The 122,016-nt window shown below is 38.8% G+C and overlaps 2 protein-coding genes across 4 annotated transcripts in view; one reads left to right on the top strand and one right to left on the bottom strand.

Moving 5' to 3' along the window:
• Nucleotides 1-24,427: 24,427 nt before the first annotated feature.
• LOC140780290 (uncharacterized) lies at nucleotides 24,428-73,109 on the bottom strand. Of its 2 annotated transcripts, XM_073125719.1 has the most exons (15): nucleotides 72,968-73,109; nucleotides 69,401-69,521; nucleotides 69,153-69,294; nucleotides 68,949-69,061; nucleotides 67,318-67,405; nucleotides 67,061-67,198; nucleotides 66,050-66,204; nucleotides 63,280-63,390; nucleotides 57,747-57,852; nucleotides 43,116-43,259; nucleotides 42,984-43,021; nucleotides 42,785-42,877; nucleotides 41,606-41,689; nucleotides 32,396-32,545; nucleotides 24,428-24,678 (listed from the first exon to the last, which is right to left on the bottom strand). In XM_073125719.1, the coding sequence occupies exons 2-15, from the start codon at nucleotides 69,470-69,472 to the stop codon at nucleotides 24,577-24,579; spliced, it is 1,536 nt and encodes a 511-aa protein (XP_072981820.1). In that variant the 5' UTR covers nucleotides 69,473-69,521; nucleotides 72,968-73,109; the 3' UTR covers nucleotides 24,428-24,576. The 2 variants fall into 2 exon arrangements, with proteins under 2 accessions (XP_072981820.1, XP_072981821.1); XM_073125720.1 differs by lacking the exon at nucleotides 41,606-41,689.
• Nucleotides 73,110-103,412: 30,303 nt separating this feature from the next.
• Nucleotides 103,413-122,016, top strand: part of LOC140780289 (golgin candidate 2) — a 23,431-nt gene continuing 4,827 nt past the window's right edge. Inside the window, exons 1-7 of one of the 2 annotated variants that reach the window (XM_073125718.1) lie at nucleotides 103,413-103,694; nucleotides 103,783-104,598; nucleotides 106,586-106,696; nucleotides 106,802-106,861; nucleotides 110,048-110,105; nucleotides 116,967-117,019; nucleotides 117,167-117,259. In XM_073125718.1, coding sequence (XP_072981819.1) covers nucleotides 103,623-103,694; nucleotides 103,783-104,598; nucleotides 106,586-106,696; nucleotides 106,802-106,861; nucleotides 110,048-110,105; nucleotides 116,967-117,019; nucleotides 117,167-117,259 — 1,263 coding nt within the window. In that variant the 5' untranslated portion in view covers nucleotides 103,413-103,622. Of the gene's footprint in view, nucleotides 103,695-103,782; nucleotides 104,599-106,585; nucleotides 106,697-106,801; nucleotides 106,862-110,047; nucleotides 110,106-116,966; nucleotides 117,047-117,166; nucleotides 117,260-122,016 lie in introns of both variants that reach the window. The other variant, XM_073125717.1, reaches the window with a different exon arrangement.

Below are 122,016 nucleotides of genomic sequence, written 5' to 3'. Positions count from 1 at the left end.
AGATGTCAAACGGTAACCCCTCACAAGGTGCTTCTTTTTGTGCAGTTGTGAGTATTGAATCATAGATCACTGCAGCCAAATCAACTAAGACTCCAGATAACATTGCATGAAGAAGGAATGCACGATCCAGACTAATACTAGAATGTCGAGTCTTGGGGGTGACATTGTACAGATAAAACAGGTGAAGCATGCGAGCCACGGACGTCAGGTTCGCATGCAGCATCATGTTTCCCTTCCAACGTTCCCCTTTAATCAATACAGTACCAGCACATTCATCGACATCTGGAAATGGAGCAGACGTTGAATACTAGAACTCACCATCAGGAAGACGAAGTTCAGCGCGAATAACATTTAATTTCAATTATACAGACACCCCACGAATAGTAGAACGTATACAGCGGTCTAAGACCGTGGCATTACTAAAAAATTCCCGAACAACTTCTACATAAGCAGTCTCGCTCATCCCACACACCGATAATCATTCTCGCTCAGTAAATATCTGTTCTATCCCCAAAGAAGAAAAATCGGAAATGACCACGGGTGGTTCACAAATAACAGGACGGGTGCCAAAATTATGTTTGTAACGCCCCGCAGCCGTAGATGACGAAAACTTGGGAGCCGAAGTAGGTGAGGAAGGCAGCCTAGGTTTCTTGGAAACTGCAGCTTTTCTAGGCATTCTTGAGAAAGAAAACAAGATGCAAGATTTAATACATGCCCAAAGCAAACAAAAAGATAGCAAGAAATAAAAAAAAATCCAAGAAACCATGAAGGCCCTAAATGAAATCCATCATCCACTTGAAAACGCTAAGATATCACGTTCAATCACATAAGAAACATCAAGATAGTAACTTTAACGTGATCAAAACTCGAAAACGCACGAAATCAATCAAGATCAAGAGACTTAATTGAATAAAAAATAGGAAAATTGATGGATGATCATATCTCGTAAAAGTGAAGAAAAACTAAGAAATTCGGCCGAAAGACGCTAGATCCGGAGGAGAACTACCCTTTAAAAGGGTTTGTGGTGAGAAATTTGATGAAAAATACCAAAATCTTGAAGATTTGAGAGGGAGAAAATGAAGGGTTTCTAGGGTTTGGAAGATGGAAGATGAAAACCCTTGGGTTCGGATGCAATATATAAAGAATCCTCGAGTGTGTTCGAACGCACCAGTCACCGCATTCGAACTCAAATTTGTGTTCGAACACCCTTTTTTTTTTAAATAGAAAATCTAAGAAAAAAATCAAAAAAATTTTTTGGAGATGCACCTCTAAATATTCAAAATAGATTCAAGACATGGAATATGACAATCGAATGAAATAAGTCATACACAGATCAATCAAATCATCAAAAGCATATTATAATCAATTCTAATGCATCACTCAAAATTAAATTAATCTTGATTGATCATAACAATATATATATATATAAGGTGAGCATAGATAACATGAAACATTCTTCTTAAATAAACTTTTCTATTTAAACAATGATACAACACAGTAGTCAAACCGACTTAGTATTTAAATTTGCACTTTTCGACTTATTCTCCATAACCGAACAGGAATTTTTCCTATAATATTTTTTATACATAAACTATATAGGTGCAATGATGGCTTCACACATGAGTAGGTAGCCATTTTCTTGTAGTACATATCAAAAAATGTGCAAGAAGATATTCACAAACATCAAAAAAATATTTTAATTTACAAGCAATGTACTGAGTCAAACTGGACTCTAAACAAGATGGCTTTCATACAAACTCATTGTAGCCCTTTTCATTGATCTTTTATGAACACATTTGTGATGACTAAGTATGAGGTCAAACTGTGCAAATCAACGTCAATAGTGAGCTATTTAAAAAAAAATTCATGATGTTATGCTCACTCAAGAATATACACACGTTATGAGTGCATTAAATTTAGTTTAATTATCATAGAAGTCGAGAGAGTGAACAAATCAGAAATGATATAATATACTGCAAGATAACAGAATTGACTATCATAACTCATAATCAAGAGAAAAATCATATTTATATGTCAAGAGTATATTATTGAATCTAGGAGTGCATCAAATTTTTTTTATGACAAAAACTCTTGACAAATCTGAAACTAAAACCAAAGAAAAGTTTAGAGTAAAGAAAACCTAAAAAGAAACAAAAAGAAATAATAAAAAAAAACACGCAAACCAAACAAAAAAAATCAATCCAAAGCACAAATCCCTAAAAAAGTACAAAGATACTCAAATCTTTGTAATCCAAAGGTTTTGTAAATAGATCACCCAACTGTTTCTCCGTCTCAACATGTTCTAATGCTATTGTTTTGTTTTCAACTAACTCGCGTATAAAATGATGTCGGATATAAATATGCTTTGTACGCGAGTGTTGAACAGGATTTTTCAAAATATTAATAGCACTCATGTTGTCACAATAAAGCACCATAGTATCTTGTTCAATGCCGTAATATTTGACCATCTATTTAATCCATAGTAACTGAGAATAACAACTTCTCGCTGCAATGTACTCGGCCTCCGCACTAGATAAAGATATCGAGTTTTATTTCTTACTGTGCCAAGCAACCAGATTATTTTCAATATAAAAACATCCACCTGAGGTACTTTTTCTATCATCACATAAACCTGCCAAATCAAAATCCGTGTATCTATATATGATAGCTCTCGAGTCATACGTAAACCAGATACCTAAGTCAACTGTGCCACCGACATATTTTATAATACGTTTCACAGCAAACAAATATGTCTCCTTAGGTTCAGACTGAAACCTAGCACACACACTGACAGTAAATGTAATGTCTGGTCTACTAGCAGTTAAGTATAAAAGACTACCAATCATGCTCCTATACAGTGTCTGATCAACACTTTTTCCTGAAATATCCTTACCTAGTTTGGTAGTTATACTCATAAGAGTTCTAGCATGTTTTACATTTTCTAAACCGAATTTAGTCACAAGATCCTTAGCATACTTGGTTTGAGCGATAAATATCCCTCTTTCCAACTGAGTAATTTGAAGTCTCCAAAAGATCTGAGCCTTCATCCATGATTGCTTTGTAAATACGGTTGATGACTTCAGATATTCTTCCTTTTGTATACCTGCAGAAACGAAGACAGTTTTATTATTATTTGAATTACTAGTGTATCCAACACCATACCTGTCTTTTCCAGAGATTTGAGCCTTTAGAATCTCGTCAAGTTTGTTCTTCCCTTTTAGAAATGTCACTTCCTCATTCAGTCGCTCTAGTTCAATTTCATCATCCTTCATTTTATATTTTGCATTGTCAAGTTGTTCAGAAAGGTCTTTGACACGTTTAAGTTCCAATTTGTACTTCTCCTCAAATTGAATTCTTTCTAGTTCGATTACCTTGAGTCGTTGAAGTAGTCTAAGATTGTTTTTCTTGAGTTTAAACGACTCTAGGTACATGTCATTATATGCCTTTTGAATTTTAGATTCATCTTCCTCAGCTGGTAACATATCCTGATCATCTGTACTATCAGTATCAACAACAGAATCGATATTTAGTTGAGAAGAGGCAAAAGCAACAAAATTTTCTTCGTCTTTTCCAGAATCATCATCAGATTCATCTGAGTCATCCCAAGTAACTTTCATAGCTTTACCCTTCTTCCTAAGGCGATTAGGGCATTCTTGTGTTATGTGTCTAAAACCAGAATATTCAAAACATCGAACTTTATTCTTAGAATTCTTATTTTTCTGTTTGACACTGTTGTTGCTCACACCTATATTCGAACTCGCAGTATTCTTTTTTTTCACAAAGGCTTTGCTTTTCTCAAGTTTTTCAGCATTCAACTTGTTTGGCTTTCGAAAGAATTTATTAAACTTTTTGATGAACATGGCCAACATCTCAACATCTAAATCACCTTCATCATCGACTCCTTATAATTTCTTCACGTGGATAGAGCAATCCCTTTGGACTTCCTCTGGACTCAAATGTTTGTAGATTTTCTACCAATTGTTTAACTTTCATAGAATCGATGTCCTTACTATCCTCAATAGCTGTAACTTTCGCCTGAAACCTCTTTGGAAGAGACCTAAGGATCTTACGGACAATTCTATTTTCAGGAATTTTCTTCCCTGGGTTAAAACTTGAGTTGACTATATCACTCAGCTTTGCATAGAACTCATCAAATGTCTCATTCTCCTCCATACGTAGAGTTTCAAAACTAGTAGTCAACCTCTAAAGTTTAGAAAGTTTTACAGCCATAACTCCTTCGTGAATAATTTCTAAGATCGTCCAAGCTTCTTTTGCTATCTCACAAGTAGCAATTCTTCCGAGGAAACACAACTAAAAATTACATTTTATTGCCTTGCTATTCCATCCAACTTTTTCATAGTTTGATCTATCCCATGACTCTATCGGTTTATCAACAAGTTTATCATCCGCCATGTATATTGGTGGACTCCAACCGTTCATAACGGCAAACCATACTTGTTCATCTATAGACTTCAAGTAAGCTCTCATCCTAGCTTTCCAATATCTATAATTTGATCCATCTAGGATAGGAGGTCTAATAAATGATGGTCCATCTCTATAAAAATCCATGCCTATCTGATCTCTCTCAAAGGGTGAGAGAACTTGCTCTGATACCAATTGAAAAACTCGTAGACACAAGTATGTATCTAAATACTAGGCTATGATAACACTCGTTCGTTTAAGTAAAAGTCCGTAGAAATATTAAGAACGAAAGCAGAGATGAATGCCAAGATTTTAACGTGGAAAAACCCAAACGGGAAAAAAACCACGAATCCAAACTCGGATCAAAACCAATCACAAGAATAGTAGTAGTTACAAGACTGACTCACAAAACAACCCGTCGATCCAAACGAATTTGTTCTTCTTAGTCTTGCTCGCTAGAACCCACGATTCACTACTTCTCGTGATTGAAGTCCAACCTCAGTAACCCTCGAGATTGATCTTTCGTTTAGATAGCCTTTAAGATGAAAGATTAACTTTTTAATGATGAGTGGAACCTTGTTAGTTGAAGAACCGATGTAGCCTCAAGAAGTCTCCTTTAATAATACTTTTTTAACCACCCTAGAGATAGGGCATCACAATCCTTATATATAATCTCCAAGATAGAGCAAAATCCAAGTCTTATCCATACTCACGAAAGTCCAATTTTATCAATCTTTATTGGTGCGTTCGAATGCGGCCCGGGTGCATTCGAACGGCATGACTTGATCTCAGGTGCGTTCGAACGGGCCCAAGTGCGTTCGAACATGACAACTTGAATTCTTTAGGTTGCGTTCGAACGCGTTTGTGAACGCAGCTCTCGGTCTGTGTGAACGCAGTACCCGCGTTTGAATGCATTTGTGAACGCAGCTCTCTATCTGTGTGAACGCAGTACCCGCGTTCGAATGCATTTGTGAACGCGGCTCTCTGTCTATGTGAACACAGATTTCGCGTTCGACCGCGTTTGTGAACGCGACTCTCTGTCTGTGTGAACGCAGATTCCGCGTTCAAACGCGTTTGTGAACGCGGTGTGAACTCAATGGCTTTTCTTCAATAATCTTGCAATTCTCCAAACTAGAGATATTCTAGACTTGTGTAAAGCTTATATACATGAAAAAATACACTTAGAATATTTTGTACACAATTGCCAACAAATAAAAACCTAACAAATACTAAATGATAGGATCTGATACTAAATTGATAGGCTCTGATACTAATGATAAGCTCTGATACCAAATTGTTAGGATCTGGAACTAAAAAATTGGCTATGAAATAATTTTTTAAGATCTGAATTTATTGTAGGAAGTAGTCCGCGCAACCATGAAAAAATATTCGTCAGATATTCTCTGGTAGTCAGAAAATTACGAAACTAATTGGGTTGGACGAGCTTGCAGGGTGACCATATTCAGCAAGCTTGACTTGAGGGTCAAGTATCATCAAATTATAGTTCACCCAGCGGATGTGCACAAAACTGCATTTCGAACTCCGGACGGGCATTACGAGTTCTAGGTGATGCCTTTTGGTCTTACCAATGCTCCAGCAACCTTTTAAGGCCTCATAAATGATATATTTCGGCCTCTATTGTGAATGTATGTCTTAGTATTTTTTGACGATATTTTGGTGTATAGAAAGACTGAATTGGAGCATTGGAGTCATTTGGAGTATGTGTTAAATTTGTTGAAGCAAAACCAATTGAAGATCAAGAAGTCCATGTGCTTATGGGGAGTACCACAAGTGGAGTATTTAGGCCACATTATCTCAGCGGAAGGTGTAGCGACGAATCCTCGAAAGGTAGCAGGCATGACTGCTTGACCGATACCTACTATTACCACAAGATTGCGCGAAATCTTGGGGTTGACTAGATATTATCGCCGCTTCATCGTTGGGTATGGCAAGATCGCTGATACTCTTACTTTTTTGTTGAAGGAGGACCTCTTTTAGATAGACGAATGAAGCCACTGTAGCTTTTGAAAAATTAATAGCATCAATGACAGCGGCACCTGTTCTAGCTCTACCAGACTTCACCAAAGAGTTCGTTGTGGAATGTGAGGCATCGGGAGCTAGCATAGGAGCTTTACTAATGCAAGGAGGACGTCCCAAAGCCTTTCTTAGCAATGCTTTATCACAAAAATCCCAACAATTATTGATCTATGAGAGAGAGAGAGATGTTGGCAATTCTGCATTCGGTGATAAAGTGAAGGCCTTATTTGATCGGTAGGCAATTTATTTTCCAAACTTATCAAAATAGCCTTCCATACTTTATGGGATAGCGTATTCACATTCCGGCACAATAGAGATGGGTCACCAAATTGCTGGGGTATAATTATGAAATTCAATACAAGAAGGGAACGAAAAATTGAGCGATAGATGCACTATCAAGCCAACTCGATACCACAGAGCTCGCAGCCTATTCTTCTCCTACCTTTCCCTCTCTTGATGAGCTGAGGTATGTATGTACATCTGACCTAGATGTTTTGAGATTGTTGTAGGAGGTGTTGGATGATCCAAAGTGCCATCTAGAGTTGGAGAATCAAGGTGGTTAGCTACTAGACCGCGGATGCATTAGGGTGCCCGTAAATGATGGATTGCGGAAGAAATTATTGGAGCACTTCCACCAAACTCCAGAGGCTGGTCATAAGGGTGTCTTGAGGACTTATAGAAGGATATCTCAGAGTTGCATGTGGCCAGGATTGAGGCACGATTTGAAGAGTTTTATCCGTTCTTGTGAAGTCTGTCAAAGGGATTAAGCAACCACATTAAAATTAGCCGGATTACTTCAGCCTTTACCTATACCAGATCGTGTTTGGGAAGATATTTCTATGGATTTCATAGAGAGTCTTCAATTGGTACATGATTATTCTGTTATCTTTGTGGTGGTTGATAGATTGAGCAAGTATGCACACTTTTTGACATTGTCACATCCATTTTCAATCAAGTTAGTAGCTAAAATTTTTATGAGAGATGTTGTTCGGTTACATGGCATGCCATGCACGATTGTCTTGGATCATGATCGTGTATTTATGAGCAACTTTTTGACTGAGTTTTTCAGATTACATGGGACTCGATTGAATTTCAGTTCAGCCTACTATCCATAGACGGGCGGCCAAGCTGAGGTGGTCAATCAAGGCATTGAGCAATACTTGTGGTGCTTTGTTGGAGAGATTTTCAGATGATGGTTGGAGTTCTTATTGTGGGCAGAGTTGTCTTACAACACTGCCTACCATAGCAGCATTGGCATGACTCCATTTGGGGTGGTGTATCGATGCACGGCTCCGACATTACGCGCTTATGATCTTGTGGCATCTGTAGATCGTACGAAGGTGGACTTAGCTTTGATGGATAGAGATGCCACATTGAGGAGGTTGCGTGCCTATCTTAAAGTTGCTCAAAACTGCATAAAACAAGTTTATGATCGCAACCATGGGGAGTAGGAGTTCGACATCGGCAGTTGGGTGTTTGTGAGGGTACAGTCGTATCGACAGGTGACTTTGTGTCCGATGCATAATAAAAAATTAGCACATCGCTACATTGGCTCATTTTGGGTGTTAGAGCGTATTGGTCCGGTTGCATATCATTTGGAGTTGCCAGAGCGGACGTTGGATCAGCTCTACCAGAGCCAATTAAAGAGATAGAGATCGTAGAGCCAGTTCGAGTACTTGCTAGGCGCTGACGACGACATGGTACCAGATTAGAGGTGGAGATTCTAGTCGAGTGGCTTGGCAAGCCATCCGATGAGGCGACATGGGAGTTAGAGACTAATATCTTGGAGCGTTTCCTCGACTTCACACCTTGAGGGCAAGGTGGGGGAAGCGTGGTGGGCTGATATACCTTGTCAGAGTCTTTTTTTATTGTATTAATTATTTATTTTTGTTAAAATAAAATTTCTATAGGTTGCGTTCGAACACAAAAGGGATCGTGTACTAACGCCATTGTGAACGCCTGCATTAGGTTCGCAAATATAGAGAATGCGAAATGTGTGTTCGAACGCGGCGTTCAGACGCCTATATCACGTTCGCACATACAAAGAACACCATTTGTGCGTTCGAACATGATCGGATGCATTCAAATGCAATCGACGAGATTCCACTAGGATTAGAGTTAGTTATTGTTATTAGGGCTTGTTGGCTAGCCTATATAAAGGTGTGGATGGCAGCCAAATTCATTATACTATTGGATTATTAATTTCTTGCCTCCTATCTCCTCTCTATTCTCTCTCCCTCCTCCCTCTTCACCATCCTTCAACCTCTACCATTGACAAGATCTCTCCTAACTTCTAATCTCCTTCATCTGTCGAGCCCTCCCTCTTCTTTGGGATCTCGACCACTTCTTCCCCTTCATCTATATCCCTTAAACAACACAACCCATCCATCATCATCTCCATTAACATCCATAAACCTAACTTCCACTCCACTCATCACCACCACCATCATCCGCAATATATCATATTTTAGTCCTAGTTATAGCTCAAATCTGCGAAGGGCAAAAATATGAAAAACGTAGATCGATTCCACATAGTTTCATAATTTTCTGACTATGGGAAAATATCTAGTGAATATTTTCCCTCGATTGCGCGGACTACTTCCTGCAATAAATTTAGATCTTTAAGGAATTATTCCGTGACCTATCACCTTCTCAAAGGCCTCCTCAAGAGTGGTAGGACATAGAGCACGAACATTCGCCTATATCTCCTCTTGTAGCCTTGAAATGAATGTGCTCATCAATGTTGGTTTGGGTCACGGTGGCTCACAATGACTACTAACTCTTTCAAATTCTGCTTTGTACTCCAATACGGTCATCCTCTGAACTACTTGCTTAATGTGGTAGCAAAATCGTCATATGCCGCTGTCCCAAATTTGCATGTAATCCTCCTATAAAAGTCATCTCAACCGGTAAATCTTCCACCACGAATAACCGATCGATACCAATGCAATGTTGTTCGTTGGAGGTGAAAGCTTGCCATCTGGACCTTTGCATCCTCCGCTGTCCCTTGACAATCACAGTATTGTTCAACTTGAAACATCCAATCCATTGGATCACCACCTTAGAAATTTGGAAAGTCCAAGTGTGCGGTTCTCCCCCGAATAGCATTGTCGGGTTTGTGAAAGATCTTTGGTTCAGGTCTGAACCTTTGTGCATGTTGATCTCCTTCTCTAAATCCTCGAGCACATCCATCACCATCTTTGAAGAGATCAACCTTATCCTCAAAGTGCTAATCCTCCTCATCGACGAAGTGCACCGGTGCCGCACGCCTCTCGGGTTCCACCACCGTCGGTCTTAGGTTTTGTATCGGAGTTTGGGGATGATGTGTGGGCATAGGTAAATAAGGATCATTGACACTCACATGTCCCACCTGGACTTGTGGGATATCAATTTGATATGGTCCCACCGCTGGTCCTTGAGGCACCGATCTTTGTCGAGGAGATGACGAAACTGATTGGTTCATGACATATTCCTTTAAAGAATTATGATCATTCTGCATTGCCTCAACTCCATGCAACACTGTTTGGAATATGCCCCTAAGTTCATCCGCGAAGCCCATATTCACACCCATGGACGTTGGTTGACTCGGTCTTGCCATGGTCACTCCAATGGAATCGGCCTCACGGTTAGAGTTATGATGGATTGAGTCTTCCCTTGTTGATGTGCTCTCCTTGGTCTCCTTGTTGATGTCACCTTCCTTGTTTCAACCATTAATAGAGGTCTGAGGTGCGTTTGGCTCTGATACCAATAATAGGTTACGGAACAATTTTTTAAAGATCTGAATTTATTGTAGGAAGCACTCCGCGCAACCAATGTAAAATATTCACCAAATATTCTCCCGTACTTAGAAAATTATGAAACCAAGTGGAAACGATCCTTAACTCCCTTATCTGCCTTTTCATATTTATGCCTTTCTAGATTCAAATTGCAACTAGGATAAAAACATGATATATTGAGAATGATGGTGGTGGTGACGGGTGAAGTGGAAGTTAGGGTTATCGATGATAATGAAAATGAGGGTGGATGGGTGATGTTGTTTAAGGGATAAAGACAACGGGCAAGAAGTGGTCGAGATCCCAAAAAAAAAGAGAAGACTCGACAGACGAGGGAGATTAGAAGTTAGGAGAGACCTTTCCAACGATAGAGGTGGTAGGTTAGTGAAGAGGGAGGAGAGAGATTAGAGTAGAGAGAAGATAGAGAGGCAAGAAACCAATATTCCAATAGCATAATAATTTTGGTTGCCATCCACACCTTTATAGAGGCTAGCCAATAAGCCCTAATAATAATAATTAACCCTAATCCTAGTAGAATCCCGCCGACCGCGTACGCGTTCGCTTTCGAACGCACAAAAAGTGTTCTCTGTCAATGAGAACGCGATGTAGGCGTTCGAACTAGAATAAAAACATGATATATTGCGAATGATGGTGGTGGTGACGGGTGAAGTGGAAGTTAGGGTTATCGATGATAATGAAAATGAGGGTGGATGGGTGATGTTGTTTAAGGGATAAAGACAAAGGGGAAGAAGTGGTTGAGATCCCAAGGAAGAGGGAAGACTCGAGAGACGAGGGAGATTAGAAGTTAGGAGTGACCTTGCCAACGACAGATGTGGTAGGTTGGTGAATAGAAAGAAGGGAGATTAGGGTATAGAGAAGATAGAGAGGCAAGAAACTAATATTCCAATAGCATAATGAATTTGGCTGCCATCCATACCTTTATAGTGGTTAGCCAACATGCCCTAATAACAATAATTAACCCTAATCCTAGTAGAATCCCGCCGATCGCGTTCGCGTTTGAACGCACAAAAAGCGTTCTCTGTCAATGCGAACGCGATGCAGACGTTCGAACTAGGATAAAAATATGATATATTTTGAATGATGGTGGTGGTGACGGGTGAAGTGGAAGTTAGGGTTATCGATGATAATGAAAATGAGGGTGGATGGGTGATGTTGTTTAAGGGATAAAGACAAAAGGGAAGAAGTGGTCGAGATTCCAAGGAAGAGGGAGGACTCGACAGACGAGGGAGATTAGAAGTTAGGAGTGACATTGCCAACGACAGATGTGGTAGGTTGGTGAAGAGAAAGAAGGGAGATTAGGGTAGAGAGAAGATAGAGAGGCAAGAAACTAATATTCCAATAGCATAATGAATTTGACTGCCATCCACACCTTTATAGAGGCTAGCTAATAAGCCCTAATAATAATAATTAACCCTAAATCTAGAATATTCTTACCGATTGCATTCGAATGCGCCCGATCGCGTTCAAACACACAAACAATATTCTCTGTATGTGCGAACGCGATGCAGGCGTTCGAACGCACATTTTGCATTCTTTATTTTTGTGAACCTAATGCAGACATTCTCAAGGGTATTCGAACGCGACCCCTTCCGTGTTCGAACGCGACCTACAAAAATTTTATTTTAATAAAAATAAACAACTAATGTAATAAGAGAAGACTATAACAAGGTGTATCATAAACCGATGAGATTGGTGATGCTAATAGATGGATTGGAGGAAGCTGAGGATGAGGTTATAGCTGAAGATGAGGGTGTGGTTGAACAGCAAGGAGTAGCGGAGGTGCTGCCCGTGGAAGACATTATGGCCAAAATATCCCTCCACGCCTATTCTAGGACAGCCACACCAAAGACCTTACGGGTGAATAGTGTAGTCAAGAAAATCATAGTGAGAATCTTGATTGACACCGGGTCCACTCACAACTTTATTGACAAGAGGCTTCTTAGGAAGATTGGGCTCGAGTTGGAACCCACGAACAGGTTCGATGTGACGATTGAAGATGGCACCACATTGTGGGCTAATTTTATTTGTGGAGGTGTGGAGTTGAAGGTGCAAGGCCAAACTTTCATATTAGATGGCACACTTCCATGATACTCCTATAGCAGGCCATGAATGGGTCTTACGCACCTATAAGCGGCTGGCCCAAAGCTGTACATGGACATCAATGAAGTCGGACATGAAGAAATATGTGCGTGAATGCCAAATCTGCCAATGAGTAAAATCGAAGACGCTCAAACCAAGCGGGCTATTGCAACCGCTACCTATACCAGAGCATATTTGGGAGGGCATCTCCATGAACTTCATCGAGGGGCTGCCGGACGTTCGAGGCTAATTAGTGGTGTTCGTTGTGGTGGATAGGCTGAGCTAATACGCTCATTTCATAGCATTGATGCACCCGTTTTCAGCGAATAAGGTTGCTAAAAATTTTGTTCGGGAAGTGTCGCGCTTGCATGGGATGCCTAGGACGATCGTGTCAGACGGGGATCACATCTTTATCAGCGAGTTTTGGTCTGAGTTTTTGAGATTACAAGGGACTCGAGTCAACCTTAGTTCAGCTTATCACCCCGAGACAGATGGCCAAACTGAGGTGGTGAACCGCAGACTAGAGCAATACTTGCGTTGCTTTGTAGCAGACCGACCAAGGGATTGGGTCAAATTCCTTCCATGGGCCAAGTGTCTTACAATATAGCTCATCACTCTTGCATCAGCATAACCCCCTTTGAGGCGGTTTATGGACGCACTTCCCCCTGTCTTGCGTGCCTACGATAGACTCGCAGCGGCGGATCGGACCGAGCTCGACTTGGAACTTGCAGACCGAGATGAAACCTTGAGATGGCTCAAGATTCACCTAGCATCAGCCCAAAACCGCATGAAGCAGACTCATGACAAGGGCTAGCGCAAGCGAGAGATCGAGGTGGATCAATTGGTGTTCGTTTGAGCTCAACCATATCGGCAATCCACATTGAGGCCGATTCTAAACCAGAAGTTGGGTCACAAGCACTACGAACCGTATCGAGTGCTACAATGAATCAGTCTAGTAGCTTACCGGTTGGACCTACCTGAAGGAATCCAGGTCCATCCGGTTTTCCACGTATCGGTATTGAAGGCCCAGATGGGCCTAATCATGTGGTGGGTTCGGCCTTACCCGAACCAATATAGGAAGATAGCCCAGCTAAACCGGTCCAAGTCTTAGGCCGTAGGAGATGACGCCATGGATCCAGATTGGAGACAAAAGTGTTAATCGAGTAGCTAGGCAAGCCTATTGACGAGTCTACTTGGGAGCTCGAGTCAGATATCATGGATCACTTCCCTAATTTCACACCTTGAGGACAAGGTTGCGGAAGCATGGTGGATTGATATAATAGGTTCTGATACCACTTTGATAAGCTCTATTACCAGATTGATAGGTTCTTGTACCAAAAAATCAGTTATGAACAATTCCTTAAAATATGAATTTATTGCAGGAAAGAGTCCGCGCAACCGTAGGAAAATATTCGTCAGATATTCTCTTGTAGTCATAAAATTACTAAACTAATTGGATTAGATTCATAACTTCTTAATCTACAAATTTATGCCTTTGTAGATTCGAACTGCAACGGGTGCAAAAATATGGAATAACATAGGTGATGGTGGTGGTGACGGGTGGAGTGGATGTTAGGGTTATGGATGGGTATGGAGATGAAGGTGGATTGTGGATATGATTAAAGGATATAGACAAAGGGAACGAAGTGGTTGAGATCCCAAAGAAGAGGGGTGGCTCGATAATCGAGGGAGATTAGAAGTTAGGAGAAACCTTGCCAACGATAGAGGTAGAAGGATGATGAAGAGGGAGGAGGGAGATTATGGTAGATAGATGATAGAGAGGCAAGAAATCAATATTCCAATAGCATTCTTCATCATCAATTAGGGTTTCCTCCACATATTTATAGAGGCTCACTCTTATAACTCTTCAACTAAGTTAAACAACTCCAAACAAACCCTAACAAACCAACAACTATGTTAAAACCCTAACAAACCAACTAAACTAGTCTTCCTTTATCTTTTTGGATCATTTTGTCACAAATAGATTACGAATCTGAAGAAGTCATGAATATAAAAGTTGTATATCTAGATGTTGGAGACCTTATACAACTAGTTTGATATTATTTAGATATTTTTAGAATATTCTGCGAATATTTTCCCAAAACTGTGCAGAGTTAGATTTAGTTAATTAAATAAAATCCTAACCTACTAAGACTCTAACTAAACCAAATAACCAAATAAGATAATTAGACTCAATCCATTGAGCCCAATTTCTATTTGATGTAATCCGATCTGACCCAGTTGCATCATGATACTATTCGGACTTCACTGATGTCGTCTCGAGCACGGATAAACCTTATAGGTGTCTTTTCTTATTGTTTTAGTGTTTTATTCAGAGAAAAATAAGATTTCTATAGGTTGCTTTCGAATGTGGGAGGGTGCATTCGAACACGCTTGCGAACGCCTGCATTAGGTTCATAAAAACAGAGAAGGCGAAATGTGCGTTCAAACGCACCATCAGGTTCATATCGACAGAGAACGCCTTTTGTCTGTTCAAACGCATTCAACCCCGTTCAAATATAGTCGGTGGAAATCTACTATTTCTAGGGTTAATAATTATCATTTTTGAATTGTTTAGTTAGCCTCTTAAGGTATGGATGGCAACTAAAAATGAATTATTGAATGAATTAAGTTTTTGCCCTGATCTTCTTCTTCTCCTTCTCTATCGTTCCCTCATCCCCCGGCTCTGCCGCTTCTAGCCTCCCTCGACCGGCCACTCACCCTAATCCCTTAGGGTGGCCCACTTTTCCCCCTTTTTCAAATCTCTCTATCCTTGACCTAACCCTTTTCATCATCCATAATCCTTCCACCACCACCTTACTCACCGGTGCCACTCCATTATTGCTGGTCTCCCACCTCCATAATCCACCTAGGATCCCGTGTTGCCTCCATCCACGGATCCATAGAACGGACTCCCTAATGTCCACCAACTTATCTGAAGATATCTCCAGATCCTGTCGTCTAGTTTTCCTAAAATTAGATTCGTTGGAAATCTCTTTTCCAGGGCTACAACCTATTTCACGTTGATCCAACGGCTATAACTTCTGGAATCTTCTTCTAAAGTTCTATGCAAGATTCTATCCAGATCTGAAAATGGGATAGATCAAACCTTAACCCAAGGGGAGATTGTTTAGGTTTCAATTAATCTAAACTTCAATTCTAGAATTTATAAGGCAAGACATAGAATTTGAAATCGGCGGCGGATTTGGGCATTCGAGTAGTCTTAATCAATGAGAAGAATGCTAGGAATGCATTGGTGGTGAAGGTTTGGGCAAAAACTATAGTTTACTAGATGATAACCATGGGTAAACGTTACGTGGTAAACTAGGATAGATTGTGTAGGTGATTATAACTTGGTAAAATAGAAGATGGGATGAGGGAGTTGGATTGTTCCTTAAAGACTAGATTGGCCAAAACTTGGAGTTAGTCAAACGAGAAAGAAGGAGAGCAAGAGAGATGAATATAAAGACAAATAATCCTCAAAATAACTAATGATTAATTAATGTTTAATCAAAAGGGGCTACCTAAACACATATTTATAGGTTAGCATGCGTCCTAAAGGCCCTAAAGAGGCAAAAATACAAAGAAAACACATCCAAACAAACTCGACATCGAGTTTGCTCTTCGTTCTGCCATAAATTAAGTCTGAATTGGGATAAACATTGAATATGACAATTGTAGATCGTGACATTACCGATCTTATAGTAGTTTCATAATATTTGGATGTCGTATAAATATCTTCTGAATATTTTACGAAAATTGTGTAGAAGTTAACTTACTAAACTTAGCTAATTAAAAAAACTCTAACCTACTTAGACTCTAACTAAACCACATAAGTACAACAAATAAGATAATTAGACTTGATCTATCGAGCTTAATATCCCGTTGATATGATCCAATTTGACCCGGTTCGTATTAATCCACCACGCTTTCGACCATCTTGTCCTCAATGTGTCCATGGTGATTTCTAGACCTTCCTTAGTTGTCGAATTATTTTGTCCAATAGCCGAGTCGTGTCCAAGAGTGCAAGAGATGCGGAGGAGGCCATGGCTCGGCAAATGTTACCCATTGTAGCTCGCTAGTTGGTACTTGACCACTTAGTCCAAAACTAGGACTAAGACTAGCCCATAATCCTAGGTGGACTCGAGTTTGGCCCAAGCCACTCCTACATGTTGGGTTGTTGGGGCTTTGGCACATCGAATGTCTAGGGAATCAACCGATCATATTGGGAAAGACAATGATAGGCAATCATGACCATAGGATCAAAACATAGAGTCATTGGATCATCAAAGTCTTTCAAATTTTCAATGTCATCAATTGACGGGTCGGGTGGCAGTTGGTGATAATTGACGACTGCTTCAAGATTCCTTGCTATCAGTGTGGACAGCAAGGTTTCCTTTGATGATGATCTATGCCTCGGTGGTCCTCCATTATGTGGTGGAGGTGCCCTTAGTGCCAGTTCACCCTTGTTGCCGCGACTTAATATGGTTTTGTGGTTGCACTTGCTCTTGTCAGCATGTCGCCTTGGTGGTTCATCCTAGAGGTGATAGGATCAGATGTGGGTATAGGAAGGTGACAGTTCATGTCTACTAGAGATGCTTGCATCATCACTATCACCTGCGTTGTTAGTGTTCTGGCGTGCGACAGATTGCCATGGCCTTCTGTAGGATCTCGCGGACGTGGGGGAGATGGCGATCTTGATGGTACCATGTGATCCCCTTCCATGGCTTGCTCCTCTATTTGAGATGTTTGCTTCATTGCCCTCGATCTAGTTGTAGTCATAATAGTCCAAAGAATATTGGCTCTGATACTAAATCGATATGTTCCGATTAAGAATTTATCGGGGGTTCAATCAAGACTTCAATTATAGAATTTATGTATAGTTAGGCTAGGGTAACTGTAGAATATGAAATCGGTGGTGGATTTGGGTGTGCGAGTAGTCTAAATTAATGAGAAGAATGAGAGGAATGTGCTGGTGGTGGAGATTTCGGAAAAGGATGTGGTTTACTAGATGATAACCCTAGATAAATATTACATGGTAAACTAGGACATATTATGTAGGTGATGATAACTTAGTAAAACAGAAGATGAGATAAGGAAGAAGTTGGATTGTTCCTTAAGGACAATGGGGGCTATCAATGGAGGAGGAAGGAAGCAATGGCGTTGCTAGATTGAGGATAGATTGCAAAAACTTAGTCGAACGAGAGAGGAGAGCGAGAGAGATGAAGATAAAGATAAAGATAAATAATCCTCAAAATAATCCTCAAAATAATCAATGCTTAATCAAAAGGGCTCCTTAAACACATATTTTTGGGCTAGCCCATGTTCTAAAGATCTTCAAGAGACTAAATACAAATAAAACACATCTAGAATTACAAAACAAACTCAGCATTGGGTTTGCTCTTCTTTCTATCGTAGATAGAGTCTGAGTCTGGATAAAATTTGATTATAAATGTTGTAGATCTTACCGATCTTATCCAAGTGGTTGCATAATATTTGGATATTGTATGAATATTTTCTAAATATTTTCTTGAAATTGTGTACAAGTTAATTAAACTAAACTTAGTTAATTCAAAAAAAACTCTAACCTACTTAGACTCTAACTAAACCACAGAAATAGAATAAATAAGATAACTAGATGTCGAGCCCAATGTCCCCTTGATGTGATCCAATCTGACCTGATCTGTATCTATAATAACCTAGATAAAAATAAATAAATAAATAAATAAATAAAAATAAAATAAAACAATAATATTAATAATAATAATAATATATAAATTAAATATATAAAAAAGACAAAAGAAAGAAATAAAAAAAAAATTGTTGCATCACACAAGCTCGTGCCATGCAAATTGTGGGCGCACATTGAGGGCGCCACGTGCGCCCACAACCGCCGGCCCGGCCAACTAGGTCGGGCTAGCTGGCTGCGACAGGCCCCGTCGCCACCGCAACTGCCGCCCTTCCCCTCCTTCACCGCCTCTCCCTCTCCCTCTAAATCTCTCTCTCTCTCTAAATCTCTCCCTCTCTTTCGCTCTCTCCAACTCTCTCTAACTCTCTCTTACCCTCCTCTCTCTCTCGAGCTCTCTCTTTCTCTCCTTCCCTTGCCGTCGCCGGCCTACCGCCGCCATCGCAATCCCCCCTCACCGTCTCTCTCTATAGCTCTCTCTCAAACTCGCTCGTTCCCTCTCACTCTCTCTCTTACCCTCCTCTCTTTCTCTCTCTCTCTCTCTATCACCTCTCTCTCTCTCCTCGCCGACGACTTCTTGCCTTCGCCGCTGCACCCCTCACCACCTTCTCTCTCTAACTCTCTTCTCTCCCCTCCTCTCTTTCTCTCTCTCTATCACCTCTCTCTTTCTCTCCTTGTCGACGGCTTCTTGCCATCGCCGTCGTCGCCGCCGCACCCCTCACCACCTTCTCTCTCTCTTACCCTCCTCTCTCTCTCTCTCTCTCTCTCTCTCTATCACTTCTCTTTTTCTCTCCTCGCTGACGACTTCTCGCCATCGCCGTCATCATTGCTGCACCCCTCACCACCTTCTCTCTCTTTAGTGCTCTCTCTCTCTAACTCTCTCGTTCTCTCTCTTACCCTCCTCTCTCTCTCTCTCTCAATCACCTCTCTCTCTCTCGAGCTCTCTTTCCCTTCTCTTATCGACGCTGGCCTGCCGCTATCTCCGTCGCCGTCGCCGCCGCCGCCACCGCCGCAGCCTAGGTGAGCCTCCCTCCCTTCCCTTCTCTTCTTCTTCTTCTTCTTCTTCTTCTTCTTCTTCTTCTTCTTCTTCTTCTTCTTCTTCTTCTTCTTCTTCTTTTCCTATACTCCTTTTTCCTCTCTTCGTTTTACCTTCTCTGGCAATAAAACACGTCTAAATTAATTATGTTATTTAGTTAATCTAAATTAGATTTTTAGTTTAATTTTTCAAGAATAGATATATTTAGTAACATAGTTATTAGATAAGTGTAATTAGTGTAATTTTAGTTAATTATAATTATAAATATTTGTACATAAATATATTTCTAACTTTATATATTTTTATTAGATTAATACATGTCTTTATAATTAGGTGTATATATGTACGACTTATTATACATTATTATGCATGTAATATAATAGTAGGCTTACTTAATGTTTATATTACATGATTAAGTAAAGATTATTTTATATGCAACTCTTAATTTTCTTAGTAAGGATAGTAGTGACAAAATATTTATAATATAATTATATAATATTATATAATATAGGTGCTTGTATTTTAAATTATATTATTGTGCACGTAGCTCTTTTACATTTTTTTATCAAAAGAGATTGACTATTATATACTTAATATATAATTAGCAAACTATGGTTTTATAAATAAATCTACAATTAGAATAATAACATATTAATATTATTATAATTAGATCTATCATATAGATCAAATTATTTAATAAAAACAAAAGAAGAAATTTTAAACCTAATAAATCATCATATATTACACAAACGGATCCCAATTGGATAAATAACTAATTTTATATTACTTAAATATTTTCAGATTCCAACCCTCTTATTTGAGACCCCGTGGACCTTGCTAGTTATATGTGACGGTTAATTGATGGAGGTGAGAGATACGTGTGTTGGGTTTTCTAATCGGAGGTGACTAGTCTTATCCCCTAGATGCCTTTCTCAAATTAGGATATATTATATATATTATGTACATATATGCTTTGGCCTCCAACATGATTATATGACTTTATCTAGAGATGATTACAGTCGAGCATATTTTTATCATGCATATAATTAGGTTGATCTTAAATATGAGTATGCTGATGATAAATAGAGATGATGAGATATGATTATACTGTTATAATGTTATGTCCAGTTGATCTGTAGCATGAGTATGCATGTAATAGATTAGTATGAGTATGCATGTGTTGACTACATGATCAGAGACTTATTGTATTATTTTTCTCTTGATTTCTATTTCGCCTAAATTTTTGTTATGCATTGATTTGCTATCGTACTAGATATATGCATATAATCTGCCATTTAGAATAAAAGCATGAAATGTGATTGATAGGATAGTTGATAGAAAGCGTAAGGATACCCGAGTGGCCACGAGGGTTAGGACGCACTTGGTGGATGATTGATCGCTCGACATAGTTGCGATCCTGTTGGCCTTACGTCCAAGGTCGTTAGTCTGTGTGCGTAGTAGATATTCGAACACATGTCGTTCGCCATGGCATATGTGGCGAGTTATCCTCACGATATTTCTATTCTATCAGCTAGGAAGGGTGACCGGTCTGGATGGATATTGATACCCTAGCGGGTGGCGGGGTATGGTTATATTTGAGATACTCTTGCGGATGGCAGAGTATACTCTGAGCCTTCGGACATGATGTTGAGACTAGGTACCAAGTGTTGACTATGCATAGTGGTCTAGTATGATGATGACATATAGAGCTGACATTGATGATTGAGATGTTGAGAAATGCATATAATTTTATTATCATTTGATTACCTGATTATCGAGTGATCAATATACATCATATATGGTTGCATTTGATATCATAGCATGGTTATGATCGACATGCATCATGTGTCATATTTGAGAGAAAGTTGTGATGATAGTATAATATGGAGATTTGTTTACTCATTGTCAATTATTATATACTTTTATTAGTTATGATATGTTATCTACTTTTCATTTATATATTATTGATGATACATTCATATACTCATTCATAACATGATGCTCTTTCTGATTCATATTATCTAGTACATGATTTACTCTCTATTTGACATCACTAATTTGGGGTAAGATCTATTCACTAAGCTTTGTGCTCATGACTCTCTTTATTTTTGTTTCTAACCCCGACAGATATTATGGTATGTGATACCGACTTAAGATATCCTAATGAGATATTTTAGAGCAAAGATAAGGTGAGCTATAGACGTGAAGTGGTATAGAAAATAGTTTAACCAGATATTGAGTTGTATCGTCATTTGTTATATTTGTACTTTATTGTATCAAACGATGATTTGTATAGTACATATCAGATTATAGTGCACTCATGTATCAGTTATTTAGTTGTATCTTGATGGTTTATTGTGGCCTATCTGGGTTTTGCCAAATTAGATAGTGGTCTAGTGTGTATTATTGTGGACTTGGATATTCATATGTTAATAGATTTATTTGGTTGATAATATGATTTATTTGGTGTTGGATTATGTGAGTATGAATATGTTAGCATGTAGACGGGCCCCGCCTGTCCTGTCGCGTACGCCGCGCGTGCCGTGTGGGCGCGTGGGCGTGCACGTGCCCGTGCCGGGCGGGGGCGTTACAGTATCATATGTAAAAGAATGATCCTCCTAATCACAAGAATATTAATCATTTTTGCCTTATAAAAATGAAAAAGAAAAGGGATCATTTTCTATTTTTTCCCCTAAAGAAGAATGGAGAGAAGATGGCCGACTCTATTAGACTAGGGGGACCAGCTTGTTAGCATTGGTCTTAAGACCGATGGAGAAGATTCAAAGAGATGAGAGATAGAAGAAGATAAGAGATGATCAATCTTTTTCCATATCTAAAAGTGACTACTCTCCACATTTATTTGGGGGCTAACTAAAATTAATTGAGCCATAAACTAAATAAATAATTGAAATAACCCTAGTCGGACTGAAACAATATCAGGACATTCAAATGTCGTTGACTAGGTGCTCGAATGCCTCGAAGAAGGATGTACTCAAGTTCAAGTATTCAAAGAACGCCATTGGTTGGTGTTTGAACGCCTCGACAAAGGTTGCTCTCATATTGGGGTTTTTGAATGCTTGGGAGCTCGAACATAGGTGTTAGAATGCTATTGGTCGGGGATTCGATTGCCCTGAAGTCCTCCAAAAGAGTAAATTACTAAACTTAGATAAGTGGGTTCAGCCTAGTGAATCACATTCGAGACGGTTAGATTTTCTATCCAACTTAACATAATTTTGTCCAAATTACTAAAATACCCCTTTATATTTATTAGAAAAGATGATTAGTGATAGGGGTAATTTGAGTATTTAATAATTTTATTTTATTTGTTATATTTGATATAAAGAGGAATTTTAGTAATTTGGGCTATCAAGTTGGATGAAAAATCTATCTCACTTCAGTCAAAAGTACATATATTTAACCCATTAAAAATTTTGTTTTTCTCGCTCCAAAGCTTCCACCATATAACCATTAGTAGCATGCATATCTAGGCCTTTCTCTATCGTTGGTGGGAAGTTGTTGATTTTTCAAACTTGTAGACTATCCCAAGAAGTTGACCAATCATTGATGCCCAACTTGAGAGATAAATGGTTCTATTAAACATTTTATAAACTCATATTCGAAGAACATGTGAATCCTCGCTTGGCAAGATTATACCCTTTCAAGTCAGTTGAGGTTCGCTAGCTAGATGAACACCTTGGCTTCTGTGGGGACTGTTATGGGCCCTACGTGCCTCAGGTAATGCCACGTGGAGTAGAGTTCTGATCGCATTGTCTCATCCTCGAGTCGGATCAAAGTTTCCAAATTCTATTCATGTTATGAGATCTTAATCCAAAGTTGATGACCTTGTAAAGGGATTCAATGATGTAGTCCTCTTTCATTTGTTAGATGACTACCTCTAAGTAGATTCCGAATGTCTTGAAGATCTTGATGAGTCTCCTCTGGGAAGTGATTTGAAATTTGAGGACACAAGTCGGCCGGAGGAATCTACGGGCTGAGGAGGCTAGGCTATGACTTCCTCAGTAGAAGGCACGATGAACTGAATGAAAGAGACCAAGTTGCTTTATATGATCTATATTTTAGGAATGAAAGAGACCAAGGCGAGAAAGAGAGTATCCATTGCCTTCAGATCTGAGAGAGGGAGACCCAAAAGCCAACGTGGTGCCCTACTGTCACCTGCAATGTGCCTAGTATGTCGTTATAAAAGAAGGGATGAGACGCCCACAGAAACTTGGTAGCAACCAGGTGATATCATCCTAAAACAAAACCAGAAGTCCAGATGACGCATAGAAGCAACAATCTACACCTCCTTGGAAAACTGCAAAGAAGCAAATCTCTCTTCTTTTTTCCCTTTTACTCCGATTAAAGTTCCGAGCTAATCTCAAAATGAGCAGTTCAAATGAAGAAAAGAAGTTAAAACAATCTGCACTGCTCCTTGAAAAAAATGCAAAGATCTTTTTATTCTCCGATTAAAATTTCCAAGCTAATCTCATAGGTTTGAAACAATGTCCAAAATATGGCATCGAGTAGTCATAGTTCTCAGTTGGAATAAGCAACTTCTTGAGGCCACAAATGCTTTAGGTAGGATGCTTTAACAGAAAATAAGGGAGGAGATAGTGTTTTAATCTAATGTGTTTCAGAGCATATTCTGTTGGGAGGCTGATACTATCCGGATTAAGTCAATAAAAAAGTAATTCTGCTAAATAAAACCATTTTTATCCTCCGGGGACAGATTGATTTTACTTCTTTTAAACTTTTAGTTTATCTTAACGAATCTAATGAGGGTCTTATCCCCAGGAAAAATAAAAGAAGTTTAGGGCTTATCAAACGGCCAACGATAATGAACACTGATAGCAGACCAAATAATAACAAAATAGAAAAAAAATAAATAAAAGAGAGACGGGCTCTGCTCTTTCTGGGCTCAGGCCAGTGCCTTACGTTGGAATATCTTGGCATTCGACCTTTCTAAGATAGCCTGCAGAAAGAATATAAGGTGCACAACAGCTGCACGAACATGAAATCAAGCTCAAGATTCTCATCAGTAATGGAAGGGAAACCTGAAATTAGTCTAGGTATTATGACTAGATCGAGATATCGGACAAGCTGACTAGTAGGACCATATTACATAGTTATAAGGTAAAGGGTCTCATCTTTGGATGCAATAATGTAGCAGTGGCACTGGATCTTGTTTACTTCACATCAATCTTTGCTAAAACTCTTAAGTTAACATTCAGCCCATAATCATCTTTCTTGGATTAGAAGACTGAAACCCAACAACCCAACTGATGAAGGGGCAAAGGAGATATACTTGATCTACGCTAATAATAATTTTTAATTGATTAATTTTGCAGGTAAAACTCATAATACTTGAAAATCTTTATTGAGTAATCATATATTATCATTAGAGAGTAGTATCCTTTTGTCGATAGGATAATTGATTGTTAGTGGAAAATTTCCAATATTGTTCTACTCAAAGCAGCATGTAGTGGAAGTATGTCAACAGTTCCAGTACATATAACTGTTCATCAGAAATCATGGAATAACATGAGAGCATCATCGAGTTTCAGGAGGGATTGTTGCAATATAATCTTTCTCCTGAGTAATTGCCTCTCGGTATCTCTTGAAACCTGCCAAAATAGAAGCGATCAATAAATTCAATCAAATATTTGGGGAACTCTTATTCTCAGTCACAAAAAAGACAAAAGGTAAAAAAGAAGGTATTTTGCCAAACTTTCTGATTATTATCAACAAGGACTGTCATGCCACGGCATGGATAGTACCAACCTTAGCTCAGCACCTGTTTGTGTTATGCTAAACCAGTATACTATTGGCACACTAAATAGTCTTAGGAGCTAAAAATCCTACAACACTATATATTAGTGTAACATAAGCAATCATATACTAGTCTCTTGATTTTTCCCAATTTTTTTAGGATTTTCTTTGCTGGGGCACAAAACTTGGGGAAAATCAAAATTTCCCCTTGATTTCTACTATTTGAAGTATAATGTATATTAGCTCAAACACTAAAATGCAAATAGTATCAAAGGTATGAAAAGGACCCTAAGAGTCTCTAAAGTAAGATATACTCAATTTTAGTGGCGGACATTGATGAGTGCCCAGGAAAGAATATCGAGATATTGCCCATATCAGTGTCTATAATTCACTAGCACGATATATATTGGCATGACAATCCATGATTATCAAAAGACAAATGAAAAGTTTACTATGAATTTATGTCAATGCTTTAGTAGGAAATACCGTCAACTATCAATCATTTCAGTCATGCAATGCTAGTTCAGACAATAATTAAGTCATTGTAGATTGGAAGTACAAACATGTGTTTTTTCTACACATACATCACCCAACTTTTTATCTTTACATATATGCTACTAATCCTTTTGCAGTATAATACATGGCGATGAAAATAGTCAATCTACATATACAAGATCGAGTCATTTTCAGAATAAGTACTTCTCATAAATACTGCAAAGCACTGTCATCTTTAACCTCCCATCCTCTTCTCCTGTCTCCACAGACCATCAATCATCTTCAAATCTTGACATTCGATGGTGGGCCATGAGACAAAGAATGAGATGTAAAGAACATCCAATGGTTGGTTATGAGATCAGGAATGAGATGTATGGACATATTAATGAAAGATTTTGATGGAAGCACACAAGAGAGGAAGAACAGCACAGTGGGTGGCCATGGGGATGGTCAACAACAGAGTGGTTTCTCACTTCTCAAAGATGGGTTAATAAGTGGAGGCTAGAGAAGATAGACATAGTGATTGGGGAATGAAGGTGATAATGCAAATACTTTCTATAGGAAAATTAATCTACCATATATTCACATGTATGAAATACTAAATATTTCAATGCCCATATATGTGTAATATTACAGTTGTTATTGAGTTATTGACATGCATAATGGTTTTATTATTTTACAGAATATAGTGCAAATGATTTTATTACTCTCGGAGGCATGATGTGAAAGGAACAAAAAAACAATGGCAACCATATGCAAGATTAAAATCATATAAAAAAGTGTTTTCCCACTGTACTTTTTTATGTATGTTGGGTAACTATTTCTCAGTCCTACCTCTCTCTCTCCCCCTGTCATTAAAAAAAAGAGACAGCACAGAAAGAAGTAACATGTTTGATAGACTACGAAATAATTCCTTCAAGATCTGAATTTATTGCAGGAAGCAATCCGCGCAACTGAGGAAATTTTTTTACCAAATATTCTCCCGTAGTCAAAAAATTACGAAACCAAGTGGAATAGATCCGTAACTCCCTGATCTACGTTTTTAGTATTTACGCCCTTCGCAGATTCGAACTGCAACTGGGACGAAAATACGATATAATGCGGATGAAGGTGGTAGTGACAGATGGAGTGGAAGTTAGGGTTATGGATGATAATGAAGATGAGGGTGGATGGGTGATGTTATTTAAGGGATAAAGACGAAGGGGAAGAAGTAGTTGAGATTCCAAAGAAGAGGGAGAACTCGACAGACGACGGAGATTAGAAGTTAGGATATGAGTAAGAGCTATGACTTGGTAGTTGACACAAAAATGTCATGTCCCGTCCTTTCGCACCAATAGCACGGGCAATGAGTAAGAGCTATGACTTAGTTGTATGAGACCTTGTTCCAACATCTCGACTACCATCTTGGAGATGACTTCCGTTTGCACATGTGGATACCGATGTGGCCTCACGTTCGCCGGTGCAGCCCCGGGCACAATCTCTATACGATGGTCCGCCGTTCACCTTGGTGGCAACTCCTTTGGTTCCTCGAATAGTCCAGCAAATTCATCTAATAAATTAGACAACTCGATGGTAGTATCTGGACTCATTTGAGGCATATCTCCTACTGGTCTCTTCAAGAATGGTAGGACAAAGAGCACGAACATCCGCATGTATCTCCTCTTGCAGCCCTGAAATGAATGTGCTCATCAATGTCGGTTGGTTTGGTCCAAGGTGGCTTACAACGACTACTAATTCTTTCAAATTCTGCTTAGTACTCCAATATGGTCGTCCTCTGAATTATCTTGCTTAATGTGGCAGCAAAATCTTCATATGCCGCTATCCCAAATCTGCGTGCAATCCTCCTACAAAAGTCAGCCCAACCGGTAAATCTTCCACCATTAATAACCGATCCATACCAATAAAATGCCGTTCCTTGGAGGTAAAAGTTTGCCATCTAGACTTTTGTGTCCTCCCGTCTCTTGGCAATCAAAGTATTGCTCCACTTGAAACACCCAATCCGTTGGATCATTACCTTAGAATTTTGGAAATTCCAAGCGTGTAGTTCTCCCCCAAATAGCATTGTCGGGTTCGCGAAAGATCCTTGGTTCAGGTCTGAACCTTTGTGCATATAGATCTCTCCTTCTCTAAATCCTCGAGCTTGGCCATCACTATCTCCGAAGGGATCAACATCATCTTCAAAGTGCCAATCCTCCTCATCGACGAAGCGCACTGGTGCCGCACGCCTCTCGAGTTCCACCACCGCCGGTCTTAGATTTTGTATCGGAGGTAGGGGATGATGTGTAGGCATAAGTAAAAGAGGATCATTGACACTAACATGTTGCACTTGGACCTATGGGGTATCGGTTCCGTGTGGTCCCACCGCTGGTTCTTGAGGCACCGATCTTCGTCGAGAAGATGACAAAGCTGATCGGTTTATGACATATTCCTTTAAAGCATTATGATCATTCTGCATTGCGTCAACTCTATGCAACAATGTTTGAAACATGCCCCTAAGTTCATCCGCCAAGCCCATGTTCACAGTCATGAACGTTGGTTGACTCATTCCTGCCGTGGTCGCTCCAAGGGAATCGGCCACACGGTTAGGGTTATCGTGGATTGAGTCTTCCCTTATCGGTCGCCTGGTTCGCCTGGTTAATTCTTTCAATATCTGAATTTATTGCAGAAAGCAATCCACGTAACCGAGGGAAAATATTAACCAAATATTCTCCCGTTGTCAGAAAATTACGAAACCAAGCGGAATCGATCCGTAACTCTCTGATCTACGTTTTTAGTATTTACGCCCTTCGCAGATTCGAACTGCAACTGGGACGAAAATACGATATAATGCGAATGAAGGTGGTGGTGACGGGTGAAGTGGAAGTTAGGGTTATGGATGATAATGGAGATGAAAGTGGATGGGTGATGTTGTTTAAGAGATAAAGACAAAGGGGAAGAAGTAGTCGAGATCCCAAAAAAGAGGGAGGACTCGACAGACGAGGGAGATTAGAAGTTAGAAGAGACCTTGCCAACGATAGAGGTGGTAGGTTAGTGAAGAGGGAGGAGATACATTAGAGTAGAGAGAAGATAGAGGCAAGAAATCAATATTCCAATAGCATAATAATTTTGGCTGCCATCCACACCTTTATAGAGGCTAGCCAACAAGCCCTAATAATAATAATTAATTCTAATCCTAGTGGAATCCTGTCGATCGCGTTCGCGTTCGAACACACAAAAAACGTTCTCTGTCGATGCGAACGCGATGCAGGCGTTCGCAAGGGCATTGGAACGCGACCCATTCTGCGTTTGAACGCGACTTACATGAATTTTATTTTAATGAAAATAAACAACTAATACAATAAGAAAAGACTCTAACAAAGTGTATTAATGTTGAACTCCTTCATAAGTCATACCCTAGCATAAATTGCACAAATGTGGAGTATCAAATATTTTGAAGTCATTGATATATATGATATTGTAAACGATTTAGTGGCTAGACAAATAATTACAACCCATAAAGGTTAGGGAATTACAAAGAACATATGATGGAATGAATCAACAGTTGAAAATCCAAATCAAATGACCAGATATTCAATTTGACATGATCCACAATCCACATTGTTGCAAATGTTTCATGTATAAGATATCAAGAAATTAGATCAGTCTGAACCATAAATCTAGAGAGGCTCTTTATTCTATCATCAAGGGAAAAGACCTATGCAGAAATGTCTTAAAAAGTGCATAGCTTAGTGGCAAAGATTTCATGGTGCTTGGTGGATAATGTCATGGCAAGTGAGGCGGTGACATTAAGTCCAATGCAGGTCTCAACAGTATGTCTGAAGTTAGTTAACCTGTGTGTCGATCTTATATATCATTCAAGGAACAGATTCCAGGAAAAGCTGTAGGACTTTCCTGCTTTCAGGAGCTTGAGGCTGAATGGTCAGGTCTGTATACAATGGCAAGAAATTACTACAGCGACAGTGAGTGCTGAACCTGATTGCAGATGATTGTAGGAAGTGAGTTCTTGACCAAACTAGACCTCCTCCAAATTTTGCCACGTAGACATTCATGTCAGTAAACCGTTGAATTAATCAACATTTTACTTAGAAAATGAGCTGCCGAAAGAGTTCTGCTTCTTTAGCTATTAGGGAAAGCACTGAACATTTCAATGCTTTATTGCAGGAAAAAATAATCCTAAAAACATTGAACTGTTCATTTTGGAAGATCATAATTTTGTAACCAATTATATATTTTGAACATATGATATTTCTTCCTAAAGATGAAAAACAATGAACTTAATGACTTTGATCAGAGTTTAATCGAATCTTAGACGAGAAAGATATAGATAAAATTATAAATAAAAAGTTTAGCATATCATAACTTTGCACAGGATTATCCATTTTGGTCATATATATATTATTACAAATAAATGGAAAAGAGCTATATTTGAGAATTCGGCGAGCTTTTGACCAAAGTAGTCCTAAATATTTATTTTATGCCTAGTACACTTCAAAACCTAAATACGAGACTAGATGCATTTAGAAACTGCTAACCTGTTCAGTGACTTATATAGAATAATATGAGGAAAAAATATCTATATATTTATAAAGATTTCTTCCTGAGCAATTTTTTATAAAGATTTAAAATTTCCATATAATTTACTGACTCAGTCGGCGACTTATATTTGAAAGTCGTTGACTGAGTGGGTCAACAATTTCCAAAAACACCTAGACTCATATTTAAGTTTTGAAATAATTAGACATGTAAAAAAAATTAGGGACAAACTTTATATAGTCAAAAACTCAAATTGTGAAGCCCTTATTTGCCAAGAATGTATTCAAAAATCACCGAAAAAGGCTAGTAGGTCATCCAAATTTAAATTTTAAATATTTTCATGCTGCATAATTTTGTATTAATTTGTCTATTTTGATCATATAATGTCATGGGAAGATTTCAAGAGCAGTGCAATGGTTTGTTCATAGCTTGAATGGATAGATATACTCTACGAAATACCAACTTTTCAATCTATTATTTATTTTGAACTATTCAACAATTCACTTATAGAAAATATTGTATTGTTCAATGTTTTCTCTTTGATGCCCTAGATAAAATGCTGACTAAATCAGCAACTCAATGGGAAAAAAAAGACTTTGAGTTGTTCAGCATTTCCATGTAAAAGTAAAGCACTGATGAGTTCAGTATTTTACTTTTGGTTTGATGTTATGAGCTGATAAAAGTAGACCCATTTTGGTATTAAGTTTGTGGTGTGGTCCATTTCAATAAATAAAGTTTGTGAGAGGACTAATTTGGTCAAAAAGAGTTGTGACTTGCAAATTATGGCTGCAAATCGTAACAGTCAGAGTTGTGACTTGCAGTATCAAACAAAAAGATGCTTTGAAAAAATTAGTAGCTTAGTGCTTCTGCAGATCAAAATTGATCCAAGCATGACAACTAAACCTTGTATTATGACTGTTTGAGGAACAGAATGCAAGAAACCTGGTATTGTGTATGAAATATAATCATTCAACTTGTCCTTGAGTGGCCATCATCAAGCAGCCACATTAGCTAACCTTGAGCTGCAAAAGCAGCCACATGGTTAGAAATGCCTTTGAGCACGCCACAGGATGACAACTATGCAATTTCGCTATTGCAACAGCCACAACTGTTTATAGAAGGTTCAAAAAGGATCAGAATTAGGACCGACCATTTGTAGCCACAAGTATCAGATTTTAGTATTTGACTATTTTGTAATTACATAAAAATTTTAAAAATTATTTTAAAATACAAAAAATCTTACATTTTTAAAAAATGACAGAAAAATATAAAATATAAATTGTTAGTCTAAGAAAATTTCACTCTTCATCTCTATCTCTCACAATCACTCTCCCAGTCCCACCTGCTCCCACTCCCATTCACTCTCTCCTATTCAATATCTCACACTAAATCTCTCACAAGCACTCAGAGGAGTTCCATCTTAAAGTCTCTCACTCCATCTAAAGTCTCTTGTCGCTCTCCCTCTCCCTCTCATGCACTCCCTTTCATTCTCTCTGATGATGCACAACAAAGACAAGAGATAAAGCGGGAGAGTGAAAAGGGGAGTGAGAGAGAGGTGGGGCTGGGTGTCGGAGGAGACATTAGGTGGGAGTGGGTCGTCAAAGTGAAAACAAACAAAAAATCAAAAAGAAGGAGAAAGGGGGAGGGCATTGGAGTGTGGTGTCAGAGGAAAAGCTCGCAGGACTTCTATTTTGATGGATCGGCATTGGAGGACTTTGTATTCGGCCAATCCAATTGTAACGGGTCTATATGGATCAGCCAAAAGGCCCAAAACCCAACCCAAAATGGGTCTATATGGATAGGCCAAAACTAGGAACCTTGTATTTATATGTATAATAGGGATATTTATATGGTATGAGATAATAGTGATTTTTTAAGCAACAACTCAGAATTTCATTAAGATTATGAAGGAATATACTAAAAAAAATGCATGTCGATGCCATCCAAGAAATGATTTCTAATAGTCATACATGCAGTCATGAGCCAGGATACTCACCAACAACTACAACTTCCAAAAACATAATGTCTCAATGTTCATGTAATAAAAATCATAATTTACAATATAATATTACAGCACACATTATTATTAAATAAGCACTGAAGACAGTATTATATCTCAAGTAATGATGCATCAGACTCTCCATATGTTACATCCTTTCCTTTTTTGTTGTTCTATAAGTATTTCAGTTCGTTATACAAGAATACAACAACCGAGCAATACAGAATGGGAACAGCTAATACCGAAAGGAACATCCAAATTAAACATTATTAACTTACAAAGACAACAATTATGTTAACTGCCAGATAAATCACCAAAAGAGCTTATCAATAATACATAATAAATATTTCAGTCTGTTCCGATAAACTAAAATGTGATAAATTTTCTTACAAGGCATGCAGTTAATTTGCCAATTAATAAGATCATGCAGTATGAGGTATCTTCTGTGAGCAGAACTAGAGCCATGGTTTGTAACGAAGAAAAAATAAATTACAATGAACATTAATTGAAACAAATTTAGATATAAAGGGCACAAAATGATGGACCTCATGTTGCTGTTCAACTATGTGACTGATCTTTTGACTCAAATTCAAAGCAGCATGGTACATATCATCCAGTATATGCTCCCAAAGTGCCTTCTTATTGAGCTTCCAGAAGGAAAGCTGTGCCGGTCCTGATACATGCAAAGTAACTTTCTGCAAGTAATACCAGGTTATTAAAATTAGCAATTTCAATTCCAATAGTGGAAAGCATAACTTGATTAACTAAATTCTGGCTTTAGAAATTCCTTTTTTAATCATTAAAAAAATTCAAAATTTTGTGTTTGTGGCCAACAATTAGGGATTGCCATGCGGGTCAGCACAAGGTGTGCCAATGACACCCGAAAAAGGCTTAAAAAACCTTCCTGCGAATGAGAAAGGCCTCGTGTAAGCCTTTTGCATTCCTGTGGAGGAGCTAGAGGAGTTCTGTCATCGCATGGGAGCCATTAATGCCATTGTTAGAAGGTTTAAAGGATAGTGGATAGTGGATGCAATCCATTACTACAAGTAGCTATCCGTTATCACTTAAATTTGAATCCATTAATACAATTAGATGAGTCAGTTTCTCCTTTTTAGCAAGGAGTGTTGCAGACTGGTTGTTGTTCAAAGTTGGATTGACTTGGAATGATCATAATAGAGCTAATTTTAAATTTTGGAAGGATATTTAGGTGGGTGAATGTAGTCAGCCAACTGTGTTCCCAAATCTTTATAGAATTGCGTTGGATAAAGAGGTGTATGTGAACCACATTTGGGATGGAAAAAATTGGAACTCACAGTACCACAGAGGGCTAGATGTGACTTTGATGGCTGGGGAGCAATTACTTATTAACATGGTGCAGAACAGTGCTAGTATGTTGAATGCCAGCAATGATAGTGCCATCTGGATCTTCAATTGCAGTGGGATATATATTGTGAGATTGTTATACAATTAAGAATCCCTATGAAAATTAAAGCTTTCCTTTGGTTGGTCTGTATAATGTGATTCGGCTTGACCAGACCATCTCACTAGGATATTAGGTTCGCTGAGCCAAACCACCTATTTAGTTTAGCCATTTCTATTTCACTTATTATTTTCTTGAGTCCTAGTCATTAAGTGGGTTGATGGTCTAGTCAAATCTAGTCAAGTTTAGCTATGCAACTCAAGTCGACTTAGGTTAACCTCCTAAAAATAATTGGAGTGCAACCAAGTGAATGATCGAGCAATTGATTTGATCACTCTCTCTCTCCCTTAACTATAATCGAGCTCCCTCAAACCCTTGGCGCCGCCCCTCCTACTGTTGACTAACCTTCCCTCCCTTCATTTATTGATCCCCCTTTCTCCTTGGGGCCAACCACTCCTCTTCCACTTCTCTTTTTCATTTCAAATCCACCCTAATCGATCATCACCACTACACGAAGCCACCACCATCAACGCCCCAAACCGAGCCAACCACCACTGCTGCCATCCCATACCGTTGCCATCATTCCATTCACCCCATCCCCAAATTGGTCAATATCATTGTACCAGAGTCACCAGTTCTCAGACCATGACTACCACGAGAAGACATCTACAATAGTGGACCAACCACACAAGACTGAGATGAGGCCCTCGTTACCATCGATTTCACCCAGTCAATGGACGGAAAGGCAACCAATTGTCCAGCCCTTGTCTTGGTGGCCACATTGGCTATGATGCAAGCAACAATGATCAACATCAACAACAACATTGCAGAGATAACACGAAGGCTTCTTGAGTCACCACAAGGAAGCACACCACCACCGGCAACCAATGTCGGCCAAAGGAGCGCCATAGGCTCGGTTCGACGCATGGTGCAAAAAAGAGGTGCAGGGCGTTGATGGCCTCAACCTAGGATGCATGGTGCAAAAAAGAGAAGGATCCATTAGCGGAGTTTGAAGAACCAATGCCTAGAGGACCTCTACCTAGGGTTGTTGATGATGATTACAGAGGGCGAAGGGTGCACCATCACGAGGAAGAGCACGAGATGGGAAAACTTTGCACTTGAGCTTTCCGAAAGTCAGCGGGGGAGATCTGCTCGGCTGAATCTACCGTGCGGATCATTTCTTTTAGCACCAACACACCTCTGATGCGCGGCGGTACCAAGCAACCTCATGAATCTGTTCGTTCCAATTGTGGGACAAGTTTGTGGAGGCCATGTGTTTAGCTTGAGTCTTCAGATTATGAGACTTCCAAGCCGTCCTCACCAAGCTGACTCAAAGGACCATAGTGGCGCATACCAAGAGGAGTTTGAATGCATTTGCAACTGAAGGCTGGTCCGATTCGACATTGAAGAGCATGTTCATAAGCGGTCTTCAACAGAATATACAAATCGAAGTGAAGGTGGTCAAGCCATCGACACTTCTCGAGGATTTCTCAACCGCCCAAATGATGGGAGAAGAAAATTCATGAGCTGAGGATGACATCGAAGATGACCATAGAAGAGACGAGGCTCCAACCTAGTCTACCGGCAACATAACGGGGCGCCATGCGTGATCAGGTTTCGATGGGATGCTGGTCTAGTTGAATCAAGGGGATTTCGGCCCCCTAATGCCCTCAAAACTAGCAGCAATAGTAGACTCATGTCCGCCAAGGTGGAGAAGAGGCACACGAAAGGCCTATGCTTCTGCTGCAGCAAACCTTACGTCTTGGAGCATAAATACACGAAGACTCCAACTGTCGTCATGTTCCTTGAAGAGGCTAAAGATGAGCATGAAGAAGAGCCATTAGAGCACCATGAAGTTGGGAAGGAGGAGGTCTAAGGGCAGTAGGAGGAAGATGCAGAGATCCATGCAGAAATATTATTGCACGCCAACTTAGGTACCGTTGGGCTCAAGACTCCACGAGTGGAAGGTGCCGTGAAGAAGAACGTGGTTCGAATCCTCATCGACTCAGGAAGTGTCCACAACTTCCTTGATGAGAGAATAGTAAAAGTTGGGACTAACTTCAGATGGAACCATGCTTTGAGCCGGCGGCATGTAGCGAAGTGGGGCTGAAAATCCAAAGGCACGTCTTCACCGTGGATCTATACCGACTAGCCCTCAAGGGGGCTGACATTGTACTGGATATTATAGTGGCTTCAAAGCCTAGGACCGAGCACGTTCGACTTCTCAGGCATGTATAGTCTTTCGAAGGAACACGCTGGTGCGATTGGATGGTCTTCAACCTGGCTCGAGTGCAGCCATCCAAACCTTAAATTGTCTTTCATTGCCTAATTGTCAAGGACTTATGATGCAATTGGTCCAGACCAAAGACTCACTGACATAAGCTTGATCTTGAAGGAGTTCACTTATGTGTTCGCTGAGCTGCAAGTGCTGCTGTCGACGAGAGAACATAACCATTGGAACGAGATCGCTCCAGGTGTTGAACCAGGGAATGTGCAGCCTTATCAATATTCATACATGCAAAAGGAGGTGATGGGCAGCGGCATCATCCAACCCAGCCGCAGCGCCTATTCTTCTCCAGTGCTGCTCATGCACAAGAAGAATGGCTTGTGGCGATTTTATGTCAACTACCGAGCCTTGAACTCCATCATAGTAGAAGACCAGTATCCCATTCCAGTCAACGAAGAGTTATTGGACAAGATCGCTAGATCATCCTTCTTCAGCAAGCTCAACTTGGGAACTGGTTACCACTAGATACGAGTGCATCTAGCTGATGTCCGCAAAATAGCATTCCAAATGCACAAACAACCACTATGAGTACTTGGTAATATCACTTGGCCTCACCAACACCCTAGCAACATTCCAAAGCTTAATAAATGGCATATTTAAGTTATATTTGCATCATTTTGTCTTGGTTTTCTTTGATGATATCTTAGTGTATAATCGGATGCGGCCCAAGCACTTAGGGCATTTGCGGGTCGTCTTGGAGACATTGCGGTACCATGGACTCAAGGTGAAGGAGTCCAAGTGCTTGTGGGGCTAGCTATGTCACGACCCGAAATAGGAATTGTGACTGGCCATGCATCTCAATATGCTTGAGATACACGAAGCCTTAATTATACTTTCTACGAATACGATGGCAAATAAATAAATAAAATAAAATTTTACTTTATTAAATTTTTATACTAATTGCAATAAACATAAAATAATATTATTGTTTTTTTTGAGTCTTTAACGAAATAAATAAATCTTCTAATCTAAAGCATAAAATCCAAAATAGCGGAAAAATAAATAGATGAATCCTAAGTGGAGGTGGAGTCCAGGTACATCTCGCTCAGTAACCCCGCTAACTATTACCTGAGATAGATAAATAAATACAAAGAAAAAAAGAATCTATGAGCCAACAACTATAGCTCAGTAAGTGGAATCCATTCGAAAACCAAATAAATTTTTAATCATAATAATGCTGAATAAAATTTAACTAACCCTTCTCTCCTTTCTCGCGACCGACACGAGAAGAGGAGAATCGAGGGAGAGGGTGACCGCCGGCGACCCCTGCCGGCGGCGATTCACGACCACCCTCAGCCTCTTGGCTCTCTCTCTCTCTCTCTAAGTGGAAGAGAACCCACCACGGACGGTCGACGCCGATTGGAGCCACGAGGGCTCCCCAGAAGACATCACCGACACCGGGCTTGGAGCACGAAGCTTCCGGTGACGATGTGGTTGCGACCCGAAGCCGCCGGCCGACCTGATTTGCCGATGAAGCCAAAAACCCCAATTTTAGGTATTTTCGTTTTATCTTATTAAACTAAAATTAATTTTGAGTGGTGGGAGAGGGCTTATCGACAAGTCGTACGGTGGTCTTTGATTGCTCCGGCGGCGCTCCGGCGATCCAATTCCACAACGACGACTCCGACGATGAGAACAAAAAGAGAAAACGAAGGAAGGGAAGAAGAGAGGAGGGGGAGGGGGCTAAGGGGATTAAGGGGAAAGAGAGGATTAGGGTTTTAATTTATAGATTAAGAAAAATCTAGATCTAATCCGAACCGGATTAAGCGCGATTTCTCTCCGCGCCTCGTCGCGTGTCAGAGAGGGAGAGGGGAGGGGCTGCACCTGCAGAGCACGTGCACCCTCCTCTCTCAACCCCTAAACTTTTTTTCCTGATTCTGACAAACTAAGGATAGAGTACCTCGACCATATCATTTCAAAAGCCTATGTAAAGGCCGATCCAGTAAAGATCGGTAATATGGTGCGATGGACCATACCAAAAAGCCCATGTGAATTACGCAGCTTCCTCAGCTTAATTAGTTACTACCATCGGTTCATCTAAGGGTATGGGAAGATAGCAACCCCCTCTCACAGCCCTCTTGAAAAAAGGTGAAATTTTAGTGGAGCAAAAGAGCAACCAAGGCATTCAAAGAGCTCCAAACCGCTATGACTGGCCAGCTAGTGCTTGCTCTACTTGACTTCACCAAGATTTTGTCATCAAGCACGATGCATCCGAAGTTGGGATTAGGGTTGTGCTTATGCAAGAGGGTAGACATATAGCCTACATGAATAGGGCCTTGACTAGAAGGTCTCTACAGCTCTCAATGTACAAAAAGGAATGGAGATACTCCATCTAGTGGAGAAATGGCAATCATACTTGATTAGGCATCGATTCACTATCTAGGCTGACCAACAAAGCTTGTCGTACTTCATGGACTAGAGGATCCACAACCCAACTCAGCAAAGACGAGTATTCAAGCCCTTTGGGCACGACTATGAGCTGGTCTACAAGAAAGGGTCCAAAAATAGTGCAGCCAATGTCTTGTCACAACAAGCCGACCAGGCCGAACTAGTTAACTTTATGGTGCTTATATTCCCTCTATTTTAGGAGTTTCGAAGGCTTATAAGACAAAAGGTGGTCAAGTTGATGGCTGAATTGCAAGCACATCCAGCCAGCCAACCTAGGTATGTGCTTCGAGATGGACTCTTGCTCGATCGAAATCAAGTTGTGGTGCCAACCATGGCCGAGTTGCAGACAACCCTGATTTGCACTTCCACAATACACCCCTAGCCGGTCATGAAGCGGTCTTTAGGACCTACAAGACACTCACCAAAAATTTCAATTAGGGTGGGCTAAGGCAGGACATCCAAAGCTATATCCGAGTGTGTAAAGTTTGCCAATGTGCTAAGGTGGACTTGACCACGCCGACTGGGCTGATGCAACTACTTCCCATACTGAACTAGATTCTGGAAGATGGATTTCATCGAGGGACTTCCCTTGATCAAGGGTGATTTGGTCATTATGGTAGTGGTAGATCACTTGACCAACTACGGCCATTTTTTAGCCTCGATGCACCCGCACTCGGCTAAAAAAGTGGCTGAAATTTATGTGAGGGACGTGGCTAAATTGCACGGGATGCTAAGGTTGGTTGTTTCAGATCAAGACCCAATCTTTGTGAGTCAATTTTGGCATTAATTAGTCACCTTCCAAGGCACCACCTTCAATACAAGGCCACCCATAGATGGACGATCAATTGGAGGTGCTCAATCAATGTCTTAAGCAATATCTTCGTTGCTTTGTGGGAGACCGACCAAGCAATGGCTAAGCTATCTTCCTTGGGCTGAGTGGTCATACAATATGGCTCACCGCACAGTCATAGGCATGACCCCGTTTAAGGCCATATACGGGCACGCACCACCTACTCTCAAGGGATATGATCGGCCAACACCATCAGACATGGCACTAGCGGATTGAGATACTTCGCCCAAATGGCTCAAGATTCATCTAGCATTGGCTCAGAACTAAAAGAAGCAAATTTATGACCACAAGCACCAAGAATGAAACTTTGAAGTCAGTGATTGGGTCTACATCCGGCTCTAAATATATCGATAGATTTCAGTGTGCTCAATTGCGAATCAGAAGTTGGCTCCCCGATAATACAGGCCATATCAAGTCCTAGGGAGGATTGGGCATATTGCATACTGGTTATACCTACCCGAGTGGGGGATCCACCCAGTCTTCTATGTCTTAAGCCTGAAGGCTCGAGTCAGTCCAATCGAACTAGTAGCACCCGTTCTACCCAATCCGAATCAAGACTCCATTGAGCCACATCCAATGAAGGTCTTGGCTAGGAGGCAGGTTCATTAAGGACGATTGGTAAGTGGTGATTGAGGTGCTGGTGGAGTGGTTCAGCAAGCCCACAGATGAGGCGACTTGATGAATCACCTCCTCAACTTAGCACTTTGAGGGCAAAGTGTGTAGAAGCATAGTGGAGTTATGTGATTCAGTTCTATCAGATCATCTCACTAGGACATTGGGTTCACTAGATCCTAGATCGAACCACCTATCTAGTTTAGTCATTTTTATTTCAGTGACTATTTTTACCGAGTCCTAATCGTTAAGTGGGTTGATGGTCTAGTCGAGTCCAGCTATGTAACTCAAGTCGACTTGGATTAACCTCCTATAAATATGTGGAGTGCAACCAAGTTAATAATTGAGCAATTGATTTGATCACTCACTCTCTCTTCCCTAACCCTAACCAAGCTCCCTCAAACCCTTGATGCCGCTCCTCCAACCATCGATAAGACTTTTGTATCCTTAGGTGTGTTGATCAGTACTTTGTCTCTTTGATGGTTGCATATGTTGTCGTATTGTGTTGCTGAAGTGGTGGAATTCTAGTGTTTCGAGTAGTGTGCCTTTCTGGAGATTACTTGTGTAATAGCCATTTTGTTTGATTTAGTAGTTTTGGGATGCTGTAGGGGTGGAATTTTAGTGGTTGTGCTCATAGGTTGTGCTTTGCAACCCAGGAGATAATTAAGGTTCTAAATGAAACGGGGTGAAAACCTGTTGGTCAAAGAGAAAAGTCAAATAACTCAGATCCATTATCACCTAACTTATGGTCCATTAATAAATCTTCAATATAGTATCATAAGTAATAAACCCTTCTTCACCCTATCTCCTTTATGACAGTGGAAACCCTAAGGCAGTGGCAACGGCTGAGATGGAGAAGCAGGAGTGAGGATCTAAGAGGTTTCTCTCTCCTTTCTCCTCTCTTCTTTTTTTTTCTCCTTTCTCTTTTCCTTTTCTTCTACTCTTTCTTCTTAGTCATGCCGACCATGTCGTGCCATAACAAGGCCATGACTCATGTCACAGGCACAGCAGTCCTAGGCTTATACAATGAATACTGGACAGAGACGAACAATTATGGGACAAAACCAAGGGAAAACCTAGATTAGGCCCCTGTTTTCGATCAGTAATGGTCGATATTAATACATATTGGTACCGACCAATACTTCGAACCATGCAATTTACTAGTGAAATTATCATGATCTATGTATTACCATGGTATAATGAGATGTAGAAATGACACAGGGGCCAACTTTTTCTGGAGGAATTAATTCGATAAATAAACAAACAAGTTAGCAAGGAGCATGTGACAGAATGAAACAGATACCAAGTTAAATTATGGTTTAGGAGAATCTCATTACTGGCAAATGAAACAAGCTCTTCAGCCCAAATATATTTTCATGAGAAAAAAAAATTGTCGTACTTGTCAAAATATTCTTATTACATATGATTGTCTATATGAATCAACAAACTACCCAACAGCTCACATCTTGCAATGTCATAAACATGCAATAGCTATTACTCAGCTACTAGGGCTGTAAACGAGCCAAGCTTTTGTGAGCTGGGGGCCCAGCTCGAGAGGTGAAAAAACTCAACTAGGCTCCAGCTCGATGAGGCTCGATGAGGCTCGAGCTCGGGTCGACGGTTTATGGGCTTAATGGGCTTACATGGGCTGGTCTATAATCTCAACCTCGGTGACAGTCTATAATCTCAACCTCAGTGGCTTAGTCCAAAATCTTAGTGTTATATTAGGCTAATCGGGCAAAGCCAATTTCATTGCAATTAGAGGGAAGGATAGCTATAAAAGCATATCTACACTAACCAATTTGCGATATGGGACTAAACATCTACAAGTCTATAGAAAAAATAGCAAATAAATGGTGTAGGATAGGATTAGAACCTAGGTTAGCTAGGTTAATAGAAATTGCTTTAACCAACTATGCTATACAATATTTTATATATTTATTTTGGTCTCTATATATAATATCATTTCACATACTATATATCGAGCCTATTCGAGCTAAGCTCAAGCGAGCTGACTCTAGCTCGGCTCAGCTCGATTAGCCTTTCCAGCTCAAAAATCCAGTTCTGCTCAGCTCATTTAGAGCTTGAGCTGAGATTGAGTCGAGCTCTAAAATGGCAAGCTTTTTTGACAGCCTATCAGCTATACCCACTGAAGAATTTCATGTAGCAAATAAACTGAATATATGCTTGCTTCTTACCTCCATATCTAAGTATTCATCCTTCCATAGCTTGTATAAAATTAATTGAGCGTCCTTCTTCTCAACAAATGTGACTTCTGCAATCTATATGATGGAATGATCAAACAAGAACATTCTAAATGATGAAAGATCATAAAATAATCCTTGCAGTATAACAGTTCACAGTTGTACTCATATAACAGGGTAAATAAATACTACCACCATCAGGAAATTAGGCTAAGCATCAAATCAGTAGCTAAAGAAGACTAATTGTATAATGGCAATTAAAAAAATTAGCGTTATATATATTGAACTACTAAAGGGTCAACCTCAGGTTGGAAATTATAAGTTAAGAGCATAAATAAACCTCTCAGTGGTCAGGTCAAGAGAACTGATCATGTGCCTGTAGCCCATACTTATAGGTAATGATGCAAGGGTTGCAGTGTATTGAAAGGCGGTCGGGTTGTTCCTGATCACATGCCTGTGCTTGTTCCTCAATTTCCAGATAAATTACATGTCAAAAAACTTTTAATTATAATTAAACGTACCAATACTATTTTGCGTTCTATCTTTAATACTTGTAATACTGCAAATGCATTGCATCAGCATAAGTAGTTGTACTAGGGGTGTCAAAAATCGGCTCGTCAGCTCAATCAAGCTCAATTTCTGACCTCATTTAATAAATGAGCTGAGCTTCAGTTGGCTTTGCCTCACACGAGCTCGGCTCAAATTAGATCATATATGTTTTGTATTTATATATATATATATATATATATAAAACTTAGATTTTCAATATAACCATCTGCTAGCACAGTAGGATAAGCACCACAGTTTTGAGTGACTTAGGATTTGAGTCCTACCATAGCCCATTTTCACATTTTTTTTCCTAGCCTGAGCTGTTCTTTAATGCTTTTATGTAGTAAACTGGATTCGACAAGGCAATATCAAGCTGGCTCAGTTTAAGACCGAATCGAGCTTGAGTGTTATCTTTGTCGGCTCGGTTTAAGCTGGAGTTGTGCTGATTGCATGTTCGAGCCAAGCAGAGCCCAACTCAGCTTGCTCGAGTTTGGCTCATTGACACCCTTAAGTTATACTAGTGGCAGATATTTAAGGAAAACCAAGCATCTGGAAGTGTACAAAGAACACTGAAAAATTCTAAGGTGCTCATAGGAAAATGTCACTAAGAAGATAAGGTCTTACTCGATCTGTCTCAATTGGATGACCACTCTTGACCAGCAACCTGAAAATTCTATATGCCTCTTGTCCATATCTTGCTTGTACAAGTGCTTCTACCTTAAAGATAGGAAAATGTTTATCAGCACAGATACATTGACAAAAGGAAATAATTTATCATATGAGGATGCAAAATATAAAAGGAAAAGAATTGAAAATCACATACTTCATCATTCTGACAAGCTTCAATAATTTTGTTCAAGTCTGCACCGAGAAACACAAATAGGAATTTTAAATACAAAGACGGCAACAGTTTCTATGAGTTTATATTACAAGTGCAGGACTCAAATAGCATTACCAATGGAGTACAATGCTCCTGCATCATCAGTGGAGGAATGAGAGTTAAGCTGGTCAAGGACTACCCGGATATGTTCCAAAGTCATTGCAATACCTCCAGGCTTCTCTCTCACCCTTTCTAAGATAATATTCATTGATGATGTAACTACAAAATTAAGACTATGTAAGAAATATTTTATATGCAAAATACAAAAAAGAAATTTATTTATATAATCAACACAACAATATTTCATTGATCGAAAAATATACAGATATTTGAAATCGAATTACATTATTGGAGACTTGCAATATCACAATCTATAACAACATTTGTAATATCCAGAAATTAAAAAAAAAATTCAGGTTCATGGGCCTAGTGCATCCGCCACTATTCACCAACCCCCACAAGACACCCCTGACCGCCTGAGGGCTAACCATAGAACCTCCTATATAAAAATGCAAGCTGTAGCGCTCTCCTCTTCTCCCCCATGCTATCTCATTCTTCTTCCTCCTCTCCTTCCTAGTCCCCACCAAAGCCATCGTGTCAAACCTGATTGTCCACCGTCGAAGCAAGCGAAGACCACTAATCAAACCATTGGTGAAGATTTATACTCATACCTGGAATAGGGATTTAAGTTATTTCACTTAGATCACAGATGAGTGGATTCACTCAAGTTTTTATTCGTTTTGTATTTCATGCTATTACACTATCATATTTTCTTCGTATAATATCATCGTATTATCTTCTCGCGATATCATCATGTTATCTTTGTGTAATATATATCATGTTATATTCGATTTTTTGTGCATTATTAATCTTCATGTTGCATTATACTTCGTGTTGTGTTCTACTACGAGCAATATTTTATCTCATGCAAAGTCATACTTCGTGAAATGTTCATCTTCGTGCACTTAGCAAAACATTAGTTATGGGCAGATAGGACTTTGAAAATAGTCCTAAGTTAAATATAATTTGTGCATCTCCTTATGGTGACACAAATGTATCTTGAAGTCCAATAAACATACTTATTCCTAATTATATGGTGATCTATTTAGATGATTCTAACGGGATTAGGAAACAGTTCCAGACTAAATCAAGAATCTCTCTAAGGTGACTCTAATCTCTTTATAACAGTTAGTAGAAAAGACGGTGCATTTATTACATAGTGACACCTCCTAGTAACCTTTAAAAGAAAAGACAAGGCATTATTTTAACTAGATCAACTATGGAAAAAGACTCGAGCGTTATCTTGAGATAACTTTTAGTTGATATGGATCCACAAGAATAGTCGCAAAATAAGAAATATGGCATTTATCAAGATTGAGAGGTTCCACGTAATGAAATCTTAAACATGTTATCAATTTATTATTCGCAATACTATTATTTGTGCTTTATTATTCATGATGTGAGCATAATTATTATTATTATTATTAGCAAAGTTTCTAGTATCAGGATTGAGATCGGTATAGGCCATCCGGAAAAACGATATGTATCGGCAGTATCGGCCGTTTGCATCGGATTGGACAATTTTTTAATTATGTAAAATTCTAAACATTATTTAAAAATGTAGAAAAATTTCTAAAAAATGAGAGGAAAATAAGAAAATAAAAATTACTCACATATGAAGTCTAAAAACTTAAAAATGTATTAACCTACTTAAAATTCAAAATTTTAATGAATACCGAGCTCTCTCTCTCCCCCTCCCCCTCTCAAAATTCAAAACTTATTCAAAAATTACTCACATAGACAAGGATCCTATTTTTTCTTTATTTTCTCCCCCCCCCAGGCTTTTAGCAAGTGGTGTTGTTTCTTCACCACAGCAACAACAATAGAGATTGTCAGATCTACTCGGTGCAGGAAAAGAAAGAGAAAGCGAATGAGAGAAGTTCAAAAGTGGAAAAAATAATAAAAATCTCATCAGATGTCGTCGGATATTCGTCGGAAAATGTCACTGGAGGTCGAGGTCGCCGAAGATCTACTCGATCGCCGATGGAAGAAGTGAGAAAGAAGAGAAAAAGAGAAAAAGAAAAAGAAAGAAAAGAGAAAGAGAGGCAGGTGGAGGGGTGGGGTCTGAATCCCACCCGTAATTCACCTACTCAGCTAAAGTTATTAACTCATCAAATCCCCTTTTAACATTTCAAACAAAGTTCCAAAATTCAGTTTCGCAATTGAGATCAATCGAAAAAACAATATGTTTTGGTTGTATCAGCCATATCGATTACACATATCAGATTGGAGTATTTTTTTATTACATAAAATTCTAAATCCTATTTAAAATTGCAAGAAAATTTCTACAATTTAGAAAAATGATAAGAAAATAAGATAATAAAATTTACTTACATATGAAGCCTAAAAACTAATAAATGCATTAATTTACTCAAAAATTTGCTAAATACTGAGTTAGCTCTTCCTTCTCTTTCCCCCTCTCTATTATTGCCAAGGCATATTTTTTTATCTTATTTTTTATTTCTTCTCTCCTGCCTCCTCTTTCTTTTTCTCTCTTCCTCCCTCTCTCTTTTACTTCCACAAGGCTTTTTTTCTCTGATTGTTTTTCATTTCTTCCCTCTCTCTCTTCCTCCCTCTCTGTCACTCTCCACTCTCTCGTCTCTCACTCTATTACCACAGCAGATTTCTACTATAGTAACAGAGATTAAAAGATAGAGAAAGAGAGAGAAAGTGATCAAAGAAAAGAAAGAGAGGAGAGGCTAGAGAGACAAATAAGAGAGATAGGGCACCAGAGAGAAGAAATGAAAAAAAAAAGTATATAGAGAAGAGAGGGAGAGTCTATATCGAGTTGGATCGGCTATGGCTGATCCCGATCCGTGTCGGCCACTTGATTTCAACCTAGAACCATGATTTCCGATGTTGGTAAGCATGATGAGTGAGCATGGTGCACCACGGCTATCTCGAAACCATTATTCCAACATATGCATAAGGAAGTACATAACAAAATATTGATCAGCAAGACATTAGGACTTCAATCGGTCCTAAATATGTTATTTTGTAAGAGTTTAAAGTCTAAACATCAGATAGTATTAGAAGGAAGAGAATGAAAAAGAAAATGTTATCATCACTATGATTACTACTGGACTCGTTAGAATAGAGTTGCATATAATGGAAGAAGTATAAATATTTGCTTCACTAATTGACATTACTAATTTCAGCTTCAACTAAATAGTGTTTAAATGTAGTGATTTGTGAGTTTAAAACAAACATGGATGCATCAGGAAAAATTCAAGCAAGCACAGTGGTGGGTGATGGTGGTGGTCGGTTGGGGCAGAAGAGGTTGGAGAGACAATGGTACTAGCAATGTGGTGGTGAATAAGATAGAAAAGGAAGAGCATATCTATATCATCAATAATGAATTTCATAAAAATATTCCTCAAAATTTCTTAAACGGGTTTCTTAATGCCCGATTACCCCCCTTCAATCCACCCCCAATTCGATCTCCCCTTTCCGTGCCCTAGCTCTCTCTCTCTCTCTCTCTCTCTCTCTCTCTCTCTCTCTCTCTCTCTCTCTCTCTCTCTCTCTCCGACGTCGCTCCCCTTCCTCTCTCGACAACGCTGCTCCCTCTCTCTCTCGACCATGACGACGCTGCCGCTCTCTATTCTCCCATTCTCTCTCGACGAACCAGCTAACAACGCTACCGCTTTTCGTTCTCCCTCTCTCTCTCGACAAGCCAACCGACGCCGCCACCGCTCTCCCTTCTCCCCTTCTCTCTCTCGACGAACCAGCTGACGAAGATATGTTCTGTTCATTTCTTCTCTCGACGAACTAGCTCTTTTTTTCTTCAATTTCTTCACATTTTTTCCTCGATTTCTTCTCTGAATTTTCCATTTGATTTCTTCCACTTCACCTTCTTAAATTCTGTTTTAAGTTACTTTTCTTAGATTTTTTTCTCTTTTTTTCCTTTTCTTTTCTCGTTTTTTTCTCCCTTCTTCAGAAAAACATTACGAGTAGTGGACTCGTTAGAAAGCATTATGTGCACATCCTCATCGATTCCGAGAATACACACAACTTTCTAGACAAAAGGTTAGTGAGAAGATTGGGTTTAGATGCTGAACCGACCACGGGATTTGACGTTACTATTAGAGACAACACGAAGCTTAAGACGGAGAGCTTGTGTCGCCGGGTCGGTATACGGGTGCAAGGACACGACATCATTGTAGACTTGTATCCATCGGCGCTGCGAGGAGCGGACATTGTCCTTGGCACTCAGTGATTACAGAGTTTGGGACCCGTCACATTTGATTTCCGAAGCATGTGGATGAAATTTAAGGAAACAAAAATGTGCGGCTTGATGGCATTCGGTCTTCGCCAATTCCTGCTATGCAGCGTATGGTGGGGCTACCTTGTGCATATGATTTAACCTATCTTTTTCAGTTAGGATCAGCAGAAGATGAGCCTCAAATGAGTTCAGGTACTACAATTAAATTGTCTAATTTATTACGTAATTTTTCTGAACTGTTTGAGGAGCCACAAGAGTTACCACCGAGGCAAACGGCGGACTATCGCATAAGATTTGTATCCGGGGCTGCACCGGCAAACGTGAGATCATATCGGTATCCACATGTGCAAAAGAAAGTTATCTCCAAGATGGTAGCCGAGATGTTGGAGCAAGGCCTCATCTAACCAAGTCATAGCTTATACTCATCGCTTGTGCTATTGGTGCGAAAATAGGATGGGACATGACGTTTTTGTATTGACTATCAGGCACTAAACGCTATTACTGACAAGGACCGGTATCCCATTCCGATTATAAAGGAGATACTGGACGAACTTGCAGTGGCGACCATATTCAGCAAGCTTGACTTGAGGACCGGATATCATCAAATTAGAGTTCACCCGGCGGATGTGCACAAAACTGCATTTCGGACTCCGAACGAGCATTACGAGTTCCGGGCGATGCCTTTTGGTCTCACCAATGCTCCAGCTACCTTTCAAGCCCTCATGAATGATATATTTCGGCCTCTATTGCGAAGGTATGTCTTGGTATTTGTTGAATCAAAACCAATTGAAGATCAAAAAGTCCAAGTGCCTATGGGGAGGTTGCGTGCCCATCTTATAATTGCTCAAAACCGCACAAAGCAAGTTTATGATCGTAGCCATCGGGAGCAAGAGTTCGACATCAGCAGTTGGGTGTTTGTGAGGGTACAGCCGTATCAACAGGTAGCTTTGCGTCCGATGCGTAACCAAATGTTAGCACATCGCTAGTTTGGTCTGTTTCGGGTGTTAGAGCGTATCGGTCCAGTTGCATATCGTTTGAAGCTGCCGGAGAGGTCAAGAGTGCATCTTGTCTTTCGTGTTTCATTACTGAGGGAGCGCACTGGTGATCATAAAGTCATTGGATCAACTCTACCAGAGCTATTGTAGGGCACAGAGATTGTAGAGCCAGTTTATGTACTCGTTAGACGCCGACGACGACATGGTATTAGATTAGAGATGGAGATTCAGGTCGAGTGGCTTGGCAAGCCGTCTGATGAGGCGACATGGGAATTGGAGACTGATATCTTGGAGCGTTTCCCCGACTTTTCACCTTGAGAGCAAGGTGGAAAAAGCATGGTGGGTTGATACATTTAGTTAGAATCTTTTCTTACTGTATTAGTTGTTTATTTTTTTTAAAATAAAATTCTTATAGGTCGCATTCAAACGTAGGAGGGGTCGCGTTCGAACGCCCTTGCGAATGTCTGCATCACGTTCGTAAATACAGAGAACGCGTAATGTACATTCGAACGCGGTCGGGCGAGTTCGAACACCGCGTTCGAATGCCTGCATCACGTTCGCACATACAGAGTACGCATTTTGTGCATTCGAACGCAATCGAGCGCATTCGAACGCGATCGGGCACGTTCGAACACGATCGGCCAGAATCCTCTAAAATTAGGGTTACTTATTGTTATTAGAACTTGTTGGCTAGCATCTATAAATATGTGAATGGCAGCCAAATTCATTATGCTATTAGAATATTAATTTTTTGCCTCTCTATCATCTATCTATCCTAATCTCTCTCTTCCCTCTTCACCATCATTTCACCTCTACCGTTGGCAAGGTCTCTCTTAACTTCTAATCTCCCTCGACTATCGATTCCTCCTTCTTTGGGAACTCGACTACTTCTTCCCCTTTGTCTATATCTCTTAACCATATCCATCATCCACCTTCATCTCCATAATCCTCTATAACTCTAACATCCACTCCACCCATCACCACCACCATCACCCACGTTCCTTCGTGTTTTCGTCCCAGTTACAGTTTGAATCTGCAAAGGGCATAAATACAAAAATTGTAGATCAGGGAGTTACGGATCTAATCCACTTTTTCGTAATTTTCTAATTATAAGAGAATATTTGACGAATATTTTCCCACGGCTGCGCGGACGGATTCCTGTAATAAATCAAGATCTTGAAGGAATCATTCCGTAGCCTATCTTTTGGTACAAGAACCTATCAATGATGAAAGAGATTTTAAAGACGAAGAGGAAAAAATCATTCTAGGATGCCTGAGGCACATAGACTCCACAAGATTACATGTTGTCAGATGTGCCATCTCTTAACCTAAAATCAACGATGATTGGAGGCGTAGCTCTATCTTCCACACGTTCACAAAAATTGGAGGCAAAAATTGCAAAATAATTATGGATAGTAGGAGCTATATAAATGCCGTATCCTCCACCATTATTTCTAAACTAAACCTGAGAGCGGTTTCCCATCATACAAGGTTTCGTGGATCAACTCAACCACGCTAGAGATAAAAGAGGCATTGTTTGGTTCCAACTAAATTCACGACTTATAAGGATAGAATCCGATGCAATGTATTGATCATGGATATGAGTAAAATTATCCTTGGAAGGTTAGCAGTCACTCCTTCGGATGAAACAATGAAACCCAAGAAAATAACTTTGCTTGTCAGAAAGTTACATTTCTTAGGGTTTGCATACAGTTGCTCTTTCCTTAAGACAACATAGACTTAACAAAGATGATCTATGTGTTGCTCCCGAAATTGACTATAGATAAGGATGTCATCAAAGTATACGACTAAAAATTGTCCTATAAAAAGTTGTAATATTTGAGTCATCACTCTCATAAAAGTACTCAGAGCATTAGTCAAGCCAAAAGGCATGACCATGCATTCATATAACCCATCTTTCATTTTAAACGCAGTCTTTCATTCATCGCCAGCGCATATACGAATTTGGTGATAGCCACTTTTTAAATCTATCTTTGAAAAGATCATGGCTCCTGCCATAATGTCCAGCATGTCACCCATACGAGGAATGGAAAAACGGTATTTTACCATTATTCAATTAATGGCGCCGATGTCGATGCACATGCGCCAAGTTTCATCTTTCTTTGGCGTTAATAATGCAAGAATTGCGCAAGGACTTAGGCTTTTCTTCAAAAAGCTTTTTCTCAATAACTCGTCAACTAGCCGTTTGAGTTCAGCATGTTCAATTGAGTTAAGTTGGTAATAAAGCAAGTTAGGAAGAGATGCACTCGGGACGAAATTAATAGCATGTTGAATATCTTGCATTGGTGACAGTTTATCCAAGAGATCTCCTCTAGAAAGACATCCGAAAATTTCTCAATCTCAGCAGTGGCTTTTAAAGGAATAGATTCACTAGGCTCGTTCAGAATTTCTCAAGCAGCAAGAATCGGAATAGGAGTTCCTTTACTCATCTCGCGTTCAATGCTTCTCGCACTAATCAAGCTGACTTTACTGTCCGAGTGGAAGGGATCAGATATCTTTTCCATCTTACCACCTCTAGGCTGCGATGGAAGAATTTTGATTTTCTTACCCTCGTGTTCAAACATGCAAATATTTGAACAGCCATAAATATGCACATCATTATTTACTGTCCGTATGGAAAATGGAGTTGCGCCTCCAATCATCATTGACTTTAGGTTAAGAGAGGGCACATCTAACAACATGTAACATTGTGGAGCCTATGTGCCTCAGGCATCCTAGGGTATTTTCTTCTTCATCTTCAAAATCTCCTTCTTCACCATCTACATAGTGAATATATCCATCAAAGTCTTGTTCGAAGTCTTCTTCGAAGGGCTCCTCAATTAAACTTATTTTATACGGACTCGCACAATTTGCAGCAACATGTCCATAGCCTTGACACTTATAGCATTTGACCCGAGGATTAACCTTAGAAAAGTCTTTCTCGACGCTCTTACCCTTGTATTCTATATCTTGGATTGTGAAGGGCTACGGGTAGATCGGTTAAAAGATTGATTGGTAGATTTGGCTTGATGAGGACCTGTGGAGGATTTATGAATTTAAGGTCTTGTTTCGTAATTTCTTAAGATGTGGTTAGGTCTAGACTCCTCTAAGTCTTGAACTAAGTTGTAAGCCTTTTCCAAAATATTAATATTACTGGCAAAAAGTTCACTTCTCAATTATTCACGTAGGCTAGCCCTAAATCTGGACAAGATTTGCATAGGGGTTTCTGATTCGATCACGCTACACCGAACAAGCAATTCATCAAAAGCTGCAACGTAATCCTTAGCTGACTTACTCCCTTGGGTAAGTCGGTTCCATCTGTCTAGAAGTTTAGGGTAATAAGAAGGTGGGAGATATTTATGTTTTAGTTCATTTTTCATGTCAACCCAAATTTCAATTGGAAGCTCACCCTTAATCTCACGAAGAGTCTCAACGTTGGTCCAGTATTGATTTGCTTTCTCAATCAATTTCATGGCAGCAAACCTGACTTTACAGATTTCCGACATATCATACCATTTAAAGTAACGGTCCATGTCTTTGGTCCAGTCCAAGAAGTGTTGCGGATCTAGACGACCATCAAACATCGGAGCATCAATTTTAATGCTTCGAAGGTACCATTCATTAGGATCTCGCTCGTTCCCTTAAAAGTGTTGACGAGGTAAAAGAATGGGAGATTCACCACGTTCAAGGTCAAGGTGGTGATTATTTTGAGGAGCGGTGTGCTCACGGGGTCTTTCTACCCTATATAGTCGTTCATCGGTCACCCGTTGATACCCAAGCAAAGTATCTTAAGTATCTCTGACTTGTCGAGCTAAGATACCTAGTTGTCCCATAATATCGTCGAGCTTCTTAATAAGTTCGAGATCCATACTGCTACTGCTGGACTCACTAGAATCACTGAGGAGATAAACCTTACCTCTACGTGTTGGCATACACTAATATGCAATGAGTGAGTTAGGTATTGCTTTATTTTATATATATATATTTATTTTATTTTTTTTCAATCTATAAAAAAAAAAATAGAACAGTAGATCACTGAATAATGCAACAACAATTAATTTTTTAAGGACTTGGAATCTTACACGATGGTGATTCCGCTATGACAACACTCTTTTTGTTCCTCGTGTTCGTGGAGCAATTGGTCGTGCGAAGAATAAATGTGGAGCAGCGTAGAACCCGAGATGAGGGACGTCCATAAATTAGGATCCTTTGCTCTGATACCAAAAATGATCCAAAACATGGCGGAGGAAGATAAAAGAGGAAAATAAAAAGGGAAGGGATGAGGTTTCACACCTCCACCCTAAGAAATGGTTTCATACCAAAATTCTCCAGAGAATAAAATTACATAAACTTTCATTAAGTTCCAAAGAAAATATAACGGGTCTATATATAGACCTACAATGGAATTAAACAAAAACACCCTACATAGGAAATAAACAAAAGACACCCTAAATAAATCAAAATCAGAACCAGATATAGGAGGGATCATCAACTGTCGACGCCTCCTGTGCTGGTACACACGCCATCGCGTCCTATCAGTGATGTCCACATCAATATGGTTACAAACTTAGACAACCTATAGATCTCATTCCTATGACCCATTATCATAGGTTGTTTGAGTCTGCATCTGCATTCGCATCACATATTCATGACTTGCATAAAGAAATCAGTAACAGAATTGCTCAAAATAATACTGACTATAAAATTCGAGCTGATCTAAGAAGGAGATTCAAAAAATTTAATGTTGGAGACTATGTGATGGTCCGGATACGTCCAGAACAGTTCCCATATGGAACTGTCAAAAAGTTGCATGCACGAAGTGCCGGACCTTTTAAAATTCTCAAGAAAATTAATGATAATGCTTATATTCTAGATCTCCCCAATGATTTCGGCATCAATTCTACTTTTAATATTAAGGATCTAGTAGCTTATAAAGGTCTAGATTTTACCCCAGATAACCTACTAGATACTGAGCCTACCAATGCGCATTATGAGAGACCCTCTTTACCTCCACTTCCCAACATTCTACCTTACACAACAGACGAAATTGATAAAATTTTAGATGATGAGATGATTTCAACTAGAGAAAGTAGAACTCAATGATATCTAGTATGTTGGAAAGGACGACCTACATCTGATGACACGTGGCTTGATTGCCATGATTTAGAGGTGCACCACCTTGATATCTTAGAACAGTATGAGAGCAGTAGAGCAGCACACTCGACAGGGTCAAATTCTCTCCCACTAGGGGAGAATGATGCAGACATTACTAATAGGACTCGATAGTGTGTCTACCAGCACAAGAGGCATCGACAGTTGATGATTTCCCCAATAGGGATTTGATAATTATTTTTATTTATTTGGGGTGTCTTTTGTTTATTTCATATGTAGGTTGTCTTTAGCTTAATTCCATTATAGGTCTATATATAGACTTGTTGTATTTTCCTTGGAGGTGAATGAAAGATTATGTGATTTTGCTCCTTGGAGAATTTTGGTGTGAAACCACTTTTAGGATGGAGGTGTGAAACCTCGTTCCTTTTTTTCTTACTTTCCTCCCCCATCTCTCTCTCCACCACGTTTTGCATCAATGAAAGAGAAAAAGAGTTCAGATCGGGCTTGGATCGGGATCGAGTTCGGCCGATCCCGATCCAGATTGGCCAATCTCGATACGGATCGGCCAATATGACGAACCATGATTCCTAGTGTTACATAGTGATTTTAATGATACATATCTTACAAAAAAAATGTCACGCACAAACTACTATCAAAGGGATAGCAAATGCAAAGAAGTTCGTTACTAACATCATCTCAATTTTTTTTCTACAACAACAATATTTATTTCAATGTAACAGATAATCCTTATTATCATACTATGGTTAACACTATACAATCACTAGGGTTTAGTGTTTAAACCTCATAGTTCACATTATATTGTTACTAAATATTTTGAGTCGGAGATAGATAAGCTTCATACTTACATTGAAACATTTAAAAATTATTGAAATGAATTTAGTTGTAATTTGTATGTTGATATGTGATTAGTAAACTACAGAAAATAAGAGAAATATAATTAATTTATTGGTGTACTCATACATAGTGACAATATTTTTAAAGTCTATGGATATAACTGCTCATTTCAAAAATATAACTTCTATTTTCCATTAATGGATGATATAGTAGAATAAATCATTGTTCGTAGAATTGGGCATACCTGATCCCAATCAATTCACTGGGATCAGGTACTCAATCCAGATTTCCTCCTCTTTCACTATTTCTCTCTCTTTAACTATTTCTCTCTCTCTTCCTACCATAGTTACTACTTCTCCAACGCAAAAATCCAATAAGCAAACTCCATTGACGCACATCCGACTCCGGCGACCTGTTATATGAACTTTCTTTTTTATTTCTTTTTTTCGACATTTCTTCGTTGTAGTTTTTTTTCTTCTCTTCACTGGGACAAAAAAAAAATTCTTTTATAATTTTCTTAGTTTTGCCATTTTTCAAAAAAATATAATTTTATTATATTTTGAAATAATATTTAGAATTTTATGTAATTAAAATAGTTTGATCCGATCTGAGTGGTTGAGCTACAGAATAACAAACTTTATATATAATCATGGTTGGGCTATTCAATTATTTGGGCTATTCAATTATTTTGGCATACAACTAGTGGTAAAGAAATCATCAAAATCAACACTACTAGATTTTTCACTCATTTGCTAGCATCGAAGAACATCATGCAATATAAGAACAGTATTATATGGATATTTACATCACAAATTAATAAAATGAATCCTAAAGATTAAAGATTAGGTGAAACTTCGAAAAACATACCTTTTGGAATAATATCACAATTGCTACCACAACATTCGAACGTCATATCAAGGTATTATGATTTATAGGCAGTAATAACAAGCATGACATAGGCTTTTTGTATGAGGCTATGAACATACCAAAAAAAATGAGCAAAAATTAAAAATAGTCTAAGTTAATTGGTTCCAGATGGGTCAGACAATTGCATCGAAATATACATGATAGTAAGCATGCTTGTAATTTATTAATTTACTTTCATTTATAAGTATTATGAAGTTTGGATGTTTACGAGTTTCAAATTACAATATCCATAGGGTATTTCCTTAATCCAAAATTCCAATTCTCTAGAAATATCACTAATGATACTAAAGTTTTGATGAGAGGTAGGAATGTAATCAATAGACTAGAGCCCGACATTTATAAATAAAATTTTTGCAACAAAAAAGTTATGATTCAATTAAATAATTTTGTTATTACTTCTTTCAAGTTTCAACCTAACCAATGTCTTATAAAATGTATGCAATATAATATTTAAGGTAAGGAGATATAAATTATGAGCTAAATAATCCACTACTGTTACAATTGTTGTAACCATATCTGATAACACTCCAATTGAATAGTATTTCATTTATAGATGGGAGGCGCTAAATTTAACATCAATAACAAAAAAGATCTTATGGCAAACTGTCCTTAATAGTATAAAAAAATTGTACTCTCTTTGATCCACACGAAAATAGTAAAATACGAAATAAATTGATAATAAAAAGATTAAGAAGTTAGTATTATTCAATTGTAATATGAGATTGAGGGAGGGAAGTTTAAAAAGAAGACAAAAAAATAATCAATTAATTGATTTAAATTATTTTTCTGATAAAGAAGCTTTTTGACTCCATAGATGAGAGAAGTGTAGATAATTAGATAATAGAGATAACTCTTTGTTATACGATGCGTTATAGGATGGGGGATCGCAAGGATAGTAAAGGCTAGTACAAGCCATTATAGAAGTAACAATAATAACTTTGATAATCTTAATGATATACCTAATAGTGAGATCATCATTTCCACATTTGTTGAGGAAAATCAAAAAGATTAACACAAGGATTGAAGATAAAGAAATTGAAGATGCACATACATATCAGCAGCGTCGCAATGAAGATGTTCCTTCTTGGAATATGATTCATTGAGTATTCAATATTTAGAGTTATTACATAATTCATACGCTGGTTATTATCCTCCTAAACGCAACAAAATGTATAGTCATTTAATATGATTAGTCTGACGCAATCTCTTTAGAAGTTGGAGTATCAAGCTCTAGTCATCCATATTTACAAAACTCATAGTCAACGATGGCCATGCCACAAGCACAGACTGTGCTGACCACCGGCCATGACGTAAGAGAGTAAGAGAAAGAGGTAAGGGATACTCACATTTGTCTTTGCAGTCGCCGTCGCCGTCGCTCGCCGCTCGCCGCTCGCCGCCCGCCATCACCATCGCCCGGTGCTCGCCGTCGCTTCGTCGGGTGCCCTAGCTCGCCCGGGAGAAGAGGATCCGGGACCCGCAACTTAAATTTAACCCCTCTCTCTCTCTCTCTCTCTCTCTCTCGATCTCTCTTCTCTCTCAGGCGAGCTAGGGCACCCAACGAAGCGACGACGATCGGCGAACGACGATCAGCGAGCGGCGATCGGCGACAAGGTCAATAGTGAGCGACGATGCTATTCGTGCCACGTGCCGGTACGCCGCCGGCACAGCCATCCATGCTCATAGTCATGATGATAACGACAATCACAAGAATTTATACAATCCAGCTCGAAATTCATCATGGTTTTAAGTGAATATTTCTTTTTACTTTTTAGGCTTCATATGCAAGTAATTTTTATTTTCTTATTTTTCTATCATGTCTAAATTTTAGAAATTTTCTTATATTTTTAAATAATTTTTTAAATTTTAGGTAATTAAAAATAGTTTGATTACCGCATAAGTCAAGATGGTCAACTAATCCTGATCTCAATATTAGTAACCTTAGCTTTATGCCAACGAATTTGCCATATAAACAAAAGCACTAACAATCATAGATTAAGCAACAAAGATGCTCTTCAGCTGATTTACAGAAAAAAAAAATTCCTAACATACTCGGAAACCAAATTAAGCCTAAGATCCAAAAGTTTTATGCTGACACATATGTTCCAACAAATAGAACGTGCATCAACAATCCCATGGAGAAAATGGAGCATTGAATGGAATGCTTTGAAAACACCTTTTGTTATGCTAAACTTGTACCTAAACAAATCATACAATGCGATTGTTGAACCATGCTCAGCATCGGTATATTGGTCAAGAATAATAGAAATCTAGCACAAGAAGAAATTAAGAGATATAAAGCAATATAAAATAAAATTTTAACAAATATGATGATGCAAAATGTTTAACAATTTTAGAATGTCATTAACTTAATAAATAGTCTATCCATAATCCCATATTAAACCAGCTACAGATTATATAAGAAGAGTGAGAATAGATTGTTTTCGTAAAATACAGGAAACAATTAATTTAGTGGAACTGTTTGTCTATCAAATGTCATGCAGCATGATCATACGAACCACAGGTACTAGATATTACCAGAATTCTTAGTCCCAACTTTTTCTTGACCATTTGCCTCGACCATTGCTTCCAAAATTATACCAGCATCAAGACCCAGCCGTGCTCTCACATTTGAAGCGCAAGCCTAATACACAGAAAAGAAGAAAGTAAAGGGTATGCAATTAACAGACTAAGAGAGTATGTCATTGATATTTTAGGAAAGACTTTTCAAAACATACCAGGTGCTTATTCTTAACATCTAAACATGAATAATCTGTTTTAAACCACAAATATGTTAAAGATTGTATGATAGCTAGCCAGGGTTTGTGATATAAGGAAAAGATAAAACCCAATGAAGAACCATATGGTCATATAGATATGCAAAAGTAAAATCAATTCTTCAATTGACGAGCTGCTCTTTTTAATACATGGGTAGGCATAGGATGATCCCATCATTTCCTTATCAGTATAAAGATGGATCTTGAGAACTCTAAGTGGGCAAGTCTCCAATTTCCATGGAAGGAAACGTCATACTCAAAAGCCAGGCTATCAAACCAAGATCAATCAAAAATCGGTGATTCCAAGTCCAGAAAAATTTTAACAGGAAGGCCACCATAAAGCCTTGTAGATTTGTTAACCTGGGTAGATAGGCTAGATAACATTAAGTAAGCTTATTCAATGAGGAAAGAGACAAGGAAACATTGGTAAATTTGGATAAATAGGTGTGTTTGCTGTAAATCTAAAACATGCAGGTTCTAATCAATCGTGGATTAAAGCTTCGCATACTAGTAAGAACTAGGAAGATGATAGGTTCTGACCCGGCGGAGCCTACCATGCAATACCACAGCAAAATAATAAAGAAAATAAAGAAGAATACAAACCTTAACCCCCTGGCTAGACCTGAAAGAGAATAGATAAGAGAAGAAAATATTTTTATTGCTTGCCTTAACTCACATAAAACAACCTATGTAAAATCTCTGAATGGGACTAGTCATTTAAGGAAAGAAAACAAGCCAAACCCTAATCAAACTCTAAAATAAATCAGCATAGTGTCTGTCAAGCGTTCGAACAGCCTGTAGAAGTATTTTTGCTCTCGGGCGCAGGTGTTCGAATGCCAGGAAGGTCGTTCAAATGCCCGTCTTAGGATTCGTCCATGCTGATGAAGCTTCTCCCACAGTTAGTCGTTGTCTCTTTTGATACGTAGACTAGAATGGAGAGATTAGACCTCCATTCCTATCGATCCTCTCCTCTTGAAGACGAATCTTGTCCTCAAGGTTCAGATGTAAACCCCACAGCTTTAGCTCCCAAAAATTTTCCCACATAGAATCCTTCAATGGCAATTCTTCCCCTCTATTGGCGACACTGCATAACATCCAGACCATCTGACCAAGATCCCATAAGTTTTGATCGATTATTGGCGGTTTAATTGGAGTCATCTCCATCTTTATCATCAAGAATGCCCTTACTTTATGACTCATTATCTGAGCATTGAGTCAACTTCCCTCTCCGAAAGCCCATCCCAACATCCTTATAATCAATACTTTTTCCCCACAATCTCAGAACTTGGTGTAGATACCACTATTCATTACGTTTACTCTCGTAGGCACAAAGAGCTGCATGGCTCTCTGGCTTAACGAGGATTTTGACTAGCCTTGCACGGCTATTTTCATCATTTTTCCTTATTAGGTTATTTTTGTTTTTTGCTTTGATTTGCCTATATAAAGGCTTATAGTCCTCTCTTTTTGGTTAATGAATATTCGGAGAGTATTGATATATTGAGTATTTTGTTGGTGGATTTCAACACCCTAGTTGGTGGATTCTCTGGTTAGCTACTTTTGTTACATTTCTTATTAAATCTACGATCAAAGAGTTTGTCATGCATCAACCTTGGTCTCAAAGCCAGGTTCTCAGTTTATCGATGCTCCACCTCCTAGATTCAACGCCGCATCACATCTATTCTTTGCCCGATCAATCGCTCCATGAACACCGGAGAGCTACTAGGTTCGACGCACGTCGACTTCGAGTTTCAGATACGCGTTGCACAAGGAGATCACTATTAGCAAGGGATAAAAAGAAAATCTGTCACCAACACTAAATCTCCACATGAGGTTAGAAAATTATCAAATGTAAGTTGCATTATATGCATTTGTTCCCTCACTAGTGTAACCACATTGCATGAACCTTCGTAGTGGTAGGGTAGTCTCTAACACACCATCCTAGTCTAATATGGAACTCATTGCAATGGAAGATTTCAACAAATTTTTATAAAAATCTGTTTAAAATATTACAACAAGATTAGGCAACTTCAATGCCCGCCTTAAGGCTATTGAGATGGGTGGTGAACAATCTAAGCACAAAGGTGACGTCAATGCATCCAACACGGGTGGTGAACAATCTAATGCATCCAACACGTCAATGCATCCAACTTCAATGCCCGCCTCTGTCTAACCTGACAAAAGAAAAAGGCTCCTCAATGAAGTTGCACCTGTTTATGACCTCACATCAATGTTACAAAAGTAGACAGGTTGGCCGTGTAGTCATGAACTGCCCACAAAAGGTCCTTTACTTTAGGGAACAGGATGAGACTACAAGGAAAGACGAAATCAATGAGTAAGTTTATGAGGTTGACCCCAATGACATGTAAGATAGTGATAAGGATCATGGTTACGAAGGCCATACTGTTGTTGTCATTCATTGTGCTTTGACGCAACCCCGAGAAACTAATGATTTAGTGACTTACAAACCGCCTATAAATATCCCCACTAAACCATATGCTACATCTGCTACTACTATTCCAAACATATTTGACATAACACCCACCACTTCTCTTTTTCCATCCACACTACAAGAAAAGGTAGAAGCTCTTTAAATTATTAAATAACATCTACTACAGAAGGAGCATCATTTTCTGGTTCGCTAGCATGGTAGAGTAAAGTCTAATTGTACATGGATCACTCACGATGAGTTACAGCAGCTTGACCCTAACATCTTAGAGTACTACTAGAGTCGTCCACACCTCCACCCGACTGGGTCGAGTTTCTATCACCCAGAAGAGTAGGTGTGGACACTATTATTCATCACGTTTACTCTCGTAGGCACAAAAGAACTGCACCCGTTACTCTCTGGCTTAACAAAAGCTTTGACTAGCCTTGGGGGCTATTTTCATCATTTTTGCTTATTAGGCTATTTGTCATTTGTTTTGCTTTGCCTATATAAAGGCTTGTAGTCATACATTAATGAATATTTAGAGAGTTTTGATATATTGAGTGTTCTGTTGGTGGATTCCAACAACCCGGTTGGAGGATTCTACGAGTTAGCTACTTTTGTTACGTTTTTTCTCAAATCTGCAATCAAGGAATTTGTCTTACATCAGTCCAGTGTTAAACTCTCATAGTAAAAGGCAATTGTTCATAAACTTGCAGTCACTAGACTTCCAAGACTATATCAAAGATTTGTAGTCCCAAAGAATATATATCAACAAGTAAGCAATAGTCCTGCAGTTAGGGGTGACAAAAATTGACCCAACCCGATAACCCGACTATTAATCGGGTTTAGGTTCAGTCTAATCGAGTTCGGGTCATAAACGGGTCAACCCGCCTAACCCGATTAATAATTGGGACATGTTCAGGTTTATACATTTGATCCGTTTGACCCATTTAAAGATACGGGTCAAATCGAGTCAACCTGCTAACCCACCAACCCAACCATATAAATATTAAATTTTTTTAACCCTCACACCTTCTCTCTCACTAGCTGCCTCCCACCTTCTTCGAAATCCCAAAGCCCATCATCTCCTCCCGTCCTCCCTCTCGCCTCCACTGTCGTTTGTGATAAGCTCTTGCCGCCATCGCAGCCCTTCTTTCCTCATATCTCCGACGGGCCTCTACCCTCTCATCCTCTTTGAAATCCCAAAGCCCTAATATCCTCTAGTGGCCATCTTGCCTCCACCACCACCTTTCTCTCCCCAGATCTCCGACGGGCCTCCTACCCTCTCACCTTCTTCAAAATCCCAAGGCCCGATCCCCTCCGGTCCTCCCTCTTGTGGCCACGCCTCCACTGCCGCCCTTCTCTCCTAAAATATCTAACGGATCACCATCTTTCTTACACGCCCGCACCATTGATGTCTTGTCGTTTGATAGATCTACCTCTTACTCCTACCTCTCCTACCCTCCTACCCTCGCCATCTCCGATCTCGCTATCTCCAACTCTATCTCCGATCTCGCTATCTCCAACTCTATCTCTAATTTCCATCATCGAGGAGTACAATCCGTCTGCGGACGAGTGGAAGTCCATTGCAAATATTGGGACTAAAATTTAGATGGGTCGTGTTATCGTGTTGTGTTAACACGATCCGTATATTAAACGAGATAGACGGGTCGTGTCGTGTTACCCGTTTAATAATCGGGTCGTGTTCGTGTCTACCAAATACAACCCGCTTATTAATCGGGTCATGCTCGTATTAGGGTGAAGTTGACCCGACCCGAACCCGACTCAACCCGAACCCGCTTAACCCGACTCGATTGCCGCCCCTAATTCCGACAGGAGAGGCGGTGTTAGTTGGTAACGAATGAGGAGGGAGATTGTAGCCTTCGGCTAAGATGAGAGGGGAGATACTAGGATACAAGACAAAAGCCAATTAATCTTTCATTCATGCATACCTAAGATACAAGCCATAAGTCTTTATTTATAGAGATTAAATCTAAATAATCCTAAACAACTTAACTAAAGCAGTCTTTTTTATCTTCTCGGATTAGTCCTTCGTTTTGCTGCAAATAGATTCCGAATCTGGAGAAGTCGTAAATACCAAAGTTGTATATTTTGAGATTAGCGATCTTATCCAACTGGTTTGATATTATTCAGACATTTGTAGAATATCCTACGAATATTTTTCTGAAACTGCACAGAGTTGAATTTAGCTAATTAAATAAAATTCTAACCTACTAAGACTAACTAAACAAAATAAGCAAATAAGATAACTAAACTCAATCCATTAAGCATCATTTTGATGTGATCCGAGCTAACCCGATTCGCATCACTGCCAACTGTAGCTAATAGCAATGACCGCTATAGCTTTGGTAGCCACAACCGTGATAAAGCATGCACACACACACTCACATAAGAGAGAGGGAGAGAGAAAGAGTAAAGCTTAAATCCTCCCTTCTCCCCGTCTATGCCAGGGACACAAATGGCAGTCTGCAGCACTTCGCCCCAACAAAATTGTAACCAATTAATTAGAGCAGTGCAAAACTTTAAACAAGTCTAAAAGAGTTACCTTAGAGGAGCTCCCATTAGTCCATAACCATTACCTAGAGGTCATAGACCATAATGCAAGGTGTAGCTAGACTTAACATTAACCTATCACCTACATGTGAAATAGTAGTGCACTTTGAAAATACATAAATTGTTTAACAACAATGTGTAATAAAAGTAGCAAAACTGAATGAAGAAACAAAAAGGTGAAATATGGAACATGACATACTCTAAACTACTCTTTTTATATTACTATATTACCTTGTACTAACAAATTATGGAAAATCTTAGCAAATTTCATGTAATAAAGCTTAAAGAAAACCTTCTTCTTGAGACAATATACAAACTTCTCATAGTTTGCCCGCCAAAGAACTTCATTCTCAGTAATTGTAGACTCAAGCTCTTGATCTATCTCCAAAGCCTCATACTTGCGCTGTTGAACAGTTAAAACATATTTTGCACAATGCTTAGAAGTAATTGAGTAGTAACAGATAACCATATTATTCTACCAGCATACAAATAGACAATGAAGCAAATACACTTGGAAAACAAATAGCCCAATTGTGTTTACCTGTCCTAGCTTAAACAAATGAATTTTATCATTCTACATATGCATAAACAAGAAGATTCAATTTAACAGAATCAATCAGCATATTCAAGGAAATCTCAAAGACATGATATGATGATTAAAGAAAGCAAAATACACTGGATTCTCCAGAAGAAAAAGTAGGAAGGATGAAAGTATGTAACCATTTTAGTCATTCATAGAATAACAAAACAATTATACAAAGAAGACGAAATGCAAAACTAACTTGCTACATGTTTGGAGAACACAAGGCCAAAGATATTAATCACCAATTTAAAAGGCACGAACAACATACACTAACTAAATTCAGCACAAAATGCTAGGAAATCCAAAGGAAAAATCCCATGTCAAGAACAAATGCCAACACCCAAATTGGAAATAAAATCAATAGATTAAAGTTTGAGTCCAGAGTTTTCAGATTGAATAAGAAAGGTTTCAGCAGTAAAAGAACTAAGAAAGTCATAAAGGGATGAAAAGTGTCTCCAGAAGAGAAGATTTCAGGTAGATCTCATCCATTGGGATTAGTAATCATTATTGATTGAGCATGCTACGATAATCTTCACCTTAAGGCATCAACCAATTTGACTTGTAGCAAGAATTCTCCAATATAATGCCACAACAGTTGCAACAGCAGTTTGTAGCAGCAACAAAGGGAATGGGGCAGCAGCAGCAACACTAATAGAGGAAGGAAACAAAGTGCAGTAATGATAGAAGCAAAGATAAGAAGGTGGTGAGATAAGTGCATGCTCCAATACCAATTGATGAAAAACAAGGTTGGCAACATGTAGTCAGAGAACACGACCAAAGAACATCTCATTTAAGAAAATCAAAACCTCTATCCAATCAATTAAACAAAAAATAATACAGCGAAATGATGTGCTAATGATAAAGTTCCAAGGACTACTGGAGATTAATAATCAGGTAAAGTTGGGTCTACGGTTAGCAGCCTAGGGTTCTGAGAAACAACATTTCAACCGTAGGAAGTAGGAAACATAGGCAGCAGTAAATTCAGAAAATAAGTTTTGAGGAAAATTGATTTCAGCTTTAGATCCCAGCATGGGAATGTTAAGAGGTAAAGATATTGAAACTAGGCCTTCTTCATGGTAGGGCATCAAATAGAGTTCAACAATAGCAGGAATCTATCAAAACAAAGCAGGACAGCTGCAGGGATTGTAAGAAGAATATGTTTGTGCAAGCGATGGTACCACAATACAAGGGAGAACAGCAGTGGTGACAGCCAGGAATAGCAAACAGTATTCAGAAGCAGAGAAAGGAAAGGAAGGAGGATAAATTGAGAAAAGCATGAGAAGAGAAGAGAATTCAACTTCCAACTGCATAAACAAAGAGAAGATGTAGTCATGCCGAAATAAGGAGTGGAGCAAAACAGTTAATTAGAGAATTGGTTTAAGACCTAATCTGATTAAGAATTGGCTATATAGTTGGTATATGCCTTAAAAGTAGCCTCTCAAACCCAAAAGAAATAAGGTCGAAGAAGTAAACATGTCATGTACTAGCTAGAATGTGGCTTCTTAAGCAATATGTCCTAGGAGTCCCACCTAAAATAAAATCTAACCTAATTATGAATCTAGTAGATCCAATGGACACAGAAGATAAATATATTCTATGTGGACAACCCCAGGGTTGAATCGATTCAAAAAAATTGATGGCTAGCCCAACTAATCAAATCCAATCAAAAACCATCTAAATCAAGTACAATTAGGCATGAAGCACATGTCCCCACCCCAAGTAGAGACATCTCAATGCCTCCATATATTATCAGTACAGATCTAAGTTCTTTAGCCAATCTTCCTCGCTCTACCTGGACTGAAAAAGAAGCAGATCTCCATTTAAGCTATTATTCGTTATAAATTTTTTTAGTTCATCACCATCTTTTGCAAATAAAGGATCCCATCAAGCTTACAGCTGATGTTTTAATCCAAAGGTAGGAACTAGTATCAAAAGGTGGGAATTAATCGTAATGAAACAGGTCGGAAGCAATTAAAATGAGAAAGTTGCACATCTAATAAAAGATTTAGAAGATAAGCAGCACAGCCTAATGCTTTAATATATATCATGCAAAATGTGAAACTTCCATTGACTCAACTTGCTATATATTTCTCCAAGTGAGTAGAGATTGTTAACTCTGAAGTAAACTAATCTCATGTCAAACAGAAAGATTCATTTTGACACCAAGCAACTATGCTTGCTACTTAACTAGCAACTCTCTGCAAGGATTTCCACTAGTAGCTGATGATGACTTAAGGACGCAATCTCTTGTACACATAGAAGCACGATGTTCTGCCTCATAATAAGAGATAAAATTATATGAAACAAAACAATCTTAAGTGTGATTATACAGGCTTATTATAGAACAGGTAATTATGAGCTAAGCACGACTATACAGGTTTATTATAGAGCAGGCAAATATGAGCTAGTGTGACTAATATCACCATAAGGATAAAGAGTTTCTCAGCATGCATCATCTTATGCGATAAGTGAGACTAACCTTATCACCGGCAGAGAGAGCATGATGGTGATCTCCAACATCAAAATTTACTGCCTCTGTCTCAATATCTGGGATTTCAGAAAATCTTTCAGCATATGAAAGCGCTGCAGCTGTTGCAGCTTGTTGTTCTAGAGGAGAAGATTGTTCGTTAGTCTGTAAGACAGAACACACTCAATATCAGTATCTTTTTCTTTCTTTTTCTTTTTTCCTTTTTTTTGATTAAACTCAATATTGGTTTTCTTGTTTTACTAAATAGGCACTCAATATCAGTTTCTTGCTTTAGTAAATAGGCACTCAATATAAGTTTCTTCTTTTACTAAATAGCCATTGGAACTAAAGCACAAAAAAAAAATGTAAACACATTCTGTGAAAATACGGCATAAGTGTTTAGGTGTTGTGCTATTCAGCTTTAGAGATGCCATATATGTTTAGTATCAAACACTTATTTTGCAAAAACACAGCAGATTGTCACAATTTTGAAAAGGCTAATGATTGTTTTTTTCTTTTTTAACTTACAAACGATATCCATGAATAATCGCTAAAACTATATAAAGAGTAACATAACCTTATAACCACAAAGACTTAGGGTCATGGGTTGGTCTGCCAGCACAAGACATGCTAGGTGACACTGCTTGTGCCTTCTCACACAATCGTAGCTGAGAGGAGCGGCAAAGGGAGATAAGGGTGAAGGAGTTGTTACGAAGTGGGGCTGGAGGAAGGGAGAGAGATGAATGACTGAGTGATGGGGGACCAATAAGAAGATTTTTTGGACCTGATTAACTCAAATCTCAATCTCAAGTTAATGAAGGTCGAGTAGAATTAAAGTTGGCCAATACAACAACATTCCAATTTTGGTTCGAGTCAATAGGAGTTTATCAGAGTTGATTCCTATTTGTTGCCATAAATAGTTACCAATAAGGATAACAAAGAAGAAAATCAAATGGATAAAACATGCAAGTTACTTATTCCGTAAACTGACATATGGATAACATTAAATGTTCTAACTTATCTTAGCACCACGTTTTCTTGTAGATTGATCTTCAGAAGTTGGTACAAGGAAGGGCTCAGGCTTTGGACAGCGTTCCACATAATGTGAATGTGCAAGCTTGTTGAAGTTCACACGTAACTCTTTCCTTGTAGATTCACTAGCTAAGAAAGACATGATTGTCATTACTTATGATGATAAATTTAAAAAATAAAGTAATCGAGGGGAAATATAATTTAAGTTAAAAATATTGCAAAGTAATTGCAAAAAGAAAACAATTCACCTTCAGGTAGTTTCGAGATTGTTCGTTCCAAAAGTTGCTCAAAAGTTAGCCTTCCATTTTGAAGTAAACCCTCGAGAAGAGTTTCACACTGCAAGACATAAACAAAATATATCCCACTCAGAAGTTCATGCGAAATCAGAGAGCATCATGCCATAGAATAAACTGAAGTCAGCTCTGATTTTGGTCACACAACTAAGAAGTACACCAATAGCTTATCCCTAACTTTGAAGTGTTCAAGCAATATGAACTTACAAGCTTAGGAAAGATGTATTGTGAAGATAACATTTTCCAACCTAAGCTCAATTGGCACTTACTACACCAATTCAATATCAACAATATATGGGATACAAGGGAGTACCCTTTACCACTTGTGTGAATCCATTGGCGATGTATCAAAAGTTCAAAACCTTGCGAGAAGCAACAAAGATTTACTACTTCAGCTTCAAGTACTAACATAGCCAATCAGGTAAGTTTATATTGCAAAGCATTTTATTTGGAAAATATTTCCTCAAGTTTTGAATTTTGATTAAGAGTTAACCATGTTAATCAAAGACAATGGTCAATATATGAGACTCCTTGCAAGTTCGGACAATCTTACTTCTACTATTGTTTAAAGGTTTGTAATAGGCATCTAAAGGACTCCAACAATTAGCAAATTAGCTAAGAGCTATGAATACATTCACAAAAATATGAATTGTTGATTTCCATTGTTCAAATTCCCATTGTTCTTGAAGGCAGACGTATGTCGTCTTGCCTTCTCACCACTACATTATTGGTGTGGCAATGGAAAATAGAAGACTAGCAAATGCGGCTGCCACAGCAGATTATGACCTACTATTGCTCATTTTCAAATTTTCTTTTTTCTGTTCAGGTAATTTGTATGATTATATCTGATACTCCAAATGAAGATTAAGGATAATATAAAGAATCAATAATTTGTAGTCAACCACCCGAACAAAGAAAGCAAGGCTCTTGAACATTGACAAGGTGGAGTATAATCAATCAAAAGGACAATAAGGTGGAGATGCAAAGTACATGCAAACACTGTGATAGAAGATTATGACTGTATGACGATCAAGTAGGAGTGAGCTTATCATTAGCATGCAATTTTTAATATATTTAATTTGAATACTCTAGGTTAAAGTCTGACGCACCTTAAGTTAGAAGATATTACTTTTCCTTTTGAGGATGTTAGTTCAAAATATCAATTCTCTCTAGTTATCTTTTGATACATATAATTTATTTTATCCTTTTTCACTTCTCATTCTCTCATTCTTCTGTTTAGATTGGACTTAATAAGGCATATTACTGATTATAATTATATAGTTGTGATTTTAGTTGTATATATATTGGACCCTCTCTCTCCCTCTCTCTTAAAACTTCCATTTACTGTCCATTGTATTTCCTAATTTCAGAATCAGCAAAGCCCAATAAATATCATCTTCCTATCACACTCTAAATGTCTAAAATAACAAGTTTTTTTCAACAGCTGACCAAAGTTGAACTTTGATAATGCAGTTGTATCTCATAAATTGTTAAAGTCCAAAAAAATAATAGCCTATGCAATTTCATCAAACCTGTAATACTACTGAATTAACGACATCTAACTATACAGTCTACAAAATTCTCACCTGCTCACCAAGATCATCATTCACTATCCCCAAAAACTTTGGAAAACGCATCCGGTGGAGGATCCCATTGAACAGCGCAGCATATAACGTCACCAACTTCTCACTACTTCCTCCTAAACACAAACACAACCACACCCAATACCACAATCAAATAACAGGAACCAACAAAGGAACCAAAACAAAACAAAAACATAGTGAGGATACTTGGAGAGGAGAAGGCCTGGATGCAATTGTGCTGGATGAGGACGAGGAGGCAATTCTTGACTCTGGAACTCGAGAGTTGTGTGAAACGGGATATTTCTTGAAGCGAAATGGGGCCGTGCTTGAGGAGGCATCTGCAGACCTTCTACAATGTATAGGCAAAGAATTGTGTGTGAGAGAAAGAGAAGTATAAAAGATGAGAAAAAGGGGAACAAGAGGGAGAAGGAGAATAAGAAGAGGAGATTAATTACAGCTACAAGATCCCCGAAGTGGGTAGTGATGAGGTCAATCGCGAGATCTATGCCATGCTGCCCAACCATCATTTCTCTAATCAGAGAGAGAGAGAGGCGAGCTAGGAAGAGGGATTAGATCCTGACATAAAATGAGAGCACAATTATTCATGAAAAATAAATGGGCTTAACCCAAATATAGATATGACGGTGCATAGATAATCCAAAAAATATAAACGTCATAGCATATCATGTGCGTAAATTCCTCTGCACTACGAATGTTATGAAGGGTAATGTTCATTAAAACCATCATAATAATCACTCAAGACACTCTCAGCACTAACACAATCCGGACTCATCTCCAAAGAGGGCGTGAAACTAAGTGGTACTATCACCTACCTATGCTTAGGGAACAGTTGATTGATACTCTACCACTGTATACTAGGAACCTCAATCATAAAGCCTATCAGCATCACAATGAGTCATCATCGCACATTGGTGCAGAATACTTGCACGAGTCCTCGACTCATCATCACAAGTCAATGCAGAATACTCACATGAGCCCTAGCTTGCAACTATGCTCTGACCCTCCCCAACATTCCACATGGTGTACGATAACCATCGATAAATAGTAGTGGTCGAGTCGTGATAATAATCAATATCTGCTAATGATTGGTGTATAGTATGCCTGCTTGTTTGGGATCCACCGACTAAAAACTCAAGCGAGGCCCTAATCATAATAATAGCAATAAAAGCACTAAATATCAAACGAAAATAAAGAGATTATTAGACTAGGTTTTAGTTGTTTTTCATGCATTTTCTTGCACTATAGAGCATCAGGAAGCAAAATGATAATTAAAGATGAATGTTAACATCACAAGAATGTCTCAATAGAGTTGATATGATGAAACCCAAGGACTGAATTATTGGCCAAAACGTGATTGAGATGATGTTTGGAATAAATTTTAGACTAATGTCAAATTTTGTATAGCAATTTTAAAAGTGACGACAAATCAAAATTGGACTTTCTCATGAAGTTACAGATAGGATAAGAGAATCACTTAGATAAAAAAAAAAAATTGGCACTACTAAGGGCTACAAGAAATGGTGGGAGATGATTAACAAAAAAGGGATAAGCAATTATACCAAGATTGTAGGCTACTTCAGTATTTCTTTAGCTAACTTACTAATACTTGCAAGCTATTCTTTGAATCCAAAATTCCAATATTCAAAAAATGTCTCAAATGATTGTGAGGTCATAAAGGGAGTAAGAGGTGTGATTACAAGACTTGAGTCTGATTCCAAAAAGCAAAATCATGCAACAAAGAAGTGGGTAGATATTTAAATCTTTTAAATCTTAAGTTTAATATTTTATAATCTTAAAATATTTTGATCTCCATAGGAGAAATATGGACTCAAACTTGGAAACTTTAATACCAACAAATACCTGCAACAATTAATAGCACTACTCCAAGTAGCAAACAATATTTATAAGATAACATGCATCTTTATGTCTAATACTCTAAACTATAAATCATGCTAAATTGCCATTCATATTCTATATAGCTATGGTCAAGATGAAGCTCCTACTTTGGCGCAAATAACACAGGGGATTTAAAGTCGAACTATTTCATCAAGTCAATATGAATGAAATTGGACAACTTTCTCACTAATCCATATAAAACCTTGAAACAGACTCACAATGAAGAAATTGGAGAAGTTAGTATTTTGTCATTATAATACACGGGTTTAGAAGAAAAAAAATTTAAGGAGAGAACAAAATGATAACTTCATTGATCCGGATTATGTATTTGATGATGAAGATCCACGTACACCTAATAAAAGAGATAGATGATAGAGTTCTCAATAATAGAGATAATCTATGGTTGGACGATATCCTACAACTACAACAGGCAGGAGCAACAAGGGCAAGGCCAAACCATCGTAGAGCAAGGGATATGAGTACGAGATTAGATGATAATGACAATGGTGCCATAATGACATCCAGGAGCCATCCCTTTAACAAATAATCCCATTGCATCTCAAGAGAGGTCGAGTGGATATAGGGAGATCAACCTAGATCTACAAATCTTAGTAGAAGGGAGGGAGGGAGTCAAGGAGGTGATATACCATATAGTGCACATGGGACAACATCAAGGTTCTTTTGCTCTCAATGTTGGTTCAAGTCATATCTACTCAGAAGGGCCAAGACATAGTTATAGTTATGGAGATTATAGTGATATTCAATCCGATGTTTGGGATGCATATCAAGAACATTAGTCAACCGCTTCTTTCTAAAATATGCACCTAAATCCAAGAAATATAATACACGCACATATGGTGGCATGTACTTATTTGCCTACCTGATAGAGTTGACTAAGGCATACACGCAGGGGTGAAAACAGGTTAAATTAACTCCTACCCAACCCATTATCCGACCCAATTCGGATCGGATTCGAGTAAACAATTTTTACCCAACCCGGATACGAATTCGTATACGAGTAAAAGACTTAGATATAGATACGGGTCGGATAATTTTTTGGATACGGATACGAATATCGTATATCCATTTATCCACATAATTTTTGAATGATTTATAGTTTGTAGTTTGCTTATTTAAATAATGAATATTGATATTGTTCTCAATAATTTGTACTATATTATTTGTAGAAATTGATTTTAATAAATTTATATGTATTTGACATGCAAAAAATTTATTTTTTTAAACTCTTAATATTTTATGTTAATTGTCTCCAAAAGAAAAGTTATAATTCGTTTAAAATTTGATCCGCATCCATTTAAGATCTAATCTTCTATTTGAAAATTATTCGATCCATATCCAGTTAGTTAGGATATGATTGTAAATTTTGATATATGTTCAAAATCCGTATCCAAATCCGTATTCGGATCTAGATGTGAGTTAAGCACTATCTAATCCGTATTCGATCTGTTTTCAGTTTTCACCCCTACGTACACATGCTATGCTGATGCTTAAGCACATATACAATTATGGACTAAAGGCATCCATATACATACATATATGAATGATATAAGTATACACATGTAAGAAAAAACCTATATCTACGGTACTTAGAGAGGGAGACACTAAGGAATAATGACAGTAATAAGTAATACAATTAACAACCAATGGAAAAAGTACATCCATCATAAGAAAGTAATAACAACAGCAATAACATCAAGTTTATAGTAGTTAAGTATTATCTACTAAAGTATACAGGAAATTGAGCTTGATAGGCTGCCTTGGGCAGCCCAAAACTATGTTATTGAGTTCATCTGAAGTAGCCCCAAACCTAGCACACCCACAACGATATCAAGAGAAAGGAATGCTAGAGAAAAGGAAGATACAAAGGTTGAGTCGAGAACGACTAATGTGAACGAGCGGTGGCTCCGCCGCATGTGGCCGAGACAAAGAAAGAGGTAGGGAGGAGAGAGAGGGTAAGGCGAGGTGGTGGATGGTGGCAGGTGGTGGATGGTGGTAGGTGGTCGATGAGTTGGCCGTAGCGGCAGCCCACCTAATCGTGACACAATAAAAAAAGAGGAAGCGCAAGGGGGAGGAAAGCATGTTACCATGGAAGGGGAGGTCGACGGTGAAGGCAATGGCAACTCGGCTCGTGGTGGCGGCTAGCGACGACGAGCGCGACAATTCGGATATAAAGTAGGAGAGGAGACTACCTTGCCCGGGATGGGAAAGGAAGGAAAAGCAGGAAACATGAAAGGGACGTAGGGTTTGGGTTTAGTGAGAAAAGAGGGAGAGAAAGGGAAGAAGATGTGGGATATTTGGTTAAATGATATAATTCTACTTGGACCCAACTCTCCTTGGTGCACTTTAGACGAGTTTTTGACCAAACTACGATATATTTTTAAATTTATTTACCGAAAAGGAGTCGATTTTAGCCCCAAGTAAAATGCAAAACCGTAAGCACTTTACCCGGCTTAAAATAAAATGCTACTCATATCAACATTTTTTGAAAGCGTATCAGTGTTTTTTATGTAAATAAATGCTGAATAATTCAACGACTTACTTAAAAAAATATAATGCACATAAAACACTAAAAAATTAAGCATATTATTACTAAAAATATTAAACGAGAAATATATAAATAAAAATATAAAGAAAAAATTTGTAACATAATAACTTTATCCTCAAATATTTATTTGTCATAAAATATATTTTTCTGAAGATATAGAAGAGTTCTATAAGTTAAAATTATGTAGTCATTCTCCAAAGTCAACTACACTCGGAATCCCAAATGAAAAAAAATTGTAGCTCCTCCAAATTTTACATTGAAATTATTTTTTAGTTTTTTCTGATAAAACACTAACTCTTCAGCATTTTCTAAACGTGAAACACTATATAGTTGAGTGTTTTATAAAATAAATTTTTTGGCATTTTAATCTAAAAGTAAAACATTAAACTTTTCAGATATTACCTTATTTGAAGGAATTATATGACTAGATGAGGAAGAATATGCATCTTTCTCATTTGGTTCATCAAGATTATGATGTTCAACATCAGCTGCATTTGGTTCATCGGAAATTTTTTGTTTAAAAAATATTGTATATTTAAAAAGAATGTATCATAATTTTACAACTCACTCTGTTAAGCAAACAAACATATGTAAAGTAAAAACTTATATCTCATCATCAAATTCAATTAGTATATTATCAGTCTGGTCAATATCAACAGGCATATTCATTAATGATTTTATTTCGGCCAACTCACGTTCAAGAAAATCAACTCTTTCTCGTAGTGCATGATTTTCCTCTACAACTTTTTCTGCAATATATGAAGGATAAGGTATATCTCGTGTTATATCCTTAAAGCTGGGCCCCAAACCTAATCCACGAACACGACCGCCTCTTTTTGTACCAAATACTTGAGAATAGATGTCGTTATGATCTTTCTCTTTTTCTACACCCTATAGTATGCTAGCAGCTATTTTTCCATCTCTCACTAAGAATATATATAAATTTCATTCAGTAGTTGATGTTAAAATAAAGAAATGAAAAGAATGAATAGCATATAAAAAAGATCAATATTAATATCTAAGTAGGAAGGAAAATTATTGACTCACAATTTTTTTAGCACAATTTGTATTTAAAGGTGTTCCATCTTTATGAACATGGGTAATCTTGTAAATTATAACTCAAAGTAGTTGATTGTTTTTTTGTTTCATCAACCGGCGGGATGATAGCTAAAATCATTATGCTATTGGAATTTTGATTTCTTGCCTCTCTATCTTCTCTTTACTCTAATCTCCCTCCTCCCTCTTCACCAACCTATCACCTCTACCATTAGCAATGTCTCTTCTAACTTCTAATCTCCCTCGTCTATCGAGTCATCCCTCTTCTTTGGGATATCGACCACTTCTTCCCCTTCATCCTTATCCCTCAAACAATACCAACCATCCACCCTCATCTCTAATATCATCCTTAACCCTATAATCCACTACACCTGTCATCCCCACTATCATCCGCAATATATTATATTGTTGTCCTAGTTGTAGTTCGAATCTGTAATGAGCGTAAATATATAAAACATAGATCAAGGAGTTATGAATCTATTCTACTTAGTTTCATAATTTTATAACAACAGATGAATATTTGGTGAATATGTAACGCCCCCACCCGGCACGGCACGTGCACGCCCACGCGCCCACACGGCACGCGCGGTGCACGCGACAGGTCGGAAGGGGCCCGTCACGCACAGATACTCTCATGTGCACATATAATCATGACATCATCAAATAAAACCTGTGAACCTATCCATGATCACATAATCCATCACCAAATGCATCATAATATCGACCAAATAAACTTATTAACATATGAATATCTAAGTCCATAATAATATACATTAGACCACTCCATAATCTCGCAAGGCCCACACAGGCCACAACAAACCATCAAGATACAATTAAACAACTGATACACGAGTGCTATAAAATTTGACATATACTATACAAATCATCATCTGATACAATAAGGTACAAATATAATAAACAACGATACAACTCAATGTCTGGTTAAACTATCTTCTATACCGTCTCGCATCAATAGCTCACATCATCATCACTCTAAAATATCTTCTCAAGATATCTCATGTCACTATCACGTACCACAAATCTGAGGGGTTAGAAAATAAATAAAGAGAGTCATGAGCAAAAGGCTCAATGAATAGACCTTACCCCGAATCAGTGATGCCAAACAGAGAGTAAATCATGTACTGGATAATATGTGTTAGGTTTTTATTTGTTGGCAATTGTGTACAAAATATTCTAAGTGTATTTTTTCATGTATATGAGCTTTACACAAGTCTAGAATATCTCTCATTTGAAAAATTACAAGATTATTGGAGAAAAGCTGTTGAGTTCACACCGCGTTCACAAACGCGTTCGAACGCGGTGCGTTCACAAACGAGTTCGAACGTGAAATCTGCGTTCACATAGATAGAGAGTCGCGTTCATAAACGTGTTCGAACGGGGGCACTACGTTCACACATACCGAGAGTTGCATTCACAAACACGTTCGAACGCAACCTGAAGAATTCAAGCTGTCGCGTTCGAACGCACTCGAGCCCGTTCGAACGCACCAACAAAGTTTAAGAATATTGGACTTTCATGAGTATAGATAAGATTTGGATTTGGCTCTATCTTGTACTTTCGTGAGTACGGATAAGATTAAGATTTGGCTCTATCTTGTACTTTCGTGAGTACGGATAAGATTTGGATTTGGCTCTATCTTGTACTTTCGTGAGTACGGATAAGACTTGGATTTGGCTCTATCTTGGAGATCATATATAAAGATTATGATGCCCTATCTTAAGGGTAGTGGAAGAAGGATCATTGAAGGAGATTTCTTGAGGCCACATTGGCTCTTCAATGAACAAGGTTCCACTCATCTACAAGAATTTAATCTTTTGTCTTAAGGGCGATCTAAACAAAAGATCAATCTCGAGGGCTACGAAGATTGGACTTTAATCACAAGAAGTAGTGAATCATGGGTTCTAGCGATCAAGACTGAGAGGAACAAAGTCGTTTGGAACGACGGGTTGTTTTGTGAGTCAGTCTTGTAACTGCTACTATTCTAGTGATTGGTTTTGATCCGAGTTTGGATCCGTGTTTTTTTTTTCGTTTGGGTTTTTCCACATTAAAATCTTGGTGTTCATCTCTGCTTTCATTCTTAATATTTCTACAGACTTTTACTTAAGCGAACGAGTGATATCATTGCCTAGTATTTAGATACATATTTGTGTCTAGGGGTTTTTCAATATGAATCAGAAAGTGTATCATGTCATAAATGAGTATATGAATGTATCCTCAATAATATATAAATAAAAAGTAGATAACATGTCATAACTGATACAAGTATATAATCCTCGACCATGAGTAAACAAATCTCCGTATCATACTATCATCATAACTCTCTCTCAAATATGACACATGATGCATGCCGACCATGACCACGTTATGATATCAAATGCAATCATATATGATAAATATTGACCACTCGATAATTAGGTAATCAAATGATAATGAAATCATATGCATTTTTCAACATCATAATCATCACCGACATCTCAGTATAATATCATCATACTAGACCACTATGCACAGTCAATACCCGGTACCCGGTCTCAACATCATGTCCAAAGGCTCAGAGTATACTCCGCCACTCGTAAGAGTATCTCTAATATAGCCATACCCCGCCACCCGCTAGGGTATCAACATCCATCCAGACCGGGCACCCACATAGTTGATAGAAATCTCGTGAGGATAACTCGCCACATATGCCCTAGCGAACGACATGTGTCCGAATATCTGCTGCGCACACAGACTAACGACCTCAGACGTCAGGCCAACAGGATCGCGACTATGTTGAGTGATCAATCATCTCTAGGCACGCCCTGACCCTCACGCCCACTTGGGTATCCTCACGCTTTCTATTAACTATCCTAGCAATCACATTTCATGCTTTCATTCTAAATGACAGAGCAAATGCATATATCCAGTACGATAACAAGTCAATGTATAACAGGAATTTAGGTGGAATAGGAATCAAGAGAAAATGATGCAATGTAGTCTCCAACTATATCGTCAACACATGCATACTCATGTTAATCTATTACATGCATACTCATCCTACATATCAACTCAGTAAACAATCATAACAGTAAAATCATCTCTAATAATCTCTATATATGTCACCAATGTACTCATATTCAAAATCAGCATAATCGAATGCATGATAAAATATGCTCGACTATAATCATCTCTAGATAAAATCATAATCATGCTGGAGGCCAAAACATGCATGTACATAAATATATAATATAACATAATTTGAGAAAGACGTCTAAGGGGTAAGACTACTCACATCTTATCAGAAGACTCAACACACGTATCCCTCAGGTCCATCAATCAACTGCCACTCAACGCTAGTGAGATCCTCGGGGTCTCAAATAACGGGGTTCAGAGTTTGAAAATGTTTAAGTAACATAAAGTTAGTTGTTTATCTGATTATAATTCGTTCGAGTAAAATATGATATTTTATTAGGTTTAATATTGATTAGATTTATAGGATAAATTTAATTGTGGCAATATTAATATGCTATTTATATTTATTTAATAAAATCCCAATTTGGTAATTATAGAAAATAAGTATATAGTAATTTATCTCCTTTTTATAAATAACCAAGACGACTATATATATGATTTAATAAAAATATAATTATAGAATAATATTATTACTAGTTATTTTGTAATACTTACTCTTATTTAACTAATCCTAGATTATACATAAAATAATCATTATCCTATTATACAAAAATAATCTGCAATTCTAGTATTCCATTTTATACAAACTATTAGACAATACTAATATACTTAAAATAGACATATATAATATAAGTTAAATATAAATATAAGACTACATATATTCACTAATAAATAATAACTAAAACTCTAAATAAATTTATAGGCAATATTTATAATTGTAATTAATAAATTATTATACTAAAATGCTTAGTAAAATTATATTAGTTATAAATTATCAAAATAATTAATTACCTAAATAGACTATGTTACTTATCATTAGGAAGTAATTATATAAAATAATAATAATAATAATAGTCCTCTTCCAACACTGTCTCCTACACAACAAGAGGAGGAGGAGGGCCAAGAATGGAGAAGAAGAAGAGAGGAAGGAGAAGAGAAAGAAAGAAAGAAGAAAGAATAAGAAGAAGAAGAGAAGGAGAAGGAAGGGAGGCTCACCTAGGTTGCGGCGGCGGCGACGGCGACAGCGACAACGGCGGCTGGTGTTGATAAGAGAAGGGAGAGAGCTCAAGAGAGAGAGGTGATAGAGAGAGAGAGAGAGAAGGTGGTGCGGCGGCGACGACGGCGACAACGAGAAGCCGTCGGCGAGGAGAGAAAGAGAGCGGTGCTAGAGAGAGAGAAAGAGAGAAGGGTAGAGAGAGAACGAGGGAGTTAGAGAGAGAGAAGGTGGTGAGAAAGGGAGAGGTGATAGAGAGAGAGAGAAAGAGAGGAGGGTAAGAGAGAGAATGAGGGAGTTAAAGAAAGAGAAGGTGGTGCGGCGGCGACGACGACGACGGCAGCGGTAGGCCGGCGTCGGCAAGGGAAGGAGAGAAAGAGATAGCACGAGAGATAGAGAGATCGAAAGAGAGAAAGAGATTTAGAGGGAGAAAGAGAGAGGCGGTGAGGGTGGTGCTGCGGTGGTGACGGCAGCGACGACGGTGGTAGACCGGCGTCGGCAAGAAAATATGTGAGAAGAGAGAGAGAGAGAGAGAGAGAGAGAGAGAGAGAGAGAGAGAGAGAGAAAGAAAGAGAGAATATGTGAGAGAGAAAGAGAGAGAGATATATATAAAGAGAGAGAGGGAAGGCGGTGGACGAAGGGGAAGGGCGGGGCCCGCCACAGCTAGTTGGTCTGGCCTGGTTGGCTGGGCCGGCGGTTGTGGGCGCACGTGGCGCCCCCAACACGCGCCCACGTTGCATGGCACGAGCTCGTGCCATGCAACGCCAATATATATATATATTTTTATTATTTTTTATTTATTTCTTTTTGTCTTTTTTTTTAATTTATATATTATTATTATTTATTATATTAATTATTATTATTTATTATTATTATTATTATTTTATTTTTCTTTTTTTGGGTTATTACAAAATATTTACTCTTAGTTGCGCGGACTGCTTCCTACAATAAATCTAGATCTTGAAGGAATCGTTCCGTAGACTATCATTAGTATTAGAGCCAGGCGAACCTGAGACTTCCATTAATGGTGGAAACAAGGAAGATGACATCAATAAAAAGATTAATGGAGAGCACACCGACAAGGGAAGACTCAATTCACGATAACCCTAACCGTGAGGCCGATTCCTTTGGAGCGACCACGGCAGCACCGAGTCAACCAACGCCCATGGGTGTGAACATGAGCTTGGCAAAAGAACTTAGGGGCATTTTCCAAATCTTGCTACATAGCGTTGAGGCAATATAAAAGGATCACAATGATCTAAAGAAATAGGTCATGAACCGATCGGCTTCGTCATCTCCTCGATGAAGATTAGTACCTCAAGAAGGATCAGCGGTGGAACCACACCGATCTGATACCCCACAGGTCCAGGTGTAAAATGTTAGTGTCCATGATCCCCTCTTACTTATTCCTACACATCATCCCCTACATCTGATACAAAACCTAAGACCGACGATGGTGGAACCCGAGAGGCGTGCGACACTAGTGCGCTTCGTCGATGAGGACGATTGACACTTTGAGAATGAGGTTTATCCCTTCGGAGATGGCGATGGACGCGCTCGAGGATTTAGAGAAGGAGATCAACATGCACAAAGGTTCAGACCTGAACCAAGGATCCTTCGCGAACCCGATAATACTATTAGGGGAAGAACCGCACGTTTGGACTTTTTAAAATTCAAAGGCGGTGATACAACAGATTGGATGTTTCAAGTTGAACAATACTTTGATCGTCAAGAGATAGCGGAGGACATAAAGGTCCAGATGGCAAGCTTTCACCTCTAAGAAACGGCATTGCATTGGTATAAATCGGTTATTCACGCTGGAGGATTTACCGGTTAGGCTGACTTTTATAGGAAGATTACACGTAGATTTGGGATAGCGGCATCTGAAGATTTTGCTGCAACTTTAAGCAAGATGGTTCAGAAGATGACCGTTTTGGAGTATCAAGCTAAATTTGAAAGAGTTAGTAGTTGATGTGAGCAACCTTGGCCTGAACCAACATTGATGAGCACATTTATTTTAGGGCTACAGGAGAAGATACAAGCGGATGTTCGTGCTCTTTATCCTACCACTCTTGAGGAGGCCTTTGAGAAGGCCGTGAGGATGGAGCAAAAGCATAAGGCTCTCAAGATGGCAGCAAAAAGAAGTTAGGGGAACCGAGATGGGCGATTTGCGTCTAGAATGCCGTTGGAAATTCTACGGGTTCAAAGACAGTGACTACTAGTACTAGACCACAACCACCTTTGAGACCTTCTTCCAATGTTAGAGGAGGCACAAGACCCTCCATTCGAACTCTCACACATGCCTAGGTGGAGGAGCGAAGAGCGAAAGGCCTTTGCTTTTGATGTGATGAACATTTCACCCCCGGTCATCGGTGTTCCAAACCGATCGGGAGTGTAATGCTCATCGATGGTCTCAAGGAGGACGATGAGGTTGTTGGTGATGGAGATTATTCAGAGGAGGTCCATGAGGAGGTCGTAGAGGAGGGCATAGAGAAAGATATCCAAGCTAAAATATTAATGTATGCATATTTAGGTACTTCCGTACCGAGGATCTTATAGGTAAATGAACTCGTTAGAAAGCATTGTGTGCATATTCTCATCGATTCGGGGAGTACACACAACTTTCTAGACGAGAGATTAGTGATGAGATTGGAATTGGATGTTGAATCGACTTCGGGGTTTAACGTTGCCATTAGAGACGGCACGAAGTTTCGGACGGAGAGCTTGTGTCGCCGGGTTGGTATACGGGTGCAAGGACACGACATCATTGTGGACTTCTATCCGTTGGCGCAGCGAAGAGCGGACATTGTCTTTGACACTCAGTGGTTATAGAGTTTGGGACCCGTTACATTTGATTTCCGGAGCATGTGAATGAAATTAAACAAGAAAACAAAGATATGTGGCTTGATGGCATTCGTTCTCCGCCGATTCTTGCGATGCAGCCAATGGTGGGGCTGCCTTGTGCGAGTAATTTGGCCTATCTTTTTCAGTTAGGACCAGTAGGAGATGAGCCTCAAATGAGTCCAAATACTACCATCGAGTTGTCTAATTTATTAGATAAATTTGCTAAATTGTTTGAGGAACCAAAAGAGTTGCCACAAAGGCGAACGACGGACCATCGCATATAGATTATGCCCCGAGCTGCACCGACGAACGTGAGGCCATATCGGTATCCACATATGCAAAAGGAAGTTATCCCCAAAATGGTAGCCGAGATATTGGAGCAAGGCCTAATAAAACCATGTCATAGCTCTTACTCATTGCCCGTGCTATTGGTGCGAAAGAAGGACGGGACATGACGTTTTTATGTTGACTATCGGGCACTAAATGCTATCATCGTCAAGGACCGGCATCCCATTCCAGTCATAGAGGAGCTGTTAGACAAGCTTGTAGGGGCGATCATATTTAGCAAGCTTGACTTGGGGGCAGGGTATCATCAAATTAGTGTTCACCTTGTGAATGTGCACAAAATTATATTTTGGACTCCAGACGGGCACTATGAGTTCCTATTTTGATGTATAGCAGGACTGAATTGAAGTATTGGCAGCATTTGGAGAATGCGCTGAACTTGTTGAAGCAAAACTAGCTGATTATTAAGAAGTCCAAGTGCCTATGGAGAATATCACAAGTAGAGTATTTAGGCCACATCATCTTAGCGGAAGGTATAGCTGCGAATCCTCAAAAGATAGTATGCATGACCGCTTGGCCGATACCTATTACTATCATAGGATTGTGAGGATTCTTGGGGCTGACCGGATACTATCGTCGCTTCATCACCGAGTATGGCAAAATCGTTGCTCCTCTCACTTTTTTGTTGAAGAAAGACTCTTTTAGATTGACGGATGAAGCCAGTACATATAACAATCAAACCTTAAAAGAAAGAGATTTTTGCATGGGGAGTATCATAATGTGGCTAGCCTCATGCCATGCTGCTGGCATAGGCTGGGGGTGCCACGCACTCCCAACCGCTAGCCCGGCCAACCAGGCTGAGCCAGCTAGCTCCGGTGGGCCTGCCGGCACCGCAGCTGTAGCGCCGACATCGCTACCGCCTCTCTCCCTCTCAAACTCTCTTTCTCTTTCTCTCCCACTATTACTGTCGCCACCTTCGCAAGCGTCGGTGAGCTCCTTTCTCTCCATCCCCCCCTCTCTCTCTATCTCTCTCTCTCTCTCTCTCTCTCTGTCTCTCTCTCTCTCTCGCTCACACCCGAGCTCGGGCTTGTCAAAGCCGAGCCGCTGGCTGGCCAGTAGCGGTCGGTGCCCACCCCGCCGGCCTGGGTCTGCACTTCCCTCCCCTCCCCCTCCTCTTCTTCTTTTTCTCCATTCTCGGCCCCTCCCCCTCCTCTTGCTGCAATAGTGCTGGGCTCAGCCCAGCACTATCTGCTATAGCAAAGAGGATTATATTATATTATATATATAAAATTATTTTCTAATGTTAGGTAAATTATTCTATTTAGATAATTTATTATTTTGATAATTTACACTCACTAATATAATTTTACTAAGTATTTTTAGTATAATAATTTATTAATTTTAATTATTAACATGGCCTATAAATTTATTTATAGTTTAGTTATTATTTATTAGTTTAATATATGTAGTCTCATTCATAATAATCTTACATTTATATTTATATTTTATAACTATTTTTAGTATATTATTATTGTCTAATAGTATTTATAAAATGGAATACTAGACTTGCATATTATTTTTGTATAATAGGTTAATGACTATTTTTCGTATAATTTATGATTAATTAAATAAAAGTAGGTATTACAAAATAAATATTAATAATATTATTTTTATTAAATTATATATATAGTCATCCTGGTTATTTACAAAAAAGGAGATAACTTACTATTTACTTATTACTTATTCTATAATTAGCAAACTAAGATTTTTAGTAAATAAATATAAATTATGGTAATAGCATATTAATATTATCACAATTGAACTTATCCTATGAATCTAATCAATTTTAAACCTAATAAAATATCATATTTTATTCGAACGGATTATAATCGGATAAACAACTAACTTTATGTTACTTAAATATTTTCAGATCCCGAACCCCTTATTTGAGCCTCCGTGGACTTTGCTAGCGATGAGTTATCACTCGGTTGATTGACGAATGTGAGAGATTCGTAGTTTGCGTCTTCTGATCAAGTGTGAGAAGTCTTATCCCCTAGACGTCCTTCTCAAATTACGATATATTATATAATTATGTATATGCAAGTTTTGGCCTCTAGCATGATTATATAGCCTTATCTATAGATGATTTTAATTGAGCATATTTTATCATGCAATTGATTAGGCTGATCTAGGATATGAGTATGCCGATGGCATATAGAGATGATTGAAGATGATTATACTGTTATGACTTTGTGTCGAGGTAACTTCTAGCATGAGTATGCATGTGATAGACTGACAGTCTTTTACATGTGTTAGATATATGGTTGGAGACTGCATTGCATTATTTTCCTCTTGACTTCCTTAGCACAAAAATTCCTGATATGCATGATTTGTTATAATACTAGATATATGCACGCGATCTATCATATAGAAAGAAATGCATAAATATTATTAATAGGAAAATTGATAGAAAAAGCATGAGGGTACCCGAGTAGGTGCCGGGGTTAGGGGTGCCTGGAGTGATGATTATGGTCGCCGGTATGCGATATCTCGTAGCCCATGTCCGAAATCAGTTGAGTCTGTGCGCACAGACAATCAGACACTTGCCATTTGCTAGGGCATGCATGTGGCAAGTTACCCTTATGTGATTTTTATTAACTAGTGGGGGTACCCGATCTAGATGGATTTTGATATATCCTTAGCGTATGACAGGGTATGATTATGACTGAGATACCCTTAACGTATGACAGGGTATGCTTTGAGCCTACAGGCAGGATGTTGAGATTGGGTACCGAGTGTTGACTATGCACAGTGGTCTAGTATGATGATATTATACCGAGATATCGGTGATGATCGTGATGTTGAAAAATGCATATGATTTCATTATCATTTGTTATACATGATTATCAAATGGTCAATATGCTTCATAGGTGGTTGCATTTGATATCATAGCATGATCATGATCGGCATGCATCATGTGTTATATTTGTGAGAGAGTTATAATGATGGTATAACATGGAGATTTATTTACATATTATCGAGGATTATATATTTTATCAGTTATGACATGACATGTTATCTATTTTTTATTTATGTATTATTGAGGAATATTCATATACTTATTCGTGACATGATGCTCTTTCTGATTTATATTATACAGTACTTGATTTACTTTCTGTTTGACATCACTGACTCGGGGTAAGATCTATTCACTAAGCGTTTTGCTCGTGACTCTCTTTATTTCTTTTCTAACCCTCTCAAATATATGGTATGTGATAGCAATTTGAGATATCCTGATACGATTCGGACTTCACCGACGTCGTCTCGAGCTTGGATTTACCTTAGGATAAGATTGAGTTTTAGGATAAGATTGAGTTTTAGGATAAGATTGTGTTTTAGGATAAGATTGAGTTTTAGGATAAGATTGTATTTTAGGATAAGATTGAGTTGTTGGTTAGCCTATAAAAGTATGTGTAGGGCAACCAAAATTAGGAATTGAATATTGAGAATTGAGTTTGCCTTGCCTCCTTCGTCTTCTTCGCTCCCGTTCCCTCAATCTCCGGCGGCGACGCCGCTTCTAATCTCCCTCGATAGGCCAATCACCCTAGTCCCTTAGGAGTGGCCCTCTTCTCCCCCTTCTTCCAATTTATCCATCGCTATCCCTAACCTTTCCATCATCCATAACCCTTCCACCATCACTTTTACACCGGTGCCACCCCATCAACACCGGCCCTCCACAATCCACCATTACCCAGGATTTCGTGCCTTCATCCACGGAATCCAAAAACAGAGTATCCTGACGTTCGTCTACTAAACGAACGATATCTCGAGATCCCCAACTCCGATTCGCCTAAAACTAGATCCGTTGGAAAGCTCTTTTCCGGGCCTACAACATATAAAAATTTCACAGTGATCCAACGGCGGGATATTTCGGGATCTTATCTTAAAGTTCCGTGCAAGATCGTAACAATCTGGTATCAGAGCCATAGCACCAAAAGAGGGTTCGTATCAAGCTGGTATCAGAGCCTATAGCCGAGGAAGGATCGTAACAATCTGGTATCAGAGCCACCGTTCCTCGGACAAGCGCTTCCAATGACGACCACCAGATCCATGGCTGCACGGCGTGATGATGAAGAAGAGATTCTCCCAATAGAGGAGGAAGAGACGATTGCGGGGACTTCCACCCGCGGAACCATCCGATCTAATCGGAATACGGAAGAGCCTAGCGTTCTATCCATGTTGGGGTCTATTTCAGAGCAGATGGCCATCAATCGGGATCTTATCTTAAAGTTCCGTGCAAGATCGTAACAATCTGGTATCAGAGCCATAGCACCAAAAGAGGGTTCGTATCAAGCTGGTATCAGAGCCTATAGCCGAGGAAGGATCGTAACATATCCTGAGAAGATATTTTAGATTAATGAGGTGAGTTATAGGTGCGAGACGGTATAGATGATGGTTTGTACAGAAATTGAGTTATATCGTTATTTGTTATATTTGTAATTTATTGTATGAGACGATGATTTGTATAATATATGTGAGATTATAGTGTACTCGTGTATTAGTTGTGTAGTTGTATCTTGATGATTTGTCGCGGCCTATGTGGGTCCTGCCAGATTATGTAGTGGTCTAGTGTATATTATTGTGGACTTGGATATTCATATGTTAATAGATTTATTTGGTTGATAGTATGATTTATTTGGTGTTAGATTATGTGAGCATGGATATTCTAATAGATAACATTTGATGATGTCATGATTATATGTGCACAGGAGTGTATCTGTGCGTAACGGGCCCCGCTCGACCTATTGCTTGCGTCGCGCGTGCCGTGTGGGCGTGCACATGCCTGTGTCGGGCAGGGGCGCTACAATTTAGGTGGAAGCGGGGGCGTTACAATTCAGGTGGTATGATAGCTTAGATTTACGGATGATCTCGCAAACCATCAAGTATAGTAGTTGTGAGTTTGTGAAAATTTGATTTTTTAATGAATTGCAAAGTTAAGATTGTGAATTGATCTAAAATAAAATGGAAGATATACTAGTAATGTTGTAATTTTATTAGCAGATCATAATAGCATGACCAATTCGGGAGATGAATCTTAGTAGCTTTAGTTCATGTACAATATTTTTGTGGATTTGTCTAAGTTATGTTTATTTATTCGTAAAGATCAAGTATGATGGATTAGTAAATAGTTGTGTGGCAATGGATTAATATTATAAATTGAATATTATATCTATCGAGATATTGAAGAGATTATTGGATTACTTATAATTCGTGGATTTGAATATCATTATCATTAAGTGATATTTTGGTAGATATACTAGTAGTGATAGTAATTAAACAGATAATGATCAAACTGAAATTATGTGAATCGAGGAATAAATAGTTTGGATAGAGAAAATAATTAGTAGAAAGATCATTATAAAGTTTATTATGTATGTTTCTTGAGATAGTTTGAATTTAACCTTTCAGATATTGCATATTAAGAAGGAAGATAATGTGGAGAATCACGAGAGTGTATAAATTGCACTAGGATTAACATTAGGATTAACATTAATAGGTTAGATTTGATGAACTGTATATTATTTTGAAGTATTATAAATACAAGTTGATATTGTAGACAGCGTATACACACTTAGGCACAGTAGAAATGGGTCACCAAATTTCTGGTGTAATGCCCACGCCCGGCACTGGCACATGCACGCCGACGTGCCCACACGACACACGCGGCTCACGCGACAGGTCGGGCAGGGCCCGTCACGCATAGGTACACTTATGTGCACATATAATCTAACACTAATTAAAGCATACTATCAACCAAATAAACTTGTTAATATATGAATATCCAAGTCTACAAAATACATACTAGACCACTAGATAATCTGGCAGGACCCACACATGCCACAACAAACTATCAAGATACACCTAAATAACTGATATACGAGTACACTGTAATCTGTATGTATTATACAAATCATCATCTATACCATGAAGTACAAACTTCAAATAATGGTACAACTTAATATCTGATTAAACTATCTTCTATACTATCTCACGCCCATAGCTCACCTCATCTTTGCTCTAAAATATCTCCTTAGGGTACCTCAAGTTGCTATCATGTATCATAATATTTGGGAGGTTAGAAAAGAAATAAAGAGTGTCATGAGCAAAACGCTCAGTAAATAGATCTTACCTCGAATTAATGATGTCAAATAGAAAGTAAATCATGTACTGTATAATATGAATCAGAAATAAGCATGATGCCATGTATGAGTATGTATATATATATATATCCTCAATGACATATATATATATATGGAATCAATTATCATGAATGAGCATATTATATCCTCAACCAACGCTTGGGGAGGTGGCGGCGGTGGTTTCCAAGGACGGCGACAACGATGATAACAATCGGAGAGAGAGAAAGAGAGTTTGAGAGAGAGAGAAAGAGAGGAGAGTGAGAGAGAGAGAAATATAAAGGGGGAGAGAGAGGCGGTGGGGACGTCGGCGTTGCGGCTATGGCGCCAGCAAGCCCATCGGAGCTAGCTGGCCCGACCGGGTTGCTGGGATAGCGATTGGGAGTGCGTGGCACCCCCAGCCCGCGCCAGTAGCATGGCACGAGGCCGGCCACATTGCGACTGGGAGTGTGTGGCAAGCCCGCGCCAGTAGCACTGTCACATCCATTTTTAGCCAAGTCAGTGGCTAAAAGTTTTGTTAGAGATGTTGCTCGGTTACATAACATGCCACTTACGATTATCTAAGATCCTAATAGTGTATTTACGAGTGACTTTTGGATGGTGTTTTTCTGATTATAGGGGACTCGATTGAACTTCAGTTTAGCCTACCATCCACAAACGGACGTCAAACCGAGGTGGTCAATCTAGGCATTGAGTAATACTTGAAGTGCTTTGTTAGAAAGATGCCGAGACGATAGTTGGAGTTCTTACCGTGGGCGGAGTTGGCTTACAACCCTGCCTGCCACATCTGTATTGCCATGACTCCATTTGAGGTGGTATATGGGCGCATGGCTCCGATATTATGCGCTTATAATCTAGTGGCATCTGTAGATCGAACATAGGTGGACTTAGCTTTGATGGATAGAGACGCCACATTGAGGAAGTTGCGAGCTTATCTTAGAGTTGCTCAGAACCGCATGAAGCAAGTTTATGATCGGCCATCGGGAGTAGGAGTTCGACATCGGTAGTTGGGTGTTTGTGATGGTACAACCGTATCAACAAGTGACCTTGCGTCTGATGCATACCCAAAAGTCAGCACATCGCTACTTTGGTCTATTTCGGGTGTTAGAGCATATTGGTCCGATTGCATATCGTTTGGAGCTACCGCAGTAGTCGAGAGTTCATCCTGTCTTCAATATTTTATTGCTGAGGGAGCGGATTCGAGATCATGACGTTGTTGGATCAGCTCTACTAGAGCCATTGGAGGAGACAAAGATCGTAAAGCCAGTTTGAGTACTTGCAAGGCGCCAATGACGTCATGGTATCAGAATAGAGATGGAGATTCTAGTTGAGTGGCTTGGCAAGCCATCCGATGAGGCGACATGGGAGTTGGAGATGGACATCTTGGAGCGTTTCCCCGACTTTACACATTGAGGGCAAGGTGGGGGAAGCATGGTGGGCTAATACAGCTTGTTAAAGTTTTTTTCTTATTGCATTAGTTATTTATTTTTATTAAAATAAAATTCTTGTAGGTCGCGTTTGAACGCAGAAAGAATCATGATCAAATTCTGTTGCGAACGCCTGCATTAAGTTCGCAAAAATAGAGAATGCAAAATGCATGTTCGAACGCCGTCGGGCAAGTTCGAACACTGCGTTCGAACGTCTGCATCGCGTTCGCATCGACAGAGAACGCTTTTTGTGTGGTCGAACGCGATCGGTGAGAGTCCACTAGAATTAGGGTTAATTATCATTATTAGGGCTTGTTGGCTAGCCTCTATAAAGGTGTGGATGACAGCCAAAATCATTATGCTATTGGAATATTAGTTTCTTGCCTCTCTATCTTCTCTCTACCCTAATCTGCTTCCATCCTTTTCACCAACCTACCACCTCTACCGTTGGCAAGGCCTCTCCTAACTTCTAATCTCCCTCGTCTGTCAAGTCCTCCATTTTCTTTGGGATCTCGACCACTTCTTCCCTTTCGTCTTTATCCCTCAAACAACATCACCCATCCACCCTCATCTCCATTATTATCCATAACCTTATCATCCACTCCACCCGTCACCACCACCATTATCTGTAATATATTTGTTTTAGTCCCAGTTGTAGTTTGAATCTGTACGAAAAACGTATATCAGGGAGTTACGGATCAATTCCACTTGGTGTCATAATTTTCTAACAACAGGATAATATTTAGTGAATATTTACTATCGGTTGAGCGGACTGCGATCTACAATAAATTCAGATATTGAAGGAATCGTTTAGTAGCCTATCATTGGTATCAAAGCCACGCAAACCTCAAACCTGCATTAATGGTGGAAACAACGAAGATGACATTTACAAGGAGACCAATGGAGAGCATACCGACAAGGGAATCATGTTTACAAATTTCTACTAATAATAATCCTTCTGCATAAATAACTATTTCCACATGTTTACGAATTTATACACTTTACCGCATCATATGAACATGTGTACATCTCCAATATTACACTTCGTAGATTATAACACATCTGCATCAAGACATGTCCTCTATAGTATATTAATGCATGATTTAGTAATATTTCTTCCTATTCATTAGTAGCTCTGGTAAATCCTCAATATACCACTATCTCAAATTTTTTCTATCAATATCATCAAGCATCAAACTTACTAACCTCAACATTATAACTTAGGCATATATCTCAATCAATTAATATCCAACTCGTAAATATCAACTACTAGCGTAATCCTAAAATAAACCGACAACTCTTATACTTGATGGTTTGCCAGATCATCATTTAACCCAGGCTTTGATACCACCTGAGTTGTAATGCGACAGATCGGGCAGGGTCTGTCACGCACAGATATACCAATACTCAACATAATCCATCTCAAAGATAAATCATACTTTCAACTAAATAAACCTGTTAACATATTAATATCTAAGTCTATAATAACCATATTAGACAACTACATAATCTAGTAGGGCTCACATAGGCCATAACAAACTATCCAGATACAACTAAAATCAATAATACATGAGTACATTATAATCTAACATGTTTTATACAATTTATAGTCTGATACAATGGAGTATAAATATCCAATAATAGCACAACTCAATATCTATATAAACTATTTTCTATACCGTCTCGCATCTATAGCTCACATCATATTTATTCTAAAGTATTTTCACAGGATATCTTAAGTCGTTACCATGTACCACATATCTAAAATACTAGTCCGGATCAAATACCGTTTCAGCCATCATATCACATACATATTTATTTTCATAATTTTCTAATACATGAGAAATTATATGCATATATCCAGTACTACAACAGATCATACAAATCCGGAATTTAGGCGGTAATATAAAGCCAATAGGAAAATTATTATGGTTCATGCGTCCGCTTTCCGATCCGGATAGAATGTAGAAAAATAGCCCACATAGTCAAAGAAACTATTCACCAAAGATTCTACTATAGATAGAAAATTATGAAACCAACGGTGGTCGATTCGTAACTGAAACACCCTCGCCCGACATAGGCGCGTGCAAGCCCATGCGCCCACATGACACGCCCGCGCACACGACAGGACGGGCAAGGCACATCACGCACAAATACACTCCTATTCATATATAATCATAACATCATCAAATAATACATGCTAACATATTCATACTCACATAATCTAACACCAAATGAATCATATTATCAACCAAATAAATCTGTTAACATATGAATATCTAAATGTACAATAATATACATAAGACCACTACCTAATCTGGCAGGACCCACAGAGGCCACAACAAACCATTAAGATATAACTAAAGAACTGATACACGAGTGCACTATAATCTGACATGTACTATATAAATCATCATTTGATATAAAAAACTGCAAATATAACAAATAACGATACAACTCAATATTTGGTTAAACTAGATTCTATACCACCTCACGACTATAGCTCACCTCAGAGGATAAGACTATTTATACTGATCAGAAGACGCAAATCATGTATCTCTCACTTCCTTCAGTCAAACCTCTACTCATCGTCAGGATCAACGGGGTCTCACATAAGGGAATTCGGCATCTGAGAATATTTAAGTAATATGATGTTAGCCGTTTATCCCATTTAGAATTCATTGGTGTAAAATAGAATAAATTATTTGATTTTATTAAATAACTTGATATACATTATATATATAATTAAGATAAGCTTATTCTAATTATATATTAGGCATATAATAATTAATCTCTTTAAGCATAAAAGAATCAGATATACAATAATATAATTAAAATATATGTACATAAAATAACTAACTATATTCAATTATTTGGCAATTACTACTTTTACTTAACTCGTTACTAATCATACATATAATAATTATTATCCATAAATATATCTGAGCTCAGCATTTTATTGCATAGAAAATAATATATATATATATATATAATAATAAGTTGCTAGAAACACATTGTATATTCAAATATATTAAATATATGCATGTATAAGCATACATAAAAATTAATAGAAACTTATATAATTTAATTATTTTTAATAAAACTAACTATATAAAATATAAGATTATTATCAATATGATTACATGTATTAATCTAATAAATAATGGCTAAACTATATATAATCATATGCAAGTATTTATAACTATAATTAATAAATTATTATACAAAAAATACTTGGCTAATACTTATACTAGTGAGCGTAAATTATCAAAATAATCTACCATCTAGATAAACTGATTTACCTAAATTTTAGAAACTAAATCATATAATTAATGTAAACAAATTAAAAGGGAGCAATTCCCTTGTCGAGTCTTTTGGGCTCGGCCTTTGTTTGCTCTGATGCTGATGCTAGGCCAAGCCCCACTTTCAAGGTAAAGGGGAACAATTGAAGAAGAAGAAGAAGAAGAAGAAGAAGAAGAAGAAAGAAAGAAAGAAAGAAGAAGAAGAAGAAGAAGAAGAAAGAAAGAAAGAAAGAAGAAGAAGAAGGAAAGAAGAAGAAGAAAGAAAGAAAAGAAGAAGAAGAAGAAGAAGAAGAAAAGAAGAGAAGAGAAGAAGGTGGAGGGAGTGGACCCGGGCTGGCGGGGAGGGGCTCGGCCGCTGCTGGCCAGCCTCTCGTCGATGGCTCGGCTACGGTGAGCCCGAGCTCAAGGCAAGAAAGAGAGAGGGAAAGAGAGAGAGGAAGAAAAGGAAAGAGAGGGGAGTGAGAGATCTCACCGACGACGACGACTCCAGGGAAGGTGTTGGCAATGAGGAGAGAAAGGAGTGCGAGAGAGAGTAGAGTGAGAGGGTGGCCGAGAGAGAGAGAGAGAGAGAGAGAGAGAGAGAGAGAGAGAGGCGGTGGAGGGGAAAAAGGGATGTAGTGCTGGGGCCCGCCACGGCCAGCTAGCCGCAGCCGGTTGGTTGCGACAGCGGCGGTGGGCGTGTGGCGCCTCACCATGCACGAGGCCACTTTTTTTACCCTACTTGGGTTATTACAATAATTTTCTGATCTACATTTTTGGTATTTACGTCCCTCACGATTCCTGACTGCAACTAGGACAAAAATACGTAAAAGTGGGGCTGATGGTTAAAGTGATGGGTGGTGGTTATGATGGGGTAAGGGATGATAATGGTGATATGGTGGATGGATTGTGGTGCTTAGGGGAGAAGTATGAGGGGGGAGAAGGGGTCGAGATCCCAAGGAGGAGGGAGGACTCAACAGAGGAGGAAGGTTAGAGGATCACCGATGTTGAGATGGCGCACGACTAGGACTTGAACGAACGCGAAGGAAGATTAGGGTAGAGAGGAAGGGAAGGGTATAGAATTCAATATTCATTTATCATAATATTTTTGCTTGCCATCCACACCACCGGAATCGGAGAAGGAATAGCGACCGGTCTCTCGCCGATAGCTCGGCTCCAGCGAGCCCGAGCCTAAGTGAGAGAATGAGAGAGAGATGGGAGAAGAGAGGGGATGAGGGAGCACCGATCGCTTCCCGACGACAGATCAGGTGGTCCAAGGCGACGGTAGTAGGGGAGAGAGAGAAGGAGAAAAATAGAGAGAAATAGAGAAAGAGAGAGGGAGAAAGAGATAGAGAGAGAAGAATAAGAAAGAGGAGGCTCACCCGCGTCGGTAGCACGGCAGCAGCAATAGCGAATCGGCGGCGATAGTAGTGAGAGAGAGAGAGAGAGAAAGAGAGTGTGGGGGAGAGAGGAGAGTGAGAGAGAGACTGAAAGAGAGAGAAGGGAGAGAAGAATAAGAGAGAGAGGCGGGAGGGAGGAGGGGGATGACGGTGGCTCCAACGGCACCGAGGCCCTACAGCAACAGCGGTGGGGCACGTGGCACCCACCCCATGCAAGCTGACAAGGCATGGGCATGAGGACGGCCATAGTGTGGCCGGCCACGTCGGGCGCAAAAATAATTTTATTTTAGGTTGGGTTGTTACATTTTCTTTCCCCCCTTATAAAAATTTCGGCTTCGAAATTTAAATCGCACTGGTATTGTAAGAAAATCAGCATATCTAGTTCCACTACCTTCTAATCAAATCGACAATTATATAATATCACTTTTTCAGATTAGGATTTCATAAGGCACATAACAACACAAGTTCATACCCTAAATAAACTCAACCGTAGGAGTCCGGATACAAGTTCCACAGGCCACAACAAGCCTTCAGGATACACATCGAAAATACAACTCTAAAGTCCAAAATACAACGTCAATCATAACGCCCTCGCAGGGGCTCAATACAACAAATAGACATATTGAAATGAAAAGGCAGCTACTCCTCGCTACCCGCACATACATCCCCTAGCTCTGAAATAATATCACCAAGAGGTGGTGAGCACACAGCCCAGCGAGTAGAATCTATACAATCCATAACAATGAAATCACAGGTGCATATCCAATGCATGCTTATAGTTGCTAGCAATAATAATATACTTGTTTAAATAACTTACCATGAGTTACTAAATCAATGCAATCAATAAGGACTACACGTCACTATCTTGAAACATGCCAATTCCTAAACGTATTAGGATAAGTCCACACAGATATGAAGCTTATTACAATCTTTTATTCATACAAATCTTAATCATAGTGTTTACATGTTATGCACAACAATAAAAGAGTAGTGTAGTCATCTCATGCCCACCAAGGCATTAATCATATTTATCATAGCTCACTGAGCTATTCACTAAGGTAAATACTCTCAAGAAAATCATCAATCACATAACCATCTATCATCTCATACATCGAGGGAGGATATATACACATCTACCGGTAATGCCACCTACACATGCATAGCGACACTACATGTGATCGGTTGTCTGTGGCCATCAGACTAAGGACCCCTGTCGTAAGCCCATATCTCACTCTCTCTAAATCATCACCGCCCTCAGTGAGAGAATCGGGAGCCCTCGGCTCATCAACGGATGCCCTAACCCTGCGTCATCGGGTACCGCTAGAGATATATCATCACCTCACAATCATGTTCTTCTATCATCATAATCTAGTATGCAGTATAATTACCTGAATGCCACACAAGCTCCCGACCTCAGGTGTAGACCGCTAATAGTATAGTCATATAGGATACACTCTACCACGAACCCTAGGCTGAGTGAGTAGGAACACTGCCTAGTTAGAACCTGACTACTAATGATAGGTGGAAGTGGTGCAGTGTCTGTAAGTGTATAAGGCATATCATAATCATCATGATCGTCACATTCTATATTCACAACAGATATTTATGCAAGAGTCTATCATACAAAATACATATAGAGCATCATTACACTAATATATATGCTAACATTCTCATAATATCATGATGAGTAAATTATCAATAACTGCACATGTTAAGATATATCATGGTACACTAGATGCATATATTAATACCGACATTTCCTAGAGTGTCATGAAAAGTATAATAATTGTAATTACATTATTCTAGACTTCCCCGATAGGGATGGTAAGAAAGGCGACGCTGCGACTGCGAAGGCGGTAAGCTCTAGCTAATAGAATGAACTCTAGAACTCTCGCCTCGCCCAAACTGTGTCCTAGATCGCCGAGCTTCCATAGCCCTCTTCTCCTTAATCACCCCCTCCAGTGCCATAGCCCTCTCTACTGTATCAACATAAGGGATGAGGCCTGTTGCCTCCAAGCTCTGACGTATAGCATAATTTAGCCCATGCTTGAAGCGTCGAGTTCTTGCTGCTTCATTTGGAACTTGGTGGGGGTGCAAAACGGACTAAAGCATTAAATTTGACCTCGTACTCTGCCACCGTCATAGGACCCTGACGTAAATGCAGAAATTCTTCTTCCATCTTTTCTTTCCTCCAGGCTGGAAAATGCTTTTGATCAAAGGCATCCAGAAATAACGCCCAAGTGATGATAGCGTCCCCTATCCTTGATTTTATCAGTCTTTCTGTAGCTTTCCACCATTGTTTTGCCTCATCTCGGAGCATAAAGGCAGCAAAGGCTACCTTCCGTTGATCATTACATCGTAAAGTATCCAACATTTTCTCTATGTCCGATAATCATCCACTGGCCTCCAGTGGATCAACACCTCCACTATAAATCGGGGGTTTAACTGCATAAACTTATTTAAGGTGATGCCCGCTGTAGGAGGCGGCTTAGAGCTCTCTGCTGATATGCCAGCTCCTCTACCTCGAAGGATTTCCTCAATAAGTCTTTCTCGACTGTCCAGGAGGCGCGAAATAGGATCACGCTCCTCTATAGATGGAGGAGCTTCTGGGGTCTCAGTAGGGGCCTCAACTGTGGAGGTCACCCTAGACTGTGAACCTCTGCGACGGGGTGGCATCTTTCTATAGAAATGATCAAATTCATCAACTGATTAGTGATCAAGTAAAATTCTAAAATTTATCTCTTGCGTAACCCTAAGACCGCAGCATTTTCCTAGACTCAAGGTGACTGTACAAAAGCTCTTGATGATATGCCGGATACTTAACAAACCTGGCTCTAACACCACTCTAAAATGTGACACCTAAACTCTAAAACACGTGCATGACACGAGCCCACACGGCACATGCATAGCACCTGACCATTCAGTTAGATACTAACAATCAAATAAACCTATAGTAACATCATGATTTTATCCATAACATTTAAACTAAGAATAACTCAAGTCTAACTGTTAACATCATACAAATAACCCTACATGGGCCCCACACAGGCCACAACACATCATCAAGAGCTTTTCACAACTACATATACACAGCGGTGGTATATACATCATTATACAAGTACAAAGTCACATGCTAGAATATAAGACAAGGATAAAGACATACTTGGAGGATATCTACTAATACATCAAATAAGAAAACTCATCTAGCGCAAAATACTAACCACACACTATTCTTTGCCTACTCACAAGGTCTCTAAGGGAGTATCCTGCTCCACGCGCTCACTTGGGTTTTTGAAAAGGAGAAAACAAAGAGAGTCATGAGCTAAAGGCTCAGTGATTAGACCTTACCCCGAATCAGTGATGCCAAATAGAGAGTAAATCATGTACTGGATAATATGAATCAGAAAGTAGCATGATGCCATGTATGAACATGTATATATGTATCCTCAATGACATGTATATGAATGAAATTAATTCTCATGAGTGAGCATATTATATCCTTAACTAAAAAAAATATATCACATGATGAAATTACCATATAACATCACCGAATACTCAAGGTGACAATGTACAAAAGCTCTTGATGATATGCCGGATACTTAACAAACCTAAACTCTAATACCACTCTAAAATGTGACACCTAAACTCTAAACACGTGCATGGCACGAGCCCACACGGCACGTGCATAGCACCTGACCATTCGGTTAGATACTGACAATCAAATAAACCTGTAGTAACATCATGATTTTATCAACAACATTTAAACTAAGAATAACTCAAGTCTAACTGTCAACAACATACAAATAACCCTACATGGGCCCCCACACAGGTCACAACATACCATTAAGAGTTTTTCACAACTACATATACACAACGATGGTATATACATAATTATACAAGTATAATGTCACCTACTAAAATATAAGACAATAATACAGATACACTTTGGAGGATGTCAACTATTACATCAGATAAGATAACTCTTCTGGCGTATAACACTAACCACACTCTACTCCTCACTCACCGGCAAGACCTCTAAGGGAGTATCTTGCTCCACTCGGTGGCCGAGCCCAGCACCCCTTGCAGGGTGCAGCTAGGGAGAGAAGGGAAGAAGGAGGAGGAGAGGAAGAAGAAAGAGAATAAGAAGAAGAAGAAGAAGAAGAAGAAGAAGAAGAAGAAGAAGAAGAAGAAGAAGAAGAAAGAAGAAGAAGGTTGGGCCATGGGGGACGGGTGCGGCTGCTGGTGGCCACTCAGTGGCCAGCCTCTTGCCGACGGCTCAATCCTCCGACGGTCCGAGAGAAAGCCGACAAAGAGAGAAAGAGAGATAGAGAGAGATAGAAAGAGAGAGAGAGAGAGATAAAGAGAGAAAGAGAAGGAGGGAAGCTCACCGGCGCTAGTGGAGGTGGCGGCGACAGCGGGTAGAGAGAGAGAAGGGGTGTTTGAGAGAGAGAGAGAGAAAGAGAGGAAGATGAGAATGAATCCGCGAGAGAGAGAGAGAGAGAGAGAAAGAGAGAGAGAGAGAGAAGCGGTGGGGAGGGGGCTGCGGCGGTGGCGGTGGCGGCAGGGGCCTACTGCGCCAGCTGGCTCGGCCAGGTTGGCTGGGCCGGCGCTTGGGTTTGCGTGGCGCCCACCTCCACTGCCACTGCATGGCACGAGTTGTCGTGCCATGCAGTGCAGAATTTTTTTTTAACCTTGGGTTATTACAGTTATACATTAACTCCTAACATTACACAACCACAAGTAACTTCCATATAAGAATAAATTTCTAGATCTAGGTCAGTTAAGTAATTATACTATATCCATAGATATCGAAAATACCACTGGCCTGTAAGAAAAAACGTACACTGATTCTACAATATAGAAAGTGTTGTCATCTATTAATTGTATCATGTTCTACTCCAAAATATTTCAACCTGTCCAAATCTATCACTTCTTCTGCTAACTACAACCATATAGTAATAAAATGACATAATTACCTATGATAAAACAATATAACTTATTTAAATAAATTATCTTTAAGATCTACAGAATATATACTCCGATCGCAAACATGCTTAAACTATTATCCCTCAATACTATCACTAATACTGGCAAGAACGAATAAATATAAGTTATTTAAAAATATCTCGAATACTTAACTCATTTTTCTATTTCTAGACAAATTATGTCACTAACCTAAACATACTCACTATCATCCAATGTCCTCATAAAATTTAGGCAATAATACAAACTCTCTTATTTAAAGTGCACTGCTCATATGCTTAAATTATTATACAAATTACTAAACAAATCAATATAAGAGATCACACCTATCAAGACTATAATATCAACTTATATTCATAATACATTCTTCAAAATAACATACAACACATCGGATCCAACCTGTTAATATTAATGATACTACAACATCAAATAAAATCTATACAACCTTCTGATTCCCTACATTATCTTCCTCTTTAACCTGCAATATATAAATAATTAAATTCAGACTACCTCAAACAACATACATATTAAAAATTTATAATGATCTTTCTATCAATTATTTTCGTATCTAAACTATCTATTCAATGATTCATATAGCTCCAATCCAATCATGATCAATTCAATCACTAAGATCTTCATTTAATGATATTCAAATGCAATGACTTTCTAGTAAATTCTGCCAAATAATCCAACAATCTTTTTAATAACTCGATATTATAGACCAGATCTAGAACGATCCATTCGTAGGATGATTTATGAAAATATAGAGTTCTAATGACTGTGGTTTCACATTAATTAGATGTCTAGATGGAAAGATATAACTAAAATAGTGGAGCAAGGTTAGAACGGGACAAGATAGTAAATATCCGACGTTGTAGTAGTCGTCGGAGGGTGGCGGACGGCCAAGGGTGGTGGTGGATGGGTATAGTAGGGCAGCTGCTAGAGTAAGATGGTGGCTAGGGTTTGAAGGTGGAAAGGTTCTCGGGCTACGATCTACTCCTAGAAAGATAAAGACGATTTAACAGCTATGATAAAACGATAAATGCGATAATAAGAAAATAACAACTCAATTAATTCTCAATGCTTGGATTATTAAAGCCTAGCCCATTATATATAGAGGTAGGGTACAATGAGTCCTACTCGGACTAGCCCTAAATGCTTATATGACTCAAACTAGTACTTGCATTAGATTAACCTTAAATACGACTCGAACTAAGACTTGTCTTAGAGGCTTATATGACTTAATTAGACTTGCCTTAAGGGCTTACATAAGAATGAATCAATTAAAAGATAAATAGACTTGATTCGATTTAACCCATGTGGTCGGATCGTAACACTCAATAATATAATACTCCACTTATAATATCAATCCATATCCAACAACTATTAACATATACTCAATAGCATCAATCTAGCATCATATAACTAATAAAGTTATAAGAATTCACTAATCCATCATACTTGATCATTAAGAATTCATAAACATAATCTAGATACATCTGCAAAAGTTCTGTCCATGAACTACAAAGCTACTATAATCAATCTCCCGAATTATTCATGCTATTATGATATGTCAATATGCATCTGAAACAAATTAATTCATATAAATAATAAGATGTCCGAATATATTAACTATCCAACCTTTATAATATATCTTCTCTTACTTTAGATCAACTCACATCCTTAACCTTGCAATTCATTAGAAATCAAAATTTCACAACTAGAATAGAATTATCAATTCTATAATCATTATCTCCTAATCAGATATATTTACCTTAAGACTCAAATGCAAACATGTAAGTCATTACAATTATTAAGATCAATCTCATCATTCAAAAAGCTTGCTAAATAACTTCTAGTAAGAATTTAACATATAAGCTAACGACTATATAAATGCTAATAAAATCACTTTCTATATATCATTATATGTTTATCATGTAGTAGTATAATAAACATCCATCGATACACTGAATATGATCCGTCCTATGATGCAATTAGTTCAACTTTCAAATCGATCATAATGCATAGTCATATGTCATATATGTCATATACTCTATATATAATTCTGTCTACATACCTCTCTAGTTGTATCATTAAGACAATATCATAATACCTAATTTAATATTCATATAAAAAAATCATCATATCTCATTTCTAATAAATAATCACCTAAACATGGTAATTTCTCAAAAGTTTTAACTTAATATTCTATTATATCATTCGAACAAAGTCCACCACATATACTGAATAATTTAATCTTATAATATTGTTCAAAATTATTCTACAACACCATCAGTACTAAATAATAATCGTAAATCAATATAAATCTACATATTTTTGACTCAAATCCAACATCATCAAAAACACACAATTGTCATGCTATAACATTCTTATCCTCAAATCCAATGCCTAAAATTGTCACGCCCCAATCTGAGAACATGATGACCGCGAATCTCTAGGATAAAACCCAGAGAAAACATGCAATCCCAAATAGTAATCAAATCCTAAAATAGATTGACACAGCGAAAATAGTACTCAGTCTTTAGAGTCATCACATGGGTTGTCGAGTCGAGTCAAATTAGTTATTTAGATTTATCTTTCTATTTTGAATTTCAAATAAATCGGATAATCCGCTTGTGGATCCGATCCGCTAGAGATTATTTACTTAGCTTTATCTTTCTATTTTTAATTTTAAATAAATCGGATAATCCGCATGTAGATCCGATCTATTAGGAATTTTACTCCTATAAATATGGGTGAACATAAGTTGATAAGATAATCATTGAGAGAATTTTGAGTTTAGCCAGTTATTATTTTCGTCCTTATCTTTTTACATTAACCATTGGATTGCATTTATCTTCATAGGAGTAGATCATAACCGTAGATCCCCTTCAAGCTTTCAAACCCTAGCCACCTCCTACCTCCAGCAGCCACCCTACTACACGACAGTCCACCACCACCCTTGGCCGTCCACCACCCTCCGACAACCGCCACAATATCGAAAATTACCATTCTACCCTCTCCCTCTCTGATCTATTTCCACTATTTTATTTTTATCTTTTCATCCCGACCCCCGATTTAGGTGAAACTAGAGCCATTAGAATCCTAACTCAAGAGGCTACCTCCAACTAAAATTTCATAATCATCTAACAGACGGATCGTTCCAGATCTGGTCTGCAACAATGATATAGATCAAATCATTTAATAAAAATAAAAGAAGAAATTCTAAACCTAATAAATCATCATATGTTACACAAACGGTTCCTAATTGGATAAATAACAAACCTTAGATTATTTAAATATTTTCAGATCCCAACCCTTTTATTTGAGACCTCGTGGACCTTGCTAGTGATTTATGATGATTAATCGATGGACGGAAGCAATACATGTATTAGGTTTTCTGATCAAACGGTGAGTAGTCTTATCCCCTAAATGCATTTATCAAATTAGGATATATTATATATTATGTACATGCATATTTTGGCCTCCAGCATAATTATATATTTTATCTAGAGATGATTTCAGTCAAGCATATTTTATCATGCATTTGATTATGCTGATTTGGGATATGAGTACATTGGTGATATATAGAGATGATTAGATATAATTATACTGTTATGATTTTATACCGAGATGATCTCTAGCATTAATATGCATGTGATAGATTAGAGGAGTATGCATGTGTTATATACATGGTTGAAGTCTGCATTACATCATTTTTCTCTTGGCTTTTTTACCACTTAAATTCCTGAGTTGCATGATCTATTGCAGTACTAGATATATGCATATGATCTATCATGTATATAAAATTATGAAAATACTTGTATATGCGATGTGACAGCTAGAATAATATATGGTTCGGACTGGTACTGGACATACTTTTAGCATATGACAGAGTATGGTGATAGCTGATGATTGTACTCTTAGCGTATGATAGAGTACAACTATCATTGATATACCATTAGCATATGGCATAGTATGATTAATTTCTTCTGAGATACTCTTAACGTATGGTAATGCATGATTTATATACAGAGATACTCTTAGCATATGATATTGTATACTTGGAGTTTGTGGCATGATAAATATCGAGTTTGGGACCGGGTACCGTAGTCCAGCGGAAGATATAGCTTGCTTATCAGTGATGAAGAACATCTTTTGATGAAACCCTAGATGAGATTTCAGAGAAGCACACGATCGATGAAACGAAAACCATAGAGTATAGGAAGGTGATGACCTAAGCAAAATCCCTATTTTGTTCTCAAAGAAACAAAATGAGCAAATAATTTTTTTATTTAATGTTATTAATTATGATATCTTTAACCGGGCAGCTATATTCGAGTATGAAAAAAAAATGAAGAAACCTCGGTGCAAAGTAAGCCGAAAACAATAGTCGCTAAAAAAACGTAAAACTAAGTCGATTTTTGGTGAAAAAAAAACTTCGAGGCGACGTGATTTCTCACCAAACTGTCCTACTCCCACAGCCAAACGATATATAACATCTGACCCTCGCAAAGCTATATTTGGCACTGCGGATGAAATTCGACCCAGCCATGGCGGGTTGGATCTCCTCCAAGCTGAAGGTCGCAGAAACTTTGCTCCAACAGGCAAGTCTACCCTCTCACCCCTTACACATCAATACCTCGACACTTCCCTTCACCCATCTCACTAACTAACCTCTTCTACTACCACCAGATCGATCAGCAAGCCGCCGAGTCGCTAGGCAAGACCGAACGGCCTGACCCCTCTTCCGATGCATTGGGCGAGGATATCCCTAAGCGGATCGATCCCGCTCCCCCTCTCAAGCACCAACTCCCTTCCAAGAGACCATCCCCTCCACCGCCGCCCCTTGCTGAGCCCTCTTCAGCACCTCGTCGCTCGTCGAGCAGTTCCCTCTCCGCCGTTGCCGATGATGGTGACTGGACCGAGCTCCTCAGCTCCTCCAAGCCAATCGATTTGGCGTCGCCGTGCTCCGATGGGGGTTCGAAGAAGGCGGCGATCCCCTTCCTGACACCTCGGAAGGGGATCGGAAGAACTTATGCAATCGTGGCAGTTAGGAGTCGGAGAAGGCCGGAGATTGTTCCAAGAGAAGGTGAGGGAAGTAAGAGCCCGAAGGAGGACGAATCCTCGTCATCTGGCTTATCGTATTTGGATTCGAAGAACAATGAGCACGTTGGTTCTATTGGTGGTCCGGAGGAGACCCCAAACGTGGTTGATGGTAACGAGGGAGAGAAGAGGCAGGAATCTGGAGTAATGATCCGTAAGAGGGAGAAGGCCAAAAGTTCTTCTTCGGGCAGCGATGCTGATTCGGGAAGTGACACGGGCTCGACGACAGATTCAGAGGATGAGAGACAGAGGAGGGAGGAAAGGAGGCAACGGCGGGTGCAGATGATGGCAGCTGCTGCTGCTGAGGCTATTAAGGAACGCGAGGACATTGTCGCAAAATTAGAGGGTGAGATGGAGAGCCTAGAGAAGATGCTGAAGGAGAGAGAGAAGAAGCAGGCACAGGAGGTGGGAATTCTTTTCTGTTCTGACCACTTTTTTCTTGGTTATGTTGTTTGAGTCAAGTGTTGATGCTAAAACTTCCGTATTCTCTATGCGTGCCACGAATACTGGCAATTAAATTGAGATAATTGAAACAACAGAACTTGAAAGATATTTTATCACATAGTATTCTGTTGACGTTCTGTTCACATTGTTGTTTGGTTGATTAGGTTTGAGTCATTGTTAATTGATGTGCTTAAGGGAAAAGAAAACACATGACTTGAACAGTGAATAAAATATCCAAAGCCATATAATTGCTTAGAGGTACGATGATGATACCTCATCATCTATCAATTTAGTGATCTTGTATAGGAAGTTCTGTCAGTGATAATTTGCCGTCGGATTGGATGCATTTCCAAGGCTTCGTCTTTGATTTGCATTTTAATTTTCATAATCTTGATTAGAGCCAGAGAACATAATAAATTTACTGTTAAACATTTGGATTCGTCTGTATGTTTCTTATTATAAATTTATAGTTATGTGCTATTAATGGAGTTCACTTCTAACATGTACTGTATTATTTGTGCCTCCTGATTCTATATCCTAGATAACAATAGTTCTTAAATGCCTCAATATAAAATAACAAAGGGCCAACATAAGTAGAAGTATATCATGTTTATTTAATCCCATAATTTTGTTAAGTTTACTACTAATGACTATAGGTATTAATGTGAATTAAGATTAGCTCAAGAATGTGATCCCCAAAGTAGTTTAAGGTTTGAACCATCCAATTAGTAACATATCTAGGGTCCATTTGGATTGAGTTTAGATCCAAAACTAGAACAATTATTCTCAGTTTTTGAACTAGAAAAGGTATCTTAAATGGATTTAGGAAATTTAGGTGTTTGGTTATAAACTAGAAAATGGTGTAGTTATTACATTTGATGTGACAGAAAGTTAGTGGGTTTGAGAGATATTTTATATCAAGTAACCAAAATATTCTTTATAGTAGATGAATGAGAAGAGAAGAGAGAGAGGAGAGAGAAGGAAAGACTGACTGAAATGATATCTTTTTAAGGGCAAAATAGTAATTGGACTTTGTTGGTAAATGTTAAGGAGAGAAGAGAGGAGAATGGGTTTAAGTAGGTTGCCCCTAAACCCATATTACCTTAATCTAATGTTTGATAACTACACTAGTTTAGTGTTCACTAAACTAATTTAAGGGAATTGCTACACTCTTTCCAAATGCCACCTACTATTTCTTAGAATCTCTCATTCTACAATAACCAAATTAAAATGGATTTCAATTAGTTAATTTTGATGCATCCATAACTCTTCGAAGTACTGGTCAATATGTAGCCAACTTTTTAATTTATAAAGAATAATTTGGTTAGAAATTAGCATATTTTCCTTTGTGAATTTGTTGGAGAGGAAATCTAGGATGCCATGAATAAATAAGGCGGAGACCATAAGCTGTGTGACATATCACTCCTATTTGCTTCCCAAAAATATATGAATTGGATGACTTCAGCATTCCTTGGATAGGTTGTGTTGTTGTGAGTGTACTACTGTACAAAGATGAATGATCAATCCAATCATACAAATGGTCATGTTCTCAAAAACCTTTGTGTGACTTCGTTTATGTTTCATACCAAGTTCTGTGATTTGCTTCTTAATTTTATGGCCAAAATTATTATCATATAGGAAGTCTGGGCCTGCTGTTTATAATGGATATTGAGATATTCTTGTTTCATTTTGTTCTTGGATTAACATTATAGTCTACATCATATATGAATTGCCGCAGGAAGGTTCTTTGGAGAGATTGAGCAAGTTTTGTAGTCAATTACTGACAGTAGTTAAGATTTGCCATAAAATTATCATATTTGTCAAATAAAAAAGTGTCATTTTTTTCCTTCTCTATGGTGTCTAGGAAACATCTTTATTTCTAGGTTGTGAGATCTGCAAACTATGACGCTTTGTTTCATAATCATTTCTACATTTTTGGTCCAATCAGGCTTCAGAGTTGCAGAGTAATATGATCGAAACCATGGAGGCTGTAGAGATAGAGAAACAAAAACACAATAGTACCAGAATGGAAGCCCTCGCTCGATTGGCCAAGATTGAGGTGCTTTTAACTTAGGATTTTTGCTGTGATTCCTTGTTCTGCTGTTTTAAGCTTAGTCATCATCAAAGTTGTCTTTGTTTTTGTTGCCTAACTATATAATTTCAGGTTATGAATGCTGAGCTAGCAAAATCACTTGCAACAGCCCAGTGGAATCTGGAAATAGAAGTATGTTTCCTTCCATTTGTTTAGATTCCTTTCTAGTGCTTGAGCTTAAATAAACTTTGTTCATTCTAGTTGATGTAAATATGTTGTATAGTTTTTCCTGCCATATTGAATTATGGAATTCCATGAGAATGTTTGATGTAGAACCATAAACAATAATCTCGAAGTTGATGTAGGATAATTACAAGGAAGGGATTGGATACATGAAGAAGCCATGCAGCATGTAGAACTAAAACAACAATTAAAGGAAAATTTTAGGAGCTGAAAAGGGTTGTTACTGTACTAGTTGCAGATTTCGTACAGCAAATAAGGTAGTTCAGTGCTTTAGGGCCACAGAAGTGGGCTGTTGTAGGGATTTTATATTCAGATCTAACATAAAAGGATTTTATTACACTTCACAGATCAAGTAGGTTTAGGTTTAGTGTTTAGATGTAGGGCCTAAGGACAGGTATAAGAATTAGGGCTTATAAGCATTGAAATCTATTTTGAAAGCCTTAAAACAAGGACAAGTAGCGATTTTTTTGGAGAAAACAATGGTTATGGCAACAAGAAGAGTGAAAAGGAAAAGCAAGTGAGAGGAAGAGACTAGAGAAAAGTGGATAAGTATCCAATTCACTGGAATCACATCAAAAGTTTGACCTCACACCAAGCGATGCTTCACGCGAATGAAGAAAGAAGAAAGCATCACTTTTCTTTATTTACTGAACACAAAGCAATAACCACCAGCATAAGATATATCCATCCTGTTTTTGATAACGGGTGGATGAGAAACCTTGAAGTCTTGAACAGACTCGAATTCCATATGACTTGGTTGAACTTACCAAATTTTGAGGTCACTCTCAAATTTTAAATAACATCACCTTACAATAGGAATAATGAATTCAAACTTGAATTGTATTTTCCATAGTTTCCAGTTTCGGCCGATCCTGTATAGCCGATCCCGATCCGGGCCAAAACTAGGTAGTTGGCTGGTTTCGGCCGTACAGCAGTAGCTGTGCTACTAGCTGCAGCCACCTGTTGCAGCAGACAGCAGCAGCCAGCAGCTAAAGAGAGAGAGAGGGAGAGAGAGGGAAAGAGGAAGAGAAAGTGAGGGAGAGAGAGAAGGAGAGAGAGAGGGAAAAAGAAAGAAAGAGTGAGGGAGAGGGAAAGATAAAAAAAAAGAGAGGGTGAGGGAGAGAGAGAGAAAGAGAGGAAAAGATAAAAAGAAAGAGAAAGTGTGAGGAGAGAATTGATACTTCAGACTAACAGTTAGAGGGATAGAAAAGAAGAGAGGGAGGAAGAAAGATTTTTACTTTTTAGGCTTTATATGTGAGTAATTATTATTTCTTATTTTCTTATAATTTTTTCTAAATTTTTAGAAATTTCTCAACGTTTTTAAATAATATTTAGAATTTTATTTAATTAAAATAGTCCGATCTAATACAGGCAGCCGATACGTATCATTTTTCCGGATAGCCGATCTCAATCTCGATACTGATTTTCGAAACCTTGGTATTTTCAGCCTTGTAGAGTGGGTTGGTGGACAAAACTACCATTCTTTTAAGCCAAAACTTCGTGGATCGAATCATATTTGCCAATTACTAGGACATATATCATGTGACTTCTTGGCATGCCTTCTTTCCTTTTGAGGGTGTAGCTACCTCTTATCATGGATGGTTGTGCTAGTAATAGCATGACAGTTGGCTGATACACCCCCATGGTTGTGCTAGTAACTAGCACGGCCGCGTGTCTGTCATTGTGCCATGCGAAACCATTCTCGTATTATTCTTATGCCGACAAATGAAGTTTTTGATCCTTCTCGTCATTTTACATTCAACTAGATATTAATTTTAATTATTAAATTATTATCAATTAATATTATATATTCAATTATATTATGGAGTATGCAATCATTATTATTAGTTTTAATAAATGTTTTCAATCATAGTATATGTAGAATAATATTTATATTTAACTGTTGCTTTATTTTTATAAAATATGTTATTTATAAAAATAATCTAAAGATAAAACATGATAATATAGGTTTTAAACTTTTAATACATATATTTAAACCAAAAATTGGCCTATCGAAGGCCGAAAAACATCTTTAAATATTCAAAAAAATTTATTAAAAATATTATAAATGCATGCATGTCACTAGCACACAGGGGTATGCCACTGGCACAGTGGGTAATGCTGATTGGCATGCCTTGTGCCGACCGGTACATGCCTTGCTGATGGTGGCACGGCACGGCAAGTGCTACTGGCATGGCCATTGTTGCCTTTTATGACCTCTATGGCTTGATAACATGAATGTGGCTAACGCTGGTAGGTTTATTTCTTATTTTAAATGTGATGGTTAGAAAGTAATCCTTCTAATAAACGAGGGAACCAAATCTAAAAGGATGAATAATTTAACCACATACCAGGATAAAGATATTCATTTTGCTTAAAAGAAAGTCATTTGACAAGAGTTTTAGAATGAGAGATTTTCTTTATCTTTTAGTGGCTAAGAAAATCAATTTTTCATGACATTGAGAAATACGAGAAGTCCTAGAAGACAAAAGGACATTTACAAATGACAAAAAGAAGAAAACAAAAAAAGAAGAAGAAAATTTAGTAGATTCATAAAGAGATGTGAGTGACATTGGCTGTAAATATTAGCTGCCAAGTTAAGAATATCCCTTGTTGGACTACCTCTCAATGAATCTTTATTCCATACTAATTATTTATTTTACTTATAGGAATTTCAAAGGACCTTACTCTTAGTCTCCATTTTACATGTGGAAATTTATTTGTTAGAGATTCCTATGCTATTTTTTAAGGTAGTAAGAAAAATGGTTTCAATTTGCTATCTTGTCCTGTTAAGATTTCTTCTTGATTTCCATTTTAAGAAGTTTGCATGACATATAGTTTGTCACAATGAGAAGATCTTGAATAGATATTATAGAATATAAGTAGACTTGACACAGCATTTAGTAGCTATGCTCCTTTTTATGCATTCCACATGCTTGATTGATTGGATGAAACTGGAGTTTTACTGTCTTTTGCAGTTTTGCATCTCGCGAAATCTAAATGCTTAAAACCTGTTCTCACATTGTTGCCGAGATGATTGAATTTAACTTCTTCATTAGAACTTGTTGACTAGCTTCATAGAGAGAAATATTCTATCTCATCATTACAAGTTTTTCTCATCTTGTGGAAGGAAAGGTTAATCGAGCGGCAGATCTCCGCGAGCAGATTGAATTAAAGGAACTTGCTCAAGCAGGTAGATGAATCATACATCTTGATTTTTAAATTTTTGAGAAGATTGTGGGGGTTTATTATAATCCTTTTTGGTTATGCTTGTCAGTTTGTTGTTTGCTATCCTTGACTTTAAGATAAATCTAATTGTTGTTAGTGTCACAATTATATGTCTTTTTATATATGGTTTTGTCATAGCTTTCTTGCAGTAAGACACATTTGATAGTTGTATGAGTGGAGCAAATATGATTGAGCATAAAGTTTGATCTTAATCCTAATTTGTCTTATGAATACAAAAAGGGCCCATACTCATACTAGGGGATCACATTATTTGTCACAACTCGAAATCAAAAATCATGACCAGCTATGTACCCTAATAGCTTGAGATACATGAAGCTTTAGCATTAATTCTCAAAATCAAAACAAATAAAAGAACTAAATATAAATTAAGAACTCCAAGTCAATTAATAAAACTTCTCAAGGTAATAAAAAGTTTTTAGTACTAGGCAATCAATGCCTTCCAAAATAATCTTAAAATAACTAATGTGATAAAAGGGAAAACCAAAGTCCTAATTGGAGGTAAAAAGGTGCCTGTGCACCACGTTCATTCGTTATGCTAATCATCATATGAAAATATTAAGAGAGTTTTGTGAGATAACAATTTTAGTTCAGTGGGTGAATCTATTCTATACAAACCATAATCTAAAAGCATGATTTAAAATTTAAGCTCAACAATTCATAATACACAGGTAATATCTGATATAAAATCAAGCAAGCTCACGATATTAAAATAAAGCAGGAGTAATGATAATGCGAGTAACAAAACATGCTCAAATTTTATTATGCGGAACTTCTTAGTCTCAAATAATTGTCCTATTTATCTTTCTAGGTCCATGCTCGTGGATCCACATCAATTATAAGCAACAATCGAGATGACATTGAGGTATTACTAAGTGATAAACACACTATGTTTTTTTTTCTCTAATCATTGAGAGAGATTAGAGTCACCATAGGAAGTTTTTCAATCTAGCTTGTTATTATTCTCTTACTCTGTCAAAATCACATAAGAAAATCACCGTAGTGATCTAAAAAAGATTATTCCCTAGACTTACAGATAAACTCGAGTCACCATTAAAAGTTGTGCAAAACGATCTATACCAAGAATGTTCTCTAATCCTATCATATGATTCATATCATAATTTATGTTCCACTTAACTATTCATGATTAATATACTTGCAACTTTGTACGAAGGAGTAAGGTCACCCGAAACGGACCAAAGTAGCAATGTGCTAACTTTTGGTTTCGCATCGGAGTAAGGTCACCTGTTGATACGGTTGCACCCTGATAAACACCCAACTGTCGATGTCAAACTCTTGCTCCCTATTGCTACGATCATAAACTTACTTCATGCGGTTTTGAGCAAGTTTAAGATGAGCACACAACTTTAATGTGGCGTCTCTATCCATCAAAGCTAAGTCCACCTCCGTACGATCTGCAGATGCCACTGGATCATAAGCGCGTAACGTCGGAGTCGTGCGTCCATATACCACCTCAAATGGAGTCATGCCAATGCTGCTATGGTAGGCGGTGTTATAAGACCACTCCGCCCACGGTAAGAACTCCAACCATCGTCTCGACATCTCTCCCACAAAGCACCTCAAGTACTGTTTAATGCCACGATTGACCACCTCGGTTTGACCGTTCGTCTGTGGATGGTAGGCTGAACTGAATTTCAATCGAGTCCCTTGCAATCTAAAAAACTTCGTCCAAAAGTCACTCATAAATATACGATCACGATCCGAGACAATCGTGCGCGACATTCCATGTAACCGAGCAATATCTCTAACAAAAATTTCAGCCACCAACTTGGCTGAAAACGGATTTGACAATGCCGAAAAGTGTGCCTACTTGCTCAATCTGTCAATCACCACAAAGATAATAGAATAACCACGTACCAGCGGAAGACCCTCTATGAAATTCATAGAAATGTCTTCCCAAACACGGTCCGGTATATATAAAGGCTGAAATAATTCGACCGGTTTCAATGTGGTTGTTTTAGCCCTTTGACAGACTTCGCAAGTACGAACAAAACTCCTCATATCCCGCCTTAATCCTGGCCATATGCAATTCTAAGATGTCCTCCTATAAGTCCTCAAGACACCCTCATGACCAGCCTCCGGAGTATGGTGGAAGTGCTCCAATAATTCCTGCCGTAATCCCTTATTTGTGGGCACCCGAATGCATCCGCGGTCTAGCAAGAACTGTCTCGATTTTCCAACTCTAAATGGCGCTCCGGATCATCTATCACCTCCTACAACATTCTCAAAATATCTGGGTCAGATATACATGCATACCTCAGCTCGTCAAGGAAAGGAAAGGTAGGAGTTGTATAGGCTGCAAGCTCGGCGGTATCGGGTTGGCGCGATAGTGCATTCGCCGCTCTATTTTTTGTTCCCTTATTGTATTGTATTTCATAATTATACCCAAACAATTTTGTGACCCATCTCTGCTGTGTTGGAGTGTGTATATGCTGTCCCATAAAATATGGAAGACTCCTTTGATCGGTTCGTATAATGAATGAGATCTTGCTCCAACAATAGCACGGGGGATGAGTATGAGCTATGACTTAGTTGAATGAGACCTTGCACCAACATCTCGGCTACATTTTTGAGATAACTTCTTTTTGCACATGTGGATACCGATATGGCCTCACATTCGTCGGTGCAGCCCTGGGTACAATCTCTATGCGATGGTCCGCCGTTCTCCTCGGTGGCAACTCTTGAGGCTCCTCAAACAGTTTAGAAAAGTTATTTAGTAAATTAGACAATTCAATGGTAGTACCTGAACTCGTTTGAGGCTCATCTCCTACTAGTTCTAATTGAAAAAGATAGGCCAAATCATACCCACAATGCAGCCCCATCATAGGCTGCATCGCAGGAATCGGCGAATACCGAACACCATCCAGCCGCACCTCTTTGTTTCCTTGTTTAAATTTCATCCACATGCTCCGGAAATCAAATGTAACGGGTCCCAAATTCTGTAACCATTGAGTATCAAGGACAATGTCCGCTCCTCGTAGCGCCAATGGATACAAGTCCACAATAATGTCGTGTCTTTGCACCTGTATACTGACCCGGCGACACAAGCTCTCCGCCTTAAGTTTCGTGCCGTCTCCAATAGCAACGTCAAATCCCGTGGTCGGTTCGGCATCCAAACCCAATCGGCTCACTAACCTTGTCTAGAAAGTTGTGTGTACTCCCCGAATTAATGAGGATGTGCATACAATGCTTTCTAACGAGTCCGTCTACTCGTAACGTCCTCGGCGCGGAAGTATCCGAATATGCATGCATCGATATTTCAGCTCGGATATCTTCTTCTGCACCCAGCTCAACGGCCTCCTCATGGACCTCCTCTGGACACTCTCTATCATCAACAACCTCATCATCTTCCTCAAGACCATCTATAAGCATTACAATCCCGATCGGTTTAGAACACCGATGATCGGGGGTGAAACGCTCATCACATCGAAAGCAAAGGCCCTTCGCTATTCGCTCCTCCACCTGAGCAAGTGTGAGAGTTCGAATGGGGGGTCTTGTGCCTCCTCTAACATCGTAAGAAGGTCTCAAAGATTGTCGTGGTCTAGTACCCACAGTTGTTATTTTTGAAACCGCAGAATTTCCACATGACGTTCTAGGTGCAAACCGCCCGTTTTGGTTGCCCTAATTGTTTTTCGCTGCCATCTTTAGAGCCCTATGCTTTTGTTCCATCCTCACAGCCTTCTCAAAGGCCTCCTCGAGAGTAGTAGGATATAGGGCATGAATATCCGCTTGTATCTCATCCCATAGTCCTGAAATAAATGTACTCATTAATGTCCATTCGGGCCACGGTGGCTCACAACGACTACTATTTCAAACTCAGCTTGGTACTCTAATACGGTTGTCCTCTGAACCATCTTGCTTAATATGGCAGCAAAATCTTCACATGCTGCTGTCCCAAGTCTGCGTGTAATTCTCCTACAAAAATCAGCCCATTCGGTAAATCCACCACTATGAATAACCGATCTATACCAATGCAATGCTGTTCCTTGGAGGTGAAAGTTTGCCATCTGGACTTTTGCATCTTTCGTTGTACTTTGACAATCAAAATATTGTTCAACTTGAAACATCTAATTCGTTGGATCACCGCCTTGGAATTTTAGAAAGTCCAAGCGCACGGTTCTCCCCGGAATAGCATTGTCGGGTTCGCGAAAGATCCTTAGTTCAGGTCTAAACCTTTGTGCAGGTTGATCACCATCTCTAAATCCTCGAGCACGTCCATCACCATCTCTATAGGGATTAACCTCATCCTCATAGTGCCAATCGTCTCATCGACGAAGCGCACCAGTGCCGTACGCCTCTCAGGTTCCATCACCGCAGGTCTTGGGTTTTGCAACGGAGGTAGGGAATGATGTGTAGGCATAGGTAAGAGGGGATCATTGACACTCACATGACGCACCTGGACCTGTGGGGTATCAGTTCGATGAGGTCCCACCGCTGGTCCTTCTTAAAACTCCGATCGCCGTCGAGGAGATAACGAATCAAATCGGTTCATAACATATTCCTTGAAATCATTGTGCTCCTTCTGAATTGAGTCAACTCTATGCATCAATGTATGGAACATGCCCCTAAGTTCATACATATTCATACTCATGGACGTTGGTTGACTCGGTCCTGCTGTGGTCGCTCCAAAGGAATCGACCTCATGGTTAGGATAATCGTGGATTGAGTTTTCTCTTGTCGGTGTGCTCTCCATAGGTCTCCTTGTTGATGTCATTTTTCTTGTTTCAACTATTAATGGAGGTCTAAGGTTTGCCTGCTCTGATACCAATTGTTAAGCTCTGATATCACTTGATAAGATCTGGAACCAAAGATAAGCTACGCAATTATTCCTTCAAGATCTGAATATATTAGAGAAATTAGCCCGCGCAACCTTGGAAAAATATTCGTCGATATTCTTCCTGTAGTTAGAAAATTACGAAATCAATTGGGTTAGATTCGTAACTTCCTGATCTACAACTTACGTATTTACACCCTTCGCAAATTTAAATTGTAGCAGGGACAAAAACACGAAATAATGTGGGTGATGGTGGTGATGATGGGTGGAGTGGATGTTAGGGTTATGGATGGGTATGAAGATGAAGATGAATGGTGGATGTGATTAAGGGATATAGATGAATGGAACGAAGTGGTCGAGATCCCAAAAAAGAGGGATGGCTCGAGCATTATGAAGTTGGCTGCCATCCACATATATATATAGAGGCTAGCCAACAAGTCCTAAAACAATATGAAACTCTAATTTTAGAACTTTTTCGTCGATTGCGTTCTAACGCACCAAAAGACGTTTCCTGTATGTGCGAACGCGATGCAGGCGTTCGAACGCGGGCGTTAGAATTTGCCTGACCGCGTTCGAACGCACAATATGCGTTCTCTATATTTGCGAACCTGATGCAGACGTTCGCAAAGGCATTCGAACGCGACCGACAAGAATTTTATTTTAATAAAAATAAACACCTAATACAATAAGAAAAATTCCTAACTAAGTGTATTATAGCACATCTTTGACATACCTCTAATAATTTTTTAAACTATTTAGGGATGTCTTTGGCGTCACAATTCTTAGTTTTTAGTTTGGATATATATATTAAAGCATACGTTAGAGTCTTTTATCCTTAGATAATGTTGTAAATAACATATTTTGTTAAAGATATACCAATAGTCAAGTAGAAACATGATTCAACACTTAATATGATTGAATACATTCATAAATTAATTATAGTTTAATAATTAAAAATCAAAACATAGTTTTGAGTAGTTAATCTAACATGTTACTATATTAGTTTTAACCGAATTTGAAATTTATTATGGGTAGTTTTTGAAATATGAAAAATTTAGGAGGAAATCTAATTATGCTGAAATTTTAGCTAGAAATTATAAAATTTAGGTTCAAATTAACTTATATGGAGTTATTCTAATATGTTCCCATTCTAATTTTGACTCGATTTAAAAAGAATTTGACATATTAACTTTATATTTTTTGAACTTTGGGGAAAATTTTGTGGGAAATCAAAATTTCATAGATTTAGCACCAAAATGGTAGCTCTATGTAGAAAGATACTTACAAATAATAGATCTAACAAAATTGAGCTAGACTTATCATTTGTATATCCCAAATTAGTTTCTAAAGTGCAAAAACTAAAATTAAAAATAAAAACTTGTCCCGATCGGCATGGGTCGACACAAGGCAGTGCCGAGTAGGCACACATCTCTACTGACCGGCACAGGTTAGCACGCCTTGGCATAGGTGCCACAAGCACAACTCATGTTGATTGCCGTGCCTTCATTGGCACGACCAACCTTGATTTCAAGTCTACTATTTTACAAGTAGTAAAATTTAGTTCCAAAAGAAATCAATTGAATTTAGTGAAATCAATTAAAATCCGTGTGGAATTAGTTACAATCATTTACCTAAGAATTTCTTGTTATTTTTCAATTGCTAGACTTAGTTAACTTAATGCTGTAGGTAATTAGTGACAAGACATTCTGGTTTGATCTTGTTGTAGTTAATATAAGGTATTCTGTAAATTGGGAAATGATCCTTCTCTGTCCCAATGTGGCTATTAGTTATGTGAATTAAGATAACAACTTCCATGTGTTTGTGATAATACATATGATTTTGCCTGTCATTTTGAACATCAATAAATAAAGCTTAGCTGTACACCACTTCATCTTACACTGTTTTCCTTAAATATAATTCTACATAAAAAAATTCAACATATAGCTAGCTAGCTTTGTTTAGTCTGGCTTTCGTTGACATAAACCACTTGCTGCTGCATTTCTCTTTGTGCAGAATTCAGAAGGAAAACATCCAAGAGTCAAAAGAGCCCCCCCTACCAAGATGAAGTAATGGGTTTTCATGCCATATCTATGGTTATTCATCAACCAGTAGAATTCTTATATAGTTTATTTACAATGCAGGCTTTTCATTCTAGGAGAAAATTGAAGTTTCTTAATTGGATAATTTTCTAACTTCATTGACCTTTATTCTAGATGGAATCCTTGAGAAGATTCAAACTTGAGCAAGAAATTCTTGAAGCTGAGTACACATTTACATGTGATAAAATTATGAAGATGAAGGACAAGGTAAGTTACTCCAAATAATTCTTTATATACTTGTAAAGACAAGGATGGTTGTGCCTGAAGGCATGTGTCATGTCAATACTCTATTTGCAAGGCCATACGTACCAGTGGCACACCTCTAATGTATTTTTAGGGTCTTTATACATGTTTTTGGTTGGATATACATTGTTAAAGCCAACATTAAATTTTTTTTATCCTTCGATAATATTGTAAATGACCTATTTTATTATAGATATAGCAATAGTCAAGTAGAAACATAATTCAATACATAATATGATTGAATACACTAATTAATTGACAATAACTCAATAATTAAAACTAAAATCTAGTTGAACATAGTTAATCTAATATATTCCTATATCAATTTTGACCCAATTTAAATGAATTTGGCATCAATTTTGGATTTTTTGAATTTAATAAAAAATAATACAAACTCGGTTCGATCGGATCTATTCATGGTACATTGAGCTCGCTGGGTCAAGCCTATTACTCTTTTTTAGCACCTACTATGTTAGTTGAGTCATAGACTTAATTACCTGCTAATTATGGACTCAAGTTGTTAATTTGTTTATTGGGTCTAGTCAAATCTATTAATTGTTCTAGTTAGGTCATGAGATATATTGAGTTCGAGTATCACTTGGCTAAGTCAAGTCACTTAAGTCAACCGAGTCCTAATTCGAGTCAGTTTAAGATTAGCCTCTATATATATATGTGGAGTGGAACTCTAATTTTATTCATGAATGGATTAATTGCTCATAACCTAGCCGCCCCCTCCTTCCTCACTACTTGGCCGCCGGCCTCTCTTGTTGGCACGGCTTCGTTCAGCCCCTAATCACCCTCTTCTCTCTCTCAATCTCTCCTTCGATCTCCCTTCTCTAATCATAATCAAAGAGGACATAAACTTTTGCATCTATTCAACCATTAAAGGTGCAACTCGATAGTACTGCGAAACTCGGGTTGTATCAACTTGGTATCAAAGCACCAGTTTTGCGACCTAATGACCAACACAAGATCCATGGCAGCGCGGCAAGTTGGAGAAACTTGTCAACCTGCGGACCAAACCACAGAGATGAGTCATCCTCCACTATTTAGGCCTTCGTCCCCTCTGCGTTCGCGAGACCAATGGAGAACCACTTGGAGCTGTCGCAATTTTTGGCGAGTATGACATAGATGATGGCCATGTTGAACGCCACCATGATGGACATCTCACGACGACTTCCTGCTGCCTTACCTGAACCCCCTACTGTTGGGCCGAACCACTGAGTTACCACGCTGACCTGATCAGGTGGAGCCACCGAATCGAATCCAGCCGCGGCATCAATGGCTGAACCGGTGCTGGCTGCATCCACCACCACCTGTCATCCCACCTAGGCTGAGGAGCGGCCACCACCAGCGGAGCTGGTCTGACGAGGCCCAGTCCTACCTGTGCCCTAGCCTCTGTGTGTCGAGCTGCTAGGGCGACATGCGGATCCCCTATTGGGTTGCACTAGGCCTCCGGTGGTTCCTTATCCATAGGAAGACCCATAGGCCAAGTAGGAAGAACCTCAACATTGGTCGATGGCACCTCCTATTGAGCCATTGTGCTATGGACATGAAGACGGACGTGATCAAATGCTCCAATTGAAAACTGTGCCGATGGAGTTTCTGAAATTCTGCGGAGGTGATCCATTGGATTGGATCTATTAGGCGGAGCAATATTTCACATGTTAGGATACCCGAGACTACCACAAGGTGCTGCTTGCCTCCTTTCACCTTGAAGGTGCCGCTCGCCTTTTTCCACCTTGAAGATGTAGCGATGACATGATTTTAGGCCCTTCAAAGAGTGTGACCATTCCATAGTGGGACGAGTTTGCAGACATGCTATGTGTGTGTTTCAGGCCCTTCGACTATGAAGATTTTCAAACTACCTTAATAAGGTTGGCACAAAAGACCTCTATGAGAGCCTATTAAGAGGAGTCTGAGAGGATTAGCAACCAAATTTATGGGTGGACAGACTCAACCCTCAAAAGCACCTTCGTTAGCAGACTCCTAGAAGACATTCAAGAGGAGGTTAAAGCTACTCACCAGGTGACATTACTTGAGGCTTTCGCAGCGGCACAAATGATGGAAGGAAACTTGAAGGAGTTGAAGGTGACCCACCATCCAACATTGATCACAACCGAGTCACGGAGCAACCCAAGATTGCCGGCCTTGAATGCAGCACATTTGCAGTGGATTTGGCCGAATCCCAACTGTCTAAACCTGCCACGAACATGTCTGAACCCTAAAGGACAACCATGGATGATGGGTTGACAACTTACCCCAGTAGAGCTAGAAGAACGACATTCAAATGGGCTTTGCTTCTATTATGATGAGCTCTTTGTTCAGAGGCACAAGTGTGCCAAACAATCCATTGCCATCATGCTAATGGAGGAGTCGGCTGAGGATGATCCCGAGAGCAACATAGAGGACCGACTGAAGGAGAAGCTGGACCGAAGAGGACTGCCCCTTGAAGTTCATGCAGGGTTGTCCCTTCATAACTTCGCCGGTGAGACCACTCCGAAAACCCTTCGGTGGAAGGTATGATAAAGAAGCATAAGATTCTCATTCTCATTGATTTAGAGGACACATAATTTTCTAGATTCGCAGATGGTGCAATGTTTGGGCTTAGAGATGGAGCCTTTCGTGGGCTTCGATGTTGCCATAGGAGATGGTACGGTGCTAAGAATGGAAGGCATGTGTCGCCAAGTCTAGCTACCCATTCCCGAGCCATATTTTTCGAATTGACTCTACCCTTTGCTCTTCGAGAAGCCGACTTAGTGTTGGGCGTGCAATGGTTGAGTGGACTTGGACCGGTCACCTTCGACTCCCATGGCAATGGTGTTCAGCTAGGGAGGCCACCAAGTTTGACTATATGGAGCATCACAAAATGAGGCCGAAGGCTCCTTGCGGTCTCTAGAAGGGCTGCCGAGGGTGGGGTGTCGCGGGTACCTCATACACATGATTGAAAGATCCACCAGTGGCTATCGAGCACTAAATGCCATCACCGTCAAAGACCAGTACCTAATACCGGTTACTAAAGAGTTGTCGGATGGATTGGCAAGTGCATTAGGCTTTCTGAAGCTGGACTTAAGAGCGGGGTACCATCAAATAAGAATGGAAGTGTCCAACGTACACAAGACGGCATTTTAGACCCACGATGGGCACTATGAGTTTCTTGTTATGTCCTTCGGTCTCACCAACGCCTCAGCCACATTTCAGAGCCCTAATAAATGACATTTTTAGGCCTTTATTACATTGTTATATCTTGATGTTCTTCAATGATATTTTGATTTATAGTTGCTCATGGGAGGAGCTCTTGCATTACCTCCATAACATTCTTGGCATTTTGCGTCTACACCAATTGAAGGCCAATGACTCAAGTGCTCATGGGGGCAGTAAAGGGTGGACTATCTAGGGCATATCATATCTAAAGACGGAGTGGAAGTTGGCTCGAAAAAGGTGCAAAACATGGTGAAGTGGTCGCTACCCAAGACGATGAAAGCGCTATACGACTTGGCTTCATCGTTTACCATGGATGGCTGTGCCGCGACACTTGCCGCAAGAGAGGAAAAGAAAAAGAGGAGGGAGACTAGTAGCGCTTCATCGTCATCGTTGCTGCCGTTCGCCGCCAACCTTGGCATCACTCGTTGTGTCAGACACTTGCCGTGCCATGCCACAAGAGAGGGAGAGAAAAAGAGGAGGGAGACTAGTAGCGTTTCATCGTCGTCGTTGCCGCTGACCTTGCCGTCGTTCGTCGTGCTCGAGGTCGCCGATTGCGACGCGGATGCCCTAGTCCTTGCTAGCTGGAGGAAGATGACACGAGTGGGTTGGGTCGATTTAGAAGAGGGGTCTTGTGCGGCACCTGTCGTGCCAAGCGTTGGTACGCCGTTGGCACGACCATCGTTGTCGGCTACTACCGTCAGTTCGTGCTCAACTATGGCAAGATAGTGGCGCGTTGCTCACGGCCTTGCTGTGGAAGGGAGAGTTTGTGTGGTTGGAGAAGGCACGATCCGCATTTGAAGAATTGAAGATGGCCATGACCTCAACCCTAGTCCTAGCCTTGGCCGACTTCAGCAAACCATTCGTCATCGAGTGCGACGCGTCGAGAGTCAGCATTGGAGTAGTTTTGATGCAAGAAGGCAGGCCCATGGCATACATGAGCAAGGCCCTCTCGAAGCGTTCTCAGCTGCTATCCACTTATGAGAGGGAGATGCTCACCATCATCCATGCGGTCACCAAGTGGTGACTGTATCCTATTGTGCACCGTTTCGCCATTCTCACTGACCAACAAAGTCTGCCCTATTTTCTTGGCTAGCACATCCTCATACTAGCACATCATAGACGGGTGTTCAAACTACTCGGGTATGACTACTATCTAATGTCAAGGTTCCGAAACTTGGTATCAGGATCGAGATCAACTGTTAGAAAAAATGATATGTGTTGGGCGTATCGGCCACCAATATTGGATCGGGCTATTTTTAATTATGAAAATTTTAAATATTATTTAAAATGTAGGTAAATTTCTAAAAAATTATAAAAAATAATAGAAAAATAAGAAAATAGCATTAGTCACATGAAGCCTAAAAACTTAGAAAAACTCACTCAAAACTATAATAAATTTTGATTTGAATTTGACAAACTTTTATACTCATAAAAAAGAGCAGTTAAAAAGTGAGTAAAAGGGAAAAGAGAGAAAAAATCATTTGAGTTCACCAAAGTGTGGACTAATCGGAGGAGCT

Source organism: Typha latifolia, chromosome 1 (genome assembly GCF_019914945.1).
Source record: "Typha latifolia isolate L0001 chromosome 1, TyphaL0001v2, whole genome shotgun sequence".
Taxonomy (NCBI): Eukaryota; Viridiplantae; Streptophyta; class Magnoliopsida; order Poales; family Typhaceae; genus Typha; species Typha latifolia.
Note: the sequence above shows the minus strand (reverse complement) of the source record. Positions and strands in the feature narration are given on the sequence as shown.

Coding starts and splice junctions, on each gene's coding strand:
- LOC140780290 (XM_073125719.1), bottom strand. CDS start 69,472: ATGATGGTTGGGCAGCATGGCATAGATCTCGCGATTGACCTCATCACT. Junction 67,199..67,317: donor AATCTCGAAACTACCTGAAG/GTGAATTGTTTT, acceptor TGTCTTTCTTAG/CTAGTGAATCTACAAGGAAA. Junction 42,878..42,983: donor AAGCTTGTCAGAATGATGAA/GTATGTGATTTT, acceptor CCTATCTTTAAG/GTAGAAGCACTTGTACAAGC.